This window comes from Tenrec ecaudatus, chromosome 5 (genome assembly GCF_050624435.1).
Source record: "Tenrec ecaudatus isolate mTenEca1 chromosome 5, mTenEca1.hap1, whole genome shotgun sequence".
Lineage (NCBI taxonomy): Eukaryota > Metazoa > Chordata > Mammalia > Afrosoricida > Tenrecidae > Tenrec > Tenrec ecaudatus.
The window spans coordinates 101,484,482-101,628,660 of record NC_134534.1 but is presented as its reverse complement, the minus strand read 5'-3'; positions in this window follow the sequence as shown (position 1 = coordinate 101,628,660).

Sequence of the window (144,179 nt, the reverse complement as noted above, 5' to 3'; positions counted from 1 at the left end):
AGTTACCCATTGTTGAGATGTGTCCACTTGCCTGAAACTCTCATTGTTTTAATAAGCAGCAGGGATAGAATTGGAACCTAGTCTTTTCCACTGAGATGCAACCTGCCAGAAAAAAATCATCGTGGTGGCTGATACAGGAGGACTTTTGTGGAAGGCATGTGCCATCCTTGATCAAGAATAGGAGTAAATAAGGGAGGGGCTGAAATGCCTAGATGTGCTCATTCGGTGGGTTTTCCCCTTCAGGGTCCAAAATGGTCTTTAAAAAACATTTAGCCAAGGCCTCAATGTGTTTTACCAAACACTTTACCCCTTGATTTTTAAACCCATGTGTTATTTTAGGAATAACAGAAACCACATGTCTCTGACATATTTACCCTTAAATCGTCAAGATGTTGTTTTGTCAGAACTTTTTGATGTTTTCTGAGATTTTTTTTTAATGGAGCTTTCCTTGAAGCAGCAAACACACATCACAAATAAATTAGAACAAGGAAAAGACTAAACTGGGATCTAGTCTCAGACAGGCTGTATGGGATGGATTTGCAACTTGGAAAATTATGTCATTCTTCCTTTGCCTCAGGAGGAGCTGAGAATAGAATTTGGTGCCAATGGTCATTTCACAATTGCCTATTTGTTTACAGTTTCAGAGAAAGACATGAAAATGTTAAATTTGCTGAGAAATATTGTGCCAAACTAAGAAATACTAAAAAAAAAACTGTTCCTACAAAATTATTGGGAAAATCGATTGGCCAGTTCATGAGATTTGGTGAAGCTTAAGTCTTAAAGTGAAAGACTCTTAGAAGGAGGATCCATTTGGGGAAGATCTTATCACTCTGTTCAAAGTGTCTCATGTTTTCTCTTACTGGGGTGCCAGCCCTTCAAGGTACTCAAAGTCTGCCTGCATGTTGGGTGGACTATGCTACGATCACCATTCATGCAAATTACTCCCCCAGAATTTTGCTGAAGACATAGACATCTTCTCAAGACAACTCCACTCAATATCAAGAGCAGGCAATGTCGCAAGTAATCGATTGGGGGAGGGGAATGTATACCACCAGGATTTCAAACAATAGTAAGGTCACCTGTGGTGGACACGTCTTTGAGAGTTTCCAGACTAATGATAGACTAGAAAGCAAAGTGTGAAAATCTACTGGCAAAAATAAACCAACAAAACCCTCTGGATAAGAGAACATTTCAATTCCTGCAGGAAGACATCATGTTTGGTGAAGTAGAGGGCCAGTGAGGGCAAGGGAGCCCTCAGTGAGATATATTGACACTGGAGCTGCAATGATAAGCTCGAATACATGGTGGTGCAGGCCTTGGCAACACGTACGGTTGTCGCAAGTTGGAATTGACTCATCAACAGCCATCTATCATCTACATGTACCTTTATTTTATAAACACACACACACACAATATTTCCATTCATACATACCCAGGCTTATTCCCTCAAAAGTAGATAGATGAGTGGATAACTACAGACAAATTCTCTCAGTAGTATAGTTGTGTTCATTTCCTTTGGCTGCCTTAAGAAAAGAATCGTCTAAACAAAACACTGGCTTCCAAGGGGATCTGTTGGGACAGTTAAATTCAGGGCTGTGAGGTTAGCTCAAAAGGTATGGAGGCTATTTCTTTTGAGAATACCAAAGAGGTAATCTATTTTTTCTTAGTTGGGATTTAATACATATATCATATCATTCCACATTTCAGTCACATTGAGTAGCATGCTACCAAATCAGTTACCAGTGTTTTTCTGCATAGACTCTTTGAGATCATCTCCCTTTAACCCCCACACACCACCACCACCACGGTACCCTTCACCCCCTAAATCCCTTATTCTATTTGCTGTCCCTATATTTTCATCAATACCGGACTTCATGTACCAAAAAATGCAAAAGCTTATAACACAGCTTTTAGAGGGTGACCTCCATTGACATAACAACTCTGAAATACACACTAAATAAACAAAATGGAAGAAAACAATACAAACCAAAAATGCAGAAAATTTTGGAAACCAGATCATGTCTAGCCTGCATCATAGAGGGGATCTACTGACAAAGTTTTAACTGTTCAGGCCAGATTTATGCCTTTTTTTTTGGTGACAAGAACATTGTTTTATTACTTCTATGATTTCTTTGGTAGTAAGTTGCTTGTTTGATTTTTAAAATTATTTTATTGGGGGCTCACACAATTCTTATCACAATCCATACATACATTCATTGTGTCAAGTACATGTGTACATTTGTTGCCATTATCATTCTCAAAACATTTGCCTTCTACTGGAGCCCTTAATATCGGCTGCTCATTTTTCGCCTCCCTCGCCACTCCTCCCTACCTCATGAACTCTTCATAATTCATAAATTATTATTATTTTGTCATATGTTACACTGTCTGAGGTCTCCCCCGCCCTCTTCTCTGCTGTCCATACCCCAGGGAGGAGACTATATGTAGATTCTTGTAATCAATTTCCCCTTTCTACCCCACATTCTCTCCATCCTCCAGGCATCGTCACTCTCACCACTGGTCCTAAAGAAGTCATCTGTCCTGGATTCCCTGTGTTTCCAATTGCTATCTGTACGAATGTACATCCTCTCATCTAGCCAGATTTGTAAGGTAGAATTGGGATCATGATAGTAGAGGGAGGAAGCATTTAAGAACCAGAGGAAAGTTATATGTTTCATCATTGTTACCAGGCACCCTGACTGGCTCATCTCCTCCCCAAAACCCTTCTGTAAGGGGGTGTCCAGTTGGTTACCAATGGGCTTGGTGTCTCCACTCTGCACTCACTCACATTTATGATGATATGATTTTTTTGTTCCTTGATGCTTGATACATGATCCCTTCAACAGCTGGTGGTCACACTGGTTGGTAAGTTTCTTCCATGTGCGCTTTGTTGGTTTTGAACTAGATGGCCACTTGTTCATCTTCGAGCCTTTAAGACCCCAGACGCTATATCTTTTGATAGCCGGGCACCATCAGCTTTCTTTACCACATATGCTTATGCACACGTTTGTCTTCATTGATCATATCAGGAAGGTGGGCACCCATTGATGTGATTTTTGTTCTTTGATATCTGATACCTGATCCCTTCTACACCTCGTGGTCAGACAGGCTGGTGTGCTTCTTCCATGTGTGCTTTGATGCTTCTCAGCTAGATGATCGCTTGTTTATCTTCAAAAATTTAATACCAGATTTATGCCTTTGATCTTCTATACTCCTCTCTTCCAAACACGTGTTTAGTGATCACTTCAATTTTAGATAGGGGTGTTCTCCAGAGAGCTATTTTCTAGGTAGTTCCATAAATGGATCGTTGTTCCTACTGCCATCCATCACTTCCTGCACACCAAATTCCTACCATTTAGGCTCTGATACTAATTGCTCCTTCAATTTTGGATTATGTGGATTCCAATCAAAGGGGTACGCTTGGTAGATTTTCTCAGAGACAATAAAGGGAGCTTCTTTAAAAGGAGTCTTAAGAAAATACTGATGAAAAAGAAGGCAGGAAAGCTGCACCATACGATTTTCTTCTTCTAAGCACGACAATGCTCATCCCCGGAGAACAGCGAGAATGAGAGTGTCACTGGTAAGCCTTGCCCCACTCACCCTACAGCCCTGACCTTGCCCGCTCAGATTCTTTTTGTTCCCCAAACTCATTAAAAATGAAGATTATTTGAGTCCCTGGTGGATCCCAAATCTGCCTGGTGTCAATCGAAAGGCACAGAATTTTTCTGGAAAGGGATAATAATATGGAAACACTGCCTACAGAAATATATAGATCTAAATGGAGGATATGTTGAGAAATACTAGCTTCACATTTTGATATTTTTGCTTGATAAAGGTTTCTAAGAGTTGTAGCAATATTTTTTTACTTACCCTCAAAGATGGGTATATCAAAATCTGTATCTATTGTTCTCGAACTTTCTCTATCTAGGTCTATATATTTTGAAAGTGGTCTTTTCACCTCTCCAGCCCTTCCTGAAAGAATTCTGCATTCCTTGATTTACATCATGTCAAACACATGGATACACACAGACACACACACTGCCAATGAGTTAGTTCTTAGTTTTAACAATCCTATATAGGGTTCATGAGGCTGTAGCTCTTTAATAGCTTCCTAGGCCTCACTTTTGTCACACAGGACAGGTGATGGTTTTGAACTGCTGTCCTTTTGCTGACCATAGTTTGAAGCTTAGCTGATAGTGTCACTACCCACACACATGTACGCATACCCACACACACACAACACACACATACATATGAGGGAGCTTCTAAAAATTTGTTGAAGAAAAATGGGATTAAAAGACAATGGGATTTTTCCACAATATTTTTGAAGTCTCCCCATATGTAACTACAATAAGGTGAATTTTACAAAACATGCACACGCCCAATTATACAGTTTATTCCCCCACAGAATGCCCCTGAAGAAAAGGCAGCACCCCAATGGTCTCTTGTGGTGGTGGTGGTTATGTGCCATCATTGGTTCTGATCCATAGTGAGCTTATGTACACCAGAACAACACACTGCCCGCTAGTGCCCCATCCTCACAACTGTTCTGCTGGAGCTCATGGTTCCAGTCCTTATGTCAGTCTATCTCCTTAAGGGCCTTTCTTTCCTTCGCTGCTTCTCTGCTTTACAAACATGGGGCATTTCTCCAGGGACTAACCTCACCTAATAACATGCCTCAACTATGTAGAATGAAGTCTCACCAACCTTGCTTCCAAGGATCACTCTGACTGTAGCTCTTCCAAGACAGTTCTATGTATCTCTTTAGCTGTCCATAGTACGTTCAATATTCTTCTTCAACACCACAATTCAAAGGCATCCATTCTCCTTTGGTCTTCCTTATTCATTATCCAACTTTCACATGAAGTAGTTGAAATGGGCCATGGCTGGGGTCAGGCACACCTTAGTCCTCAAAGTATCATTCTCGCTTTTCAATATATGGTATGATATTTCAATGTATGATATGATATGGCATGGTATTTTCCAAGTCAGTTCCAATCAATGAAAAATGTCTTTTGATTTTTTTAAAAACATTTTATTAGGGGCTCATACAACTCTTATCACAATCCATACATATACATACATCAATTGTATAAAGCACATCCGTACATTCTTTACCCTAATCATTTTCAATGCATTTGCTCTCCACTTAAGCCCTTTGAATCAGGTCCTCTTTTTTTTTATTTCCCCCTCCCTCCCCGCTCCCTCCTCCCTCAGGAGCCCTTGATAATTTATAGATTGTTATTTTGTCATACCTTGCCCTATCCGGAGTCTGATTTCTTGACTGCTGCTTTCATGAAATTGATTGTTGATTCAAGCAATGCAAAATCTTTGACAACTTCAAACTTTTCTCCATGTATCATGATGGTACCTGTTGGTTCAGTTGTGAGGATTTTGATCCTCTTTATATTGAGCTTTAATCCATACTACAGCCTACAATCCTTGATCTTCATCAGCAAACACTTCAAGGTCTTCTTCTTTTCAGCAAGAAGGGTGGCACCCTATCTGCATATTGCAGGTTGTAAATACGCCTTCCTCCAATCCTAATGCTACGAGGGGGTCCACCAAAAAAAAAAAAACACTGGAAAAGCTCTGCTGGGCAGAGCTTTCATAGTGTGCATTTTTCCCACTAGGTGAGCATCAAGCCACTTGCTCTGAGTTAGTGCACCCAGTGGCGTCACCAGGGAAGTTTCTCTCTGGTTACTGCATTTTTTGTAAAAACAGTTTTACCTCATTTTTTGGGGAGTGCTGATTTAAGACAAGTGTGTGACTGTTAAATTTTGTTTCCTCAGGATAAAAGCTGCAGAAACGGTTGTGATATTGAACACAGCTTGCAAGGACATCATTGTAGGGAAAACTCAAATGTGTGAGTGGTTTTCTCATTTCAGAAAAGGTGAAATATGGATTGATGACAAACCTCATGCTGAACCTCTGTCAGCTTCCCAAATGAACAAAAATGTTGACTGGTAGTGCATTTGGAGTTTGTTCCCCCAGGTCAGACTGTTCATCAAGCTTTCTATTTAGAGGTTCTGAAATGATAACTTAACAGTGTATGATCAAAAAGGCCTGATTTGTGGCAGGTGGGGAACTAGTTTTGCCACCACAACAATGCACCTGCTCACACAGCCATAGCAGTGAGCCAGTTTTTGACAAAAAACAAAACAAAACAAAACAAACAACCCAGCATGCCTCTCTTGTCCCAGGCAACTTACTCCCCTGACCTCACTCCATGTGACATCTTTTTGTTTCCACAAATGCAGAGGAACATGATAGGACAGTGATTTGACAATGTAGATGAAGTGAAGATAAAAAAGGGGGAGGTGCTCTAAGTCATCCAAACAGATGAGTTTGAAAAATGTTTCCAAGAATGGAATTGCAGATTTAACAAATACATTAAGTGTATGGAGAGTAGTTTGAATGTGATAAGGTTGTTTTGTAAAAAAATTTAAATACATAGCTTTGAAAAAATTATAGACTGGGGGGGTATCCCCTCAAAAATTCTTCATATGAGTCAACCTCTATCATGCTTTTCTCAGCATACAGATTTAGGAAGTATGATGAGAGGATACCTTTCCTGATTTTTAAACCGTGCAGTATTAACTTGCTCTTTCTGCATAGCTGCCTCTTCATATAGGTACAGATTCCACAAAAACACAATATAGTCTTCTAGAATTCCCATTCTTCTCAAGGTTATACATAGTTTGCTATGATCCACATAGTCAAATGTCTTGCCTTAATCAATAAAACACAAATTAACATCTTTCTGGCACTTTCTTTGAACCAAGGTTTATCTGACATCACTAATGATATATCTAGTTCCAAATCCTCTTCTGAATCCAGCCTGAACTTCTGGCAACATCTTAACCATGGAATTGCTGTTGGATGATCTTCAACAAAATTTTACTTGCATGTAACATAAATTATATTGCTCTATAATTTGACCATCCTATTGGGTCACCTTCCTTTGGAATGGGTACAAGTGGGACCATCTTTCATTCAGTTGGAAAAGTCGCTGTTATACAAATTACCTGGCATAGAGCAGTAAGTGCTTTCAGTATGCCATCAGATTATACACTTTGGAGTATTGTTGATGTAACAATTAAGTTATTGACAGTTAAACGTAAAGATTACAGGCTAGAAAATCCGATAGGGTGGTTCTGTGCATTCATATTGGTCAGTTGAATAAGAAACAGCTGAACAGCTCACAACTACAATGAGTATGGGTTGGTTAGGCAAGGTCTTTAACTCTCCAAGATTCAATTTCTTTACTAATACGAGGGACAAAAGGATGCCTACTATCTTTGGTTGATATGTGAATTAGTGACAGTATAAAGAGATCCCTGGCACATAAGAGGATATTAATAAATCAAAACTATTTTCCTTAAAATATGACTAGAAAAATCTTTAATTGTTCAAAGGAATACCACTTTTCTGAAAGGTATTGCTAATGCACTTTACAAAACACTTTATAAAAACATATACCCATTACATTTGGGAGATGGCAAAAATCCCTAACTGGCACAATCATTTTACCCTTGACTAGTAACCTCAATTTAGGGGTATATACCCACCCAGCAATACTGCAGAAGAGAGGTTTGGAAATCTACTTCCATTAAAACTATATTCAAGAAAACCCCATGGAACAGTTATACTCTGAAGTCATGGGGCCATTATAAGTCAGAACCATCTTAAGGGCAATGGATTTGATCTTCAAGCAGTAGGACCTCTTCCCTGCGTGGTGGGCTCATATGTGATACTTGGTTTTCCGTCAACTAACAAGTGTCTATAGTCAGTGAACAGTGTTTATTTCTTCTTTCTTTTTCTAAAATGCACATTGTTGCTGTGTGTCATCAAGCTGATTCTGAGTCATAGGACACGATACAACAGGAGAGACCTGCCCCATAGGGTCTCCTGGGCTATAATCTTTACAGGATCAGACAGCAGGGCAGCTGGGGGGGTTAGAACCACCAACCTATTGGATAACAGCCAATCACTTAATCATTGCCGCACCAATGCTCCCCCTAAGTGTACAAGGATGTTCATATGTGTGTTTTGAAAGTGCCCACAAGTCCTTAAGAATTTTAGCACTGAGTGTAATCCTATGACCCAGCTTTATAGAAGAGAAAGAAGTGGAAGCCAGCGATGGTGAGGGGCTGGCCGTGGTCACGGTGCTATTTTTTTTAGCATTTTGGATGGGGACCTGAATTTCTGAGGCCAATGTTCTTGCCATCATCCCCATTTCCAATCTGCACTGTGTGTTTGCTTCTTTTTTTCTCTTCACCACAACATTGTATTTGAAATATGACCGAGAAGCAACTTGTGAAGTTAAAAGGTGTTTGTGCCTCTCAACAATTGTACCTAGTCCTTCCCACCTATGATGCTGGCCAACTATTGAGGGCAAGCTTGGTCTCAGGGGAGTCTTCACACCTGCAGTGCCTGTGGGACGTTACCCAACAACACACTCATCCAGTACACAAGGAGGCCTGCTTGTGATTACTAGAAAACTCGGGGGAACTGATGGGTTTGAGAAACATTTTTGGAAGGCTTTGCTGAAAGAAAAAAAGAAAGGGAATCTGGTATATGTTAATTGACAGATTATTCCAAAGGCATGTCCAAGAATATAAAATGTAAATTGGCGAAGTTGGGAGTGCCTGACACATGGAACTTTACTGAGAAGCCTGTGCACTTGGAATAAGTGATGACATCTGTACTCAAGCTAAATTCTGGAGAGTCACAGTTTCCACCCCATATCCACCCCACCCTGTTCTCTGAGGGGCTTCAGAAACTTAGTGGGAAAATAGAACAAAACAATAATGAATTTTTTTCCATGTAAATTTTTGAAGCTCTCTTGAATTCGCCAAAAGCAGGTCTTGCAAAGGAAACTTGGAGCCCAGAGTACGTAAATTACTGTTTGTCTGGTTCCGTTGTAGAATTCTCACCTTTCATGAGGGAAACCCAAGTTCAATTCTAGCCTACACACATCATGTACAGCCACCTCCACTCTGTCAGAGGAGGCTTGCATGTTGCAATGGTGATAATCAGGTGTCAACAGAACTTCCAGATGAAAATGGACTAGCAAGAATAGCATAACCATCTACCCACCAAAAAAACCAGCCAATGAAAATCCTCTGGATACAATGATCCACAGTTTATCTTGGGGATGGCGCAAGACCATGGGTCACAATACAGAGTCTGGTTGGACAGTCCCTAACTACTGTTTGCCTTGATGAAATTGTTCATGGTTTGTGCTGTTCTCCCAAGATATGTGTGGACGTGGGTTGCTGGAAACACCTACCTTTGGTGGTGGGAATCTCAGAGGAGTACGATAGAAACTGAGTTCACCTGGACTTTGGGACAAGCTGCTTTTCCAAGAAAGGAAAGGGTTACTTGCATGGCCCCCAAAAGTGGAGATATGGCCCCTCTTTGTGTGAAGGGAAACCAGATAAAAGGGGTGCACGTGGAATAATACTGCTGCCTAGAGCAAGGGAGGGCTCACAAGGAAGGGGACCCAGAGCTTCAATAGCTGGAAGGCACCCAACCCAAGACAGCTTTAGCCATGTCACAGCTTTCCGGATAGCTTAGCCCACGATGCAGCACAGCTGTCACCAGCTGTGGGAGCCAGGCATAGGGTGGGAAAGTGAAGGAAGCACGTAAGGACCATTTCCCCTCCAAGTCAGCTGGCTCCCCATGGGAGAAATCAAGACAAAGTTATTGAAAGGAACCCAAGGCCTGTCCTCCTTTTACTCTGCGTCTGCACAGATGTTGCAGTTACCTACATTTCAGGACCTGTGGCTCTTTTTCCTTTTATTTGCTGAAAAGTTATACATAACAAACATTTTGCATCTCTGCTGTGGGAAAAAGATGAGACTTTTTACACCCATGAATATTCCAGTCTCCAAAATCCACAGGGGAAGTTCTTTTCTATCTTATAGGGCTGCTATGAGTCAATATTAATTCAATGACAGTAAGTTTTGGTTTGGTGGGAATTCTACTAAAGCACTATTGTGGTTGTCAATAACCATCAAGTGTCAAGTTAACCCCCAATTCATAGAAACCCAATGCATAATATGATTGAACCATTGTGAACCATAAGGCTTCACTGGTTAGCTTTTAAGATAGATACAATTTGAGGAGCATATTTGTTAAGCCTCAAACAGGAAAAAACGAGCAGAGGTACATCATCCATATGGAGACCACTAGCCCAAGGTCACAATGGCATCCAAGGGTTTGCTGAGATTCAAAGGCTTAAAAAGGGCAAGGAGAGTGTAAGGAAATTGTTACAAAAGTATGATATCAACCCATCTTAGCTACATGTTTATTTATCAAAGGGATAGCACATTTTATAGTCAGTATATATTCTAACTGAATCCCACCTGTTTAGGTACAGTCTGGTTAGGTGGCCAACAGTACCTCCCTAGGTGTTTTCTTTGCCTCTTCTATGATATCAAATCACTGTCCTTTCATGTCACTCTTCATTCGTGGAATCAAAAAGAAGTTGCATGGAGCTATGTCAGGTGAGTAAGGTGTCTGAGATCTGATAAACATGCTGTTTTTTTGCCCAAAACTGGCTTGCTAAGACTGCTGTGTGAGCAGTTGTACTGTCATGGTGGCAAAACCAAGCCCCCAACTGCTACAAATCGGGCTTTTTTGGTCACACAGCAATGTTATCTTTTCAGAACCTCTAAATAGAAAGTTTGAGGAACAGTCTGACCTGGTGGAATGAACTCCAAATGCACTACCAGTTGACATTTTTGTCCATTCAGGAAATGGACAGTGGTCCATAAAGAGGTTTGTCATCAATCAACATTTAACCTTTTTTGAAACAAGAAAACCACTCGCACACTTGTGTTTTTCCCACAGCGCTGACCTTGTAAGCTGTGTTCAACATCACAACCATTTCGGCAGCATTTTTCTGAGCAGGATACAAAATTTCACAGCTGTATCTTGTTCTCTTAAATCAGCCATGACAAAAAAAAATGAAGTTTGAGTGAAAGTAAAAATTTCACTGTGACCAGAGAGAACCTTTCCAGGTCATGCCACTGGGTGCACTACCTCAGAGTGAGTTACTCAATGCTCACTGAGTAGGAAAAATATGTACTACAAAAGCTCCACTCTACTCAGAGCAATTCTGGTTTCCTTGGGGGGGGTATACCCCCCTCATACAACCCTGCCCATGACTGTGTAACCCGAGTATCTCTACTTGTTGATAGTGTAAATAGAGCCTGAGTGAATGAAACACACAGAAAAGCTAAGGGAATGTTAGTGAATCTCAAACAATTGACATCGGGAGAGACACTAAAAATCCTCCAATTCGGGACACAAAGGCATCAACCATTGCAGAAAAAGAAAATGGTGTACTGCCTGATGTGAGAATGTTTATGCAAAAATGTTAAGTTAGAATATATACTGACTATAAAATGTGCTATCCCTTTGATAAATAAACATGTAAATGCAGCATAAAAATTGTAAATATCTGTTCATCAAAAGATACTATTACGATAGGCAAGGGTATGGGAGATAGCCAGGGAATGGGAGAATTTGCTTATAATGTGCGCATCTGCTAAACTTACTTCTATCCAAGTCAGACACAGAGGACAAATATTTTATAATCCCACATATGGAGGATACATAGAATCAGTAAATGTTGCAGTTGTTAGGTGCTATCGAGTTACTTCAGAAATGGGAAATGCTTCATTATTTTTGATACACATGCAAATATACAATTGTATGGGCACATCACCCAAAAAAGAGAAGAATATAAAAATGGTCCAAAAGCATGTGAAAGTTGCATGGTATCTGAAAAGAGAAAAAGTTTGTGAAGATATAGAGGAACTAGAATATCCATCTACTGCTGTAAAGACAGCCACCTCAGAAAACCGACAAGAGTCATCAACGGTGTATACATTGTAACCTAGCAAACTCGATTCTGAGTAGACCTGAAAAATTGTGGGAATGAGGACACATTAACATGTCAGTCAAGTAAGACTTCACAAATTTTTGAAAAGCTTTTAAACAAATATATACATATTTTTAGCAAAGCATGTGTACTAGGGTGTACATAGCAACAATCCTTGCAATAAACCCAAACTTTCAACAACCCAGATGTTCCTCAAGCATTAACTAATCAATTGCTATTAAGTCAAATTCAACTTATGGAAACTCCATATGTGTTCATATAATATTGTGCTCCCTTGGGGTTTCAATGACTGGTTTTTCAAAAGGAGATCACCAGGCCATCCTTCCAAGTTGCTCAAACCTCAAAACTTTTGGTTAGTTGCCAAGTGTGTCAAGTGTTTGCGCCACCCAGGGACCACTCTCTGACTGGGATATGCACATCTCAGTATGTTCATTTTTTAGAATAACGTTTAATACTGAGATTTTAAAAGCCCTACACCTACACAAAATAGCACGAACAAGCCTCACCATTGTGATGTGGGGCAAAAGAAGCTTTCACTAAGGAATTCAAAGGTGTGGAGTATATATACAGATCTGTGTGACATAAACCAATATCACGGTACGCTGGAAGTGGTCAACCTTTTTGATGGCTGGTTATGTTTTATTTACAACAGCCCTGGGGATAAGCTACATTTCATCATATGCTTTTTATTTGTGTACTTTTCTGTATTTATTTAACACTGAAATGTAAATATTTATGTTTTAAAATCTTCTAGCTTGTCCTATCAATTTATTATGGTGATACCCTCTCCATCTTTTCTAAAAATTATTCTTTCACCTTATTTCTTCTCAAGCTCCATTTAAGTAATGTAGACAAGTCCATGTTTTTTTTCACAACAGGCAAAATGGCAAAGTGGAATGAATTCTAAGGATCACTTACCCAATGGCTGCTTTTGTTGAATTTGCTAAACCCACCAGCAATATGGTAAATGTATTCATGGAAGAATCTGAGCAAAATTATCAAAATCAATTCATTCTTCTTCTGGGTATGTTCACAAAGAAAGCAGTCTTCCAGTTCTGACCTGTAAGAATGCCTTTTGTTCTCTTACGTGGCTTTGTCGATATCTTTTAAAAGTATCATTTACATGTCCCCATTGGTGCTGCTAGGGTCTTACCATTACTTCACCAGAGCCTTTCTGCATCCTTTCCCTAACATATAATAGTGAATCTCTTAGACAAGCAGTCATCTAGCAGATAAAAACAAGCCCGCATGGAAGAAGCACACCAGCCTGAGCGATCAGGAGGTATCAACAGGATCAGGTAACAGGCATCAAAAGACCCAAAACAAACAGATAAACAACCATATTGTTGAGAACGAAGGGGGATAGAGCAGAGACCCAAACCCATCAGCGGACAATGGGACATCCCCTCACAGAAGAGTCACAAGGAAGGGATGAGTCAACCAGGGTGCAGTATAGCACTGATGAAACATACAATGTTCCTCTGGTTCATTGAGTCTTCCTTACCCCACACTATCATGATTCCAGTCCTGGCTTTCAGTTCTGTCTACACTGAAGCAGGTACACAGGTACAGATAAGGGATAAGAGCTCCAGACATATGGAATCCAGGCACAGGAATAGGAGTAGAGATAACAGGAGAATAGGGGGAATGGGAAGAGATGAGGGGAGGAAGGAGGAACCAATCACAATGATCAACACATAACCACACACACCCTTTCCCCCAGGGGGAAAAACACCAGAAACCATAGGAGAAGGGAGACACTGTTGGTGTAAGATATTAAAATAAATAATAATGTTATAATTTATCAAGGAGTCAGGAGGGTGGGGGAGTGGTTAAAAGGAGTGGAGAAAGGGGAACTGATACCAAGAGCTCAAATAGAAAGCAAATGTTTAGAAAATAATGATGTACAAATATGCTTGAAACAATTGATGTATGGACTGTTATAACAGCTGTAAGAGGCCCCAATAAAATGATCCTTATTTATTTATTTTTTAAATCATTTTTTGGGGGGCTCGTACAACTCATCACAATTCATACATACATCCGCTGTGTCAAGCACATTTGTACATTTGTTGCCATCATCATTCTCAAAACATTTGCTGTCTGCTTGAGCCCTTGGGATCAGCTCCTAATTTTTCCCCTCACTCCTGATTTAAAAAAGAAGAAGGAAAAAAAAAAGTGAATTTGACACTTCTTTGAGTGGTGTAGTGGTTACCCGTTGGGCTGCAAATGTCATGGTTGAAAGTCCAAAACATCCAACTGCTGCCCAGGAGAAAGATGAGGCTCTCTATTCCCATAAAGAATTACAGCCTTGGAAACCTGTAGGTACACTTCTACCCTGTCCTATAAGGTTGCTATGAGTCAGAATTGACTTGATGGAATTGAGATTTTTTTTTTGGAGAATTTTTTTTTCAACTTCAGATCCTTCCTTAGCAACTTATAATAGATAAAGTATTAAGTTCCCATTAAAGTATACTTTTCTAGATGACAAAAATATTCCTTATATTACTACTATAAAGATAATTAAAAATCAAGCAATGTCACTTTTCAAAAATTGCTAAAAGCTACTAAAGCAATGTGAATGTCTGGAAATTTATACAAATTATGAAACTTTTAACAAATAAACCTAATTAGAGTTTTTAAGGGAAAATTATAAAAATTTTGATTAATAACCCCACTGGTATCAAATAGAGTCTAATTCATATAGAACTCCCCATTTAGGGCTTTGAGATTGTCAGTTTTGTCTTTCTCTCTGAGCATCTGATGGATTTCAATGATTGAGTTTGTAGTTTGTAGCCCAACACATTCCCATTATCTGCCACTAGGCCTGTGTGAGTAAGTGTGTGTGTGCGTGTGTAAGAAAATAGCTTTTAAAGGAATTCAGAAAAACTCATTGTCAATTAAAAATTCACAGACAAGTAGCTGAAATACCAAAAGAACTAAAAAAAGTAGTATAGAAAAGGTCAAAATCAATGCCAAGGCTATGCAAGGGAAACCTCTCAACCTTGGAAGGAATTAACACCAAAACATGAGACCCACTGCAAGGCCTTTCCCATATTTCACTTTTGCTTGTGTTTTACGGTAGAAATGGAATTCCCCGTTTGTGGCGACAGAGGAGTAAAGAGAGGGGAGGAAGAAATATAATGGAGGAGATTGATTTAACACTTACTTTATTCAAGACTCCATATTGTTGTTAGCTGCCCTGAGTCAGACTCCTGGGCACCCCATGCACAATAGAATGAAACACTTTATTGTTCTGTGGCTTTGTCATGACTACTGGTGTACTTCAGCCCACTGTTGGAACCACTATGTATTCGAGCTCTTGCAAACCGAGCATGCTCATCTGGAACCATATTCTGTTGTGCTCCATAGAGCTTTCACTAGCTAATTTTTGAAAGTACATCACCAAGCCTTTCCTCCTAAACACAACTTCCAAGCCAACATGCAAACCCTAAATGAGAACTCTGCTTCAGAAGCAGTACTCCCCACAATTAGCATGCCCCGGTAGAAAGCTGGTTGAAGTATTAAATAAAGTGTTTTGTTAAATTCCAACCTCTTGGTTACAACCAAGTTCTTAACCATTGAACCATCTGTGCTTCTTGGGTGGTGGTCAAGACACCCCAAAGCTGCACAAAGAGAGCTGAGCAACTTCTCTAGGGTGTACCTTAGAACCTGTGAAAGCTGAACTTGTGTGGGGGAAGAAACCTGTTAGAGAAGGAAAATCCAAATATCTTCCAGAGACCGGGGGGTGGGGTGGGATATAAAAGTAGTACCACCACACCTGTCAAAGGTGGAACATTTGTAAGAAGCTGGAAGACCAAGGCAGTTGCCCTGAGTTCTGGTGCTTATGTGTTTTCACTGTAATGACAAGCCCTCATAGGATATTTATGTGGTACTGTGGGGCAGGCTGGCCACTGTCTGCTAAGCACAAAGTTGGCAGTTCCAGAAACCCTCCACATGAGCCAGAATTGTCTCTATGACATGGGTCATGTGATACTTGACACTTAGCACTGTCCTCAACACTTGACACATATTGACTTATTTGCCCCTTCCTAACCCTAGGAAAGAGGAACTAGTATTATTGTTGTGACTTTGGGATGCTCTGACTGAGGTACTGGAAGTTTAATTAGCCCCCAAGTGCACACAGTCGGTCAATGTGCAAAGCTATCTTCCCTGTGCTGCTGAATCTGTGTGCATCAGCACCGTGCTAGATGGGCGCCCTGGGTACAAAGTGATCAACTTCAGGGTCTGTTACTACTTAGTAGAGGCGCCACGAAAAGGCCAGCAAAAAATCAAAGGGGACAAAATGATCCCTTTAGCTACTCTGCGAGAAAACCACATACAAGGGTCGCTGCAGAACCGTGCTGGGCTCCCCCCTCTCCAAGGTGAACCCAGGCCTTAGTCTCTTTCACTGGTAACCTCATTATCATATCAAATTTAATATGATTTAGAGCTGATTTAGGGTTTCCCCTTCCTTGCCCCTTTGTCCAAGGTTCTGCTTTCATTGAGCCAGGTTAAACTGTCTTCCTTAATTACTACTGGGGGCTCAGTCTTGCTCCGGGAGGATTTGGATACTAAGTTAAAACAAGGGACCTTTGTTAGGTACATGCAGTGGGCATCCCAGGCACCTTAATTATGCAATGATGTCACCCGGGGCCCAGGGGAAGTTCTAAGGGTTTAATCACTGGAAGCCCTGTGAGGCCTTTACTTGTGTGATGAGTAATGAACTTTGTTGCATTGGGACAACGCTCCGCCTCTCGTGGGTGGAGCCAGCTGCAAAGGAGACAGAGGGGCAGGAAATCTGAGGAATGCACCCGCCTTTCCATCAGAGAAGCTGTGCAGTGGTGTGGAGCCAGCATAGGCTTCGCCCTCAAATAGATTTCTATTTGAATCCTGACTCAGGATGAACTTGGTATGTGCCCTTGAAGAATTCCCCTCAACGTCTTCCAGACAGTGACGTAATGGTAGCTACCTGGCAGGGTCATGGAGAGGCGCAGGTGAGCTCGCTTTCCTCTCATTGTTCCCTGGTGGTGCACAGTGGTTAAACTCCAGGCTGCTAAGGGACATGTCTGTGGTTCAAACTCTCCAGTCTTTCTGTGGGAAAAAGATGCGGCAGCCCGCTTTCTTAAATATGACTGTCTGTCCGAATGGATCGCTGAGTCAGAATCGATAGAAGGAAAAGGGTTTCATGTTTGGGTTTATCATGGTTTCTGAACAAAGAGTCCCTGAATCGTGCAAAGAGTTAAGGTGCTCAGCTACTAACTGGAAAGCTGGAGGTTCATGTGTTCCCAGAAGCGCCTCAGGGGGCCAGTGAGGAAGCTCTCCATTTACCTACCAAAAAATGTTTGCCATTGAAAAACATATGGATAGAGGCTGGTGAGCAGCCATGCAAGGTGCACTCAATGTAGAGTGGAGAAAATCAAAGGCACGTGATAACAGTTAATCCTAAGAGCCAATAGACCATTCAAACCACAGCCTCCATGACCCTGACAGCAGAACTACCAACCACTCTGTTAATTTCACAATAGAAGGTCGTGGATAGAGTGGGAGGAAAGTGTGGAGCAAACCGCAAACTCACAAAAAGTTTGGACTCCCCGGCAGGATATAGAACGCTGGAACCCTGAGATCATGGCCCGTAGACAACTTTCAAGCCTAGAACTGCATAACCCCCCCATGACTCAGGTTTCAGCCAAATGATAGCCAAGCCTACAGTGATGAGTAACACCAGGAAGGTACACACACCTTAGAACAATCAACCATACAAGATCAACAGGCAGCATTTGCCCAGAAATAGAGCTCCCAGATTAGAAAGAAGGATGGAGGGGAAGAGGGAAAGTGTGGAAAAAATATTGTTACGTTTGGAGCACTGTTGTTAATGTCACAAAACAAAAACATGTAGGAATTGTGGAGTGGAGAACCAATGTACTCTCTCACTCAAATCCCAATGAAAAGTTAAAGCAAACACCCTCAGCTTCCGGTTCTTCTCCACCACACCTGGGCCACCAGGAATTGGGCCTCAGCTCAAGAGCAACAGGTGTGATATGTGCCACAAGAGGAGGGAAACGCCCTTGTGTCATAAGGAATCTTTCCATGACTGCCCAAGAGAGGACTAACAAGATTCTTTGGTTATTATTTTAGCTTGCTGCCAAAGCCATGCGTTTTCTGTTCTTGTTCGGTAATCTGGAGCCTCAACTTTACCTTTGGCAAAATGGACCTAAGATGTGTAAGGGGTAAGATCATGGCCTTTATTTCTTTCTGAACAGCTCTGGCAAACAAAAGGAGCTCTGGTAGAGAAATGAGTCATATGTTGGGCTGCTAACCACAAGGTCAGCAGTTTGAAACCATCATATGCTCCATGGGGGAAATATGAGACTTTCTACTCCTGTAGGGTTACATTCTATAAAGCCCACAGGGCACCTCTACCCTGTCCTACAGGGTTGCTGTGAGTCAGAATCTGCTTGCTGGCAGTGACTTTGGTTTGGTATATGACAACAGCAACAACCAAAAACGAAACACCTAAGGAGCATAGCAAAAGAGGCCTGTACTTCCTTTCCACCCATATGAAAGTTTTCATATAACCAGCTTGCAGACAAAAACTTTCCAAAGTGCTCGGTTAAGCTAGAGGTCTGTTTCAAAGAAATGCTGTTTTCCTATTTGTTTTCTTTCCTCCTGCCTGTGTTTGAACTGCTGAGGCTGAATAGAATGACTTTAACTTATTACCTTTTCTTTCCTCACACCCTTGATTGCATCCGTGGCCTGTGTTGGCTTACAAGCAGAGATGACTAAGGAAACATGCCTTCTTTCCGTCTTCCTTCTTAGTTCTTTCTTGGTAATTTCAACGGTTCTCCCCACATCATTCATATCCATTAGTTCCTTTTCATCCATCACATGAATTCCCAATCTTCTCATGCCCTACACTGCACCCTCACCATGTTTTCAAGTGTTCCCAAGGGCAGGCAGGAACCTTCCTTCCTCTGCCTACAAGACAAGCCCTTCAGACAGAGTGCAGTCCCAAGTTTTTTCCCACACTAGAGAGCAGAAGATGCACTGGTTGGGAGGATTTGCACACACATTCAACAGACACACTCACCCTTTCACACGAACTCCCACATGCGCATACACTGATGCTTGCACATTGTCACAAAGGATCATGCACTCACATTCACTCTAACACACACACCTGTGCCTTTCACAGTGAAGACAGAAGGGTGTGCATGCCCCAATGCACCACAAATGAATGGGAGTTCCCAGCCTCTCATGGAAGCTTCTTGAAATGACTGCTGATGGGGCTGGACAGTGAGGAGAAGAGGCTTGGCATCAGAGAAGCTGAGAGTCATTGTTAATGATGACTTGGCGGCTGTTATGGATCCAGTGCTAGTCATGATGGGGTGTGTTTCTGGGAGAGATCACTTCCATAAAGACAGAGCTACCGTGCTAATGGTTGCCTTTTTACTGATCCATCCCTCTTATTTAGAGTCTCAGTCCTAGGAAACAAACATTTTCAACCCTACATCTGCAAGCATGTCTGGCAGGTACACTAATCCTTTTGGGAGTCTCAATATACAACACCAGAAGTCCCCACTTAGGCATTTCTAAGAGTATCAAGAAGAAGACACACTCATGTGCATCACACACTCTGCTGAGTGGTATCAGGATAGTGTTGGTAGGAACTGATGTCCACATGCGGTACCCAAGCAAAGACACATCTCTGTCACCTTCGATCCCTCCAGAGCACCCTCTCAGAAGACGGGTGGCTGATGAAGACGTGCTTCCCACTGGGGATGGAGCAAGGAGGATGAGACAGAACATGTCCATGACTGTGCCAGCTTTTCTTACTCAAGAGCCACACGCTTTATCATGTCAAATGGTGAAAATATTTTGCTTTCTCCCTCGCTTGGGGGCTTCCCATTCTGGCAGGGATTACATGGATACCGAAGCGAGCTGTCTGCCCAGGAATGTGAGCGAACTGGCTGAGAACGAGGACCTCAAGACCCAACAAGCTGCTGAGTTTGAATTCACGGAGTAGCTCCTCGCATGCTCTCCGCCTGTGGATCCTAGAGGGCTGAGAATGTTCTTCTTTGTAAACTGAAGGCTTCTTTTCCCAAATTTCAGTGTCAGACAGATATTTGGTAAAACCAAATTTCAGAAATTGGCTCATTCCTCTTAGCAGTACGCTGAAATGGTTTGTGAATGTAATTTTCTAACTGTACAATGAGTGGAAAATGTGATACTTCAGCTCCCTTCTCCTCCCCACAAGCCCCCATCACAGCCCCCGCATATTCTCAATCCAACACTGCACCTGCAGGTAGCTGTGCTTTCACTCAGACTCTGCTTTCTACAGAGAGTAGCCTTCCCTTTCTCGTCTACACAAAACATCCTTTTTTAAGGAGGGAGTCCAAGAGCCATATTTGGCATAAAATTTACCTCAAGCAACCTAGAAAAATGAATAAATGATAGTTTGTGTCTCTCTGGTAGTTTGCTGTGACTTCTCTATATACCACAAACTGGGGAGTTTAAAACAACAAAAATTGAAAAAATGTAATCAATGTTATATATTATCAGTTATGCATGTAGACAATACTAAGATTTTTTTAATGATGTATACTCTAACTTCAATAAATTTTGAAACAAGAGAACACTTTTTTTAAAAAAAAGAGAAGTTTATTATCTTATAGTTCTGGAGGCCAGGATCTGAAAGTAAGGAATCACAAAGGTATCATTCCCAATGGGGCCTTTATGGAAGAATCCTTCCTAACCCTTTTCCCCTTCTAGTGATTGCCAGAATTGCCAGCTTTCCATGGCTTGTGGCTCCATCACTTAATCACTACCTCCCTGGGCACATGGCCTGGCCTTCTTCTCTGTATTTTCTCTTCTGTTCCTAATAAAACCCCAAACCAAACTCACTGCCACTGTGTCAATTCTGTTTCATCTCTACTCTGAAAAACCAAATCAAACTCATTGCCATCCAGTGGATGCCAACTCATAGTGACATTGTAGGACAAGGTAGATCTGCCCCTGTAGATTTCTGAGACTGCAATTCTTTGGGGATAGAAAGCTTCATCTTTCTCCTGAGGAGTGGCTGGTGGTTTGGAACTGCTGATCTTGTAAGATCTAAACCCAATGCATAACCACTATGCCACCAGAACTCTAGACACTTGCTATTGTATTTAGGGCTTACCTGGGTAGATTTACATTGATCTCATTTAAGATTCTTGATTTATTTACATATACAGATACTGTTTTTCCAAATAAAGTACATATCCACATCTTCCTAGTATTCTGGGAAATATCTTTTGGGGAATCACCATCCAGTTCCCTACATTTCCCACCACCATAATGCACATTACCAAGAAATCTCTCTCACCATGTTCTCTATCACTTAGTCCATTGGACCATGTAACAGTCCTCCACATGCGCCCTTAGGCCTTTGACATACAATAATTTGATCGGCTTTTCCTCTCAAATTACAGAATCAATCTGTGCTCATTACAACAGATTACATAATAAAGAGAAAGTCAAAATTCTCCCCCAACTCTCTTCAGTCCATCTGCTCAGTCAATTCTCTGCCTACAGCAGGTGGCCAGTGTTTACAGATAGCCTTCGTCCTGCCCCATGCCCCAACCCCCAATGTTCTCAATGCTCATAATTCTCTCTCTCTCTCTCTCTCTCTCTCTCTCTCTCTCTCTCTCTCACACACACACACACACTCTCTTGTTTTACTATTTTAAAATTTGCAAACTCTTTTGCTACTTTAGAATATACCAAAGGACTTCAAAAGTGTTTGTGGGGGGAAATTGAATGAAAAGATAGCAGATATTTTGCATAGACGTTTTGAAGCTACCTCTCGCTATGTCTTCTGTCTCTAATAAAATCCAAACCCAAACAGTAAAACACAAAACAATCTTTTGTGTTGTTATCAGCCCCCATTTAATTGGTCCCTGATGGCCATAGCCACCTGTACAACAAAAACCAACCCTGCTTAGGTCTGGACCACCCAAGGCGGGTTACAGATGGAACCATTGTGACAGATAGGATTTTAACAGACTGGTATTTAGAATTCATTTTTCAAACCTTTCTTCCTAATTTGTCTTAACCTGGCTGCTGCACTGAAGCCTGAAGAGCCATCATAACATCACATGAGCCGTCACTAGCAAAGGAGTGGTAGCTGTCTGTGGGGTAAATCTTCAGTATGCAAATCTGGGCCTCCTGTAAAGATGATGAGAATTTTAGCACTGAGTCAACTAGCCACCTAAAACTGAATATGGAAGAATCATGATTTAATCTGTCACTCCCCTGTTGGCAGGTGTCAGGGTGTTTACTCTAACATGGGTATGGCCTGGCATGCTTCTGTGATGACAATGATTATAAAGTTTAGGGTTCTTTTCAGCCTCTAGATCATTATTTAAACTATTGACAGAGAACAATCCCTCCATCTTCTGTAGCAACATCTGGTGAAATTTGGGGCTGTCTTAACTGTGGGGATGGAGTTGATGCTGCTGGTATCATGACAAGTAGATGGCAAAGGGGGTCTCCAAATCTCACTGATGCCCAGGTTAAGAAAGCCTAAGTAAAAAGGTAAGTTTTTAAAGTAGAATGTGGCTGAGGTCTGTCTTTGTTTTAATTAATAAGGATTTGTAATAATGCCTTTAGGATATCCACAAATCACTTTCTTATTGAAATAAAGTATTGTTTAATCCCATATTTAATCCTCAAACATCTATATTTCTGAACTCTCTCTTTAGCATCTCTGGTAGATCCCTACTGGTCTGTTTTTTATTCTTGTGTCAATAAGATACTTTTTTAAAAAGACAAAACTATTTTTGTTAACATATAGAATATACATTCGGTGAAATCACCTTATTCTTACAGCTGTATGGCCATAAAATGAAACCCGTTTTAATGAATGAACTACATATGAAATTATAAATGCAGTATACTTTAAACTATAGGTTCCCAAACTTATTGGGCTCACTGACTCTTTTCATCGGAGGCTGACAATTAAAACTTTTGTACTACAGCTCATACTCAAGATAAAGTGCAGGTATCTGTTTCTGTGACCATCGTTGATTATCTGTGTGTCCAACACAAGGAATCCAAAGAGGCTTGTGCTTATTTTAGATTCATTATAAACCATCAAGTTTATCCTTGGATATTTTATAGTTTTTGTTCCTATCAAAAGTGGGATTTACCTCATTGCCTCTTCTCACTAGTTATTGCGCATGCAGAAAAAATGCTATTGATTTTGTATATAGAAGATCAATATATACTGATATAGAAAGGTAGATATACATATAGCTATATTTACTTTAAATTATCTTATAAATTCAAGTTTTTAAATTCATCTTTCAAATTCTCTAGTACCATTTATCTACTCAAATAATACAAGAATTCTTGCTGCTGTTTTGACCATTGTGATCTAACATGCTTACAAAATCACTTCACACAGACAGGGTGCAATGGACAAGCAAATAAAGGAGGTGTATGTTATTTTTGTGAAAATATGGTGAATACAACAATTTTAATAGAGTTTATCTTGAGGATTTTAAATTCTGATAGTCATGGTTAAATCAAAAAGTATTGCTACTGGATTCCAGTGTATACAGGCATTGGATTATTCCAAATGGAAATGTGTTGAAGACAGGCATCTGCCATGAGTAGGTGGCTACACAAAAGCTCTCTCAGTAAAACACGTCTTGATAAGGTGCTTGCAAAAAAAAAAAACAAACAAAAAAAAACAACCGTCTTGCTAAGGTGCTTGCTAAGTAAGGTGCTTTTAAAAACTCCAAAAACTTTCTGTGGCATGGAAAACAAGAATTTTAAGGTCAGAGCTAATATCAAAATAGTGGTTTCAAGGGAATCTGCTGGGCCAGTTAAATTCAAGGGAAAGGTCAGAACAGGAGGGTATAGGAAGTGTATTTTGGGATTCTGTGTTAGTCTGGGTACTTTAGAGAAACAAATCCATAGCAACTCATGTATAAGAGTGTTTTATATAAAGGTTAAGTGTACATCAAGAAAAGATCCCAACCCAGTGCTGCCCAAGCCCACAAGTCCAACAATAACCTATTAACCCATATGTCCAACACCAGTCCACAAAGTCCTCCTCCAACTTACAAAGCAGACACAATGATGCTGACTGCAGGAGGAAAGCCAAGTCAGTGAACGTGTAAACATCTCAGCACTGGCAGGGGTCTCCACACGGGTGCTCCAGCACCCAGAGCTTCATGAGGGTAGGTCCATGTGGCCTCTCCTTGGGGACATCTTGCAGGAAGTCAGCCTTGTAAGCTGAAGCAGGGAACTGCTAAGGCAGCTGCACCCTGGTGTGACCATCACAAAGCAAGAGACTCTAGAACTAGGAAGGTGAGGCTCATCCAGCCATTTATACCTCCTCCCTTCAATTAACCCCACTTGTGTGTATCGGCCAGGTTCACACAATAAACTAATTAACTCGGATCCAAAGGGTCATTTTTGATTGATTTTCTCTAAGGAAAATAGAGTGATTGTGTAAGGTTATTATGAAGAAGTTTTAAGAAATTGAAAGATCCATTAATGAGAAAATCCCAGGAAAGTTGTATCACAGATTTTTTTTCCATCAAGAAAATGTACCTACTTATTGTTCAAGGGTAGCAAGGGTTATACTATGAGATTTTTTTTAACTAGGCCAATAAATGTATCCTTTATTTTAGAAAGCCACTGTTTCTTTTTGCTTGTTATTTGTTTTACTATTTTAAAAAATAGTTTTATTGACAAATATTTCATACATAATACAATTTAATCATTCAGTCATGTTCAGATTTATGTCATCATCATCACAATCAATTTCAGAACATTTTCTTCTCATACTTGTTAACACCACAATCCACCTCCCCCCATCCTTCCCTGCCATGCTCCGGTTACCCTCTTGATAGATCTTCCTATTCTGTATTTCACATACAGAAAAACTATACAAAGCAAAACATAATCATATAAAATTATATATATATTTTTAACAATTTATTGGGGCTCATACAATTCTTATCACAGTTCATACATATACATACATCAATTGTATAAAGCACATCTGTACAGTCTTTGCCCTAATCATTTTTTCTCCTCTTTTCTTTTTTTACATTATATTAGGGACTCATACAACTCTTATCACCATCCATACATATACATACATCAATTGTATAAAGCACATCCATACATTCCCTGCCCCAATCATTCTCAAGGCATTTGCTCTCCACTTAAGCCCCTTGCATCAGGTCCTCTTTTTTTTTTTTCAAATCTTACACTATCCATCCTACAGCCTTGATTTTGTCCATTCAGGTTTCCTTTTATTCCCCAAAGTCAAATAACATTAAAAAAGAAACCTAATTTAAATGCCTCAAAAATGCCAAAGCTACTATTTTGAAGTAGTGTAAATTGAAGCCGGCAGAATTCTTCAGGAAAAGATCGGAGAGAGATGGGAACATCACCTTCAGAAGTACATAGACGGAGATAAAGGACATGTCCAGAAACAGTCCCTACACATTTTTATATTTTATTTAATAATGGCTTGTGTGATTTTGTAGCAATGTTTGATGATACACCCTCCTATCTTCTGTTTATGTTATATTCTAGAGACTTCAATGTTGAATAAAGATGGCGATAGCGAGCATCCTCTTGCATCTTCGATTAAAGGGCAATAACTTTAGTATTCGACCATTTTATATACTTGCCTATATTCTATAGCATATTTAGAAAAAAATTTTCTTTTAATCATTTTATTGGGGCTCATACAACTCTTATCACAATCCACACATACATCTATTGTGTAAAGCACACTTATATATTCACTGCCCTCATCATTCTCAAAACTCTCACTTCCTGCTTGGGCTCCTGGAATCAGTTCCTCACTTCCCTCCCCTCCCTCCCTGCTCCCCCTTCCTCATGTACCCTTGATAATTTATAAATTATTATTTTATCATATCTTAAACTGCCCGGTGTTTCCCTTCACTCACTTTTCTGTTGCCCATCCCCCAGGAAGGAGGTTATATGTAGATCCCTGTGATTGGTTCCCCCTTTCAACCCCGCCCCCTTCCCTCCTGGTATCCCTGCTCTCAGCACTGGACCTGAGGGGTTCATCTATCCTGGATTCCCTGTGTTTCCAGTTCCCATCTGCACCACTGTTTATCCTTATGTCTAAGCAGGTTTGCAAGGTAGAATTGGGATCATGATTGGGGTTGGGGGGAGTGTTTAAGAACTAGAGGAAGTTTGTGAGTTTCATCAATGCTACACTGCACCAGTGACTCATCTCCTCTCCACTACCCCTGTGCAAGGGATGTCCAGTTGTCTTCAGATGAGCATTGGGTCCCCATCGTGCGTTCACCTAATTCACAGTGATATGAATTTTAAAAGTATATTTAGAGAATTTTTATGAAAGATATCTTCCAACTTCAATCAGGTTCTTTACAATCCATTAATATAATTGTTTGGTTTTTCTCCTTTAGTCCAGGCAACTGTTTCTAGATTTCCTGTGCTGGGTTGGGCTGTGATATTCTTTCAGCATATATACTAATTTCCTCTTAAAATTGTCAATTTATCCTTGCCTTTGTTTTTCCATAATCTTAGTTTCAGTGTTAACTTTCTCAAGTTTTAATGTTAATCTTATGATCGATTTAAAATGAATTAGGAGATTATATCATTTGTAATAATTTTAATGACATAGGAATCATCTTTTAAATATAAATATAGTACTAGTAATGAAAAATCAACTGAGCTATATAGATTTTTTTTGTTGGTTTTTTTTAATGGCAAGAATATTGTTGAACTTTACATGTTACTGTATTTTCCATTAAAAAGGATGTATTATGCTACATTTGTGGTATTATATACAGTATTTGCCATTAGTCAACATTTATAAGGAAAAGTGAAATGCATCTACCAAAATATTTTTTAACTTTTCATTGTGAATTAGGTGAAAGTTTACAGAGCAAATCACTTTCCCACTCAACAATTCCTACGCCTTCTTTCATGCCACGGGCTGCCCTGCCCGATTCCTCCTGTGCCACCTGCTGCCATCCCTCCTCTGTCTCCTGCCTTCGGAGTGCTGTCCTTGAGCAAATGCTGCCCTTTTGATCTCAGGTGGCTGATGATTCTGAAGAGTCTGAATGTTACCCCCACCCCCAACTGGTCACCATGGAGACCACGAATCTTGTGTCAAAGGGGTGGGTTCATTTCCAGCTCTGAAAGGTAATGAAGGGCCATAGTCTTAGAGGGCTCACCAACCCATAGGACCAGGACAGTAGGGCAGTCTTTCTGTTGCACATGGTCCTCCCCTCTTACCCAGGATCATCTACTAAGGTCCTTTGGGGGTTCAGCAGGGGTTGAGGGAACCTTAACTTTTCTGGTTGGGACTGAGGACTAATTATCTCAGCGAGTCCTCCTTCATCTTTGCTCCCGACGAGGACAGACGAGTACAGCACCTGAGATGGTAGCTGTAGACTTGAGGATCTTAGCAGCTGTCCGCAAAAGCAGGATGTAAAACACGTCTTTGTGCGTTATGTCATGGCAGCTGACCTTGGCGCTCCCCGCCTGCTGACTCCTGGGTTCAGCTTCAGCCTTTACCCCGTTTGCGCTATTAGCCTCGTCAGCGTGGATATGTTTACAGCACAAACAAACACATAGACATAATGTCTGCACGCTACATCTGGCGGGGAGTCTCGCTATATAGATTTTTGCTATGTTTATTTTTCTTACTATTGTACATATTGTGTTCTTTATATTTTGCTATAAAACCATCCACTTACAGCAGATTTTCAAACTTATTACTGTAAAGTTTCAGAAAGCACCCACCTATACTTATTTCATTTTAAGTAGCTTTAAAAATATTTCTAGACATATTTTCATTTTCATTCCTAAGGTACACTTTTGTTTTCTGTCTTCCATTCTATGCTTTTATGTATCTGACCTTTAAAGAGCTAAAGTTTTGCTATAGATATTATGTATAATTAATTTCAAGTCTTATTTTAGTTAATACCTTCTCCTAAAGTATTTTGCTTTCTTATATTGCTTTTAAAAATAATAAATCCTGTATGTCATAAATTTTCCTCTTGGCATAGCTTTGGCTATAATGTCTGTGTTCATTTCAATTTTTCGAGTTAACTTGGAATTCTAGATTGCCTCTTTTGGTGGGCAGGAATCCTGGTAGAAGAATAATGTTTGGGCAGAATACAGGATTTTTGAAGGATCTATTTTTAATAATCTGTACTTCTATTTTCTTTTAACTTTCCCTGTTGCACACGAGAAGTCCAATACTAATCTAATTCTTTACATTTTAAAGGAAATAAATTTTTGTATTTGTTTTGAAGTTTAACAGCTTTTCTATTGGCACATATCTTTCATAAATTCTGTTCAGTGGTCCCTAGATCTGAGCTATTTAATAGGGTAGTCACATGTAACTATCTAAATGTAAATGTTCATTAAAATTAAATATTATGTAAAACTAATTTCTTCAGTCACCCCAGCCACATTTCAAGCACTTGGTGGCCCCATTGTGCCTTTAGAAACTTTCCCCCCTGATTGCGGAAAACTTTGTAGATTAGCTTTGATTTTCACGCTGTGTTGTTTCTATGATCATTACTAGAATTATTATTAATCCCAAATTGTATAAAATTTCAATTGAGATATTGAAAATTCGGAGTTTTTCCTTGCTGAAATTTTTTTATTAGTCTATTTCATCTTTCCTTTTGCACTATTGAAATTCCCCAATATTGGATATAAGGTGTTTTTGGTTCCCCAAGTCTTATATTTCCCTTTCTTTTGAATGTTTACCCTTGAGATATTTTATTTAGTTATTAGTAGTAATCATTCTTTTAATCAATTCCTTTATGAATTGCTTCAATTTGCAACACATATACAACTTTGGTTGGAGTTTTTTTTTCTTGTTTCGACTATGAATGCATCTCTTTCTGGGTTTCTGTCCTTCATCTTTTCTTCTCCCACCAAACCTGCCTTTCTCTCTTTCTGCCAAACCTTTCTTTCTTCCTTCTTCCTTCCCCTCCCCCCTCTCTCTTCAGTTCTGAGAAGCCATATAAATTGGTTGTCTGGGTGGGTGGTCTTCTTTCCACTTACCACACTTTTTCACACAGCTTACATTTTTTCTGCCTCTCTATCACTGAGATACCTTGCAGCAGCACACACCCATCTCCCAGCTGAGATCAGCAACAGCAGTCACGAATACAGCTCCCCTCACTCTGCCACCTAGGACTGTGGACTCTGGGGTCCTTTGGAATCTGGGGTCATTCATCCTAACCTGCCGGGCTCCTAGCTCTCCCTCACACATCATTGACAGATGAAGACCCACAGATTCCCCTCCAAGCCCCAGAAGTTAGGAAAACTGGGAATATAACCAAGATTATGAGATGCCATCATCTATATTCTAAACCTCAGAAGCTTCAGATTTTATCTTTTCTCTCACTGGAAAAAGAGCCCAAGGGGCCTCTCAGTGGAACTGTGATAAAAGTTAACTCCTATTCTTGGTGCCAAAACAAAAATGGCATTTATCCCCCAAACCATGGAAGAGAGTGAATTAAGTATTTTTCACAAGTATTCTGGAAGACAAATTGGCATTATAATTAAAAAGTCCTAACATATGTATTCTCCTTTTATGTAGGTTGAGTTCTGAAGAAAAGCAAAACCAGTGATGCTTATATAGCAGCACATGCATACAGAGGCAAATTCATATCAAGAAACTGGCTCACATGGTTGTAGAATCTGGCACATTGAATCTGAGTTCTGTAGGTCAGATGTTAAGTTGGAGGTTTCTTCTGATGCATGTAGCCTTGGTACTGATGACCTCAAGATCTACAGGAACACTATTGGCTGTATCAGGCTACAGAGGTAGATGAATTCAAAGTCATCGTGTTAGGCTTGTGATTGGATAGGCAGCTGAATCCAAGGTTGGTAGATCAGATGGCAGGCTTCTGATAGATCCTGGGGTTGGCAAGCAATATTGCAGGTCACTAGCATAAATCCAATGAACTGGAGGTAGAGGAGCCAGATTCAGGATTCAGATCCAACCAAAGGCAAAGAAAGTGGCTCCAGATCATCCACTTACATGGGAAGTAGGGCACACACCCTTTCAATTTCATCAGGGTTGTGACTTGAGTTAGGACATTGCACTCCACCCTCACCTTTTTACAACTCTTGATTGCTCACAATAAATCCCATTGTGGAGTTGATTCTATTAGTCACATATGGGGGATTACTAGCCTTCAGCTGCCAAAGCACTGAGAATCTTGGTCCAATCAAGTTGATAAAAAAACCCTAACTATTCCATATTTAACAAAGCCATTCTATATTTATGTGTTTTCTAAGTGTATTATTTACTGAACAAGTAAATAAGGATGTGTAATAAGTTTTGACTAAAAGAATATGGTTTCACATTATTTAAAATAGCAATTGGGAGATGATAGATATAAATAAATAGGAATGAAACAACTTAAATATGCAATAATTACAAGTCAGCTACATAAACAGTAATATATGTCAATATAAAACTATGCAATCATTTGAAATGATAAAATTTGACCAAATTGGTTAAAGAATATATGCGCGTGAAAATACCCACATGGGAGTGCTTATAGCAGATTTATTCATAATTGAAAGAATATTAGAAGTAACCAAGATGTCCTTTAAAAGATGAATAGATTGAAAGCAAAAACTGTAAAGCACCCCTACAATGAAGTATTATTAAGCAATAAAGGGAAAGGTATGATTAAGCCATGAAAAGACAGAGGAATCGTCAAAGCACATTGAAAGAAACCCACTAGAAAATGACATGCTGTATGATTTCAAGGATGTCATTTTAGAAAAGGTAAATCTATAGAGACAGTGAAAAAACCCAAACACTGCCATTGAGCCAATTCAACTGGTAACGACCCTCCATGGGGTTTCTAGGGTTTTACATCTACCCAGTGGGTCTGAATAGCTGACTTTGTGCCTCCTGATAATGCTCACCCAGGGATGCCACCGGGTTCCATGGGGCTCAAGGAAGAGGAAGAAATGAATTGGTATAGCACAAGGAATTTTTAGGGTAGCGAACCAATTATGCATACTTCTAGGATGGAGGGTATGTGACATCATGTATTTTACATGTGACAATATGCATTTGTCAAGATGCATAGGACTATAAAATACAAAGTGTGGACCCAAAAGTAAATGATGAATTTTGGTTAATGATAATGCACCTGCTCATTAATTGCAACATAAGTACCATAGGAATGCAGGGACATTCACAATAGGGGAAACCATGTATCGGGAGACGATGAGCGTGTTCAGTGCATTTACCTGCTGGCCTGGGTTCCTTCCATGTACCCCAATTAGCCGTGACAGTAGTCCTCAGGTTTTGGATGGAAGGACAGAGATTTAAAATCTGCTGTTATACACTTGGGAGTGAGGTTGTAGTTCGGCTCCAATTTGTGTGGGGCCCCACAGTTGGGAGCCTCCGAGATGGTCACTAACAACAACCTTCATGTTCCCCAGTCTTCAGTAAAGACATTCTGCATTCTTCACACCTACGAAGTTCATGCTGAGCAAGTGAGGGGCTGAGGGAAGGATTTCTGTTCCTTGGCATATCTGACAACCTGAACCTGATCCAAACCCTGTTTAATGAACACTTATTTTATACAAATAAGCCCACAGGCGGGCCCTCATTTCTAATTAAACTAGAAAGGAACCATTTGTTCTCGTTGGACTACAGAGCACAGGGATTCGTTGTGAGGTTGTTTGGAATTGCAAACTTGTGGCCCCTTCACCAGCAGAAGAGACAGAGGAGAAAAATGAAAAAAAGAAAAAATCTCTAAATATTAGAAGTCTCATTTTATGTAAACCCCCCCCCTGGATTATTTTAGTTTTAAACCCTAGAAACCTTCATGCAAATTGAACCAATGACTCAAAAACAAAGCAAAAACTCAAAAGGGCGCTGGTTGACAAAAGCCTTGGCAAAAGTGAAGATAACAACTTAATTTAGCAGAATATTCTAATGTGCTTCTGAGAAAGCACCCTCATCATTAAGGATTTGTCTCATTTCTATGACAGGAATTGTGTGTCACATTATGGATTACTATCAAGAGTCACTTTTGTATTTGCCGGTCTGGGTGCTTGAGAACAACAGATATTCTCACCGAATGCTAATTAAACCCATGCCACATTCAGCCAAAGGTGTAAAAGGTTTTTCTTGGCACTTCTGGTGCCCTTGGGTGGCGTTGATTACCATCCAGTTTCTAAAGGATTCCATGATGAGGCTTGGCACGATCACTTGTGTTCAGCTTTGGCATTCTTTTCTCCATGTCCTTGGGACAGCTTGCTGACCAATGTGGGTTGTTGGCCTTGCTAAAAGAGGCAACGAACTAGCCCTGGACTCTACATATAAAGAGGTCTGCATCACCTTTAACTGCACAGCCATTGGGGAGCAGGGGCAGATGGATTTCAGAGGTTGGGGTGCTCTCTGACACCTGGAGAGTCCCCTCTACTGGTAGGACTCTGCTCCCCTCACTCTGCTGTCATGCTAATATCTTGTCAGGGCCAAAAGGCACTCTGGCTCCACTGCCAAGAACTAGCTGGAGCTTGTGATGCTGACACTGGGAAAAGTCTTGCTTTGACTTGTTGATGAGGCTGCCAGTGGTGGCGAGGGGGCAGGTGTGTGAGAAGGTCTGGCCCGAAATGCAGCATCTCCTCAGCTGCCGTTGAGTTCAGTTCCCAATCATGACAACGCCACCTATGCCCATGTAGAACTTTGCTCCACAGCGTGTTCCACGGCTGAATGAGCAGAAATCTGTTGCTGGGCTTTGCTCCTGAGGCATCTCTGGGAGGACCCAATCCTCCAACCTTTTACTTAAGCACTGAGGGAGTCAATCGTCTGCACTCACCACAGGCCTCCCCAGTTTAGAGAGCATAACCAGTTGAGAACAGATTTGGTTTCTGTTGGGTGCATTCTCATTTGCCACCATTTGTCCCCCACCGCACCCCACTTCAAATGAACAAGTTGGCTCAGTCAGTGCAAAGCCTAGAGTCAATTTTCCTGGGGGGGGGGAATAAAAATGTCCTTGACTGCATTGCACTGCAGGAAGCAACTCCAAGCAGACCACGGCAATGCAGGTAGGTCAGCCCCCTGAGCTGAACTCGGGGATCCATTCCCTGTGCAGGTCGGTTTTAGTGAAGCTCAGGAGAGATGAACTGGTGCGACAACCTGTCACTCTGGTCTTCTGCAGCTCTGGAAGGCATGTGGACATTTGGTGGAAAAGAATAGCAATTAATCCCTGAGGGGACCAATGAGGAACTAACCCAACAGCTGGGATGGTCTGTGAACTTGTTCAAGAAGGCTAGTTTACGTCTCTGTATTCCCACTACCTAACCTGGGAGCCCAACCAAGGCCCTCAAGTAAATATCTGGGAGCAAATGTGTGATCAGTATAAGGCAGAAAACAACTAAAGTGAAACACAGATAACAATTGCCAGGGGCACAGGTGAGAAGGGGATAGGTCTGCCACAGGTTGAGGAAGGATAGGATTAAGCCTAGACACAGAGTGATCCTACATATTCTGTGGTCCTAAACCTCCTGACCCCTATTTCAGGGTGCCTTCTACTCTACAGAGCTTCCTAAGATCATTGCTCCCTTCACTGCATGATGGGTACCCAAGCTGCTGCTCCTAGGGATGATGGGAAGTTGGGGAGGTCGGCGGTCCTTCAAAGGCTCTCAGGCCTGGTTAAAACAGGAGTGACAAATGCTGAGAAAGGCACTGGCCCTGGGGAAGGGTGGGGAGGCTCCCTCTGGATGGAGATTTCTTTGTGCCCCTGGCTCAGGTCTGCCTGCAAGCACGTGGGAGTCTAACAGCCTGGGCTGCAGGTGTGTGACATAGGTGGCAAACTCCTGTCAACCTCAGCCAAGGTTCCAGTGAAGTGGGGTGATGCAGGCTTTGCTTTCAGCTGCCAGGGGCATCTTGTGTTCAGAATGGCCTCGTTGATGAAACTACGGAGAAAAGGGTTAGTTTTATGTTCAAGGCACAGATCGGCCAGAGATAAACTGTCTATTTCCTTAACCGAGACCCAGTTATGTAGATGGTCAAAGAGTGTTGCCACATTTTAAGTGTGAGGGGACTTCCAAAAGTTCATGGAAAAATACCTTTATCTTTTACTTCAATTTTTTTTCCCCCATGAACTTTCTGAAATGCTCTTGTATTTATACGACCCTGGTAGTGCCTGTCTCTGGACTCACTTCTGTGGGTTCATTCAAAAGCCAAAATCCCAAACCAAAGCCCACTCCCCTGCTACTGAGCGGATTCTGACTCCTGACAAGGGTGTTACAAATGGTGTTATCAAGGGCAATGGAAGGCCATCTGGTTGCTTATGCATGTAGAGCCCCCAGTCTTTCTTCTGTGGGACTTCGCGGTGGGTTCAGCCAGTAGTCAAGAGCAAACCCAGGGACAGAGAAAGTGGAAAAAGAAAAAAAAAATCTAGCAAGTTTTAGATGGTGAATCTGGGGCAGGTTGTGTTGTCTCTTCACAAAAGGCTATTACTTGATGTACCTGGTTGTTTTCTTTTCAGACTCTGCTGCTGGCTGGTTCTTTCCTTCATTCCAGCTATAGCAGCAGCCATGCTCCCAGAAGATTGCCCACAGAACGCAGAGGCGAGGCTGACTCCGTGGGCAGCCCTAGGAACCCTGGTGGGGTCGTGGCTTATGCTTGAGGCTGCTAAGCACAAAGTCCCCAGTCTCTCCACAGGACAAAGGTGAGGTTTTCTGTTCCTGCAAAGATTGACAGACTCAGAAAGCAAAAGAGGCAGTTTAATTTGTTGTACAGCATTACTATGAGTCAGAATTGACTCGAAAGCAGTGAGTGAGATGGAAATCCTGTTTTTCAGCTAATTTGGATCTGGGTTTTGTTGTTGTTGTTGTTATCATTTAACCTTGATGTACATTGTAACAACCTAAGCCTTTGGGGCTCTGCTGCTCACCTCATCCCTACAAGAACTAATCTGAAACATATAAAGAAAGTAAGTGGAAAAAAGGAAAGAAAGAAAAGAAGTGAGTTTGTAATGTATCTAAGAAATGACATGTCTACTACAGGGCCAGTCTCTCCTCTGAACTGGCCCCTCTGTGACATCATTCTTTGGGTGGTGGACAGTCATGTTTCCTAAGTTACTTATTAACAACCAGCAAATGGATCCTTTCTAGTGGATTCTTCTAACCCTTTCTCTTACAATGCTAATCTATTCCAAGGAATTAACAGCAATTGCATCTATGACACAAAAGAGCTGGGGCCATTCATTAACGATTTCAAAGTTCAGGAAGGAAGGGGAGCTGATATCAAGGAGATCAAGAGGAAAGAAAATGTTTTGAAATTGATCGTGGTAGCAATTGTACAATAGGGCTTGATGTGATTGAACTATGGAATGTTATACTATCTGTAAGAACTCCCAATAAAATGATTTTTAAAATAATAATAAAATAAATTTTTGAAAAAAAAGATCTCAGAGTTCATTACCATGCTGGATAAATGATTTTAAGGGATCAGTTTGAATCAGGATCATCCCCAATAATGAATGCACAAAGCAGTAAAGACAAGTCGATGACCACTTTGAAAGAACAACAAGTATGCATCTTGGGACCCTGCAGATCACCAACTGTGATAGGTTCATTGTGCCAACTAGGCCAGTAGGAACATGTGGGTAGAGTTTGATCAGGATGCAGCTTGATTGGAGGGTGACCAGGATAAATGAAGATGGCTGGCATCCTATCTCTCTTGGGCCCTGGTGAACAGATCAGTGTTCTGCTGCTTCAGCTAGTTCTCTGCTGCTACCCTACCTGTGGGCCAAAACAACCAGTGAATCCTGTCGCTAGAGCTTGAAGCTACTTTGAGACCTGCTTCATCATGCTGCTGGTGCTGGAGCTTGAGGCTGGTTAATTCTGTGCCATGCATTGCTTGAGTTCAAGATCCCATTAGGCCTGCTTGGCTAAGCTCCCATGCTACTGACCCTGCAGTCTGCTGCCTGTGGGCAGACTGCCTGTCTTGCCAGAGGGAAAACTCCACTGTCTGTTTCCTTTACCTTGGACCCAACAGCCCACGTGAGTTGAAGGACTTCCAGTATATTAGCTGTTCCACAAAAGTGAGTTGAACTGAGCCCTCTGTACTGCTATGTGGATTAATTAACTGTTATATTTCTTCTCGCTGTATATATATAATCATAAGTGTCCTGGTTTTGTTTCTCTAGAGAACCCTGCTGTGTTAGACAGGGTTCTCTAGAGAAACAAAACTAGAATGCTAATAATTTTATATACATTTATACAGATAGATAGATAGATATCATATAAGAAATAAACAGTTAATTAAATTACAAATGGCGCAGTGCAACTCACTCCCATGAGACATTTGTGAGACACTGGAAGTCCTTCAAGTGTTGAGGATTGCCAGGTAATCCTCAGTAGAGCAATTCAGGCTGTCCGGGCACAGGCAGCAAGCAGCAAGTCAGGTCACCAACAGTCAGCCAGACGACAGGGTCTGACAGTCCCCAGCTCAAGAGATGTAAATTCCTATGGTGTGGTGAAGCAGGTATTGAAGGAACCTCAAATTACAGTGACACAGTGCATGGGTCAGGTGTCCCACAGGTAGGGTAGCTTTCAAATTGAGGTACAGAACAAGCAAGGCAGCCATACACTGGTCTGATGATCAAAGAGCAAGAAACAAGAGAGGCGACGCTCGCTGGGGCATTTATCTCTCCATCCTTCAATTAATCCCACATGTGTTCATTGGCCATGTTGGCACAATAAACGTTAACTATCTCACCTGTCTAATATGCCAACCACATGTATTCTTTCTCTTGTTACTCCTGTTGTTGTTATTCATACAGTCGGCTCTGACTCCTCACGACACCATGTATAGCAGAGGGAAACATATCCTAGGCCTGCACCAACTTCATGACGGCTGCTATACTCATCTGTTCTGGTCACTGTGCATCTACGTGCTTACAAGGTTAAACGCAATGCTAATTTACTTTCAGAGCCTTCTAATACACTCTGGTCAGGGATTTCATTATCACCCCATTAGAATGACACATCAAATCACATGGCTTCTGCTGAACACCCTACAAGCACACATTGATGTAGTTGTTGCTCCTGGCATTTCTATAATCACCAAATGATTGCCATGTCTCACAATAAATATGTGTGGGTCACTTGAGCAGTTTTAGAACATCAATGGTTAAAACTGATAATAAACATCACTAAGGATTTTTTATGGACTGATACAGAGTAAGGGATGAGGTCATGAGCTACCCAACTAGAAGAAAACAGTCGATGACATTAGTGATGCCATTGGACATGAATAAACTTTGATGGCCACTATTTTTGTGGGGTGGGGCAGGGTGGGTGTTACTACACCTGATATAATTTTAAATTGTATACTAATTAGTACGCACAAACCACATCAAAAGCCAGGGGCTTATCACTACCAACCCCTCTGAAAGAGCTCCTGCTAGAAGGTCCTGGGTTGAGTGGAAGAAAACATGGAACAAACTCAAAATCATAAAAAAGACTGCTTTTACTGTTGAATAGAAACTGATGGAATCTCCATAGTCACCGCTCCAGCCGGGAACTGAATTCACTCAGGTAGCCAAACAAGAGACTGGTCTACGAAGTGCACAGTAACTAACCCTAAGGAGGAAGGCGTTCTTTAGAATCATCAACTGTTTGAGCTCCAAAGGCCAGCATTTGCCCAAGAACAAAGCTTAGAAGGCAGGAAGATTCAGGAAAGAAGGAGGAAATGGGAAAAACAGGTCAGGGATGGGCTGAGAGGTGTTACATTGTGGGGATTGCCACCGGGGACATTAAAGAAAAATTAAAAAAAGAAAAGCCTCAGTATTTCAAAACATCAAATGTCTGCAATGTTTCAAAATCAATATTCATGGGTTGACTGAGCAGCTCTTGGCTGGGAAAGCCTCCCATGATCCAGCAGGTTGGCCTGGGTTTTCTCATATTGTAGGGTTTATTGTAGGGTTCCAAGAGAACAAGATCTGAATGTGCAATAATTTATCAAACATCTGTTTAAATCACATTTGCAAATGTACTTGTCCCACTGGCCAAAGCAAGTCAGATGCCCATGTCTGGATTAATCTTGGAAGGAACGAGAAAAAGGCAAGGATGCAGCTTGACTTGAATAAACTGGCAGCCATACTGAAACTAGCTACCATAGGTAGAAACGAGCTAAGGCTATGGAAGTCTGCAGTTAATGACGAATAATTTGGAAGACTTGCATAGGAACATGACCACCTGAGAGTATTTTAGAAATGCTTACAGAAAAAAAATTAAATTCTATATGGCTGAAATACTCTGAACAAACTTCAAAGCCAAGCTGAAAACTCAATGAAAAATGTTGCAGCCCACAAAACATACAAATGATCAACGTTTAAAGAGCTAATACAAAACAGTAATGTGGATATTTACTTTTTTATTGACTGGGAAGATATGAGTCCAGTGACCTTGAGAACAGCAAAGAGCAAGGGAAAATGGGTCCATTGCTATTGTGATACTGATAGCACCAATAACCCTATGCAAGTATAACCTTGACTGTGACTTCTGTGCCCTGGGCTCATTGTTCTTGTCCCGAGTCTCATTTTTCAGCATTTTTACATCTTGGGTATCTGATATCTTAATAACCATCTCTCCTTCTCCTTAATTTGTTTTTTCTTGTTTGCAACACAGAACTTGAACTGGTAGACACCCTAATAGAAAAAAACAGAGCCAAAATACAAGGATGTGAATGGGTAAGTCACAGAAAGGAAAAAATTATCAACTAGTAAGAAGTATATCAACCTCATTGCATTTGGGTATCTGACTATGAGTAAAATTGAGATGCTGTTCATTTGTATAATGATCATAAATATTATTCTCTCCCCGTCCAGAGGAAAGAAGAGTACATAAAACTGAAGATACATGGGAACAAATAGTCCCAGGGACTAATGGCCCAGGAGAAAACGAAGCAGTTTTGAAACTAGAAGAACGGGATGACACTGAGCTACCACAACCAACTTCTCTGAAAGAGATCCCATTAGAAGTTCCTGGACAGAGTGTGAAAAGAATGTGCAACAGAACTCAAACTCATAAAAGATACCAAAACATACTGGCCAGACACAGACTAATAGAACTCCCAAGTCCATGGCCCTCAGGTTTGGAAATGAACTCAATCTCAAGGCTCAAATTTCAGCCAAAGAATGATAGGTCTATAAAGGAAACTATAACCCAACACTTTGGGCTAATACACCATATAAGTGCTGTGTTGGGAAAGATATGTAGGATGGGAATTTTTCAGACCTATTTCTGGAAAATCACTTTGCATAACTTTTAGACAGAGCAATATGACTTTATACACCAAAAGATAAATTTTCATGCTAAGCAACATTCCATTTCTTGGTTTTTGACCTAAAGACATAATCAGAGAATCACACAGAAAGGCTCTAAGTATCTATCTGGAGAACCTCTGCACCCGAGTGTATCATAGAACACACACCCCCCCACACACACACACAAATAGTAAAAGAGAATAACTTGAAATCATGGCATTTCCCTAAAATGGAAAAATATGCTGTAACTAATGCAGATTTGTGTTAATAGATTTGGACAAATTCTTCTAAGTATTGTTACAAACTAAGAAACAGGGGCCAGGACCTCAGGAGTTGAAGGGATATTGATAATTTATAGTCACAAAGACCTGTTTCTCTATGTGTGTGTGTGCGCACGCACACTCGTGCACATGTAGGAGAGCCTGTCGTTATTTTTGGTTTGGAGAAAGTCTGTGTACCGAGTCTGACATGTCAGAAGTCATGAAGCAACCATAAACCCTGTGCCCAATGGTCCTTCTCATGGAGAAATTGCACATTTCCTCTCAGTGCTCTTTTCTCTCCATGAGCACCAGTTACCCTCCAAATCCATGGTTGGAGCCTAGAGATGTTTCCATCCACAGGAAAAGACTGGCGACATGCTGATTATTGACACAGCCGTGATTTAATTAAACGTTGAGTGGAAAAAATGGCTAAGTGCTGAGGCCTATCCTGGTGCCCTTTCCTTCAGCTGCTAGCTGTATGGGAGGCTGAGCTCTTGCCAACTCATGGTACCAACACTTGAGCTAATACCCTCATTCTTGCCATGATGTCACTTTCAAAGGTGCTTAAATGTTCTATGAAAACACAGGCCAGATCTTGGAACTAGCCTTCTCCAGTGTAGAAGTCTCCAGGGATAGCAATCCTAGTTGGGACACAGGCAAATAGACACCTGGATGAACTAACTAGTCCCTGGTGTGTGAGAGGCATTCAGTCCAACAGGAGTCAGAAAAGTTTGACAGGTGAGCCTCCAGAGATGAGGGCTCACATTTATGGCCTGTAAATCATCTGAATTCTTGTCTCATTTTTTTTTCTGTTAGGACTCATCTCTACAGTCTCATCTTGAATCAGTTGAGAAATCCTGAGCTTATGTGATGAGACAGACACACAAGGAGTAGCAAAAGTAGGAGGGTAACTGACAAGATCCCCATGTCTTTATTTCATACACATCTCAAACACTTCTACTTTCTCCTTGCTCAGAACATATACCAATTCTTGTTATTTTCAAAATGATGGTATTTTCAAAACATTCATTAAGCATTTAGCCCCTGGGTAATGCAGTTTGTGCACTTGGCTGCTAACCAGAAGGTGATACCTTAAAAGAGAGGCACAAACATCTACTTCTATTAAAACAATTGTTTTTTGAAGCAGCCATTGAAAACCCTGTGGAACACACTTCTACTCTGCTGCATAACAGGTCAGCAGGAGTTGGCGTCAACTTGGTGAGGATGCATTGGGCTGTGCACTAGGCAGCGTTGACTAGAGCAGCGGTTCTCAACCTGTGGGTCACGACCCTTTGGGCATCAAACGACCCTTTCACAGGGGTCGTCCGATTTATAACAGTTGCAAAATTACAGTTATGAAGTAGCAATGAAAATAATTTTATGGTTGGTGGGTCACTATAACATGAGGAACTGTATTAAAGGGTCGTGGCATTAGGAAAGTTGAGAACCACTGGACTAGAGAAACAAACCCAGTGATACTCACATGTGTGTAAGAGAAAGCTTTATATCATAGAGCAATTGCATATTGAGAAAATATCCCAGCCCAGTACAGATCAAGTCTGTAAGTCTGATATTAGCCCATATAGCTGATACTAGTCTATAAAGTCCTCTTCAGATTCACACAGCTCATGCAATGATGCTGGATGCAAAAAAGATCACAGGCCGGTGGGTGAAATGTCTTATGGAGCCAGTGGCAGTGGGAACATCTCAACATTGACAAGGGTCTCCATATGGAACCTCAACAGGAAGGTGAAGCGGAGAGAGAGTGTGGCCCTCCTCCAGGGAGAAAGAGAGGAAGTTTCCAGAATCCTCATGAGAGGGTCATGCCCACCAGGAGACATCATCAGGCTGTGACTTGATTAACAGGCTAAATTCCACCCCTTCACTCTATTTATCAAGTTAACATGAAATTATGCAATGTCCACAGGCTAATTACTGCAAAGTCAGCAGTTCAAAATTACCAATTGCTCCTTGGGAGAGAGATGGGGCTTTAAACTTCTGCAAACAGTTGTAATCTTGGAAATTCACAAGGGTAGTTTTACACTGCCCTACAGGGTTGCTATGAATGAATCATGCCTGGTCTTCGGTCATCTGCACCATTGTTGGTATGCTTAAGTCCACTGTTTTATCTACTGTATATTTTGAGTGCCTTATAATCAACCTAGGGGACTCTAGCATATACCCATCGCCTTCAAGTGAAGCAGATAGAACTATCCCCTAGGATTTTCAAAGCCATAAATATTACAGAAGCAGGCTGTCATGTCTTTCTCCTTGGGGATTAGTAGTAGACTTGAACCACTCACCTTTCAGTTAGCAATCAAATTCAAGCACTTATTATATTCTGATTACTCCTCAATAAACTCACATAATATGCTTACTGTTTACTTCTGTCTCTCCATATTAAAGTGTAAGCTTCCAATTGAGGCTTAGTTGACCCCTGTGTTAGTCTGAGTAGACTAGAGAAACAAATCCACAGGAACTCATATGTTTATGAGAGAGTTTTATATAAAGCGTAAGTGTACATTAAGAAAGCATTCCAACTCAGTGCTGTCCAAGCCCATAAGTCCAACACTGATCTACAAAGTCCTCCCCAATCTCACAAAATATGCACAATGATGCCAAGTGCCCGAGGAAAGCCAAATCAGTGAGCGTGTACACATCTCAGCTCTGGCAGGGATCTCCACATGACTGCTCCAGCACCCAGGGCTGCATTGGGGTAGATCCATGTAGCTTCTCCTCAGGGATGTCTTCAGAAAGTGAGCTTGCCAGCTAAAGCAGGGAACTGGTGAAGGCAGCTGCACCCTTGTCTGACCATCAGAAAGCAAGAAACATGAGAACTAGAAAGGTGAGGCTCACCAAGTCATTTCTCTCTCCACCCTTCACTTAATCCCACATGTGTTTATCAGCCAGGTTGGCAAAATAAACATTAACTATCTCAGCCCCTAAATAGGAGGATGCTTCCAAAAGTTCATGAAAAGTTTAAATGAAAAAAAATAATGGGATTTGAAGCTTCCATGAGCATTTTGAAGCCTCCTTGTCTAATCCAGTGGCTAACACAGAGTAAGATCAATATCAATTTGTGGAATGAATGATTATAGCCTTTGTTTTGGAGGACCTCATAGTTCAGTGGGTGGGGGGGGGATCACAAATAGGAGCAATGTCCAATGTGGAGTTTTGTGATGGAGTAGGAGTGCTAGAGAAGAGGCAACTAGGGAGATAAAGGCAACACTGTCATTTATTCAACAAAGAGCTATTGTGTTTTTAGGCTGGACCAGCACTATGTCAGCTAATGAGGATTTGGCAGGAAAGAAGATGGGCAAAGTTGTTCTGGAGAATGGAGATTCTATATATCAGCAGAATTTTAATTAATAATCCTCACATTATAGCCTCTATATTTTATCCCATGACTTATGGAGTGTGGAACAATTTAAGCTTGGCCTTAAACTTTTAGTAAGTAGAAATGCTTGGGAATGACCATCCCCAAAGAAGGAATAATGACATGCTCCCAAGTAAATTTGTGGAAAAGTGCATAGTGTATGTTCACAAAACTGCTAGACTTCCTTTATTGCTAAGAATTTTGATGCAAAAAAAATGATGGGGGAAAAGCCTAGAAAAGTAAGCCAAGTCAGACTGTGGAGAATCTTGTGTGTCATGCTAAGGATTTTAGACTTTTCTACCAGCAATATCAACTTTCAAAGTCAGAGGCACAATTTAATTTATGTTTCTAAGGAAATAATGGTAGCTATTTGAAGGCTATACTAGCTCAGCCATTTAGGAGTCTATAAAAGTAGCTCATGTGAAATATGAAGGAGTGAAAAGAGTACTGTCAAATATGTTAAATATGACCAGAGAATACAAGCATAAGAAAGGATAGAACTGGTGAAGGATTCGCCAGCTATTGGGGAAGGACAGCCTGGGATGTCTTCGGTCTTTCTATTCCAGTTTACTGGGCAGACGAGAAGATCATTGCCTGAGAGAGAACACTGAAGGAAATAGGTGAGGAGTTTGTTCACTGGCAAAAGTGAAAAGAGAGAACGCTTCCAGAAATGGCCATGGACTATGTAGTTGAAGCCATGGTTATAAATGAAAATCCCAAGGAAAAGCTGTCGAGCGGTTGACTGAGAGTAGAAACCTGGGAATGTCAGTGTCAAAGGGCATATGAAAGGAAGAGAATCAGTGACCGACCAGACAAAAGAAGCCAAAGAGCAAAACTTGTTGCGGATGGAGTGATGGGACAGAAGAGAAGAAAGAGCTCAAAGGAGAGGTATAAGAGGAGTGCATTTTTTTCTAAGACATTGTTACACATGGGACTTTGTATCCTGGTCAGTCCACAAAAGCCTATTGTATAAGCCAAGGAGGAAACATATGGCACACTCAAATTGGATAATTTAGAAGCGCTTAACAAGGAGGTTATTTACAGAGATGTGGGCAAGGTGGCGGGAAACACCAAGGGAGGGATAGTATAGTAGCTTGGAGGATACTAACGGAAGACTTGAATGAAGGTGATGGTCTTTGTTGACTAGGAAGTGCCTCGTAAATTTTTTGAGGTAGTTTTCAGTGGGACGTCCATACAGACCTCGCAGTACTACAGAGGACAGAAGCAAATAGGAAAAATGCCAAATCCAGCCAGCTCCTACAAGAAAATGGGCAGTGTTGGGAGACTAAGGAAGAGACCGAGAATAGGTGGAGACAGCGGTGTTTTTGTTTTTAGAATGGTTAAGACATAACTGTGTTTGTTGTATGAGTTTAAGAGACTTGGGATGAGGAAGAGAGGCAAAGAAAAATGAACAGAATGAGGATTTGGAAAAAGAGGCCCCAAGAACATAACACTCTATGTTAAAAAAAAAATGTACATGACAGTGTTGTGCCAGTTTCTAAACCTGAAGAAAAAATTCAAGTCAAACAAAATCATCTTCTTCACTTGAAGAAGAAGCTGGCTCAGAGAAGGTAATCATTTATCTGAAGTCTCCAGGGAACTTCCTCTCTTGTCTTATTGGCTAGAATTGGTCTCATAGTCCCTCATAAAGCCACCTCTGACAAGTGTTATGTGATTATCATGATTGTCTTAGATCAATTTGAATTGACTTCTCTGCAAGACATAGGGTCACTTCCTCTGATGGGCATTTACCTGAAAATTTGGGGGGTTCACAAGCAGTGACTTTGACAGAAAATAACTCACTTAGTATATGATCCAGTGTTTTCTTAGTATCAGATCTGAATTGTACTTGAAATTGTTTTGAGTGTCACCAGTGGGTTGCACCCCACATTTAGGCAAATTTATTAGCAAACCAAAATGTTTCCTCTAAAGGAAGGAGCATTTGTGATCACAAATTAGATAGAGATACAAAATGCTAGAAATATAAATATTTTATGATCCAGCATTCCAAACTTCTAGGTATCCTAAAGATATTAGTAACACAAATAGATATATACACAACCATGCCCATTGAAGCATGATTCACAATAATAAAAAGACACAGTCTAAGTGCCCATCATTACACAGATGAATAAGCAAATTGTGGTACATATGTACAAATCTGCTTCCTGCATCCCTGGTGATCTTCATGTATTTTGAAATCTATCTTATCACATCTCTTCTTCTCTTGCTCTCTTGCTTGCTTATTTAATCCTTTTTAGATCTCAAAAGAGATTGACTCAAGACACATATTATACTACTCTGCCTCATTAACATATCAATGGAATTACATCTATAGGCATTGTTGCTAGGTGCCATCCAGTGAGTTCTGACCCATTGTGACCCCATGGGCAAATGAAGGAAGCATTGTCCCTCCTGAAGCATCCTCGCAATTGGTCCTGTGCCTGAGTCCATTGGGGCAGCCACTGTGTCAATCCATCTCTTTGAGGGCCTCCCTCTTTTTCACTGCCCCTCTTCTTTACCAAGTATGATATCCGTCTTCAGGTACTAGTCTCTCCTGACAACATGCTCAAAGTGTGTAAGATGAAGCCTTGCTATCCTTGCCTCTAAGGAGCACTCTGGCCATATATTTTCCAAGACTTATCCGTTTTTACTTTTAGCAGTCCATGGTACTTTCAATATTGTTCTCTGGTACCACAATTCAAATGCATTAATTCTTCCTTCTTCTTTATTCGATGTCCAACTTTCAAATGCATATGAGCTGATGGAAATATTGTGGCTTGGGTCAGGGGCACCTTAATCATCAAAGTATCATTGCTGCTTTTCAGTACTCTAAAGAGGTCATGTGCAGCAAATTTACTCAGTGCAACACATCTCTTGATCTCTTGATTGCTGTTTCCATGAGCATTGATCGGGGACCCAAGAAAGACAAAATCCTTGACAGCTTCAACTTTTTCTCAATATATCATGATGTTACCTTTGGTTAAGTTGTGAAGATTTGGGTCTTATTTACATTGAGTTACAATCCATACATATGGCTACATTCCTTCATCTTCAACAGCAAGTGCTTCAAGGGCTCTTCGCCTTGCGAAAGCCAGATTGTGTCATCTGTATATCGAAGGCTGTTAGTAAGACTTCCCTCAATCCTGATGCTGCATTATTCTTCATATAATACAGTTTCTCTGGTGATGTGTTCAACATACACTTTAAATGAATTTCAGCAAGCTGATGAAATATTGGAAGCACTTGTTCATCTATGCCAGGAAATTTGGAAGACTGCTATGTGGGCAACTGAATGGAAGATATCCATATTTGTACCCATTCCAAAGAAAGGCAAACCAGACAAGTGCTCGAACTACAGAGCACTATCATTGCTGTCACACGCAAGTAAAGATTTTCTGAATATTATCCAATGGTTGCATTGGTACGGGGAGATTCTGAGGTCCAGGTCAGATTCAGAAGAGGACAAGAGATATCATTGCTGATATCAAATGGATCTTGTCTGAAAGCAGAGAATACCAGTAGGACTTTTATTTGTGTTTTATTGAGTATGCAAAAGCATTGGACCATGTGGACCATAATAAACTGTGGATAATCATGAGAATAATGGAAATTCTAGAACACTTCATTGTGCTTACACAAAATGTGTACATGGATCGAGAGGCCGTTGTGTGAACAGAACAAGGAAAGGCGTACATCACGGTTGTATCCTGTCACCATACTTACTGAATCTGTGTGCAGAGACAAGTTGGATTATAACTATAGGCATAGAGGTTAGGAATCACAACATGTATGTTGGGAAGACACATTTCAATCTATAGCATGACCCAACAATAAATAATAATGATGGGTCCATGAAATAAAAGGTGGATGGATCCAGGGGACATTTTGCTGAATGAAATAAGTAAAAAAAAAACAAATATTACATCATAACACTCTTATTAAATGTCAAGAAGAGGTATATGCACAGTAAGCAATGCTTTTTAATTACTCAGAATGGGAGGGTCAAAGAAGGGGAATCACTTATCAGATGGTACATACATGTTCATTCTGTTGATAAGAAAGGCAATACAACATGGATAAAGTCACTACCACGTGACCATGGTAAATGAAGATTATTGAAAACACACAAGAATAAAGGACAACCAAGGCCACAAGGACAACACAAGACTGAGTAGTACTTCATTCTGTTTAACTGACTTGACAGGAACTAACATTAATATGAATAAAACCTGTGACATATATAATTTTACAGAAATAGTAATAAGAAGCAAAAGTCACGTAAAACACACACATATACATGTAGGCTAAATGAGTGTGAGTAGGCCTTTACAGTACATGTGATGCATATATAAATATATTTATAGGCATATGTATACACCTGTCTGTAGATGCTGCAAATATACTCATGTGTAATAGATATACCCGAACACCATGTGAAATGGATGTACTGAGCTTGTAGTTTCAGGTCTATACTCTTCTGGGAAAAACTTGGGAGTGGGATACTGGAGAAACAAATCATAAGATAGAGAGTAGATGTTTGTTTGACTTTTCCCTTGTGGTAATTTTGCTTCTTTGCCTAGCCAGAGGTCAGATAAACTACACTGTTTTCTGGAAAGAATGTGAGCTGTATGAAAATCGAAAGATTGTAAGCCCACTTGCTTTCCGCCATTAAAATTTGATCTTTAGATGGGTTTAGGCCATGTCTGCAAAGAAAAATTTGAAAAGATGTGCCCCACCCAGTACTTTGGAGTACTCAGGAACCAGTGGTCTTTGTCAGGAGCTGGAAAAAATCTGGAACCATGAAGAAAACTCCTCTCTAGGACTGAACATTAAAGGTAGCCTTTAGACAGGCTGAGATGCTTGCTAGGTGACCACCTGGATCTATTTGTTGAGTGGAAGTGGGAAAAATGCAGCAATAAAGAGACGGGTTGAGTTTGGCCACTGACACCTCTGGACCTGGTTTACAGGAAAAAGAGAAGATAAGAGCGTGTTGACTGATCTATATTTCATGACCATGAGGGGGCTAGGCTTGTTGAATATTTGTGAAAGCCCTTGGTCTAAAAGGTAAGGCGACCAATGAGCACCGTGGGGAGGTTGAGTGAGGCAGCCCACATTGAGTTGACAAGAAGCTGGCCAGATGAAGTGATTTTTGAGCCTGTGTACTGGTGCATGTTATTGCTGACTTTATGGATGGCCTGTTCTGATTTGACTTTGCTTATGCATGCAGACTTCACAAGGTTTCAACTGAAATCAAGCTTCTTCACGTCAAAAAATATGATTGTCTCCTTAGAGCACTGGGTTGATGTAAGTGGGCAGTACAGAAATTGGATACCCCAAATTGGGGGGATAAGAGCATGAAGTAATTGACTTACAAACTTTCATAGGTGGGGGGATGTATTCATAGGATTATAGGATTAAAGTGTAGGTGTTACTTAACTGCAATTGTTAGGCTAAAGACTTGTATACAAGTGCCAAGTTGGCAAGGGGTGGATTGATATAGTTAAGGTTTATGTGCCAACCTGGCCAATAAACACATGTGGGATTAACTGAAGGGTAGAGAGAAATGGCTTGATTAGCTTCACCATTTTAGTTCTCAGGTCCCTTGCTTTCTGATGGTCAGACCAGGGTGCAGCTGTCTTTGCCAGTTCCCTACTTCAGCTGGCAAGGCCCACTTCCTGCAAGACATCCATGAAGAGAAGCCACATGGACCTACCCTGATGCAGCCCTGGGTTCTGGAGCAGCCATGTGGAAACCCCTGCCAGCTCTGAGATTCTTACACCCTCACTGATTTGGCTTTCCTCCTGGAGTTGATGCCATTGTGTATATTTTGTGAGATTGAGGAAGATTTTATAGATCAGTGTCTACATTTGGGCTAATATTAGACTATGGGCTTAGGAAGTACTGGGTTGGGATGCTTTCTAAATGTACACTTACCCATTATATAAAAGGCTCTCTTATACATATGAGTTTCTGTGGATTTCTTTCCCTAGTTTATCCAGATTAGCACATTGTGGTCAGTCTGGCTTACCTTAGTTCATAAAGATAATGTTCTATATCTAAGTTTGAAGAGTAGTACGTGAGGTCTTAAAAGCTTGCCAGAAACCAGGTCTCATATAACTACCAGTCTCTTCCCATCGGAGTAAAGAAGAGCAAAGGAAACTAAAGACTCAAGGAAGAAACTAGTCAGAGGCCTAATGGCTCACATAAATCACTTCCAGTCTGAGCCAAAAAGAGTTAAAAATAGCCAGCTTCCACTACTAACGGTTCTGAACAAGAACACAATAAAAGGTCCTGGTCAAAAAGACTTACTGAAGTGAGAGAGACTAACATAACCTCTGCAAACTGTGGTCCTAAGATGCCCTTTTACCTTGGACCTACCCCCCCCCCAGAGGCCACCTTTCAGTAAAATAACAGTTTGGCCAAAGAGTGAAATATAAGAATTGAGAGGAATATGATCCGTTAAGCAGTTGACACTACAGGACCAAATAGTCATCTTTTACACGTTCCGATGACATGCAGAGGTGCTTTGAGATGGGTGTCAAAAAGTATTGCTTCTGGGATTCCTGTTCATACATGCATGAGATTATTTCAAATAAAACCTTCAATGTTCTAAAATCTGAACAATTCATTGTTTTGGAACTTGAAATATATTTTTCCTTAGGAACAATGCTACCCATGATAGATGGTTCCAGAAACATTTTAGGAAACTATGTATATGAGTCTAGATCTACAATGTGTCCTCATTTTACTCTGTTCCATTCCAGGAGGCTGATGTGAAGGGTCTATAATGACTGTCTCCTTGTCGGTTGGCTTCTGGCTGGGTTCATTCAGTGAACAATGAGGAGTTCAAGGTGGTCATGTTGACTCCCTTTAGTCCCTGGCCAGTTATTTCAATCTGACTCTGCCTCTCTACCTGTCTGGTAGCCCTCCCAGAATCACTCTCTCCAAGTTTGGTTTTCTACACCTCCTGTTGCCTCTTCAGTCCTACAGTTGATCTAAGGCCTCCTATTACCATTCCCAAGACTGCTGCAGTCTCCCTTGTGATTGCCCTATACCCTGTCCACATCTTTGTAAATAATCCCTTTATTAAACTCTTCCAAATTACCCTGTTTGAGTGTGCCATGTGTTTCCTCCCAAACTCATACAATAGGCTTTTGTGGGCTGGTCCAAGAAATCAAGCACCAAGTATAACATTGTCCCACGGGAAAACTCATTCCAGGTGCAAGTCAGATTGCCAGGAAATTATCCCTGCCAGCGTTGGCCCAGCAGCAGGAGCAGATGCTCACCTCACTGTGTTTAATAGAAGGGGGTGAGCTGTCCCACCCTCCAGTCCGGAGATTCCAAGAGTTCTAGGAAACAAGACAGGAGAGTGGCAAGGTCTCCAGGATTTCAGGCAGAATATGAAGATTTATGGTCAAAAGAAGAGTTTGGACCCCATTAGGTCTTATGTTCTCAACTAAGAATTTATAAGTCAGGAGTGGCATAAAGGATTGCACAGAATGCAAAAAGATACACTGTATCCCTACCTCCTAGAAATGTGACTGAACTTGTTTATGGAAATATGATTATTCTTTGAAACTATTATCAGTCAAGCCAAGCTGGTAATATCTAATAGGTCTCAGTCTTTTTATAAGAGTGGTTTCTTACAAAGGGGACACGAGGAGGGCATAGAAGCAGACTCACACACATGTGCAAGGCTCCACGAGGGATCCTTCTGTAAGCCAAGGAATGCTATGGAATTCCTGGGGCTATCAGAAGCTGAAGGAGATAAAGAAAAATATTTTCTGGGTGTGACATAGAGAAAGAACATGGCCCTGCTGGCATCTTGCATGCTGACTCCTAACATCCAGAATGATGAGATGAGATATTTCTGTCATGTTTTATCAAAGCAATCCTAGAGTGTATGTATACCTCTGCATAAAGAAATAGTAACTCAACTCACCAAATAGGCTCGAATGCCTCCTACACACCAAGCATTATGACTGGAAAACTTTAAACTCTATGAGAACCCAAAAATATGACAATTTTCTTTACCAATAAAAAACTGTGCTTGTATCCAATCAAAGAAATAAAATTTAAGCGAAAAAGGACAATTAAGAGAGAACTCACTCCAGATTATGAGATCTAGAAAAGTTAGTAACTTACTGATTAAGACCCACTAGAGGACCACACGACTTCCATAGCACAACCTCACAGTATCCAGCCAAGTGATTGGCCATCCCTCTCCTACAGTTGAGATATTTGATATTTTCTGATGGACAATAAACATGGTTGTAAGAGCACTCGTAAATATATGAACACTCATGAAGAAATGGGCTTTAAGTTAAACAATGAGCTCATCTCATTCATGACTAACACAGCTGTGTTAGTCTGGGTAGACTAACACATTATGGTACCTTGGGAGGTGGGCACTGGAGAAACAAATCACAGAAATGGAGAGTAGATGTTTGTTTGACTTCTGCCTCACGGTGGTGTTTCTTCTGTGACTAGCCAGAAGTTGTTAGGTAGGCTAGCATAGAGCTGGGGGATGTCCATTAATGCATGTCCAGAGGGCCAAGCTCAGAAACAAAGGAGTGGCGCACTGCACATGCTCAGAGGTTCAGGTTTCCCGCCGGTAGGCATGGGTGGGTGCTAAACCTGGACTGGCCCACCTAGGTCACCTGGATTGGCCCAGCTAGGCCAGGTGAATTCAGTTCTGCCAATGAGGTCGACCAGGGGTCGTCCATCCCTGGACGTGGAATCCTTGAAAAGGCAGGAGCCCAGAGTTGAGACACACTTTTTCTGCATGATACTGAGCAACTTCCGCTAGGCTGCATGGTCGGGAGGAGTCCCACGGGTGCTGTGTAAACCTGAAGCTTCTACTTAAAATTTTTATTTTATTTTAATAAATCATTTTATTGTGGTTCATACAACTCTTATCACAATCCATACATACATCAATTGAGTAAAGCACCCTTATACATTCGTTGCCCTCATCATTCACAAAATTTGCCTTTTACCTGGGTTCCTGGAAGCAGCTCATTTTCCTTTTTTCCCTCCCCCTCCATCCCTGCACCCCCTCCCTCATGAACCCTTAATAATTTGTAAATTATTATTTTATCTTATCTTACACTTCCCAGCGTCTCCCCTCACCCACCTTCCTGTTGCCCATCCTCCAGAGAGGAGCCAGCCAACATGTAGATCCCCGAGATTGGCTCTCTCTTTCAACACCACCTTCCCTCCCGGGGTTGCCACTCTCACCGCTGGTCTTGAGGGGTTCCTCTGTCCTAGATTCCCTGTGTTTCCAGATCTCTACTGCACCGCTGTGCATCCTCTGGTCTAACCAGGTCCGCAAGGTAAAATTGGGATCATGATAATTGGGGAGGGGAGGAAGCATTCAAGAACTAGAGGAAAGTTTTGAGTTTCATTGTTGCTACACTGAACCCTGAGTGACTTATCTCCTCCCCACTGCCCCTCTGCAAGGGATGTCCAGCTGTCTACAGATGGGCATTGGGTCCCCATCACTCACTCCCCTCATTCACGGAGATGTGATTTCCCACCCCCACCCCCCATCTTTGTTGCTTGGTACCTGATCTCTTCAACACCTCATGATCACACAGGCTAGTGTGCTTCTTCCATGTGGGCTTTGTTGCTTCTGGGCTAGATGGCCGCTTGTTTACTTTCAAGCCTTTAAGTCCCCAGACGCTATATATCTCAATAGCCAGGCACAATCAGCCTTCTTCACCACACTTGCATATGCACACATTCGTCTTCAGCATTTATGTGGGGAAGGTGGTCACACAATGATGGTTTTTGTTCTTTGGTGTCTGCTACCTGACCCCTTCAAAACCTTGTATTCACTTAGGCTGTGTGCTTCTTCTCTGTGGGCTTTGTTGCTTCTGAGATAGATGGCCACTTGTTTGCCTTCAAGCCTTTAAGACCCTATATCTTTTTGGTAGCTGGGCACCATCAGCTTTTTCACCACGTTTGCTTATGCACACGTCTGTCTACAGTGATCATGTCGGGAAGGTGGGTATCATGGAATGACCGTTTAGCTGAGCAAGGTGCTATTTTATTGAGGGAGTGTGCATGAGGAGGCCCAATGTCCACCTGCTACCCTACTACTGAACCTATAAATATATACACCTAGGTCTATTTCCCCCATAATCATAAATATATTTACATATGTGCATGTTTGTATTTAGGCTTCTATGTATGCTCTTTGCTTCCTACTCCTTTCCTCTATTTCCTTACGCTTTCCTCCTGTCCCACTACCATGTTCAGCCTTCACTCTGGTTTCAGTAATTCCTCTCAGTTACCTTGCCCTTGGTCACTCCCTACCAGTGTTCCCATCCCCTCTCTCCACTGGTTTTGAGCCACTTGTTGTTCCCTTGTCCCTGGGTTGGCCAACACCTCCTCCCTTCCCCTACCTCCCACACTTTCTTGTCCCTCTGGGACCGTTGGTCCCATTATTTTCTTCTCTCATTGTTTGTCCAGCCAATCTTATCTAGGTGGACCTACAGATATAGTAATATATGCATACAAATGCAGATGGCTTTGACAATAGCCAAGTGGCACATAAGAACATGGCATCAACAGCAGCAACACCAACATGCTGACAGACAAAAAGCCACTGACATACAAAATTTAAAAGAGAGAAGAAAAAGAAAACACAAAACAAAAAGACAGAAAAAAAAAGATTCTGTTAGTAATTCGAGGTCTGTTTGTTGGCCTTTAGGAGTGTTTCCAGATGAGTCTGATGGGGTGCCTCGTCCTGGCCCCAAAGTCCATCCTTTATACCCTCAGGATCTCCTTGCTCTGCTTCCCCCGCTGCTCCATTGCACACCCCCAGTGTTTTGCTCAGTGTGGTGGGGTCAGCTCAGTTGCACATCCCCCACTGTGTCTCAAGTGCTGTCCCATGTAGGGCCAAGGGTCGGTGGACGATGTCGCATCTTGCCGTGGAGCCAGTTGTATGGTCCTCTCTGTACAATGGGCCCTTCAAGCCAGGCTATCGTCCTCTGAGGTTGCTGGGCGCAGGTGTGCTCCACTCCATTCTTCCTTCTTCCTTTGCTTCAGCTTCCTTCTGGGTGTGGTGTGGTAGGTCAGTTCCTTTCCCACACCAGATGATCTATTTCATTTTCCGTGGAGCTCCCTTCGATTGTGGGGGTCGGGCTAGTTCTGGATGGGGCCGGCGTATGGTCCAGTCTCTTTGTGTAACCCTCCGTACTTTACGTTGCCCTCCTAGTTTGTTGTGTCATGGTGGGGTCTGTATGCATGTTCCAGTTCTGTGGGGACACAACTAATACTCTCCCTCGGGTGGGTTAGTGCCCTGTTTCCCCCATGCCATCCACTCAGTTTCTCCCCACCCCGCTTCTCCCTCCCCCTGCCCCACTTCCCCTTCTTTATGTTGGGCTCTCATGTACCTCCCTAGGTGTGGTCTGCCCTCCCTCCAACTATCTATGCTTCCACCAGTTTATTGTGAGATAGATATTTATTCCTCTATTCCTGGCATGCTGATTGTTGTTACCTCAGGGGACTCATGTTAGACCTGTCCTTTTGAGTCTGGCTTACCTCCCTTAACATAATTCCTTCCAGCTCTTCCCATGAAATAATGTGTTTCATGTGCTCATCCATGCTAGCTTCTTCTCTCATAAAACTCACTTGGATCACGAACCAGGCTTTGGCATGAATCCTTTCTCGCGTGGAGCCAAGGACCGAGGTACAACTCTAGCTCCAGAGAGATCTAACAAAGTCATATATATCCTTGCAGTTTACCGAGTTGTTTTCTGGAAAGAATATAAGAAGCTAAAGATTTAATTATTTTGTTTGGTTGTAGTCTTTGGTTATTCCTGTGTGAAATGGTAAAAATGAATGTTGTTAATGTATATTTTGAGCTCAGGGCTAGGAATCGGCATTTTAATTTCCGGGAAACCATGCTTCTTAAGGAAAATTGTTGACAGAAGGTCAAAATGGCTGGCAGAATGCTTGGCTTGGGTTGATACTCTCAAGAGACCTAATCCCATATTTTTGTATAAATAGAGTAGTTTAAATAAGGATTTAGATAAGCTAAATAAGGATTGAACTGGACTGCTTTAAGAACTGAGTTTAGTATCTGATTCTACTTTGTTTATACTGATTTCCTCTGTTTATTATTATTGATATAATGATTGATAGAAATGATTTGGGGAAATACAAAAATAAAGAGCTTGTAAGCCCACTTGCCTGGAGCCATTAATTTGTTTTCTATGTAGGTTTAGGCTATGCCTTCCAAGAATCCAGGGTGGATGATACCTTCAGGAACAGGGGGGTGAGGGGCGATACTGGGAGGGTAGAGGGTGAGTGGGTTGGAAAGAGGGAACCAATTACAAGGATCTACATGTGACCTCATCCCTGGGGGACAGACAACAGAAAAGGGGGTGAAGGGAGACGTCAGACAGGGCAAGATATGACAAAATAATAATTTATAAATTATCAATGGCTCATGAGGGAAGGGGGAACAAGAAGGGAGGGTAGGAAAAAGAGGACCTGATGCAAAGGGCTTAAGTGGAGAGCAAATGCTTTGAAAATGATGAGAGTAAAGAATGTACAGATGTGCTTTACACAATTTATGTATGTATGGATTGTGATAAGAGTTGTATGAGTCCCTAATAAAATGTTAAAAAAAAAAGAAAAGAAAAGAAAGAAAACTCTGAAGAGATAAGTCCCACCCAGTGCTTTGGAGTACTCAGAATATTTGCATTCCCAGAGACTTGCCTGGGGGCAAGATTGACAGATTGAAGATTTAAAAATAAATAAATAAAAAGGAACTCTTTTGATTTTGAAGTTTGACCTCTAGTGGTCTTTGTCAGAAGCTGGAAAAAATCTGGAGCCATGAAGAAAAGTCCTCTCTGGGACTGAACATAAAAGGGAGCCGGTGGACAGGCTGAGATGCTTGCTAAGTGACCACCTGGACCTATTTGTCGAGTGGAAGTGGGAGAAATGCAGCAATAAAGGGATGGGCTGAGTCTGGCCACTACCACTCGTTGACCTGGTTCACAGGAACTAGAAGAGAAAACCAGAGTGGGTTGACTGGTCTAAAGTTCATGACCTATCCTGAGGGGGCGAGGCTTGTTGAGTATTGGTGAGAGCCCATGGTCTAAAGGCAATGGACACCCTCAGGAGGCTGAAAGAGGAGGCCCACATTGAGTTGACCAGAACCAGACCAGATTAAGAGATTTTTGAGCCTATGAACTGGTGCATATTGCTGATGATTTTATAGATGGCCTGTTCTGATTTGACTTTGCTTACGGATGGGGATTTCACAAGGCTCCAACTGGAATCAAGATTCTTCACGTCCAAGAATATGATTATCTCCTCAGAGCACTGAGTTGGTGTAAGTGGACAGTATAGAAATTGGACACATGAAATTGGGGGGATAAAAGCATGAAGTGGTTGGTTTACATACTTTCATAGGTGGGGGAACATATTCATAGGATTATAAGACCAAGGTGTAGGTGTTACTTAACTGCAATTGTTAGGCATAGGATAGTTTTGCCTTGTTCACTTATAAAATGTTGTGTTTAAATGAGGTGGCACACGTTGAATTGGATGCCTTTTAGTTTTGTCTTGTTATATACAAATATGATTTTATTATTGTTTGTTTGAAATTTACATATGGTTACAGAGTTATGTGAAATGTCAAATTGACAAGGGTGGTCTGTGGTAGTTATATATTAGTCAATTTGAGAGGATTATGAGTGAAGGGGTCGAGTCCAGTCTGTCAATCAGATCATAGCCAATGAGGCTTCTTTGTGGGCATGGCTTTCTCCTGAGAATTCTGGAAAATCTGGGATTTTCCTCCTTGGAGGTGGGAGACTCTCTGCTTACACCCTGGGATACAGAACAGCTGACAAGATAAATGGACCCACTCTGATGCAGAAACCCCTGCCAGCACTGGGATGTTTCCAAAGCACTGGATCCAAAGACTTTCTACCCACTGACCTGTGATCTACATTCAGTGTCATTGCATGTGTTTCATGAGTCTGAGAGGACTTTATAGACTGGTATTGGACAGATAGGCTAGTAGTTGACTTATGGACTTTGACTGGACTAGACTGGGATGCTTTCTCAATGTTCAATTGCTCTTGTATATAAATCTCTTTCTTATATACATTTGTGTGTCCATGGATTTGTTTCTCTAGTCTACCCAGACTAACACAACGACTATGGGATAAAAGGAACAGGATCCAGGGAAGCTGTTAGGCCTGCTGAGGGAATAATCCTAATGCCAGAGGGACATCCAAAGTCTCTGTGATGAAGAGGGTCACTTTAGGCAGGTAGAAGAGAGCAGGGTCAAGCTGGTCAAAGAGACAAGGCCCATATTTATGATTTAATAAAGAAAATGCACTGTTACCTTTGGTTCTGTTTCACCTAAGTCTGTAGGGGCATCCTCTAGTGCCTGGCCATCCTGTAGTGTCATCTGTGATAGATTGTTCTAAGGGACATGACAGATCTGCTCCAGGAGCTACAGACTTTGCCTTAGGATGAAAATACTTCATATTCCAACCCTAGTCCTCTTGCTTCCCAAGTTCTGCCGTCCTTCTCATCCTCCTTTGCTCTTAGGAGATACAGGAAGTATTTTCTCTTGTCCCACAATTCTGATCCTATGCTATGTCATAAATGATGAAATCAAACCAAAAACCAAACTAGTTGTTGTTGACTCAAACGCTTTTCAGGAGAGATGCCCATCCTGTCCTGTCTTTTCACTCTTACCCAGTTAACTCCAAACACTGATCAGCACAGGCCTCTCTAACCCTCAGAGTCCTTTGTCATGAAGTCTATTCTAGCTCTTCGCAATTGGACTCTGAAAACACCAGAAAGAATAGAGCCACAAAATGCTATCCCTCTTAAGCTCACTTGCCTTCATCTCATGATTTGTGAAATTTGTGCAGAACAAAAGCCTTCAAGATGACTGTCAGAATACTTGAGAATCCTATTATTCTTCCCAGGGGGGATCCTCGTGCTGGAGCCAAAATATGACTCATGGATGATCAGTTTCATGAAGCTAAACCCCAGCCTCTGCCTCATTCATACCTCATCATCTGTGACATGATCCTTTGTAACTGAATCTCTAACAGAATTAGGTTTTCTTTTTTACAACCATACTCAAAAAATAATACTGAATACTTTGGGAAATTTTCTAGTGTAAGTCAGAAGAGGAGGCCATTAGTTTATAATCTGGATATTGACTGAAAGTAAAAGACAAAATCACATTATGGATTGTACATGGTATGATTTGAAAGCCTAGGGCGTTCTGAGCAGGTATTCCTTTGTTTATATCATAAAGCAGGGGTCCTCAAACTTTTTAAATAGGGAGCCAGTTCACTGTCCCTCAGAACTATTGGAGGGCTGGACTATAGTTTAAAAAACTATGAACAAATTCTTATGCACGGAGCACATATGTTATTTTGAAGTAAAAAAACTAACGGGGCAAAAACACCCTGCAGGCAGGATAATTGTCCTCAGCGGGCTGCATGTGGCCCGCGGGCTGTACTTTGTGGATGCCTGCAAAGGATGCCATATTCCTTTACAAGCATGGGCTTCACCCACCAGACCCTACAGATATTATTAATTGCCATACTCATTTAAAAACAAGAGAAACAACTACATAAGATATGAAGAGGTTATTTATAGTGCTCACTCTTTAATTTTTTAGTTCCAAATTCATTTCTAGCCAAATTAATTTTGGAAGGTGGACATTGATTTTTCCCTTGAACATTTGAGACCCCTTTTGTACCTGATAATAATATCCAAATTATAAGTTGTTGTTGCTACTGCTACTGTCAAGTTGGGGTGGATTTGCAGAGACCTGATATTAAACAGAACAAAATGTTGCCCTTTTCTGTACCATCTTGATCACTAGTATATTTGGGTCCCTTGTGGTGGCTGGTGTGTCAAACAAGCTCACCGAGGATTTCCTTTTTTTAGCAATTTAAAAATCCCTATATTAAGAACTTGCAATATGGTGAATTGCTTACTGTGGTTCTTCTAGCCACAGTCTTTTAAACTCCCACTAAATGATTTTTTCCTGATGCATCTGGGTAAGATACGGTGGTGGAAAATATTGAGAGGATGATATGATTCAGTTTTGAGTTGTTGTGAGCAGATGTGGCTCACTGTGATTGTAAAAATATGGAACTCAAACTTTGGGATTTGTCAATTTTGCCATCCTGTGACTCTGATGGGTAAGCATTGAGCTACTAAGTGCAAGGTGGACAATTCAAGGTGCAAAGATTTACAGTCTTGCAAAGTAAAGTCTCTATGAATCAGAATCAATTTTATAGCACTAGTTGGGTAGGGGGTATAAAGTAACCCATCTTAACAGAAGATAGGGTATCACATGGCCATCAGAAAGAATAACCAGGAGTAGAGTGCATCCTTTGTATCCTAAGATTTCTGCAGATGGAACCTCCAGAGTCCAAGGACACCATAGAAACAGAATGTTATTGTAGCAGCTCAACCAAAAGCCAGAACAGGAGAGAGTGAAGGGGTCTCCACCCACAAAGTATGAAGTTGAATGTCTTTGAGCAGCAGCTTGGCGTGTGGAGTGGGGTGACTCTAGGAACTTAATCAGGAAGCTAACCTTGCTGACCTAGGGAACTAGAGTTGAAGATCTTCTGGCTGAGGCTGACAGTGGAGTCGCTAAGGGTCACAGAAAGGTATGGTAGATGAGATTATGTACCTGACTGGAAGAACTTTGTCTTGAACATTTCTGATCAAATCGTAACATATAAACTTCCCAAATAAATTCCATAATAGTCAATATTGTCTGTGAATCCTGTGTGGCCATTGCAATGAATTATCTCTCAGACACAACTGATCTGATAAATTGTTGCTATTGTTGTTAGATACCAGTCAGTCAGTACCAACTCCTAGTGATCCTATATACAACAGAACACTTCACCCTCCTCAAAATTACTTTGAGGCTTGAGCCCATTGTTGTTGCCACTACGTCAATCCATCTTGTCAAGGACTTTCCTCTGTTTAGCTTCCCCTCCACCAAGCATGTTGCCCTTCTCCAGGAACTGAGCTCTACTGATGACATGTCCAAAGCACTTGAGAGGAAGTCTTGCTACCATTGCCTCTTAATGATCATTTTGGCTGTACTTCTTCCAATATAGATTTGATAATTTGCTTTTTTGGTAATCCATGGTACTTTCTATATTATTTGCCAGAACCCCAATTCAAATGCATCCATTTTTCTTTGGTCTTCCTCATTCAATGTCCAACTTTCACATGCATGGGAGGCAATTGAACATACCATGGTGTGAGTTAAGCATACTTTACTTTTTATACTTTAAAAAGAACTTGTGCTGCATATTTACCTAATATAATGTGCCTTTTGACCTCTTGATTGCTGCTTCCATGAGCATTGATTGTGATTCAAGCAACACAAAATTCTTGACAATTTCAGTCTTGTCTCCATTTATCATGGTGTTCCCTATTGGTCCAGTTGTGAGGATTTGGGCTTCCTTCACATTGAGTCATACTGAAGGCTGCAATCCTTTATCTTCATCACCAAATGCTTCAAGTGGTCATTTTCAGCCAACAAAGTTATGTCATCTGCACATCTCAGGTTGTTAATTAGCCTTCCACAAATCCTGATGTCACATTTTTCTTCATATAATCCATCGTCTCTGACTATTTTCCCAGCATAGAGAGTGTGTGTGTACGGAGAGAGGATACCGCCCTATCGCACACTTTTCCTGATTTCATTGCCTTGTTCTGTTCAAACAACTAGCTCTTGATTCATGGATAAGTTCTTCCTGAGCACAGTGTTGTGTTCTGGAACTCCTATTCTTTTCTAGGGCTACCCATAGTTTGTTATGATCCACTCCTTCAGTTGCCTATTTTTAGGTCAATTGCATCTGATACAAGCACATGCTGAATTGCTCTGCACCTTTATTGTAGTTTTCTGCCTTCCAAATGTGAAAGCAAGCTAATGCCCCAATGGTGTGGGATGAGATGAAACCTTATTTCCATTTCCTCCAACATTATTTATAGATCAAGAACAGGAATCTGGTGTCATACTGACTGGACTCAAATCCCAACCTTGCCTCACTTGATTGTGTGACATTGAATATTTCACTTACCGGTAACTTTTTCCCCTAATAGTTTTGTTAATTTAAAATTCACATATCATATATTTCCATAGTTAAGTTGGGCTTTTTAAAGCTGTATATACATAATCACAATCGATTTTAGCATAACTACCCTCCTTTCATATTTGCTATTTGAGCATCAATTCCCCTCAACCTCCACTCCCTTCCCCTGCACTCCCCGCCTATCCTAATAAGCTATTACATCAGTCATTATCTCTATGTATCCACGCTTTCTGTGCTTCATAACGGCATTTTTAAAGTTTCCATTTTCTCCTTAATAAGCAAGGAGGAGGAGGAGCCCTGGTTGGCTGCAATCCTCAAGGTCAGCAGTTTAAAAGCACTAGCCAAGAGAGAAAGATGGGGTTTCCTTCTCCCATGAAATGTTATAGTCTCAGAAACACACAAAGGCAGTCCTACCACATGTCCTATGGAGTCACTATGGATCAGCAATGAGTTTTTTGTTTTTGCTTTGTTTGAGGGGTAGTACTAGTCCTATTATCCTTGTTTTATAATATATAATTACTACTCACAATAGTCCTTCTAATATCTTCATTTTATTAATGAGAAAACTGAAACTTTTAAAAATTTAAGTTACACTGTCCCATGTGGCAAGGTTAGGTTTTGAGCCAAGTCAGTCTGACAGGCAAACCCTGTTCTTAACTTCTAAATAACATCAGAGGAAATGGAAATAAGATTTCATCTCATCCAACCCCATTTGGAATTCAACCTATTATATCATTTTTCATCTCTGTAACGTTTCGAAGACAGAAGAATCCAGTAAAGTCTTGGAGCAATTTTGCATGTGCTTGAGTCAGATGTAGTTGACCTCAAAAGAACTAGGCAGATTTTAATTTGATACTTTATTTGTTAAATTATGGTTTATCTCTGAAGAGAAAGATTTTTAATGCCAAAAATGAACAGGGGTGGGGAGAGATAATACCTAATATTCAGCCCAAAATAAGCAGTGCTAAAATCTCTGGATTTCATAAGATCTTCCCACATGAGTGATTAATTCAAACTTGGGGTGCATGTGGGATGTGTGTGTGTTTGCATGCATGCTCACATATGTGCGTGTGTGTGTGTATGTGTGTGTGTATGTGTGTGTGTGTGTGTGTGTGTGTGTGTGAGAGAGAGAGAGAGAGAGAGAGAGAGAGAGAGAGAGAGAGAGAGAGAGAGAGAGAGATTAGATATGTAGGGGAGAGAAATCAATTTATTGTATTTTCAGTTGAGTCTAATGATCCAAAATTCTGATTCCAGGAAAATTGACAGTGAGATCAACTAGGGCTAATACTAAAATGGGGGGTGGGTGTTGATGGCTAGGTCAGGATGAATATATCATTCCATTATGAAGAGGTTGCTCTAAGTCTCTCAGATGTCCAATAGGTGTTCAGAAAGGTTGTGCTTCTTCCTTGACATGTGGAAAATGAGCATGTTCATTGGTCTATTTATGGAAGTGTGATTTCGTCTATTTATTCACCCATTCAACAATTATATGCATCACACTGAAGAGTCTAAGAATATATAGATAATATATCAAACACTGGGTGAAATATTTAAGCTGCAATATAGCATACCTATTATTTCTCATTTTGTAGCAATAGAACAATGTAATATAGTATTTTCTTGTATAGCCCTCTTATGTGTTTATAAGAACCCGGTGGCTCAGTGGTTAAGAGTTCAGCTGCTGTCTGAAAGATGGGTGGTTTCAATGTTTCTTGGGAGAATGTGTGACATCTGCCTCTATGAAGGTCATGGCCTTGAAACTATCAGGCAGCTCTGTTCTGTCCTACAGGGTTGCTGTCAGTTGGAATTTATTTGACAGTCACATGATTGATTTTTTGCTTCAATATACATATGGCATGTTTATTTTAATGCTTAATTCATTTTACTATTGCACACAAACTTAATAGTTGTAGAATTGCAGTTTGTCTTCGCTTTTTCCTTCATGCAGTAATAAAAAATATATTTTCATTGTAATTAGAAAACCAAACAGTAAGGTTTTATCATCAAATTGTTATGCCTCCACTTCAAAGTACTTTGAATGCAGTGAAGAAATAGACTCTGAGCTTACACACATGCACATTCACATACACACACATAGTCCTGGACTCTCCACACTCATTCTACTTCACACACTCATATACTCACACAGAGATATACACACATGCATAAACTTACTCCCACACATGTGTATTCTCACTCACAATACAGTCACTTATGCACCTGCACACACATGCACACACCCACTCACATGCATCCATGCACAGACACGCTTGCACACACTCACACATACTCATGGACTCACATACTCAATCATACACATGTACTCATAAAATCATATACATGCATAAACTCGTCCATGTACATACTGATATACCAGTGTGTACTCACACACCTACATTTACACACTTGTGGTTCATAATGACAGCAATGGAAATGGGGTCTTTGAGAGCCATTATCTCACACTCACACCTGAGCACTCATCACTCCCCTATACATTAATGAAAACCGCAATAGCAAGCCGAGTCTGCCTTGCTGAAACATCAGATAAAAACTCCAAAAACATTGCCAGTGGGTTCGTTCTGACTCACAGTGACACTTAAGCACAGGGTAGAACTGCCCCTTTGGGTTTCCAAGGCTGCAACTCTTCAGGAGAGTAGAAAGCCTTATATTCTCCCTCAGAGTGCTGGGTGGGTTCCAATTGCTAACCTTTAGGTTATCAGTCCACTCATAACTTATATCACCACCAAATACATTGCCTAATTCTACATTTAATCTAGTGCATCTTACCTTTGAAAGAAAGTTCTACTCAAAGGAATCCTAAGTCATAAGTGAGCAGGTTCTGGTTTCCAGAGGATGAAGCCATCAGATTTAACAAGAATAAAAGAAAGAGCTAGGGTGTTATTGCCAACAGGGCAGTGTGTTTCCTAAAGATGAACACTGGACAAATTCTTCCCTGTGGTTATACATGACATGGAGGTGGATAGCAGGGTGTGTACTGGGCAAGTCAGCTGACTTCATGCTCATCATCCTTAATTCAAGCATGGTGTGACCATCTTAAAATTAAATACTTAAATTCATCAAAGACTTCAACAAAAGGAAGAAAATTGACAATGACATATAGGACAAAATTAATCTCTAAAATGTACAGAAAACTTCATCATCTTAATGCCAAAAAGAACACATGAACCAACATTTCACTGAAGAAGACATTCAGGTGGTCAAGCAACATATGAAGAGATGCTCATGATCATTAAGCATCCCAAAACAAAAACCCACTGTCTTCAAGCTGATTCCAATGCACAGCAATCTTGCAAGATTGCCATTTTGAGTTTCTGAGATTGTAAATATCTTCTGGGACAGAGAGCTTCATTTTCTTTTTCTATCTCTCATTGTAATCCCAGCAGCCAAAGCACAGAAAAAAAACTTAAATGCTGTTAAGTGGGTGGATGCATAAACAAACCATTAGTGCATGCACAGTGGAATGTTACTGTTAGGTGCCTTTGAGGCTGTTCCCACTCATTGTGACCCTGTGCACAACAGAATGAAAAGCTGCCCGGTCCTGGGCCATCCTCACAATTGTTCTTCTGTGCGAGTCTCGTTGCAGCCAATGTGTCCATTCATCTTGTTCAGGGTCTTTCTCTTTTTCACTACTTTGCTGCAAAGCATGATGTCCTTCACCAAGGACTGGTCTCTCCTGACACGTTGGAAATATTTCTACCATAAAATAACAATGTTTAAAAATAACGACAAATCAGTGAAACATCGCACTATATAGATGAGCCTGGAAGATATTTTCCTGAGTGAAATTAATCACAAAAGTCAATCATTGCATGAAGTCATGGCTATAAAATATCAAAGATTTTTGCATAAAAAGAAACATGATTTGATGGTTACTGGGGATTAGAGAGGAAGGGAAGGTAAATCACTAACTAGAACGTCACTTAGGTAAGAATGCATAATAATGAGGAGGTCATCCAAAAATTATTAAAGGAAAGGAAGAAACTGGGAAAAGTTCAAGAGTTAAAGGCAGCAGAAGTAAACATTATTATATTTAAAATACTGTAATAATAATAATATGTGTGTGTAGACAGGAAAACTAAACAGGTTCAGGAAAGATAATGGATTATATTCACAAATATACTATGAGGTTTCAAAGAGTTCATAGACAAATGGAATTAAAAGATAATGGATTTTTCCCATGAACTTTTGGAAGCCCCATGGACTTGGCAGAAGAAATGTCTACATGCATATGTTTTATATGCCAAAAATATATCCATGAATATAATATAGCATTCAGAAGGCAAGGCTATAAAAACTTCTTAACCATTGCTAAACATCTTGAGGGCCTAGGCACTCCAGACTATAGGCCCAAGTGGCATAAAAGTCAATTGACAGGGGAGCAGGAAGAAAGAAAAAAAAAAGTCAATTGTCACGAAACAGCTTTACATCCTATGTTGATGAGTAGTAAGTAACTGGAGTCTTAAAAGCTTGTGAATGGCCATCTAAAGTGTAACTATTTTCATTATCCAAACCAAAAAAGAGTGATGAAAATCAAAGACATGAAAACTTAATGGACGATGTTAATCCCAGCCTCCATGACTTTGAGACCAGAGGAACTGCCAATCATTGAGAAGATAGCACATTAGTAAGTCCCAGATAGAGTGGGAGAAAAATGTGGAAATGACCTGCCCACTGGTTGGATAGAGACTGGAGGACTCCCCAAGACTGTGGTCCTTAGTCACCCTGCATACAACTAAACCCATCCCTTAATTTTTAGGCAAAACAATTGAAATGGCTGTAGGGTGAACATATGAACAACTGTGAACATGACACAAGGCTGGGTAGTGTTTCTCTCTATTGCTTACTGGTGAAAAAAATCACCCTAGGAAAAGGGTGCACTCCTTAGAATAATCAGCCACTTGAGATCAGAAAGGCTGCATTTGTTAAAAGACACCAGTGAAAATATAAGAAAGATCAATGAGGAAGGAGGATTAGATATGAGACACCGTACAGAAGTGGGATAAGATTGCAATCAATGGCATAAAACAAACTCTGTATGAAATATAGGCAGAAAATTGAATTTATTGTATAAACACAATTCACAATAAAATTTTTTAAAGTAATATCTTTGTTTCCTAACAATTTAAAGATGTATTTTTGCAGCAGAATTGTCCATCGCAATACAATCTCTGATTTCTTGACAGATGGCTCCTGTGAGCTTTGATTGATGCGGATCCAAGTTAAATGAAATCCTTGACAATCTTAATATTTTCCTGATTTATCAAGATGTTTCTTATTGGCCCACATAATGGGTTAATCTGAGTGCCTACAGGCAGAAGGCTGTCTTGCACAGTGAAATGCCCTTAGACCATTTAACCTTTGCCTGAGCAGAGCAGAAGACAACTGCTTCATGACTATACATTGGAGGGCCAGAGAGAGGTGTACTTACTAGCAAGGCTAAGCAGAGACACTATAGACAAAATAACTCTATCGTTAATGCTTTTTTTTATCCTGACTTGTAACCTATTAACTTCCCTAATAACCTGCCCCTACTCTGCCCATAACCATGGTCATTGTGAATTCCTTGTGGCCTTTGCAACAGATTGTCAAACCCAGAAGAGAAGCAGAGCACCATGGGAAGAACAGTTGGTGTCAGAATAGGGTAAAGAAGGATGAGGGTGGAGGTAAGTTTGATCTCCGTCTTGTGGCAATTGGCCTTGGACGGATGTGGAGCTGGATTCTCCTTTCCCTTTGCACAGTTCCAGTAGGTCAGATGTAGCCCTCCAGCCATTTCAACCTCCACTCAACACACTTTTAAAAAAATTTTGTTACAGTCAAAATTAACACCACAAAAGATTGTCTACTAGATATATAGTATACGTGATACAGGATAACAATAATTTTCACAAAATCTTACTTATAAAAACAAATGCTTTCCCTACACAAAGCCAGACTAAACAAAATATTCACCAATAGTCCCCCCCCCCCCCACATTGGTCACCCAGAGACTAGATTAGCTGTATCAAACACGTGGCTGGAAAACTCGGTTTGACCTGGACAACACATCAGACAGTACTTTGGAACTTTACCTTGGCTAATGAGAATTGCCTGTTGATCACCCAGAGGCAAACACATTCCAGAGCACATACCTTCAGCATACAGCCCTTCTTCCTGCGTTGTCTCTCCACCCTTGTATTGACCTTTCTCCATTAACCCTTCTTTTAAAGGTAACGATTGACTAACATTATGATTCTAAGCCACATCTAACAGTTCCTCCAATATTTAACTTTCTAAGATCCTTTGCTCCAAGTCCTTGGCTTCTTGTCTTCCTCTTTTGAGGACACAGCCTCTCGATCAGATCTTTTTGGTACATCCTCCTGGAAAATAGGACAGTGATGTGGAGTTTAATTTCAAAAAGACATGGAACTGAATTCAAATTCCAGTTCCAATATTTAAGTAATATGAGACTTTGCCGAAATAGGAACTCCATTTTCTTAGCTATGTTACGTGTCAGTTGCTATTGAGTCTGTCTCTACTCATATTGCTCCCATGCCTAACAGAATCAATGGAACACTGCCTACACTAGCTTCCTGGTAAATTGCAGATTGGACCATTGTGAGGCAGTGTCATTGACTTACTTTCAGAAGTAGATCATCAGCCCTTTCATCCTAATCCATCTAATTCTGGAAGCTACTCTGAAACCTGTCCAGGATCATAGCAACACACAAACCTCCACCCACAGTTGAGTGATGACTAAGCAGGAAGGCCATTAAGTAGAAACCCAGGTGTCCTACAAGGAAGTTGAGAATTCCACCTCTGTACTGTCACACACAAAAAGGATAGCAATAATAATAACCAACACGCTTTAATCATCTGAGCCTAGTTTAACTGTTCCTTTGTGCGACACTTGGGATGCTACGGGAGTTTTTAGGGAACAAAAAGAAACACTTCCAATTGGAGAAATCATGGAACAGTTCATAGGACAACTGACATTTGATTGGGATCTTTAAGGAAGAAGAGAATTTAGGAGTGAAACTTATAGGGAAATGTATGTAGCTTGTAAAATTATATATTTATGAGCGAGTGTCAAAAAGTTCATGGAATAATCCTATTACCATCCGATCCCATTTATCCATGAACTTTTGAAGCCCCTCTGTGTGTGTGTTGTGTGTGTACATGCACTTGACTGTATATATATTCTTTTTCTTTAATGGATTAGACGTAAGGAGGTTTAGACATTCTTATTGATTGGGAAATACCTGAGCATATAGTTTATCTCCAAAGAGGCAGATCCAAGTGTGGAAGCAAGAATGCTATTCTAAGACACTAGGCAGCATCACAAGGACATTAAGAGAAGGAACGGGGTTGGGAATTGAGAAGCCAAGTGTGATTGTTACATAATCTGTTGTCAATTTGAGACTTCAGAGTGAAGGAGTGGAGTTTATCCTATCAATCAGGTCACAGCTTAATGGCCTCATTTGGAGGTACTAAGGAGATAAATAGCTTGCTGGAGAAGAGGCACAGACTCATTTCCTGGGAGACATTGCAACTGATAAAACACATGAAGCTACTCTAATTCCCTGAGCTAGAGGGACCTCTGCCAGCGCTGAGATACTTCTGCCACCACTGAATCTACCAGATTTTCCACATGCTGGCCTGTATATTCTTGAATTCAATGTTATTACATGGCTGCATGAGTCTAAAGAGGAATTTATGGACTAGTATTAGACATAAGGGCTAATATTGGAATTATGTACTTGATCTTGACTGGGATGTTTTCTTTTTCTTTTTTTTTAAACGTTTTATTAGGGGCTCATACAACTCTTATCGCAGTCCATACATATACATACATCAATTGTATAAAGCACATCTGTACATTCTTTGCCCTAATCATTTTATTTTCTTTCTTTTTTTTTTCCTTTTCTTTTTTTACATTTTATTAGGGACTCATACAACTCTTATCACAATCCATACATATACATTCATCAATTGTATAAAGCACATCCATACATTCCCCGCCCCAATCATTCTCAAAGCATTTGCTCTCCACTTAAGCGCTTTGCATCAGGTCCTCTTTTTTCCCCCTCCCTCCCCGCTCCCCCCTCCCTCATGTGCCCTTGGTAATTTATACATCGTTATTTTGTCATATCTTGCTCTATCCGGAGTCTCCCTTCCCCCACTTCTCTGCCATCCCTCTCCCAGGGAGGAGGTTACATGTGGATCCCTGTAGTCAGTTCCCCCTTTCCAACCCACTCACCCTACACTCTCCCAGCATCGCCCCTCACACCCTTGGTCCTGAAGGTATCATCCACCCTGGATTCCCTGTGCCTCCAGCCCTCATATGTACCAGTGTACAACCTCTGCCCTATCCAGCCCTGCAAGGTAGAATTCGGATCATGGTAGTTGGGGGGAGGAAGCATCCAGGATCTGGGGAAAAGCTGTGCTCTTCATCGGTACTACCTCGCACCCTGACTGACCCATCTCCTCTCCAAAACCCCTCTATAAGGGGATCTACAGTGGCCGACACTTGTGTCTTGGGTCTCCACTCTGCACTTCCCCCTTCATTCAATATGGTATATATATATATATATATATATATATATATATATATATATATATATTCTTTTTTTTTTTTTTGCATGATGCCTTATACCTGGTCCCTTTTGCACCTCGTGATCGCACTTGCTGGTGTGCTTCTTCCATGTGGGCTTTTTTGCTTCTGAGCTAGATGGCCGCTTGTTTATCTTCAAGCCTTTATTCGCCACATTTGCTTATGCACCCATTTGTCTTCAGCGATTCTATCATGGAGGTGTGCAGCCAATGATATGATGATTTTTTGTTCTTTGATGCCTGATAACTGATCCCTTTGGGATCACTCACTCACACAGGTTGGTGTGTTCTTCCATGTGGGCTTTGTTGCTTCTGAGCTATATGGCCACTTGTTTATCTTCAAGCCTTTAAGACCCCAGTCACTATCTCTTTTGATATCCGGGAACCATCAGCTTTCTTCACCACATTTACTTGTTCACCCACTTTGGCTTCAGCAGTTGTGTCGGGAGAGTGAGCATCATAGAGTACCAATTTAATAAACGAAAGTATTCATGCATTGAGGGAGTGCTTGAGTAGAGGCCCAAGGTCCTTCCGCCACCTTAATATTAAACCTATAAATGTAGACAATTAGATCTATTTCCCCATCCTCATATATATGTTTGCATGTACATGTCTTTGTCTAGACCTCCATAAATGCCCCTTGACTCCCAGCTCCTTCCTCCCTCTCCCTTGACTTTCCTCCTGCCCCACCACCATGCTCCGTCTCCACCTGGGCTACAGCTATACCTCTTCTCTACGCAACCTTACCCTTGATCGTTCCCCATCAGGCCTGCCACTCCCCACTCACTACCATTTTGGGTCCCATGTTGGTCCCTTGTCCCTGTGTTTATTATCACCACTTCCTTACCCTCCTCCTCCTCCCCCACCCGGAACTGTCTGTCCTATTGTTTTTCCTCCAGATAGTTCATCCAGCTTGTCCTATTCTGACAGACCTGTGGAGACACTAACATGCGCGAAAACAAGACAGAGGAAAACAAAGCAACAGTATACAACCAGACAATAAAACAACAAAAACAAACCACTGACAAAGAACAAAACAAAACATTCCCCAAAAGAAAGGCTTGTAGTTCATTCAAGGATCATTTGCTGGCTCTTAGGAGCATTTTCCAGTCCAGTCTGTTGGGTCACCACGCCCTGGCCCCAAAGTCCACTTTCAGCATTCCCTGGGGACCTTGCCACTCCATTCCCTTGCTGTTCCACTGCACTCCCCCAGTGCTTTGCCTAGGTGTGGTGGGATCAGATCAGGTGCAATTCCCACACTGTGTCTCTGGTGCTGTCCCCTGTATCGCCCTTAGTCACTGAGGGGCATCATGTCTCATAGTAGGGCCAGCCAAGTTGTTCTCTCTGTGGACTGGCTGCTTTACTCAGGAACATAATCCTCACGGCCTCGTGGGCCAGGCTGTGTTTCACTGTCTCCTCCTGCCCCTTCATCTGCTCCCATGTGCTCTGATCAAATATGTCCATCTACCGGAGTTGCAAAATCAATGTCATCCTTTGAAACAAATTCTTTTCGGGGGAGGGGCAGTAATCCACTTAATTTTTGGTGCTGGGGCCAGCCTCCCAGACCTCTCCACTGGTTCCCTACTCCACGCCGGGATATTGCATTCACACCTTGCGGCACTGGGTTGAAGTCTGGTCCCACTTTCCCTGTGGAGATGTAAACAATACCCTCCCCTTGGGTGGATTAGTGCCCCATGCCCCCATTTCCCTTTTCTTCCTTATATTCATCCTTTTATTTTCCTTTCCCCACCTCCTCCACTGTTGTCTACCATGTGCATCCCTGGTTTTGATCTGGTCTCTGCCATACTACACAGTCTTAACCCCAGAAATGTTTGTATACAGTAGCTTTTTCCCCTATGCCACTTTTGCATTAAAAAATTTTTTAAAAAATTTTTTTAATACTTACCTCAGCGGGCTCATGTTGTACTTGTCCTTTTGTGCCTGACTTACTTCGCTTAGCATGATTTCCTCCAGTTCTTCCCATGCCGCTATGTGCCTCATACATTCATCACTTTTTTAGTGATGCGTAGTACTCCATTGTGTGTATATACCACAGTTTTTAATCCAATCATCAGTTGATGGAAATTTGGGTTGCTTCAAACTCCTTGCAATTGTGAACTGTGCCGCAATGAACATTGGAGCACAGATGTCTGGTCTTGGTTTGTTCCTTGCCTCTTCTGGGTATATGCCCAGTAGGGGGATTGCTGGGTCATATGGTAACTCTATTTCCATCTATTTTAGGTATCGCCAGATTGATTTCCATAGTGGTTGTACGTACTTACAGGCCCACCAGCAGTGGATGAGAGTTCCTGTCTCCCCACAGCCCCTCCAACACTTGTTGCTTTCTGATTTTTTGAATTGGGCTACCTTTGAGGGTGTCAGGTGGTACCTCATTGTTGTTTTAATTTGCATTTCTCTTATGGCTAAAGATCGGGAACATTTTCCCATATGTTTGTTTGCCATTCGGATTTCTGTCCCTGTAAAATTTCTGTTCAAGTCCTTTGCCCACCTTTCAAGTGGGCTATTGGTTTTTATCTTTTTGGAAGCTAGCAGAGTATTGTAGATTTTAGTAATTAGACCTTTGTCTGATGTGTCATTGCTAAAGATGTTTTCCCAGTCTGTGGACTCTCTTATTACTCTCTTGGTGAATTCTTTAGATGTACACAAGTGTTTTATCTTCAGTATATCCCATTTGTCAATTTGTGCCTCCTCTGTGTTTGTGTCCTTCCCTATTTCTGATAGCCTGTGTATTCCATGAGCCAAAGTTCTGAAGTTGGTCCCAATTCCCTCATTGATGGCCCTAATACTTTGGGGTTTAACTTCAAAGTCTGTGATCCACCTTGAGTTTATTCTTGTGCATGGAGTGAGATAAGGGTCTTGCTTCATTTTTCTGCATGTGGATATCCATTTTTTCCAGCACCACTTGTTATAGGGGGCATCGGCTTCCCATTTGATATATTTGGGGCCCTTATCAAAGATCAGCTGTGTGTATGCTGATGCTTTTATTTCTGGGTTTTCAGATCTTTTCCATTGGTCTGAGTATCTCTCATTGTACCAATACCATGCAGTTTTGAGAACTGTGGCTGCATAGTATGTGCCAAAGTCAGGTAAAGCAAGCCCTCCCACGGTGTCCTTCTTCTTGAGGAGTTCTCTGCTAATTCTGGGTTTCTTCCCTCTCCATATGAAGTTGGTAATCAGTTTTTCCATTTCTTTGAAGAAAGATGATGGTAATTGTATCGGGATGGCATTAAACTTATATAGTGCTTTTGGCAGAACTGACATCTTAACTATATTAAGTCTCCCAATACAAGAGCATGGAATATTCTTCCATTTGTTGAGGTCGCTCTTGGTTTCTTGTAATAGTGTTCTATAGTTTTCCCTAAATAGATCTTTTGTTTTTTCAGTCAGGTGTATCCCTAGATATTTCAATTTGTGTTTGGCTATTGTGAAGGGTACCACCTTTTTTGATCTCTTCTTCTGTGGTATTATCTGATGTGTATAACAGTCCGATGGACTTCTGTTTGTTGATCTTGTATCCTGCCACTCTGCCAAACTCCTCTATTGCTTCCAGTACTCCCCTTGTGGAACTTTTGGGATTTTCCATATATAGAATCATATCATCTGCAAATAATGATAGTTTCACCTCTTCCTTCCCCAGATGAATACCTTTGATGTCACTTCTTTGCCTTATGCTGTTAGCTCAAACCTCCAGCACGATATTAAATAGGAGTGGGGACAAGGGGCATCCTTGTCTGGTCCCCTTTCTCAGTGGGATAGTGTTAGTCTTTTCTCCATTGACTACCACTTTGGCTGTTGGTTTTTCATATATAGCTTGTATTGTCTTGAGGAACTTTCCTTCCATTCCTATCTTCGCTAGTCTCTTAAACAGGAATTGGTGTTGGATGTTGTTGAATGCTTTTTCTGCGTCTATTGATATTATCATGTGATTCTTATACTTTTTCATGTCAATGTGACGAATAATACTAATGGTCTTTCGTATGTTGAACCATCCCTGCATCCCTGGTATGAATCCCACTTGGTCATGGTGAATTATTTGTTTTATATACTTTTGTATTCTGTTGGCTAGTATTTTGTTAAGGATTTTTGCATCAATGTTCATTAGGGATATTGGTCTGTAGTTCTCGATTCTTGTGGGATCCTTGCCCGGTTTTGGTATCAGAGTTATACTAGCTTCATAGAAGGAGTTTGGGAGTTTGCCATCTTTTTCTATGTTCTAGAAAAGTTTGTGTATGATTGGTATTAGTTCTTCCCTAAATGCTTGGTAGAACTGTCCAGTGTGGCCATCTGGTCCAGGGGATTTTTTTAGTGGTAATCCCTTGATAACCTTATCTGTTTTTTCTATTGCTATGGGTTTGTTGAGATTCTTGATGTCCAACGAGGATAGTCTAGGGAGGGATTGTTTTCCCAGGAATTTGTCCATGTCTTCCAAATTGTTGAATTCATTGGAGTACAATCCTTCATAGTATTGTGTAACTATCCTTTTGATTTCATTAGGGTCTGTTGTAATGACCCCTCTTTCATCCCTTATTCTTGCTATTGAGATTTGTTCCCTCCTTTCTTTGGTTAGGTTTGCCAATGGACTATCGATCCTGTTTATCCTTTCAAAGAACCAACTTTTAGCGATATTAATTTTTTCCATATTTTTTTTTACTTTCCCTCTCCTGAATCTCAGCCCTAATTTTTATAATTTCCTTTCTTTTGCTATTAGTAGGGTTGTTCTGCTGACTCTGTTCTAATTTTTGTAAATTTTGTGTCAGCGTATCCATCATGATTTTCTCTTCCTTTTTAGGTGTGCTTGTATTGCTATGAACCTTCCTCTGATGACTGCCTTTGCTGTGTCCCATAAGTTTTGGTACGTCGTGTGCTCATTTTTGTTGCTTTCTAGAAATTTCCTGATTTCATCTCTGATCTGCACCAGTATGCACTCCTTTTGCAGTAGAGAGTTATTCATTCTCCAATTATTTGCTCTTATTTTCTTTGTCTTCTTTTTGTTGATTTCCAGTCTTATGGCACAGTGGTCAGAGAGAGAGTTCTGTATTATTTCAATGTGCTTAAATTTATGTAGATTTGCCTGATGCCCCAGCATGTGGTCTATCTTTGAATATGTGCCATGGGGATTTGAAAAGAATATGAAATTTTTTTTGGATGAAAAGCTCTGTAAATATGTATTAGGTCAAATTGTCTAATTGTGGAGATTAGCTCCCTAGCCTCCTTGTTGAGTTTCTTTCCCTGTGATCTATCTTTCTCAGTGAGTGGTGTGTTGAAGTCTCCCACTATTATTGTCGAGTCTGTGATTTCTTTCTTAATCTTTTGGAGTGTTTGGTTGACGTATTGAGCTGGTCTCTCATTCGGGGAATATATTTTTACAGTGCTTAGTGGTCATTGTCTATGATTCCCTTGAGCATTATATAGTGTCCCTTCTTATCTCTTTTTATGCTTTGCACTTTGAGGTCAATTTTATCCGAGATAAGGATTGCAACCCCTGCTCTTTTTGTATTGCTGTTTGCTTGGTAGATCCTTCTCCAGCCTTTTATTCTCAGCCTATTTTTGTCTGTAGCCTTGAGATATGTCTCCTGTAGGCAGCAAATTGATGGGTTGTGTTTTCTAAGCCATTCTGCTAGTCTCAGTCTTTTAATGCTTGAGTTCAGGCCATTGATATTCAGGGTTATTATCTCCATGTGTGGACTCTGTGATGCCATTTTATACCTTTTGTGTTGGGAGTTTTCCTACTTTCCTTTATCATTAGTATGTGTTTTGTGTGTGTTTCATTCTTGACTTCTTTCCATCCTTAAGCCATTGCTATCTTGGGGCCTGTTTTCTCTTTGCTGTGGTCTGGGTGAAGTTGTTCTATGTGTTGGTCTCTTATTTGTGCTTGGTGAGTGTTGTTCTTCTGCCCATACTTAGTCGGCGAGGATCTTTTGTAAGGCTGGGTTTGTTGTAACGTATTTTTTGAGCTTTTCCTTGTCTGGGAAGACTTTTACTTCTCCATCGATCTTGATTGATAATTTGGCTGGGTAGAGTATTCTTGGATTTGCGTTGTTTTCCTTCAATTTTTGGAATATGTTACTCCACTCTCTCCTTTTTTTCATAGTTTCTGCTGATAGGTCTGAGCATATCCTTTTGTGGTGACCTTTATTTGTGATTGCTTGTTTTAGCTGCTCTGATGATTTTCTCCTTTTCCTCAAAGTTGGATAGTTTAACTATTATGTGCCTTGGTGATTTCTTCTTGGGGTCCCGTCGTGCTGGTGTTCTTTCAGCCTCCTGGATGGTTGCTTGGTTTTCATTCATTAGGCTGGGGAAGTTTTCCTCCAAGAATTCTCTCGCTACTGTTGCAGATGTCTTCTTTGTTGTGTCTTCCTCCGGGAGGCCAATAATTCTAATGTTGTTCCGCTTCGTAGCATCATACATAGCTCTTAGGTTTTCTTCAGCTTCCCTGATGCTCTTATTAGATTTTTGTTCACGTTTATTTAAGTCCGCTTGGCTGTCCTCCACGACACTGATGCGGTTCTCTGATTCCTCCAGTCGATTCTCAAGGAACATGATTTTGCTATTGTTTTTTGTTATTTCCTCCCCAATAACGTTATTTCCTCCTGTATTTCCCTTTGGTGTATGGCTTTTATCCCCTCTATCGTTTCATCCTTTTTCTGTATTGTTTCCTTCATATCCTGCATGACTCCAAGCAGCATTCTGAGAGTTTCTTTGTATGGCTTCTCAATGTCTGCTTCTTCTATGTATGTTGCTATGTTCAGCACATCTTCTGCCTTTGTCTTTTGTTTCTCCTGTTTTTTCGTTGAGGTCGTTGGGGCTGATGGCTGTTTGCGTTGAATTGTTTTTCAGGGACCAGGTGCCATTTTCTAGTCTCTCTCTGGAAGACTTATAGGAATGCTTCTTCGAACTGCCTACAGCTGATTTTGCTAGGTTATTAACTTACCACTTTATCTTCCTGTGGCTTCCCTATCAAGGAAGTGCCCCAGATGGCAGGTGGGCTGCCTGCCCCAGTGTTGCAGAGGCTGGGCTGAAGTTCCTGCTATTGGTTTGAATATTGATATGTGTTGGCTGAGCTGTCTTATGTCCCCAGGTACACAGGCAGGAACTCCCTGGTGAGGAGTCAGAGGAGTATCCCCTGGAGAGAAAGCAGGCCTTTACCTAGCCTTGGGCTATCTATTCAGGGTGGAGCTCACCTAGCTGGGTGTGGCCCAGGTGCAAATGCCCTAGGGCAATGGGAGTGTCCCTTAAGTCTGCAATGGAGTGTTAGAGAGCAGTTTAGGAACAAGAGGGGGAGAAAAATTAAACAGTGAGACCAGAAGGTGCTGGGGTACAGGGAAGCGAGGGAAGGAAAAGCAACTATGCAGCTGCATCCCACTCCCTGCCTGTGGACCTGCAAGGGCCCACTCCCTGCCCCAATCCCCAGTGGCAGGTCATATCTGAGCCCCAAGAAGAGTCACAAGAAAACTGCTGAGCAGCCCCCAGAGAAGTGGGGGGACAGAGAGCAGAGATGTTAACAGATGCCGCAGTGTAGCTGAAGCTTGTTCCCTGCTGTGGGGTTTGGGTTCAGTCCCTGCTCAGCCCACGCAGCGTTGCAAGCTGTGGCTGTGCCCCGAAAAAGCCCCTGCGCAGCCCTCCAAGGCTGCGTGGGAATATAGAGCAGAGACGCAAACAGAAGCAACAATGCAGCTGAACACCAATCCCTGCCGGTGGAACCTCAAGGGCCCTGTCCCTGCCCTGAGGTAGGCAGGGGAAAACTGTGGCTGCGCCAAGGCCAGGCCCTGCTACAGGCTCCAAATGGTCCCGGCTTGGGCAGACACAGCGGCTAGGCTAGGGTCGAGCCCTAGCCGGCTTCCACTGAGGTAAGCCAAAAGCCCACAGCCCCTCAAAACCCCCGTGGATCTGAGCCTACTTATCTTTATGATGTACCTCCTGCGATCCAGTGGCGTTGAATTTCCCTCTGAGCAACTCTCCTGGGCTGGATTCTGCGGAATCCCTCTGGTATGTGTTACTCCGCCGCCATCTTCCCAGAAGTCCCGGGATGTTTTCTTAATGTACAATTATTCTGTTTTAGAATGTTATTTCTTACACACATATGAATGCCTATGAATTTGTTTCTCTAGTCAACTCATACTAACACACCAATGACATTTGAAGGATGCATATATAGATGCCCACCATGTAGCACATTCATGTTCAAAACACGTACTCAATAAGTATTTGGTTGTTTTTCTTTTGGTTATTTGTTTGTTTTTATGTCTATCTATATAAGATAGGCAGGATAAACCATCCCAAGGAGACTGATGGTTCCTGGGGGACATGGGAGAAGGGGAAGGTGGGGAAAGAAAGTGGGGAGCCAACAAACCCAGGGATAAGAGAACAACAAGAGATCGAAAAGTGATGGCCAGGAGAGCATAGAATGCCTGGTGGGGTTTGAACAAGTGCAATGTAGCTGAGAGAAATTACTGAGAGCTCAATAAAGGTTGAACATGATAGTGTTGGCTTTCATAGAAGACAATGAAAGAGCTCCTCCAATCAGCACCTGGAGCTATTACCAGCCCTGGTGGCTCTGTGGCATAGGCATTTGTTGAAGCTCATTAAGACTCAGCCATGAAATGACTGAGAAGTCTCATGACCTAAGTGTTTGCTGATTTCTTCTGTGACTTTACAAGAAAGCAAGCAAGGTCTAAGAAAAACAGGTTGTTTAATTTTTTCAAGAATGTCTGGCTTGGCAGAAGATAGAGTTGCTATGTGTATGAAATGTGCTTGCTTAACAATGAGATAATTAACCCTGGGTTGTTTGTGCATGTATATAAGGAGTGTGTTAGAATAAACTCAGGTGCTTCAGTCCATCAGACTGCTGACCTTCAAGATTTTCTGTCTCTCTTTTTTTCCTCAACCCTCACTCCCCCTTTCAGGACTGTTGGACTCGTCGGCTGGCTTCAAAAGGCATTGGACAGCTAACCTCAAGGTCAGTGGTTCCAATCCACTTGGTGTTCTGAGTGAGAAAGACATCTGCTCCCATAAAGATCTATAGTCTTGGAAACCCTAAGGAGGGTTGCTATGAGTTAGAATCAATCACTGACACTGGATTTAGAGCCTCAGAGATATATGGTCTGACTGCTCCTTATTTCCTCTGCTTTTCACACTTCTGAGGTCTTCTCTTGTTCTTCCTTTATTAAAATAACTGTATGGGCAACTATGAAGCCAGACATAGTAATAATCACTCTGAATACAAATGGGCTCAATTCGTACATTAAAAGAAAGAGGCTAGAGGACTGGATTGGAAAACATGACCCATCAATCTGCTGCCTGCAAGAGACACATCTTAAGCAAGCAGACAAGCATATGCTAAGAATAAAGGGCTGGCAGAAAGTTTACCAAACAAATGGTAACTCCAAGAAGGCAGGAGTGGCTATCTTAATCTCTGACAAAATGGATTTCAAGATCCAAAACATAAAAAGAGACAAAGAGGGACACTACATAATGCTCAAAGGTTCAGTAAACCAGGAAGCACTTAGCATACTGAATATTTACGCACCTAATAATGGCGCGGTAAATTTCGTCAAACAAACTATTAAAAAAATGACAGAAGAAATCACGGAAACAACAATAATAGTGGGGGACTTCAACACTCCACTATCAGAGAAAGACAGGTCACAGGGAAAGAAGCTCAGCAAAGAGACCTGTGAGCTAAACAATGTAATTTGGCAACAGGGCCTGATAGACATCTATAGAGCCTTTCATTCAAAAGCAAAAGGTTTCACATTCTTCTCCAACCCACACGGATCTTTCTCAAGAATAGATCACATGCTGGGACACAAGGCCAGCTTGAGTAAATTCAAACACATAGATATTATCCAGACATCTTTCTCAGACCACCATGCCATGAAGCTGGAGATTAATAAGAGGACACCCAGAAAAGCAAGGGCAACCAATTAGAGAATAAACAACGATCTCCTGCGACATGAATGGGTTCAGGTCCAGATCAGAGAGGATATTAGGAAGTTTCTAGAAACTAATGAGAACGAGCATACAACATATCAAAACTTATGGGACACTGCAAAGGCAGTTATCAGAGGTAGCTTGATATCACCAAATGCACATATGAAAAAAGGAGAAAGGCGTATGACAGATATGTTAACACAAAACCTCCAACAACTAGAACAGAGTCAACAGAACTACCCCTCCAATAGCAAGAGAAAAGAAATAATAAAAATCAGGGCGGAGTTAAACCAGTGGGAAGACAAAAGAACAATGCAAAGGATTAACGCAACTAGAAGCTGGTTTTATGAACGAATTAATAAAATTGACACTCCTCTGGCAAAGCTTACCAAAGATAGAAAGGAGCAAACATCAATAGCCAGGATGAGGGATGAATCGGGGGCAATAACAACAGACCCCAATGAGATAAAAAGGATAATCACAAAGTACTATGAAGGTTTGTATTCTAATGAATTCAGAAACCTGGAAGACATGGATAAATATTTAGAAAAACAATTTCTCCCTAGAATATCTGATTATCCTAGAGATCAAGAACCTCAACAAACCCATAGCGAAGGAAGAAATAGAGAGTGTCATCAAAAACCTACCAAGGAAAAAGGCCCCAGGGCCAGATGGCTACACAGCAGAATTTTACCAAACATTCAGGGAAGAGCTGACACCGATCCTCCACAAAGTATTCCATAACATAGAAAAGAACAGCAAGCTCCCAAACTCATTTTACGAAGCCAGCATTACTTTGATACCCAAACAGGGCAAAGACCCCACAGGTGTAGAGAATTATAGACCAATATCTCTAATGAACATAGATGCAAAAATCCTTAACAAAATATTGGCCAATAGAATACAAAGGTACATAAACATATCATCCACCACGACCAGGTAGGATTCATCCCAGGGATGCAGGGATGGTTTAACATCCGAAAATCCATCAATATCATACACCACATCGAGAAGAAAAAGGATAAAAACCATATGATAATATCCATAGATGCAGAAAAAGCATTTGACAACATTCAGCACCCATTCCTAATCAAAACACTCATGAAGATAGGATTGGAAGGTAAGTTCCTCAAGCTCATACAAGCTATCTATGAAAGACCAACAACCAACATCAGAGTCAATGGAGAAAAGACAAGAACAATCCCACTGAAAAAGGGTACAAGACAAGGATGCCCCCTGTCCCCTCTTCTATTCAATATCGTTTTGGAGGTTCTGGCTAACAACATAAGACAGCGGAAGGACATCAAAGGGATCCAGTTGGGAGAGGAGGAGGTGAAACTATCGCTATTTGCAGATACATGATCCTATACATTGAAGACCCCCAAAACTCCACAGTTGGAATACTTACAGCAATAGAGGAATAAGGAAGAGTAGCAGGATACAAGATCAATAAACAGAAGTTGGTGGGGTTTCTATACACATCGGACAGGGTCATGGAAGATGCGATTAAGAGGGAAGTACCCTTCACAGTAGCCAAGAACAAACTGAAATACCTAGGAAAATATTTAACAAAAAATAATAAAGACCTTTATAAGCATAATTATAAAACCCTATTACAGGAAACCAAAAGTGACCTTCACAAATGGATGACCCTCCCCTGCTCATGGTTAGGTAGGCTGAACATAGTAAAGATGACAGTTCTTCCTAAAGCACTCTACAAGTTCAATGCTATACCAATCCAATTACCATCAACCTTCTTCAAAGAATTGGAAAAACTGACCACCAACTTCATATGGAGAGGGAAGAAACCCAGAATTAGCAGAGAACTCCTCAAGAAGAAGGACACAATTGGAGGACTCGCCCTACCTGATTTTAATGCCTACTACACAGCTACAGTGGTCAAAACAGCATGGTACTGGCACAATGATAGACACTCAGACCAGTGGAAAAGAATAGAAAGCCCAGGAGTAAAATCATCAGCATATAGACAACTGATCTTCGACAAGAGTCCCAAAAACATCACGTGGGAAGCAGATGCCCTCTTTAATAAGTGGTGCTGGAAACAATGGATATCCACATGTAGAAAGATGAAACAAGACGTTTACCTCACCCCATGCACAAGAATACACTCAAGGTGGATCACAGAACTAGAAGTCAAACCCCAAACCATCAGGACCATTAAGGAGGGAATCGGGACTAATCTCAGAGCACTGGCCCAGGGAGCACATAGGCTCATTGCAACAGGGAAGGGTACACACACAGGTGAACTGGAAATCAACAAATGGGATCTAATAAGAATAAAACACCTGTGCACCTCGAAAGACTTTGCCAAGAGGGTGACAAGGCAACCCACAGAGTGGGAGAAGGTTTTTAGTAATGACACATCAGACAAAGGGCTCATTACTAAAATCTACAACACCATCGTGACCTGCAAAAAGAGGAAAACAGTTAACCCCCTAAGGAAGTGGGCAAAAGAATTGAGAAGAACTTTCACTAGAGAGGAGATCCATATGGCCAATAAACATATGAGAAAGTGCTCGAAGTCCCTTGCCGTAAGAGAAATGCAAATCAAAACAACCATGAGATACCACCTAACACCCCTGAGGCTAGCCCGGATCAGTAAATCAGAGAGCAACAAGTGTTGGAGGGGCTGTGGTGAAGTAGGAACCCTCCTCCACTGCTGGTGGTTATGCAGACTTGTACAACCACTGTGGAAAGCAATCTGGCGATACCTAACGAAAATGGAAATTGATCTACCTTATGACCCAGCCCTCCCTCTACTGGGCATATACCCGGTTGAAGCAGCAAATAAAACACGACCAGTCATATGCGCTCCAATGTTTATTGCGGCACAATTCACAATAGCAAAGACTTGAAAACAGCCTAAGTTTTCATCGATAGACGAGTGGATTAGCAAACTTTGGCACATACACACAATGGAGTATTATGCAGCACTGAAAAGCACCGATGAGCACATGAAACAAGTTAATTCATGGGAAGAGCTGGAAGGAATTATGTTAAGCTAGGTAAGCCAGACCCAAAGGGACAGGTACAACATGAGTCCTCTGAGGTAAGTACAATCAGCATGACAGAAATAGAAGAATAAACATCCATCCCACAATAAACGGGAGGAAGCATAGATAGTTGGAGGGAGGGCAGGCCACACCTAGGGAGGTACATGAGAGCCCAGCATAAAGAAGGAGTAGTGGGGTAGCGAGAAAGAGAACCGGGAGGGGGAGTATCGGAATGGATGGTATGGGTGGGGAGGCAGGGTACTAACCCACCTGAGGGAGAGTATAGGTTGTGTCCCCACAGATCTGGAACATGCATACGGACCCCACCACGCCACACCAAACAAGGAGGACATAGCAAAGTACAGAGGTCTACACAAAGAGGCTGGACAACAAGCCGGCCCAAACCAGAATTAGGCCGACCCCCACACTTGAAGGGAATACCACAGGAAACAAAAATAGATCGTCTGGAGTGGAAAAGGAACTGACCCACCACACCACATCCAGAAGGAAGCTGAAACAAAAGAAGGAGAAAGGACGTAGTGGAGTACACCTCGGTCCACCAAGCCCAAGGTCGATAGACCAGCTAGAAAGGCCCATCATACTGAGAGGACCATCCAGCTGACCACACTACGAGATGCGACATCCTGCACCAACACATGGCCCTACACGGGACAGCACCTGAGACACAATGGGGGATGTGCGACTGAGCTGACCCCGCCACACTGAGGCAAACACTGGGGGTGTGCAATGGAGCAGTGGAAGAAGCAGAGCAAAGGGATCCCGAGGGAGTATAAAGGATGGACTTCTGGGCCAGGACGTGGTGCCTCACAAGCTACTCCTAGAAAATTCTCCTAAAGGCCAACGAACTGACCTTGAACTAATAGCAATCTCTCTTTTAATATTTACTATCTTTTTGTTTTGTCTTTTTTTTAATTTGTTTTGTACCGTGTAAATTTTGTATGTTAGTGGCTTTTTTGCTTATCAGCGTGTTGATGGTGCTTCTGTCAAAGCCATGTTCTTATGTGCCACTTGGGTGCAGTCAAAGTCATATGCATTTGTATGCACATATTACTATGTTAGCAGGTCCACCTAGACAAGATAGACTGGACATATAATGAGAGAAGAAAACAACAGGACCAACGGTCCTGGAGGGACATGAGAGCGTGGGAGGTAGGGGAAGGGAGGAGGTGTCACCCAACACAGGGACAAGGGAACAGCGAGTGATTCAAAACCAGAGGAGGGAGGGGAGGACTGGAAGGGAGTGACCAAGAGCAAGGTAACTGAGAGGAACAACTGAATCCAGAATGAAGGCTAAACATGGTAATGGGTCGGGAGGAAAGCGAAAGGAAATAGAGGAAAGGAGTAGGAGGCAAAGTGCATACAGAGAAACCTAAATACAGACATGTACATATTTATGATTATGGGGGCAATAGACTTATATGCATATATTTATAGGTCCACTAGTAGGGTAGCAGAGGGACATTGGGCCTCCTCATGCATAATCCCCCAATACAATAGCACCTCACCCTGCTAAACAGTCATTGCAGGATACCCGACATGATCACTGAAGACAGACGTGTGTGTAAGCAAACAGGTGAAGAAAGCTGATGGTGCCTGGCTATCAAAAAGATATAGCGTCTGGGGTCTTAAAGGCTTGAAGGCAAATAAATGGCCATTTAGCTCAGAAGCAACAAAGCCCACAGAGAAGACGCACACGGCCTAAGTGAATATAAGGTGTTGAATGGACCATGTAGCAGACACCAAGGAACAAAAACAATCATTGTGTGATCACCTTCCTCACATAATCGCTGAAGAAGAAAGTGTGCATAAGCAAGTGTGGTGAAGAAGGCTGATGGTGCCCGGCTACTGAAAGATATAGCGTCTGGGGACTTAAAGGCTTGAAAGCAAACAAGCGGCCATCTAGCCCAGAAGCAACCAAGCCCACACGGAAGCAGCACACCAACATAGGTGATCATGAAGGGCAGAGGAGACCAGGTCTCCAACAACAAAGGTGGGGTGGTGGTGAGAATCACATCACCGTGAAAGAGGGGGAGTGCGTGATGGGGACCCAATGCCCATCTGTAGACAGCTGGACACCCCTTCCAGAGGGGTAGTGTGGAGGAGATGGGCCACTCAGTGTAGCAACAATGAAACTCAAAACCTTCCTCTAGTTCCTGAATGCTTCCTCCCCTCCCAATCATCATGACCCCAATTCTACCTTGCCTTGCGGTCCTGGTTATACCAGAGGATGTACAGCAGTGCAGTGGGGATCTGGAGGCACAGGGAATCTAGGACAGACGAACCCCTCAACACCAGCGGTGGGAGTGGCGACACCAGGAAGGAAGGGGTTGTAGAAAGGGAGAACCGATCTCGGAGATCTATGTGTGACCTCCTCTCTGGGAGATGAGCAATGGGGAGGCGGGTGAGGGGAGACACTGGGGAGTGTAAGATAAGATATAATAATTATTGATAAACTATCAAGGGACCAGGGGTGGGATCGGGGAGGGAGGGGGACGGGGGAAAAAAAGGGAAACCGAGCTGATTCCAGGAACCCAAGTGGAAGGTGAATTATTAGAATGACGAGTGCAATGAATGTATAAGGGTGCTTTGCTCAATTGATGTATGTACAGACTGTGATAAGAGCCTTATGAGCCCCAATAAAAAGATTTTAAAAATGACTGTATTATCTGAGACTGATTATTACAAAAATAGACATAAACAACGATTCTGTGATTCCAGTAACATAACTAACAATAATAAATAAATACATGATACATACCTACAGGTGATGGACAAACATAAAAAAGGAATTTTTTATTCACAAGAGTGTTCTCATATTACTACACACCCCTCCCCAGGCGAAGGAACAACAGAAACCATGGGGGAAGGGAGACAGTGGCCAGTGTAAGAGATGAAAATAATAATAATTTAGAATTTATCAAGGGACCATGAAGGTGAGAAGGGGGAGGGAGGGAAAAAAGAGGAGCTGATACCAAGGGATCAAATAGAAAGTAAATGTTCAGAAAATAATGATGGCAACATACGTACAAATATGCTTGATATAATTGATGAATGGATTGTTATGAGAGTTGTAAGAGTCCCCAATAAAATGATCTTAAAAATAAGTGTTCTCTAACTTTTAATCACATACCAAACTTCTTACCCACTTCATTGTGTCTTCAAACCAAGTGAATCTAAACTGGAACAACTTCCATGCTCTCCCACAAGGTGATAGTATTTGGAAAATTTAGAGATGTTTTTGGTTGTCAAATAGGGAAGGAGTACTACTGGCATTTAGTAGACTGTGACCAGAAGACCCTACAAAGAATCATCCAGCCCAAAGTGTACTCAAAACACTGAGACTGCAAAATCCAGCATTAGGTTTTAATTGTTACTCTGTATTCACTCTTATAAACAAGCTTTAATTTTTGAATAGTGTTAAATTTGCAGAAAAGCTGAGAAAATAGTATAGAAAATTCCCATATACCCAACACCCAAGTTTCCTAACTAATATTTTACATTAGCATGCTATATTGATTATATTTAGTGAACCTATTGATGTATTGTTATTAATAAAAGTCTATATAGCCTTGAAGGTAAACAAGCGGCCATCTAGCTCAGAAGCAACAAAGCCCACATGGAAGAAGCACACCAGCCTGTGTGATCACGAGGTGTCGAAGGGATCAGGTATCAGGCATAAAAGAACAAAAAATCAATCATTGTGAATGAGGGGGAGTGTGGAGTGGGGACCTAAAGCTGATCTGTAGGCAACTAGACATTCCCTTACGGAAGGGTCGCTGGGAGGAGACAAGCCAGTTAGGATGCAGTGTAGCAACGATGAAACATACAACTTTCCTCTAGTTCCTAAATGCTCCCCCACCCCCTGCCCTCCACTATTATGATTCCAATTCTACCTTACAAATCTGGCTAGACCAGAGGATGTACACTGGTACAGGTAGGAAACACAGGGAACCCAGCACAGATGATCACATTAGGACCAGTGCTGAGAGTGGCAATTTCCTGAAGAGTGGAGGGAGGGTGAGGTGGAAAGGGGGAACCGATTAAAACGATCTACATATAACCTCCTCCCTGGGGGATGGATAACAGAAAAGTGGGTGAAGGGAGACGTCGGACAGTGTAAGATATGACAAAATAATAATTTATAAATTATCAAGGGTTCATGAGGGAAGGGGTAGCGGGGAGGGAGGGAGGGGGAAAATGAGGAGCCGATGCCAAGGGCTTATGTGCAGAGCAAATGTTTTGAGAATGATGAGGGCAATGCATGTACAAATGTGCTTTACAAATTGATGTATGTATGGATTGTGATGAGTTGCATGAGCCCCCAATAAAATTACTTTTTTTAAAAGTCTATATTCAGATTTCCTTGGTTCTAACCTAGTCGCCTTTTCCTGATCTCTGATCTTATAGAGGACACCACACTACATTTTGTCAGCACATCTTCCGATTGCCAGTCCCTTAACCTTCTGTTTTTGATGGTCTTGAGGAGCACTGGTCAGGTGTTTTGTAGTATGCTTCTATCTAGAGGTTTGTTTCACGTTTTTCTCATGATTACACATGAGTTGCTGAGGACCACCAAGTGCCATTTTCAATACTAACTATCAATACTCTATTAATATGATCACTGTTGATGTTGACTTTGATCACCTGGCTGATGCAGTGTTTGTTCTTTCCCATATAATATTACTCTTTTATCCCCATTCTATCTTAGAATCTTTATAAGAAAGAGGCTGTGGACAGTCCACAGTTAAGAAGTCAGGAGGTATTCTTGCCATGCTGGAGTGCAGAGTATCTATCTGAAGTATTTGGCACTCTTCTACAAGGGAGATTAGTCTTTCCTCCATTTCTGTAGGTATCCATTCAAGCCTTCATCACATTGTAGCTTCATGTGTGTTTGTTTGCTTTGAGGAATATTTTATTTTATAGTTTTGTAAGATGCTCCAGGATCCTCATATGTAGTTTATGCTGTAGTCCAAGTTTTTTGTTTTTCTTTTTGAAGAATGTGATTAAAAACCAAAATCTCAGTCCTACGTGAGCTCATTGCTACTGGAGCCATATTTAGTTCTCATTTTTAAAAAAGGGAAGAGGAAAGCTAAGTGTGTGTGTATATATATAAACACACACACATATATATAACATATATCCCTTGCAAGATAATAATATACATATATGCACACAAACATACATATATGTGTGCACTTATATACATATGCATCTATATATACCTTAAATAAATCTTGGGGATGCATATACCTAATGAAAAATTGTTTGGCAACTACTTCCCAAGAAGATTCTGTTTAAGTGGATTCAGCACTGACAAATCCTAATCTTTGTGATTCCTCATTATGATTCATGTGTTCCTGAAAAAGAGAGCATCTTATTCTTGAATATTCACTTCTTGTCAATTAGTTATGTCCAAAATTAGTAAGACATGACTTGAGTTGTCCTACCCTTCTTAGTGATGGGGCAGGTCCCAAGAAGGAGTATCTCCCCCGAGATGCACACTACAGAGGGATATTAGGGAGAACTAGGTTCTAGACCAGTGAACAAAACCAGTGAACCATACATATATGGTTTATCTCAGAGATGTGCCTCATTAGGTTGTAGAGGCTGGCAAGTTATAAGTCCATGAGTCAGATGTCAGGTTGGAGGCTTCTCCTGACTCACGTAATTGCAGGAGTTGACGAACCCAAGATTAGCAAGTCAGATGACAAACTACAAGCTGCAGAGGCAAATAAATCCAAGGTCTCAAAGTAAAATGATCAGCTGCTGGATGACAAATCAGATGACAAGCTACAGATTGCAGAGACTAATGACTCCCAGGATCATGGAGGAAAATGGCAGGCCAACGACTTAAGTCAAAAGAGCTGAAGTCAGATGATAAGCCAGGTCAAGGATTCAGATCCAGAAAAAGGCAAGAGAGGTTTTCTAGGTGTAGTTAGGTTAAAATGTAACACCTCATTTGATCTCCCATTTGATCCATTTTAAAATGGTTTGTTTTAATTTTTTAAGCTTTCTTTTTGATTGAGAATTTTCTCTGCTTTGCTTTGTCATTGTTCCTGGTTTTGTTTGCTGATTGGTTTTGTTTTGTATGATTTTCTGTATATGAAATCCACAATATATAAACCTACAGAGACAATACCTGGATTAATAATTCACTAGGGACATAGTATGGGGAGGTTGGAGAAAAAGGGAGAATTAACAATGGTCAGTATGAAAAAGAAGAAAATGTTCTGAAATTGATTGTGGCGATGATTTCACAACTCTTCTTCATATGACTGAATTATTAAATTGCATTACATATGAAGCACATGCCAATAAAACTGTTAAAATAGAGAGCTTTGCCTGAACATCCACAAATATTGGAAGCAGGTCACTCCCCCAAAGAATCTGTTCCTAGCCGATTACATCATGGAGGATATTATATTATATAAGAACTTATCTATTAAGGTAGCAGACAGACATTGGGCCTCTACTGAAGTACTCTTTCAATGCAAGAACACTTGGTTCTAGTGACCTGGCATTCTGTGACGCGCACCTTCCCAACACGATCACTGAAGACAAAGTAATTAAATGTAATGAAGAAAGCTGATGGTGCCCGGCTATCAAAAGATAAAGCATCTGGGGTCTTAAAAACTTGAAGATAAACAAGTAGCCATCTAGCTGAGAAGCAAGAAAGTCTACATGGAAGAAGAACACCAGCCTGTATGATCATGAGGTGTTGATGGGATCAGGTATCAGGCATCAAAGACCCAGAACAAAACAATCATATCAATGTGAATGAAGGGGAGTGCAGAGTGAAGACCCAAAACCCATCTGTAGACAATTGGTCATCCCCTTACAGAAGGGTCACAAGGAATAGATAAGCCAGCCAGGGTGCAGTATAGCAAGAATGAAACATACAACTTTCCTCTAGTTCTTTAATGTTCCCTGCCCACCCCACTCCCACCCAACTATCATGACTCCATTTCTACCTTACAAATCTGGCTAGACCAAAGCATGTACACTGGTACAGATAAGAGCTGGAAACACAGGGACCCTAGGACAGATAAACCCCTCAGGACCAATAACAAGGTAGCAATACCATGAGGGTAGGAGGAAGGTGGGGAGAGAAGGAGGAGAAAGGGGAAACCAATCACAATGATCTACATATAACCCTCTAACAGAGGGATAGACAACAGAAAAGTGGGTGAAGGGAGATATTGGTCAGTATAAGACATGAAAAAATAATAATAATTTATAAATCATCAAGGATTGGAGGGTGGGGGAAGGAGGGTCTAAAACGAGGAGCTGATATCAAGGGCTCAAATAGAAAAAAATGTTTTGAAAATGATGATGGCAACAATATGTACAAATGTACTTGACACAATGGATGCATGTGTGGATTGTTATAAGAGCTGTATGAGCCTCCAATAAAATGATTTTTTAAAAAGAGCTTATCGTGGCGATTTACTACCTAACCACCAAATCACTGAGCATCATGGCCCAGCCAAGTGGACACACACTGTTCACCATCACAGGGAGGAATAAGCAATAAGAAGCAAGGGATATTCGACAGACGGACATGAACTAACCCTACATCAAGTAGGGCAGGTCCTGTCGGTCAGTCTATTTCCTGGCCATATCACCTTGGACAACCATCTGCCTGTGTGTGCCCCTTTGCAGCGCAAACTCCAAGAAAAGACAAAAACCAAAACAACTATAATCACCCCAAACCCTCTCTGCCTCTGGAAAGAGAAGCTTGTCTATATGTAAACATAGTACCACCGAGTATTCCAGGAATGTCAGGCGGATTGGCTTGGGATGAGTCCATGTAATCATCATCTCCACCCCAGGCTATTCAACCAGCTGTGGACATGATCTCATTTGTTGTCAAAATAGTCTTGTCCCAAATGTGAAAAGTTGAAAACAAGTCAATGTCAAGTCTCTAATATATATATAGAATAAAAAAGACATATATATATGTTGTGTGTATATGGGTGTGGATATATATGTATATATGCTTATGTCGATTTGTGTGTGTATGAGAGTGTGTGTCTACGCTCCTACTCTTGAAGCAAAGTTTCCATTGGTTTCTATATATCAAACTATAGTTGCTCTTGGTTTTCAGATCAGCTGTAAATTGGTTGGGAAACTTGGAAGTGGATAATATTTGGCAAAACCATGCTAACTAATGGATGGGTGGGAGAAGTTCAGAAGTTTTATTCTTGTAAGGACAGGACTAGATTAACCTGGTGAGTAGTCCTCAGCCTGGAATGTAGTCTACACTCTGCTTTTTCCCTAATGCAGGGAATAAGCATTATTTAGAACATCTGGAAAATGCAAGATGTCATAACCGGAGGTTTTACCTCAGGTCTGTGAAGATCTGATGCTGGATCCTTGGACGTCAAGACTTTGAACTGGAATGGCCAGATGAGAGCTAGAGCCTACCTTCCATGCCTTCCCCTCACTCCCATTTTGCCTCACTAAGAAGTCCTCGGGCTGGAGGGTCACTTCTCAGCAGCTAGAATTCCAGCTCAGGGTAGGCAGTTGCCCTAGTCCTTCCTCATCTGCCACTGTCCTCACAAAACACTTACTCACTGCAGCCTGACAGAGAAACATAAGCATTTCTGTCCGTGAATCCACAAGACTCCAGTTTGGGGTTAAAAGCATAGAAAATCATAGGATCAGTTAGCATTGCTGCAGCTCTAATGTGACCCCAGTCAAATTACTGCTGATTAAAACCAGTCATGTTAATAAACCACAGGCTTTTACTTCCCCTCAAATGTCTATAGCCACTTTCTTCAACCCCTATGAAAAGGCAAAACCCAAAGAAAAACACGCCTTCAGAGTCCAAGCAAGGCTCCTTCCAGAGAGAGAAAAATAGTAAGGAAAAGAAAGAAATGGTTCTTTTTGTTTCTCTTTTTCTCTCACCTTCCCCCCACTTCATGGAGTCAACCCTTCTTAATAACTAAAGGGAGAAATCAAGCAAATGCAGGGATATCAGTGGTCTGCAATGTGAGATCAGCTAAAAGCAGCCCTCCTCTGCCTTCTAAAACATATGTGTTTGCCAGCAATTCCCTGTGTCTGACTCATATCCTTATTACCTCCTCCTCTTGATTTCCCCTTAAGAGACTGGTTTTTCCCTCCCATCTAAGCCAAAAAGAATTTCTCTGGATTAAGAAGACTGATGAAAGCATTTTTAATATTTGACTTCAGGTTTGCAAGCTCCATAAAACCAAGCTTTCCCATTACTGGTTTGTCTTTATTTTTTTCCTTCCTTGTCAATAGCTTTTTTGATTTGAGGTTTTTTTTCCCCTTCTCCATTTGTTCCACAGAAACCTGCCAAGGGCCATCTCCACATGAAGTCTCAGCCCCCCTGGCAGTTTCCTCCCCACCCTCTTCTCAGCAGCTTCTCCTCTGCTGGGCCCAGATCCAGCATACAACATCATTCAACAACAATCAGAAAGCATAGGATGGATTGGGTTGGGGTGGGGACTTACATGACATCGTTTGTGTTGATGCCGTATGTCTTTCAAGTAAAGACTGGTTTGACAATGTGCTGAGTGACTAAGAGAGGAACATGCTTCATGGCCTGAGGGGAACGTTTTGAGGATTCATACCAGAGAAAGCTGGAGCCCTTTCCCACTCACCCCACCTTTGATTAATAAGGAGGTGGAAAAGAGAGAGGTAATGTCTTCCCAGGGCAAGAAGATAATGGCCTTTGTTCTTTGTTCTGCCCACATTTGCATCCCAGTTACAACACTACTTCCCCTTGCTCCTCACGTTATTGATGGATTTACCAATATTACCTTATATCCCAAGAACCTTGAAATTACTCAGTGTAAACAGACCTACAGTATAGGTTACATCTCCACATGCTGTTGCTGTTGTTAGGGGCCATTGAGTCAGCTCTGACCCATAGCAACCCTATGCACAACAGCATGGAATGCTGTAAGGTCCTGAGTTATCCTCATAAACGTTCCTCTGCCTGAGCCCATGGAGGCAGCCACTCACATGCCCATCTCTTTGAAGGACACCCCTCCAAGTTACCAAAAACAATGTCCTTATCCAGGGACTGTTCTCTCCTGACAACATGTCCAAAGTACTTAAGATTAAGTCTTGCCATCCTTGCCTCTAAGGGGTACTGTGGCCTTACTTCTTCCAACACAGATCGGCTTGTCCTTTTAGCATTTCTGGGTATGTTCAATATTGTTCTCTAGCACAATGCGAACACATCCATTCTTCTACAGCCCTCCGTATTCACTGTCCAACTTTCACATTCATATGCTGCGATGAGGAATACCATGGTTGGGTCAGGCACACCTCACAGGAGCATTCTGGCTCTTCAATACTCTAAAGAGGTCTTGTGCAGGAGATATACCTAATGCAATATGTCTTTTGATCTCTTGACTGCTGCTTCCATGAGCAGCGATTAGATATCCAAGCTAGACAAAATCCTTGACAGCTTCAAACTTTGCTCCATTTATCATGAGGACTTTGGCCTTTCTTACATTAAGTTGCAATCCATAGTGAAAGCTACAATCCTTGATCTTCTTCAGTAATTGCTTCAAGGCTTCCCGACTTTTAGCAAAAAAAAAAAAAAAAAAAAAGGTTGTATCATCTGCATCCCACAGGTTGTTAATAAACTTTCCTCTGATCATGCTACACTTTTATCTAATCCAGATTCTCTGACTATATGCTTAGTATATAGATTGAACAAATATGTTGAAAGGATACAACCCTGATGCATGCCTCTTCAGACTTTAAACCATGCGGTATTCCCTTGTTCTGTTCATCTAACTGTCTCTTGATCCAAGTCCAAGGCCTGAAGGAGTGAAACGAAGTGCTCTGGAATTCCCGTTCTTCTCAAGGTTATCAACAGTTTACTATGGCCTACATGATTGAATGCCTTTGCATAGTCAATAAGACATAAGTAAAACCTCATAATAAAGAAAACAAAACTCCTCACAACTGAACCAATACACCACTTGATAATAATTAGAGAGAAGTTTGAAGTTGTCAAGGATTTTATTCATTGTACTCAATCCACACCAATGCTAGTAGAAGCAGCCGTCCGGAAATCAACCTGGGTATTGCACTGGACAGATCTGTCACAAGAGATCTCTTTAAAATATTAAAAAGCCAAGATGTCACTTTGAAGAACAAGATGCCCCTGACTCAAGTTATAGTATTTTGAATCACTCATATGCCTATGAAAGCTAGATAATGAATAAGGAAGAGTGAAAAGAATCATTTACTGCTTTGAAGTACAAGTATTGGCAAAGAATATTGAATTGCCATGGACCTCCAGAAGAATTATCAAACCTCTCTGGGAAGAAGCCAAGCAGTGTTCTGCTCTATTGTTCCTAGGGTTGCTATGAGTCGGACCTGACTCAATGACACCTGACAACAGGAGCAAACAGGTCTTTGCTGGGATTATATCAACAACAATTACTCAACTTTACTCCAAGGAACATTTTCTTGGGAGGCAAGGGGGCCTATTTCTAAAAAATTATCAGTTGTCATGGGTCAACCTGCTATGGTTCTGGGCACTGGAAAGCAGCTATTTTGGGTATCGCATGGTAGAAAAGTAAATTAAAGCTTGGAGATTCATCATCTGGCTCATGATCACACAACTAATAAGTGGTGGAGTTGAGATTCACATCCATAAAATGTGCTTCTACAAAATGGGTGCATAAACAAAGGTGGTGAAGAAAGCCGATGGTGTCTGACTATTAGAAGATATAGTTGGGGAAGGGTGAGAAAAAAAGATATAGCATCTGGGGTCTTAAAGGCTTGAAGATAAACAAGCATTCATTTAGCTGGGAAGTAACAAAGTTCACATGAAAGAAGCACATCAGCCTGTATGATAATGAAGTGTTGACAGCATCAAGTATCCAGCATCAGAGGACCCAAAACAAACAATCATATCAATGCAAAGGCGGAGGGGAGGGCAGAGAGGAGACCCCAAACCCATCTGTAGACAATTGAACATCCCCTCACAGAAGAGTCACAAGAGAGGGACTAGTCAGCCAGGGTACAGTATAGCACCAACAAAAAGCATATAACATTCCTCTAGTTTTTTAATGCTTCCTCCACACTCCCACTCTCATGACCCCAGTTCTACCCTATAAATACCACTAGTCAGAGCATGTACAATAAGACATAGACACAATGTACAATAAGACATAAATGAGAGCTCTCAACACATGGAATCCAAGATCGATAAATCCCTCAGGAATAATAATGGGAGTAGAAATACCATGAGGGTAGAGGAAAGTTGGGGGGAGAAAAGGAGAATCAATCACAATAATCAATGCGTAACATACACACACCACCACTACCACCACCCAGGGTGGCAAACTATAGAAACAGGGGTGAAGGGAGGCAGCAGATGGTGTGAGATATGAAAATAATAATAATTTATAATTTTCAAGGGTTCATGAGAATGGGAGTGTGAGGGAGGGAAAAATTAGGAGATGATAATTGTTCAAGTAGAAAAATGTTTTGAAAAGGCTAATGGCAACATATGTACAAATGTGCTTGACACAATGGATGTATGGATTATTATAAGAGCTGTATGAGTCCCCAATAAAAGGATTAAAAATATATATATACTTCTGAGAGTCATAGGGTTATTGTTTTTAAATATATCCACCAATTCTTTGACATTAACTTATAATACTCAACAATTTAATCATATTTTAAAAGGTTGTGCTGTCATCACCACAACCAACTTTGGAACATATTCTTCCCTGTACTCATTTCCCCCAACCTCCCTTCCATGGCTCCAGGTAATTATTGACCCAGTTTCTATCCTCATAGACCCACTCATCCTGATTTCTTCTACAGAAAACAGACAAAACCAATGCAAAAAAAAAACACGAGACAAAAAAGCCACAATGACTAAATAAAATAGAGGAAAACGTCAATAGAAAAGAAACCAGAAAACACTTTGATCCATTTTGACTATTTAAAATGTGTCCAAAGGAAGATCTAATGAGAAGGTGTTACATTCCAGCCTATCTACAATAGTTAGAATCTACTTTACAATGCTCTTTGTCTGATATTAAGGCTATTCAAATTCCTAGAGTATGGTCAGTGGGGAGTTGCTGGAGACTCAATACATTTAGGGACCCGGCAAATGGATTTTGGGCTTCCACGATCATCCATAATTTTCCACAAACCACAAACGGGGTGTTTAGAATTTAAGCTCTGGTACCATTTCCCCTTCTAAGTCTGTATTTTATTATGTATAATCCACAGATCACACAGACTTGTGTGCTTCTTCTGTGTGGCTCCTCACTTAGATGGCTGCTTGTTTTGAGATAAGCCTGTAAGACCCTAGATGTTATCAGGTTATTTAATTTTGAAGCAACAAGTTGCCATGCCATTAGGACACTCAAGCAATCCTAAGGAGAGGTCCATATGGCAAGGAACTAATGCCTCCTGCCCACAACCTCATCTAAGAAACATATAAGCAGACCCTGTAACCCCTATCAAGAGTTTAGAGAAATATAGCTTTCTGGGTAACTACTGACATCTTGACAGCAATCTCATGCAGAACTCAGAACTAGCACCACTCAGGTAAGCCATTCATGAGTTTCTAGTCTACAGAAACTGATATCGTAACTGTTTATTTTTTTCACCTTCTAAATTCTGTTGTAGTTTAATATCCAACCATATATAACCCAAGCTTTATTTCTCCTGTGAATTCACTGACATACAAGGTCAAGTAGGAGAAGGAAAACAAAAGGGCCTTTTTCATGTACCAAGTACCCCGAAGCTTCCTGGCGTGTTATTTTCACTAGTCAGATACTCACAATGCTGACCATCTGTGATCGAACCATTTCTAGTGGCCCAAATTAAAAGCACAAAGTAATGTTGGCTCCCGGAGTCAATGATAGGAAAGCCTCTAAATAGTAAAATAGAGGGCTCACTGCACTGGTCCTCTGATGGTATGACCAGATTTTTGTATTGAACCCATAGCTCTTTGGATCTCATATAACTTGACTGACAAGTTTAGAGATGGGCCTTTGAAATGTCTTGAAGGCCTGTTAAGTTGGTAGAAACCACCCAGCAGATGAAATAAGTGACCTGCGTGTGTCTTTTAAACTTGCACCGATGCTTGAAGAGATTTGAGGGTATACAAACACCCCCACCTCAGCCCAACCCTTACACAACTGTCTCAATGTTACCTTTGCTCCTCTGGGGCTTGCCAAAGCCCTTGATGAGACATATCTACCATGAGAAGGAAACCCACTCTCACAGACCCAAGACCCAATAGTACACAGCTGAAAAGTTCAAAGTGGCTGAATAAGTTCCCAAATTTTATTAGGGCTTTATAAGGCACCCAAACTCATTCTTCTTGTCATTGCTTTTCCAGAGCTTAGAAGTTCTTGCACGGAAGATTAAAATTGTGGAGGTTTTGCCTCTTTATAGAAGAGCAAATAAAATATCCCCAAGAGAAGGTCCCCTTGATGAAGAAACACATGACTTTCATTTGCCTAGCTCTGCAAAAGTGCTTTTAAGAAAGCTCCCATGGACCAAGACTCACAGGCTGCCTGGGCCCCAGATCCTAGCACGAGGATAACACGCACCATGCCTCCCCCCCTCCCCTTTTTAATCAAATGCATTACAGTGTGAGATTGCTCTTGGGGCTCCGCTTCTCCAGATGGTTTTCCAGCACCACGGGGCCCTCCATTCAGAAGGCAATGGAACAAGATTTCCCAATTGAGTACCTTAAATAAGTTTGTTTTCCCTAGGTCCCTGTACAGGCTGACCTCACGTTTTACTGAATTCCTTAAGGACTCACAGTTGATAGCTGACCAGACTGGGTTGTGTGAGCCACGAATACCTTGATGTGAAAATAAAAGTCCTTTCCGTGTCTCATGGCAGAGGGACTTTTAAGTAACCTAAATCTGGAACAATACCTTAACCTTCTATTTCGGTCAGTCATTTTTGGTTTTGTCTGCCATAGAATCAGCCCCTGACAAATCACCATCCCATATACAGTAGGATCATACTTTGGTGACTCAACTTATCCTTCAAACTGTCACGAATCCTAACTTCTAAATCACTTTGCTTCACCTAACGTGACAGTTCGAATTTGTTCAAATAATTGGGTGACCTGATACTGGAAATAAATCTTACATGCCTTTTCATTTTCTGAACTTGGCTATCATAAACACTTTCCATCACTCTTGAATAAAATGCCCCCCTCCCCGCCAAAAAAAGAAATCCAAACTAACCAGCCATAGAAGGCATTGGTCCTGTCCAGCTGACCTCATCTTCCACCCGTTTTTCCTTTGCTCTCTGTGCCCCAGATACACTGGCCTGCCTTTGATTCCTTAAACCAAAGAAGTTTTTTCCCGCCTAGGGTGTTTGCTTGATGTTACCTGCCCACCCATCTTCATGCAGCTAATTCACACCCATTCTTCTCAAGCACAATGCCTTGATAACATGTTGCCATTTTCTAAAATGATACTTCTATGTTCTAAGTTTTCTTTCCACCTCTGGCCTAAAGACTCTAACAACATCTCCTGTGTTGACCTTGGTAACTCCAGTCATTAGGATAGTGCTTGATGCTAGTAAGCTTTCAGTAACAATTCATTGAATAAATTACCAATACCAATCAACATCAGATATTTATGTTATGGCTGACGAATTTAGTGCCTGTCTGAGTTAATATATGTGAAGAGCTCAAAGGAGTGCCTAGAATATACAAACCCCGCTGTATGTATTTTAGCTTGCTAATACTACGACTGTGATTTTCACTAGTAATTTCACTTCTACTACTGCACTGTTTTTCTCCTCGTTAGTTTCTATCTTCCTGCCAGGTGCTTAGTGATCACTTTTCTTGATATCACAAGCTTATTTTCCTGTCCTTCCCACATATATTTAAAGAAAGAGTCATTCTTTCTAAATAATAACTCCCCACTAGATATTTGCCATTGAGGACTCTCTAAAGTGAACATGGATGGAAGAGTTTTCTAAAATATAAACTTCACTGCCACCAAGTGGATTCCAACCCCTTGCAACCCTGTAATACACAAGTGAGTGCCCTTGTGGAGTTCCTGGACTGTCACTCTTCACCAGAGTAGAAAGCCTCATCTTGCTCTTGTGGAAAGGCTAGTGGTTTCTAACTGGTGGCCTTGAAGTTAGCACCCCAACTTCCAACCCACTCCACTACCAGGGCATTAACTATTAGATTGATGAGTTCTTTTGAAACTAATTTTTTCAGTACCTCTAATATCAAATCATAGATGTAGCCAGCTCCTTTTTAAAAATTAACTGCTTTTAGTGCAGGTTCCCTGCCATCCCTCAAGAATCCTTGATAAGTTATAGATTATTATTTTCATATCTTACATCATACTCTGTTGCCCCTCACCCACTTTTCCATTGTTCGTCCCCCCTGGGAGGGGGCTATAGATTGATCCTTGTGATCGATTTCCCCTTTCTCCCCTCACCCTCCCCTAATTCTCCTGGTATCTCTACTCTCATTGTTGGCTCTGAGGGGTTTATATATCCTGGAATCCCTGTGTTGCGGGCTGTTATCTGTAACAGTGTACATGTTCAGGTTGAATCTGATTTGTCAGGTAGAAGTGAGGTCATGATAGTGGGGTGAAGGAAGCACCAAAGAACTAGAAGAAAGTTGTGTGTTTCGTCAGTGCTATACTGCACCCTGACTGGCTCATCTCTTCCCTGTGATTCATCTGTGAATGGATGTCTAATTGTCTACAGACGGGCATTGGGTCTCCACCCCATGACCCCCACTAACCATTCACATCAGGTATGATTTTGTTCTGTCTTAGATGCCTGATACCTGACCACATGATCACCCAGGCTGGTGTGTTTCTTCCATGTGAGCTTTGTTGCTTCTCCGTTAGATGTCAACTTGTTTATCTTCAAGCCTTTAAGACCCCAGACACCTACATCTTTTGATAGCTGGGTACCATCAGCTTTCCTCACCACATTTGCTTATGTACCCATTTTGTCTTCAGCGATCATGTCGGGAAGGTGAGCTTCACAGAATGCCGATTATTAGAACAAAGTGTTCTTGTGTTGAGGGAGTACTTGAGTTGAGACCCAGTGTCTATCTGCAACCTTAATTCTTAACATATAGATATGAATACATAGTTATATTTCCCTCTCGTTATATATATTTACATATGTACATGGCCTGTATTTAGAACCTTTGCCTCCTGGTTCTTTCCTCTATTTCCTTTTACTTTCCTCTTGGCCCACCATCATGTTCAGCCTTCATTCGTGTTTAGTAATTCCTCACTGTACATTACCCTTGATTAAGTCCCACAAGGCATCCTACACCTTTCTCTCCATTGATTTTAGTTCACTTGTTGTTCCCTTACTAGCTCCGTATATTTCACATTTTTTATTGTAAGCAAATGTTGAAGGTGCAGCTTTGGGCAAAAATAATATGACTGGCTTTATGGAAATCAAAGTAAACTTCCACTTTTTTCTGCCTACTCTGCCTTCCAATTCTTGCTCTGTGTGGCAAACTTGTTTCTCACGTCCCTGCATGGTCCACACTTACTTTGGTCTTCTCCAGCTGTGTCACTGAAAGTCACTCTTAGAGAACAAATTTTCAATCAGTCATTTATACTTTAGCCATAACTGTAGCCAAGATGCTACATATATAGAAACAGTGGCAGCCCGCATGTCATTTTTCCTTGTAAAATGAAAAAGGAAGCCATTAGGAAAGACATCTCAGAACTCTGTGAGCAGACCAAGAGGAACAGATAATGAGTTTGGCCAGGGAAAATTTCTGACTTCAAAATTACTTGTCAGCGACCTATCGAATGGTTTACTGTGGTCTACACCTCCTAGGTTATACGGTCCTTCATAATATTTTTCATAGAAACAATGTTTTGGAGAGAATTATTCATGGGCGATAACTAGATTTACCAATTATATGTGTGGTATACTCATCAGACTGGGCAGGATCTCATCATTCATGACTCTTGTACGTATGTGTGAGGGGAATGACTATGAACTAAAAATATCCTAAGACATATTTAACTTGTTCCAAACAAAATGTATTTTCCCATTTTTTATATCCAGAGATAATAATATTTAATGAGCCTATTTTTGGAGCAAGTTTTCCTTTTCCATTATCTCTGGGCTCATGTGTTCTTTATAAACTTGGCTTCAATCACTACGTTGTTAGATTGTGAACAACACTGGATGCTACTCCACTTCAGCAAGCAAGAGGTTTAACTGTGAAATCTTCAATTAGATGAAGTTGTCCATTACAACTGTAGCATATCCTCTCACCAAAGGGGAAACATGGAAGCTAAGATCTAGAAGAAGTTTCCTACAAGCTTGGTTTCAACAAGCACACATAAACCACTCTCCTCTCTACAAGATGAGTGAAACTTGCTGTTGAACTTGTCTTAGCTCTCCCTACGGTGGGTTTTGAAATGAGAGATGTGAGAGTAGGGCTGTTTCATAGGAGTGAAAAACCAAAATAATTAGTGTGAGCCAATCAGGCTCTTTCTTCTTTACATCACAGGAGAAATGGGGAATTTACATTAATTTCTGGGTTGTTAAAGAGTATGACAGGACTTTAAAATAACCTTGGAGACCATCGAAACCAATGTATACATTGTTAGTCAAAGAAGTCAGGTCAGGGCTTATGGCCATCTGCTTAGTGAGTAGGAGGATTCAACTCAATACCACGTTTCTAACTCCTTGAGTACAAAATCTTTAAAAGACAAATGCAGTTGTTTTAGGATTTTTTTTTCTGTAGAGAAGCATATATGCTTGTGTGTATACTTTAGCCACAGCTAAAGAGCACGACATAAACTGAAAATTAAATGATTCTTGGAATATTCAGACAAGATTAATAAACTGTTTTCCTCTAATTGATCAACTTTATTGAGTCCACTCTAAGAAAATATGTGGCTAATGTTTTTATGTCCTATGTATGCCCCTTATTATTTATTAGAAAGTTAGCATATGTGGAGATTAATCAACCCACTGCTATCCAGCTGAATCCAACTTGTATCAACCATTTCACAAAGTTTCTGAGGCTGTAAGTCTTTACTGGAGCAAACAGCCTCGTCTTTCTCCCGAGGGGTCGCGGCTGGGCTTTGTACCATGCACCCCACAATTAGAAGCCCAACGCTTACCAACTCCCAACTCACCTTGATTACAACTCATAGTGACCCTTTAAGACAGAGTAAAACTGCCTGGTGCATTTCCAAGACGGTAAATATTTCCAGGAGTAGAAACTTACATTTGTCCTGCTCAGCTAAAGGTTCTCAACCACTGACCTGACAGCTAACTGCCCAAAGGCCAAAATTCTGCCTGTGCATCACTGTTACTTCACCTCTTTAATTTAGAGTTTACTTCTCTGTTAAATTTGGTGATAATAGTTAATATCTCACAAGATGTTGTAGGGTGTTTGAAAGGGCTTAGAATAGTGCCCAGCACTAAGAATGACTCATTATCTATTATTTTTAATTCAATTCTACTATCCCTATAGGATCTCTATGAGTCTGAAGGGACTTGAAGGAACCCAACAGCAACCGAGTTTGGATCAAAAGAACTGACTCCTCATTCTCTTTGTGTCCCTACAGAAGAGAATACTCACATAATTGTTGAGCGTCCTCTTTCTTATACATATTGTCAATCATACCTCAGAATAACAAAGTAGATAGGTTAGAATCCCCTTCTCCAATAAATCAGCTCAAGAAGAAATGGAACACTTGACATTTTTAAAAATCGCACGCACAGGGAAAGAGGTAAAGCATAAAAATATGAAGGCAAAACTCACTGGATAATTAGCTAAGAGACTTCATGGGAAGCAGGACGTTCTGGCACTGAATAGTTCTGACTGTGCACATTAAGAGACTGAAATGGAAAAAAAGTATTAAGCTAGTAAGTCAGCCCTTCCATATTAAGTGCCAATGTTTACTTCAGTGCCTGTAGCACAGGAGGTTTGGGTATATATCTTTTTTTATTTCAGTAGACTGCGGACTATGAGTAACATCTATGGTGTGCTTTGGTACTTGCTGAACCAGATATCAGATGTATTAACCTGAATCTCAGTAGAAGGAATAATGTCTGAAGAGGGCTGGGGGCTGGATGATCTTAGATTTTGTCCCATAGAAGACTCAGCATAGAGATGTAGTAAGGGTCACGACGTCCCTTCCACTTACTAATCTCTAGAGCAGTGGTTCTCCACCTTCCTCATGCGGCCTCCCTTTCACACAGTGCCTCAGTGGTATAGCGTCACTGTCATTTTGCTCCTGTTATGAATCGGGCAACCCTTGTGAAAGGGTTGTTTGACCCCAAATGGGGTCGCGACCCACAGGTTGAGAACCGCTGCTTTAGAGGATAAAAGTCATGTTAGCATTAGTGCTAAACTCCTGGACACTAAGGTACAGACTAAAATTAGTTTGGGTTTTGTTGTTGTTGTTGTTGAGAACAATGTGACTTATGAAAATATTTCGTGAAATATGGGATTTTTTAACAACTATTCATGATTGTACTTGCTCAGCTGCCTTCATTCCTTTATCATTGAAACATGTTTAAGGATGAGGAGGCACATTTCTTCTGTAGGCAGGCATGTGGGTCTTCAATCTTCATTAAAAACAGGTGACAGAGGAGAAAATGGTATCTCTGAAAATGTTTTATTGTCCAAGATGGAGAGGATGTCTGCCTGGCACATTGCTAAGAAAGGAAAAGGGCACAAAGATAGCAATTGCTCCCCCGGGGCATGTGCTTCAAAAGTAGAGATACTATGCATACCGCAAGGCATTGTTGAAACTGGGATGGAAAAATGTTCTGGTGAAAGTAGTGATATAAAGATCCTGAAGCCCACAGAGAAAGTAGGCAAAGATAAGCCCTTTATCTCTGAGTCCTATTCCCACCAATCCCCAGCTCACTTGCTCACTTGCTCGCTCTCCCTCTGTGTAGAACAAAGTGAAGGAGAAAAATACAGGCTAGAGCATTATAAGACAAATGTGGTGACCCAGAAGCTGACAGGGGAGCAAGTAGGATAGAAAGATGGGGTGGAGAGGTGGGAGGTGGAAGTTAGGGATTAAATGAACACCTTTAGAATTGAGGATAACATGCTGTGGGTGTTAAGCACCATGGAGTCTATTCCAAACCATATCGGCCCTATGCATGATATAACAAAACACAACAAATACACATTTATAGAAATTTAAGAGATGAGTAAAAATATAAAGAAAAAAATTGAAGTAAAGAGTAAGAAACAACAATATTTTTGAAAAACAGAAGAAATTTCTGTCATGGAATAAGTGAGAAATATTTAAACCTAAAGCAAATTCAGGTTGGGTCAAGAGGGAGGTCAATGACCAAGCATTATATATTACCGTGGTTCAATCCATGATATTATAGTTTGTCTGACAGTAAAGCTGTTTGATCCCTCAGCTATGACCAGAGGGGATTTACAAGAGGCTTAATCTGACTAGCTACTCTGCAGATGGATTGGGGTCACCCAGTGTCCTTGATAGCCTTCTAGAAATTGGGTAGTCCCAATTTAAGCTCTGATACTTTTTCCTTCATCATATTTGATTTTGTTATCATCACCTTTGGATCTTTTCCTTCTTTCTGTTTGGTTTGGTTTTTTATTGTTTCTCTTAGACTTCCCAGTTTATAAAGCATAGAGATCAGAGCTGATACAATTGCAATGTTAATCTGGGAGGGGAGTGGGAAGGGTGAGGGGAATTGGGGAGCAAACAATGAGTGCGGGATGAGGGAGAGAAAATGAAACCTGATTGTGATGACATATATACAACTCATTTAAAAAGCAACTTAGCTATGGAAGTATATGATATGTTCATTTTGTATCAATAAAACTACTTTTAAAAGACACCGAGGTCAACCAGTGATTTATCATGGGTGAACGAGTAGGAGATTTTGCTTAGGGGCCATTGAGTTTATGTTAATGGTGGTGGAGTCATTTGGAAAAAGTTATCAATAGTGGTTATACCACACAAAGAGTATAATCAATGCCACTGAATTATACATGGAGAAGTTGTTGAATTGGAGAATATTTTGTTTTGTATATTTTTGCCACAACTTTAAAACTACAATAATTATACTAATAACAATGATGAGTATAATGAATAAGAAAATGTTTAAATTTGATTGTGGTAATGATTGTACAGCTCATCTTGAGATGATTAAACTACAGGATTGTATAATATGGGAATAAAGTGCCAATAAAATTGTTTAAAAAATAAATAAAAGATGAACAAAATTTAGAACACTATTATTGTTGTTAGGAGCTGTCAAGATGTCTTCAGTTTATGGAGACCTTGTGCATGTAGATAGATAGATAGATAGATAGATAGATAGATAGATAGATAGATAGATAGATAGATAGATAGACAAACTCAGGGGTATCCAGTTGATTCCAACTCATAGTGACACTGAGTAAAACTTGTGAGGCTGTACATTTTCCTGGACACACATATCTTTCTCCTTCAGAGAAGCTGGTGGGTTTGAACCACTGGTTTTGCAGTTAGCAGTCCAAGCTTCAGGAAGCATTTATACCCTGGGAAATCCTATGGATCAGTTCTACTGCTTAGTCTAATGGTGTCACTGTGATTCATAATCAACCCAATGGCAGTAGCTGGGTTTGGGAGATACTGGTTGCATTTCTGTGTTTTCACATGAGTTATATGCTATTAAATGCATCTTTAGTATATTTTTTCTTTATTCCACAAAATTGATGGAGCTCTTCCTGTGTTAGTGCACACAGGCCTACTCCACTGCATAGTATAACTGTATCATTAAGGTTTAGCCATGTCTATATTAATGGCATTTAATTTGTTCTGCTGAATGTCTACATAGATGCCTTCTTGAGTGCACGTGTAACTGTATGCCAAGGTAGATAATGTAAAACCTCCAGTAGATAATTCCAAAATGGTCCTCTAAAGTAGCCAATAAATCATGAGAGATACTTCTTACTTGTGCTCATATAACACTTTAAAAATCCTTGCCAGTCACATGGAGGGAAAGAGTATCTCTTTGTTTTGTGGCCCTCATCACTGCTCACATTGAGCACAAGTTCACCTTTACTTCCTTTGATCTCAGTTCTCATCCCATGTAAAGTTTGCAGGGTATGGTCTCAGAAGGTGCGAGTCAAAGCTTGGACGTGGTAGTGTCTAGCTATGTCAAGACACTAACTTTCTCCGTTTGGATTTCCTGAGCTCAAAAATGGGAAAATAAGTATCAGTTCTTTCTGCCTCAATAAGGTTCTACGTCCAACATAGTCTGGCTTCCTACAGGACACTGTGCTATGGCTAAATTGGTAAAGGCTAAGGCTATCTGGTTATGTGGTAACGTTTTGTGAGTCATGGTCTGGTATTTATGCAATGATGTAATTTGGAAAATGTGTTATGATACACCCATCTTTTATTGTGTTGTATAAGGTGTACTTTCTCCATTTTTACACAGCTACCTGACCCGTGGAAACAAATCAGGGTGAAGTGAGAAGTGGTTGCACTCCCTTGGTACAAGATTTGAGAAGTTGAATCTATTTGCAGATACTGAGTAGCTGACAAATAATCTTGATCACCAATAAAGTGAGCCTACAGACAGGCAAGCACATTTGATAGATGCACCAATCCTAAGCTTCTGGGGACAAAATAAACCTGCTGCCCATCACTTCTGCATGTCACATTTTGTGAACCATACCAGCCTGGCACAGAATTCTGGGAAATGTAGTCCCACCTCAGCTAAACAGAGTTACCAATCCACCTCCGGAACTCTGGGTATAAACATATATATGAATAACAGGACCATTCACAAAACCCATGGTCTGTGGCCCTCTCCACCATTCCATTTTCAGACTGTGTCTTTCTACACTTGTCCACAAAGAATGAGGTCAAGTGGCAGAAAGGAGCTCATTTTCTAAGAATTTCCATGTGAAAAAAGGGAAGAATCTAGACCCATACCTCACACCATATACAAAAAGTAATTCAAAATGTATCAAAAACCCAAAACCTTCAAACTCTCAGAACATTTAAATAATTCTCCAGGACCTAGTCTTCACAATGAATTCTTTGATATAACACAGAGAGCACCCGCAAAAGACAAAATAGATGAATAGATCTCATCAAAATTAAAAACTTTTGTTCCTTTTTTTTATCCACTCACAGCCCCAAGGAAAAGCAAGATTTGTCTGAGAGAAGAGCTTGATTGCATAAGATGAAATCAAATCTGTGGGTCTGTGTGCTACTTTGGCTAGAGACCAGTAAAAGCCCTCCTCACCCCTCCCACCCCCCCACCCCCGCCTATTTCCTTCCCTTCTGCTGACCCTGCCATGGGAAACTTCTTGGGGAATACTACACCACCAGGGGTTTCTCTACTGCAAAGTGAAGTGCATCTTTGTCTTGCAGAACAGTCTTGTTGTACAGGAAAATACTTTTTTTTTTTTTTTTTTTTAAAAAGAGCATCTTAATAGAACTACACTAATTGCAAGCTGGAATGTGTCAGCCAGGAATGAGTTATAAACTGGCCAGAGCCTGCAAACTATAGTTAGATCTTTAATAAAGTTCAGGCATGCAGCTGCGAGCACTCCTGGATCCTTGCCACCTTTTATTATAGTGGCGCCTGGCAACAGGCTTGTAGTTAAGGGTCTGTCAGCTTTTCCACTCAAAACTCCATCTTCTCATGAGTTTCCAACTTTGAAACGCTTGAGTTTCCAACTCTCCAACATAAAACAGAAACATGTCAAAAATGATGACGTTTTATAGTGGTTATTACTGTTGATGTTTGGTTTGTTTTTTAGGTTTGATGAACTTTAATTTGGTTTTTCCATGACTACCTCAAAAAAAAGAAAGAAAGAAAGAAAGAAAAGGCTAAATTGCCAGGGTAGTTCCAATGCTTCCTACAGCAGCAAGTCATCTTGAACTTCTCCTTTCCTGGAATCATACTGCAAAAGACACGTACAATGTAACAAAATATCTTGCCTAAAAGATAAAATCTGTCTTAGGTAAATCCAAAAATAGCAAAAGATAGAGGAATTTAGTGTTCTACTCCTTAACTTGATATGGGAGTTTTTATGCTTCAAAATATTTTCTTAAGAAGGAGTCTTCCATTTGGAAAGACTCAGGAATTTGGGATTACACAAGAGTCTGCAGTAATTTCTAAATTCATTGATTTATAAGGTATTATGGGTTTAATAACAGTTGGGAAAGACAAAAAAGAAATACACACGGGATATATTTGCATGAGTACTGAATGAATTAGTACATTGAATAAATGTGTTCATTTGGTGCAAAAATATACATATAATCATCTTTTAAAAGAATCAGGAAGAAGAAAGTCTCTTAGAGTGAATTGATAGTGGTTATTTTTATAATTAGTTTTTAGGAAATCATTCTTCCCTACTCTAGATGAAATACCAGAAAGATGTCATTGCTTTTCTAGAATATCTGTTTGTTTGTGATATCAAGAAATAACAGAGGGTAAATTTTCTTTCCAATTTAAATTTCTCCCCTCATGAAGCTTGGGCCTGAAAGAGCTTGGGGACCTACAGGGACATAAAGGGTATGATGATTTTTTTTCCTGGTTTACTTTCTGAGACTGTAACTCCTTATAAGAATAGAAAAACCTCACCTTTCTCCCATGGAGCAGCTGGTGATTTCAAGCTGCGGACCTTGTGGTTAGCAGACCCACACACAACCACTAAGCCACCAGGGCTCCTTTAGAAAGGTAGAGTAGAGTACATTAATTTAACACATCACACCACCAATTTCTAAATTGTAGGAGACCAGCTGTAAATTTCAATAAAAAATTTAGTAAGCAGAGTACTAAAAATGTTATCATCTGAAACTCTTAAGAAATTCCAATTACTGAAACAAAACATTGCCACAGGATCTGCACTTAACCTCCTTCCTCACTGGGGGACAGACAATAGGGAAGTTGGTGAAAGGAGACTTTGGACAATGTAAGATATGACAAAATAATAGTAATTTATAAATTATCGAGTTCATGAGGGGGAAAATTGAGGAGCTGATACCAAGGGCTTAAGTCAAAAGAAAATATTTTGAGGATGATGAGGGCAGCACATGTACAAATGTGCTTGACATACAATGGATGCATGTATGTATTGCTTGTGATAAGAGTTGTATGAGCCCCCAATAAAATGATTTTTAAAATAAGAACAACCCAGTTAAGTGAGTTAAAAAAGCTCAAATAGCAGATGAGTTTACCTCTGATATTTCTACAATTGTATGTTATCTCAACTTGTAATTTATATAGTTTTTATTTTATTTATTTTCATTTTATTTTTATCTTATTTTTCAACAGTTTTATTGGCATATAATGCATAGAACACACAATTCAATACTCAATCACTTCAAGAAAAGTTGTTACAATCATCACTATAATCAGTTTTAGAACATTTTCTCCATTCTTGTACTCATAATTAATAGCGCCCCTATTTCCCTGTAACTTCTGTTGCCATACCCCCAGAGAAGTATGAATACAGTTGCTGTCTCTATAGATTTACCTATCCTGGATTTCATACACAGAAAAAAATTTTAACTAACAATAACAAAGTAAAACAGATAAAACCCTCAATTGAAAAGAAAACAGAAAATATTAACAGCAAGAGCAAATTTATATGAATCATAAGAGAGCTCAAATGATAGGGTGATCATTTTTAACCTAACAGTGTCTACAACAAACCACTTTCCAAATATATTCTTCTTAATAACAAGGCTATTCACATCCCTGGTCCATGTGTATTTCCATTCACTTTTTTAAAAACTGAAACAGCTTTAAAATGTCTCCATCTGCTTCCTTGTTGTTTTTACATGTGCATACATACACAAGCAAAGACACCTATCTTTATATATTTACATATGGACATATATATCTATAGACCTATACATAAAAAATGATTACTTTGCTGTTCTTTCCTCTTCTTTTTTCCTGCCCCACTATCATGTTTGCCATGGTTTACCTCTCAGTAATTCCTCTCTGATACATTACAAGTGATCAGAGGGTCAGGAATGTTGCTCCCTCTTCACTGTCAATTTTAGATCCCTTGCTATTTCCCTGTCCCTGTCCTTCTTGGCTCACTGCTCCCCTCCCTGTCTCTTCCTTTCCCATGCCCCCCAGAACCGTCGGTCCGTTGGTGTCTCCTTGGGATTGCTTATCCCGACTTTCTTAAATAGAGAGACACCAAAAGAGAGAAGGAGGAGGAGAAATAACTATGATCCAGAGAGCATCTAGGGTGAAAGACGTCTTTCGCCTCTTCTCTTAGGCCTTCAAGGGCCACAGAGGGATGGGGGAAGAAAAAAGACAGCAATGGGGGATCAGGACACTAATCCATCCAGGGAGAGGGTATTGTTTATTTCTCCACAGGAAAAAATGAGACAGAATAGACCTCATTCCAGTATGCCAGTCCTTGAGGGCAATGTCCCTGCTCAAAACAGTTTCTTCCCAGAGATGACTACAGAGCTGGCCTCAGCTCGAGATATGACGCCCCATCCCTGGAAGACATTGCTAAAGAGGGCAGCACTGAAGATGCAGTTCAGAGAGAGTGGCAATCTGACCTGCCCACATGGGGGCAAACTAGGAGGCGAGTGCAAATGACCACCAATGGGAGCAAGGCCACAAAGTCCTTTAGGAATCCCACTTGTAGACTTTTGACTCGGGGGGTGGGGCAGTGCTTGGCATCTCATCTGAACTGATTGGAGGTTACTCACAAGGGGGCCACACTGAAAGTCTAAAGGTGTAACAGGGTGGAGGATGGGGCACTAGCCTGCTCCACCCCTGATTGCAGGAAGAGCAATGGAGTCTTATAGGAGGCATGCCTTTGGGTCATGAAGGTTGAGGACTAAAAGGGTGTAAGGGTCATGGGATATGGAATCCTGAAAGAAAAGGGGATTGGACTGATGGATTATAACGGGTCCTGCTCATGATTGAATAGAGAGATACCCATACTCTGTGTCAGGATATCAGTTAGACTTGGAACTATTTATATGATCTTCCCTCTTTTCTTTTTTCCTTTCTCTCAATTCTTTTTCTCTTTGGTATCTATCTATATAAGATAGTCAAGATAAGCAATCCCAGATGCTATTCTTTCTGAAAGCTGGGCACCACCTAGTTTTTTCACCACACTTGGCAATAGCACCCATATGTTCAGTGATCGCTTCATGAGGGCAAGCATCAAGCAGGGCTATGTCATAAGAACTAATTTTTTTTAGCTTGGGGCTAGAGTTAAGTGCAAGCTAAAAGTCCATGTTACATCCATGCTTCACCTTAGTGACCTTGTTGTCATGTTATGTTAGAGAACTTTACCCATTATTCCCCTGGGGCATCACTTCCAATGCCATACAGTCAATGCTGATACATGGCAACACTATTTTTAATCAAATAAATTTATATTTTTCCCAGAACAGAAAGAAATTGAGAAAGCCTCAATTTTTGAAGCATTTAAATGAATTCTAAATTGAAACTATTCATTTGATGATTGTCATCTGAAAATACTGCTTGAAAAAGTGAAGAAAGGTACTCTGGAGATGAAAGGGAAGTTCCTCTAGTAATCGTTTAATTAAAATATTCACAAATTCAAATAGTCTAAAAGTTAAAATTATCCTCCAATTCAACAAATGTTCTCTGAGCTAACCATGTTCCACCTCATCTGTGAGAGTATTATCTCAACTGACAATGCAATGGTATCAGGCAAGTCTGAAAGTGTCAACAATTTCAAATCTCAAATGAAATCTTGATAAATATAGGCAACACTATTCAAGTATTTTCTAATTTATAAGACTACAATGAAAACGTCATCCTTCAGCAAAATATCAATAGCATGGTCAGAGATAGCTAAGAACTTGATAAAAGTATGTAAACATGTATGTATCAAGATGAATTATTTCGCTTGTGTTTTTTTGATGTTCAGATAATTAATATAAACATGAACATGTGTTATTTTTAATATTTGAAAATAATTTTACTTGAAATAGTTTTTAGATAGAACTAAGCTTATGTCTGCCAATATCACCTTCTGCCATTGAGTTGATTCCAACCCCTACGAACCCTGTTAGACAAATGAGAACTTGTCCTGTGGGCTTCTGAGGCTGTACGTCTTACAGAAGCAGGAGACTGCCCTTCATGAGACTGGTGGGCTTACCCTGTTGACTTTGCTATTAGCAGCCCAACACAGAGCACACCAAGGCTCCTGTCCACCTACGTAGAAGGTACAAATAAGGATTAAATTATATTTGTCATAGTTCTCTAGTGCAGGTAAAACAGACATTGATATCCACCCCATACCCCACACCCCCTCTAGTTTGTGGGTGTTATGTGCTGGCCATTAAGTAAGCCATGCCTCATAGGGATGCTATACGCAATCATTAGAAAACTCCCTGGTCCTGCGCCAACCTCACAATGCTTTTATGTTGAGCTCACTACTGAGCACACGGGGTCAATTTATCGCTTTGAGAATTGTCCTCTTCTTCACTGACCCTCTACTTTAGCAAGAATGATGCCCTTCGCCTGATGACATGACCAGTGTACATAAAAAGACTTGCTATCCTCACTTTCATGAAACATTCTGGCATGTGGTACTTACATAATCTATTGTCAATTTGAGACTTACAAGTGAAGGGATGGAGTTTGGCCTGTCAATCAGGTCACAGCGTGATGACTTCATTTGGAGGCACCAAGGAGATAAATAGCTTGCTGGAGGCTGGACACAGGCTGACTACCAGATAGATATTATTGTTGACAAGCCACATAGAGACAGGCTTATGGAAGTCAGAGCTTTGGAGCTGAAGGAACCACATGGAGACCCCGGCCAGCGCTGACATACCTCTATCGCCAATGGATCCACAAAACTTTCCACTCACTGACCTGTGATCTTCTTGCATTCGGTGTCATTGCATGTGTTGTGTGAGTCCGAAGAGGAATTGATTGACTGGTACTGGACATATGGGCTAATCTCAAACTTATGGGCTTGGACTGGACTGGGCAGGGATGTTTTATCAATATTCAATTGCTCTTGTATATAAACATCCTATACACATATGAGTGTTTATGAATTTGTTTTTCTAGTCTACCCAGACTAACACATGGCAGTACTTCCTCCAAGATTGATTTCTTTTTCTGGTAATGCTCAAAGTCTCAGGGGCTCACTAGGTCACTTCCTCCCTCCCTCACTTCCTCACTCCCTCCCTCATGCACTCACTCCCTCCCTCATGCACTCACTTATTCATTCACTCACTTACTCCCTCCCTCCCTCCCTCACTTCCTCCCTCCCTCCCTCACTTACTCCCTCACTCTCTCACTTACTCCCTTACTCCCTCAGACACTCCCTCATTTACTCCCTCACTCCCTCACTCCCTCCCTCCCTTACTCACTCACTCACTCCCTCACTTACTCACTCCTCACTCACTCAACTCACTCACTTACTCACTCACTCCCTTCCTCACTCCCTCACTGCCATCAAATGGATGCTGACCTCTGGAAACCCTATAGGATAGAACTTGTGGATTTCTAAGACTAAAACTATTTACAGAGGTAGAAAGCACCCTCTTTCTCCCACAGACAGGATGGTGGTTTTGAACTGTTGACCTTGTGGCTAGCAGCCCAATGTATAACTCACTACTGCACCAGGGATCCCATTTAAAAGAACAGAAGTCCAAAATCAGAGCCTTTAGGTGTTCTATCTGGGGGAAAGCCCTTCTATTTGCAGCTATTTTTCGCTGACTCAGTGAATTTTATGTGAAATGACTTCTGGTTGGCTCTATATCTGCTTTCTTCTTATGCCTGGTATATGCCTACTCTGTGTTTCTCATGATACATAACAGAGAGTGTATGAATTATGGAATGGAGAGCTGATCTGTTCACAATAAAAAAGCTCAAACTTTTTTAAGTTTTAGTAGATCAGAGTAAGACACACCCTACACGAATCTGTCTCATTAATATAACGAAGAACTTCTATTCTCAGATGAGATTATGATCACAAGAATCCAAAACCAAATCAAACTCATTGCCGTGGAGTCAACGCCAGCTCATCATGATCCCACAGGAGAGAGTAGAACTGTCTGAGGTGCTTTTGAAACTGTACATCTTCATGGAAACAGAAAGCTTCATTTTCCTTCTGTGAAGTTGTTAGGGAGTTTGAACCACAAGCTTTGGGTTAGCAACCCAACAATTAGCCCACTGTGGCACTAGAATTGCTTTTAAAACACATAGTTTTGGAAGACCCAATTCAATTTATAACTTAATTATAGACCCATAAATAAAACAATGTACTTAGTTTGACTCTCAAAAATACTCTGAGTTGGATGAAGTAATTGTCAGTATTATATGTCAACTTGGCTAAAAAGTTGTGGCCCCTCAGACAGCAGAGTATATGACTGCTTGGATTGCATCATCCCCAGATCAAGTGCAGGGCAGACCATCGTGATCCATAGGGTTTTCCGTGGCTGCTTTGCAAAGTAGATCAGCAGGTCTTTCTCCTCAGGGCACTATAGATGGAAGCTATATTAACACCTGGTCACATCATAGTAACACTCAAGCCACTATGAGATAGAATGCAAATCTAAATCATGGGAATTCATGTAGGAGTAATTTATTCTCTTGCTAAAAGAGACAAGTGACTTAAAATGAATGTGTGCCCACAGTGACTGCAAACCCACGTTCCCTATAGATCACCTACTAGTGGAAGCTTCCGAGTCCATAGGGGTTACAAATAGTTAATGATCTCAGCTGAAAATAACAATGGTTGGAAGTTTGAATACATCTAGATGTGTCTTGGAGGAAAAGTGTGGTGAACTGCTTCCAAAATTTCAGCCACTGAAACACTATGAAGCACAGTTCTAATCCGACACTCATGGAGCTACCAAGTGTTGGAGTCAACACTATAGCAACTGTGTTCTCCTGATACCTTCGTTATAAGCTTGTTTTAATGTTCTGCGTACAGGATGTGTGTATGTATTGACACTCTAGAGCAGTGGTTCTCAACCTTCCTAAAGTGCAACCCTTTCATACAGTTCCTCATGTTGTGGTGACCCCCAACCATAACATTATTTTCATTGCTACTTCATCACTGTAATTTTGCTACTGTTGTGAATCGGGCGACCCCTGTGAAGGAGTTGTTCGACTCTCAAAGGGGTTGTGACTCACAGGTTGAGAACCGCTGCTCTAAAGTATAGGTTCCCAAACATATTTGGCCTATTGCCCCTTTTCATGAGGGATAAAAAACATATTAGTTAGTGGCCCCTGGTAATTAAAAAATATTGTAAGACAGCCCACTTTGGGAAGCACTGCTTTGATATCAGAGATCTCCTCACTCCATTGTTTTACCTCATCACCCTCTCCCCTCTCCTACTTAGTTGTCTACCAGGAGCAGAAGCGTGGTTTTTAGACTACAGTGAGTTTGCATTGCCTACTCCAAGGAAAGCCCACTAATCACATGCTGTTTTTCCATATACTTTTTTTTTTAAACAACGGGCATGCTATTCATGTTCTTCCAGTTAAAGAAAAATTAAGACATTTTGTTTTGTTTTGTTTTTTCTCTCAGTGTCTCCTGTGTCTTTAAGTGTCTGTATCAAATTGTTTTCACATGTCTTACTAGACCCATTGACTCTGCCAAGAGCCTTTCCTCTTTGAGCCTGGGTTGACTCCTCACTCAAAAGGTTAGTACCCAGAAGGCCGAGTGGGCCAACTTGTGCTGTGGGCTCCATCACCCATAAGATTATGAATAATTCTGGGGAGGTGCTGATGCAAATGAAGTATAGCCAATTACTAGTGTGATCTTAATCACAGCAACAAATGAACGCAAGAACGTTCCCTGCCACACCATTCTTTATTATAATGAAAACAACTTGCAGTTACAGTTGATGCTAAAGCACTCATTATTGTGAACAGAGTCTGAAATCCCCAAGAAATTATATAGCTGAGTGTTTAAGTGTGTAGTATTTATCTTTCCAGACTTTTAATTTACTGCCATTTTTTTAAGGGAAACGCGGCTTGTTACAGTTTGCAAACAATATTTAGACACACTTAACTCTGCAACCCACTAAAATCAAATGAGATAGGACTTGAAGACACTGTTTTAAGGGGAAAATGAAATAATAAATCTGACAATTCTCTGGAAAGGTAAATGTACAATGCAAATAAAAGGAATGCTTATTAACCCCTTATAATGGTTATCTATAAATCTCTAGTATAGAGTATAATTTTAAAATTATGCTGCACAATGTTACCAATGATCATCTGATTGTATCTGGATAATCATAAAATGTAGACTTTTTTTTTTTTTTGAGGAAGTGATCCAAGATATTTCTGCTCATGCCCTGAATCCATGTTGTAAGGGCTCTGATTTGAGAATGATTTTAGTTTCCTGGGAAAGAGAGAGCTGACTTTACTTTGCGAAGGTGTATGATTGATGCAGGTAAAGACAGGAACATGGAATATTCGATAGCAGGAAAGCCAAGGCTGCAATCCAGATTTTTCTTGATGAGTAGTTAAATGATCTTGAACAAAATATGTGATTATTTGAGTCTGTCTTCATATCTTTTAAAATGGACTGCTATCTCCATCAACCATCTGTGAGTTTATCATATTGTACTATGTTGTTATAAAGCTGAAAATCTATGTAGTCCATATTTCAAAGATCACAGGTTTCAGGGTTGCTATCAGTCTCAGATAGAGTAGGAAGAAAGGGCTAGAGTTCTTCTTCTGAAAAGCCAGCCACTGTGAAGAGAGACAATGGACACTCTAAAATCTGAAATAATAACAATATGTAATTGATCAAGGATTCATAAGGGCAGGAGCATGGGCAGAGAAAGAAGCTTATACCAAGAGCTCAAGTAGAAAATATTTTGGAAATAATAATGGCCACATATGTACAAATATGCTTGATATGATTGATGTATTAAATGGTATAAAATGATATTTTTTAAATCCAATAAAATGATTTTAAAAAACAGCCACTGAAAACCCTATGGAGAACAATTTATTCTAGAATACAGATTATGTCAGCTCACACTGGTGATTGTAGAGGCTCAGCAGTAACCATGACAGACATTACTCATTTTGTTCTAGCTCTGTGGGACTAACAGGAAACAAATAGATAAGGAAACATCAGATAGCAACAAACTCTCTGCACCTAATTGTATACAATGACAGTAGCTGGTGGAGGCCTCTCTGAAATGGTGTTAAGAATTCAGTCTCCATCACAGGAAGGCTCAGAAGCTGGGGCCATTCCCCAAGATTACCATTATGGGGTACCACTAATTGGGTGGCTTGTCAGAACCAAAATGTATTGTCTGATAGTTCTGGAGGTGGAAGTCTGAACTTGGTGTGACAGCAGGGCAGTATTCTCTCTTAATTCTCTGGAGGAAGATTTTTATTGTGTCTCCCATCGTCTGCTAGCACCTGGCATTCCTTGGAATCTTCAGATGGCCAACGTTTCTGTCTGACTCATCTCTTCCCTAAAACACCACTGAGAGGGGTGGGATTAATGCTCCCCAAACCCACTGCCACTGAGGCGATTCCAACTCATAATGAGCCTGCAGCAACCTTAAGAGACCAAAAAAAAAAAATCTGTCTCCTTAGGGTTTCCAAGACTATAAGTCCTTATAGAAGCACACCTCCTTCTCCTGTGGTGCAGTTGGTGGGTTAGAAAAGCAGACCCTTTAGTTCACAGCAGAGCACTCTCACTATCATGCCACCAGGGCTCCATCAGATGGGTCTAAAATTCACCCTGGTCCTGTATGACCACATGTTAATTTAACGGATAATATGTTCATTGCGCCTTTATTAGCCATTTCCCATTCATAGGCATGGAGTCTGTGGGGGTAGTATTGGGGAGAAGATAGGACTTCAACAACTCCTTTAGGGAAGAAATTGCACCCATGACAGAAGCCTTATGCCCCAGACTAGTGGGTCTTCTCTTCTTTTATATTATATACTGTTAGACAGGGTTCTCTAGAGAAACAAAACCAGAACACTAATAATAATATATACATCCAGAAGCTAGATAGATAACATAAGAAATAAACAGTTAATTAAATTATAAAACAGTAAAAATGGCTCAGTGCAACTCACACCCGTGAGACAATTGTGAAACACTGGAAGTCCTTCAAGTCTTGAGGGTCACCGGGTAGTCCTCTCTAGAGCAATTCAGGCTATCCAAGCAGAGGCAGCAAACAAGAAGGCAAGTCACCAACAGTCAGCCAGATGACAGGGTTTGACAGTCCCCAGATGATGATAGGTAAATTTCAATGGTGTGGTGAAGCAGGTCTAGAAGGAACTGCAAATAACAGCGACACAGTCCATGGGTTAGGTATCCCACAGGTAGTGTAGCTTACAAATTGAGGCAAAGAACAAGCAAGGCAGCCGCACACTGGTCTGATAATCAAAGAGCAAGAGACCAAAAAGGAAAGGCTCGCCAAGCCATTTATCCCTCTGTCCTTCAATTAATCCTACATGTGTTTATCGGCCAGGCTGGCACAATAAACTAACTACCCCAATCTACCCCATGCCAACTTGGAACTTGTACAAAATTCTTTAGCCAGACATTAATTTCCAGACATTAATGAAGTCACACTTATACTTATCATCAAACATCTATCATACATGTAAATTAAAACACACTGAGTCCAATTGTATCTGATACATCATACATGAACAAAGGAAAGATATTCAATAAGCACATGTAAGGAAAATACACTGACAACACAAACCTTGCTTTTGCAATTGATCACGGTCATAACTGATAGTAGAACTACCTTCTTCTACTACCTATTCTGTATTACCTTTGCCCTCAGTAAGCACCTCAACTGGCTGTGGTTTTTTGCCTGGTGGGATGAACCAGGCCTTCATTCCTGAGGGGTCTGGGTCATTATACATCCTGTCAGGATTGGCTTGCTGTGCTTTACCATTTACTTTAATCACAGGGCATAGTAGCACTAAGAGCCAGCCTATGAGATCTCCTGGATTCCAGACATACTCTTCTTTACCTCTATGATGTAGCCCAATTTCTCCTTGGTAATCAAGATCAATCACTCCACTCTCGGTACAATAATGTGTCAGTGGCCGAACTCTAATGTGTTAGTCTGGGTACTTTAGAGAAACAAATCCATAGAAACTCATGTATAAGAGATAGTTTTATATAAAGGGTAAGTGCACATCAAGAAAACATCCCAACCCAGTGCTGCCCAAACCCACAAGTCTAATATTAACCCTTAGGTGCAACACCAATCCACGAAGTCCTCCTCTATCTCACAAAACACACACTATGATGTCGACTGCAGGATGAAAGATGAATCAGTGAAAATGTAAGCATCTCTGTGCTGGCAGGGATCTCCACATGGCTGCTCCAGCACCCAGGGCTGCATTGGGATAGGTCCATGTGGCTTCTCCTAAGGGATGTCTAGCAGGAAGTGAGCCTCGCCTTTCTAGTTCTTGGGTCTCTTGCTTACTGATGGCTGGACCAGGTTGCAGCTGCCTTAGCCAGTTCCCTGAAGATTATTTTGTGATGTAGTCATAACCAGGGGTTGTATTTAACAACAGGATCCAGAGAGAGAGAGGTCCTGTTAAAACTGTCTCGTTAGGGGATCTGCTGGACCAGTTAAATCTAAGACAGAGAGGTCAGCTCAGAATGTTATAGAGTTTGGTTTAGGGGTTTCCCATGGGAAAATCTTGATAGGTTTTTCTCAAAGAGCATGCGACAATCATAGAAACTTACCATGAGGAAATTTTAAGAAAATTGAGAACTACATTGGTGAGAAAAAGTCCAGGAAAGTTGTGCCAAGGAATGTTTAAATCACAATAATGCAGCTGCTCTTTCTTCAAAGGTAGCAGGTTTCAGTGGAAAACTGTATTCCACCCTTTCTTTTCTATTAGTCTCTATAATTTTCTTTAACCAGAACAAGTAATTTTATTTGTTTATTATATAAAAAAGCTTTCATTTGTATTTATTTAGCTTTCTGACTCTGTGCTTGTGCTTTCAACACTTTTACAACTATTTTCTGCTCCAAATAAGGAAAACCTGCTTGAGCCTGTCTCAGACACATTTAGCACATGTGGAACCCCCCACAGGCCCTTCTGACAGGGTTTGTTGTTGTTGTTGTTGTTGTTTTACAAACTCATGAGAACTTTAGGTCTCACAGGACAGATCCCTTGAAGTTGGCCTGGGCACACACTACATGTAGATTTTGGTGCTTTACCAACCTTCTTTGTATAGAAGTAAACAATTCTCTTACCAGGGGGTTCACAACAGCCTAGTCTTGGTAAAGGCTTTATTGTAGGATAGCCAGTTCTGGCAGGTCAGACACTGAACCATTTTGAGTGCCTCTAAAAAGAGTCTCCAGAAGAGGAAGCTATTTCATCCTCTCTACAGCCATTCAGATTTATTTTTTCCCCCGCAACATAAAGAAGAGTGAAAAGTAACAAGATTTGTGTCCCTTGAGCATGGAATTTGACATGGTATAAATCAAAGAGCACCGAATTCTTCAGGAAGGGCTAGAGAGGTGGAATCACTGCCTTCAGAAGTATATAGAACTAGACAGAGAATATTCCCAGAAATGATAGTTTCACATTTTAATATTTTTGTTTAATGAAAGACTCTGATCTTGGGAGTACTTTAAAAAGTTGTTGGGGAATTTACATTATCTTTTAATTCAATTATTCTACCAATTTTTGGAAAACCCCCTTGAATGACTAAATGTTCCTTAGAGGAAAGGATGGTAAGACTTGGTCTCATGTACTTTGGGACATGTTCTCAGAAAAGGCCTGTCCTGGAGCACATCATGGTCAATAAAATACAGGTCAGTGAAACAGAGAAAGACACTCAATAAGATGTATTGACACAGTGGCTGAAACAATGGACTCACACACAGCAACAACTGTGGAGATGGTTCAGAGCCAGAAGGTATTTCATCCTTTTGTACACAGAGTGACTATGAATCGGGACTGACTCGATGACCCTTGAGAACATATGGAAGAATCTTATGTACAAAGAAGATGCTTTAAAACAATTAATTACTCTCCTTGTCCATATGAGAACATAAATAGATTAATGTTTAAATATCTAATAAAATAGTCCAAAGAAAACAGAAGGATAAAGAGATTTGGGACCCAGAAACAATTTCTTTAATATATAAAGTCTGACAAACCGTTTACTATCTATGTAATCTTACTCAGCACTGTGAACTTCACTTTTATCATCTATAAAGTGGGAGGGGTAATTATAACTTCACAGAATTGTTGACCGTCTTAAAAACTAAACCTGCTGTCCTTGAGTACATTCTGACACACAGTGACCTCCCAGAACAGAGTAAAACGGTCTCCTAGATTTTCCAAGACTGGAATCTTTACTGAGACAGACTAGCACAACTTTCTCCCATGGAACATCAGTCCAAACCAGCAACTTTACACTTAGCAGTTAAATGCTAACTACTGCACCACCAGGGCTGCTTTGAATTGCTTACATGAGAGCAATTCATAGGAAGTTTTTGAAATATTTCTTACCCTGGCTGTTTGTACTTTCCACAAATGGTTGCACTAACCAAAATGAAAATGGTTGTTTCCAATCACTACATTCTGGTATACGTTGTTACCAGAGCTTCAAACCAGAATGAATCAGTGCCAAGGAGGGGTTTTCAATAATCCCTCCAAGATAAGAATATGAAGGTAGATAAAATATCAGCCTATTGCACATACTGTTGCTGGGATAGAATGGATTTTGGCAGAACACACTTAATTTTTAGGTCCTAAAGAGAAGTTAAATGCTCTCATGGTTTATAGTGTTTAGCGCCAAAGTCCTTGGGAATAAAGACAAAGAGAAGATGATAAAAAAATTGGGGGCACATGTGTCTTAGACAACTCACTGTATTATTGCCTAAAGTAAACCATAAGTTTGAGGACTGGAGGCAACACTCTTTACCAATTGCTTACTCTGTTACCAACTGCCTCCCCTTTCGTGTCAGAGTAGAACTGCCCACCACACCCCGATACCACAGGATTTTTAATAGCCGATTTTCACAAGTACCACAACTTTCTTCCATGGTGCCTCTGAGCACACTTGAACCTACAACCTTTGAACTAGAAGTATTTGAGATTGTTAGCTATTATTTCTATGTTGCAAACAAAGGACTACTATTTAGATGCAAAAATGCAAAGAAATAAAACTGATCAACTACTATTTTTCCACCCACATTTAAAAAATCACTGCCATCCAGTGAAAGCTGATGCATAGTGACCCAATTAGACAGGGTGAACTGCGCCTAAGAGTTTTTGAGATTGTAATTCGTTTTTATTATTAAATACTTTGATTTGGGGCACTTACATCTCTTATTACAATCCATCCATTCATCCGTTGGAATCCATCCTGCAGTCCTGTGTTGCTGCCTCTTATCTGTAGCAGTGTGCATGTTCTGGTCTAATACAATTTGTAAGGTAGAATTCAGGTCATGATGGGGGGTGGAGCATTAAAGAACTAGAGGAAAGTTGTGTGTTTCAGCAGTGCTATACTGCACTCTGACTGGCTCATCTTCCTTGTGACCCTTCTGTGAGGGGATGTCCAATTGTCTACAGATGGGCTTTGGGTCTCCACTCCACAACCTCCACCCTGTCCCCAAATTCACATTGGGTATGATTTTATTCTGGGTCTCAGATGCTTGATACTTCATTTCATTAACACCTCATGATCACACCGGGTGGTCTGCTTCTTCCATGAGGGCTTTGCTGCTCCTCAGCCATTTGTTTATCTTCAAGCCTTTAAGACCCCAGATATTATATCTTTTGATAGCTGAGCATCATCAGCTTTCTTCACCTCATTTTCTTGTGCACCCATTTTCTCTTCAGGGATCGTGTCATGATGGTGAGTATCACAGAATGCCAGATTATTCGAACAAAGTGTTCTTGTGTTGAGCGAGTACTTGAATTGAGGTCCAACATCCATTTGCAAACTTAATTCTTAACATATAGATATAAGTCCAGATATCTATTCCCCTCTTGGTATATATAAAGATATTTATATATGTACATGCCTGTATTTAAACGTCCATAAATGGCCTTTGCCTCCTGGTTCTTTCCTTGCTTTCTTTTTACTTTCCTCTTGTCCCACTATCATGTTCAGCTCTCATTCAGGTTTAGTTATTCCTCGCTGTTACATTGCTCTTGATTAAACCCCAGAAGGTACCCTACACCCTTCTCTGCTTTGACTTTAGTTCACTTGTTGTTCCCTTGTGCCTGGGTTTGTTACCATCCCCCTGTCTTTCTCCCACTTCCCATATTCCCATATCCCCTGGAACCATTGTTCCCTGTCTTTTCATCTCTGAGTTGTTTATCACACCCATCTTATCTAGATAGACATGCAGAGACATTAATAAGTGCAAAAAACAGGCAAAGCCAACAAAACAACAAAAGAAGTCAAAACCAACAAAACAATAACAATAAAAAACCCAAAACAAAATAACAAAAAAAATCAAAGCCACTGACAAAAATGGAAAAGCCTATAAATAATTGAAAGCCTGTTGGTTGACCTTTACAAGTGTTTACCAGTCAAGTCTGATAGAGTGCCACACTCTGTCTCCAAAGTCTATTTTTGGTATTCCCTGGGGATTTCATCACTTTACTTCCCTTACTGCTCTGTTGTATGCCCTTAGTGTTTTGCCCCAGTGTGGTTGGGTCAGATTGGGCACAATTCTTTCACTGTGTCTCCAGTGTTGACCCCTGTAGCGCTATTGTTCAGTGGTGGGGCCAGCCCTATGGTCCTCTCTGTGCATTGTCTGCTCTGAGCAGGAATATCGTCCTTGGCGTTGATAGGCCAGGATGTGTTCCCCTCACTTTCCATCCCTCTTTGTTCCTCCTGTATGCTCTAATCAGACATGCCCCTCTCCCCAAGCTGTAGTTTCAGTGCTGTCCTCTGAAGTGCATTCTTCTGGGGGTGGGGAAGGAATCAACATAGTTGTGATTGGGGCCAGTCCTGCAGACCTCTCTATTGGCTCCCTGGTACATGCCAGTATGTTGTGTTCACATCTTGGCGCATCGAGTTGAAGCCTGATCTCTCTCTCCCGCTGCAGTGGAGATATAAAGAATACTCTTCCCTTGGGTGTGTTCGTGCCCTTCTCCCCCACTACCCATGACTATTTATTTTGTTCTCTTTATTTCCCTCCTATTTAGTTGGCTGTCATATGTATCGCTGGTAGCATTTCCCTTGTGCCCCATTTTTTAAAGCTTATCTCAGTGTACTAGTGTATTTGTCCTTTTGTGCTTGGCTTACTTCACTTAGCATGATTTCCTCCAGTTCTTCCCAAGAGGTAATGTGTTTCATGCGTTCATTGCTGCCTTTTAGGGATATGAAGTACTCTATTGAATGTATGTGCCTCAGTTTTTTGATCCATTCATCTGTTGATGGAAATTTGATTGGTTCAAACTCCTTGCAATTGTGAACTGTGCTGCAATGAACACTGGAGCAGCGATGTCTGGCTGTGGTTTTGTTTCTTGCCTCTTCTCGGTAGGGAGATTTCTGGTTCATATCGTAGGTAAATGTCCATCTGTTTTAGATATCGCCAAATTGATTTCCTTAATGGTTCTATATACCTACAGGTCCACTAGCAGTGGATGAGAGTTCCTATCTCACCATAGCTCCTCCAACACTTGTTACTTTCTAATTTCTTGAATTAGGCTATCTTTGAGGGTGGTATTAGGTGGTATCTCATAGTTGTTTTAATTTGCATTTCTCTGATGGCTAGTGATCAGAAACATTTTCTCATATGCTTATTGGCTATTCAGCTGTCTGTCCTTGTGAAACTCCTGTTCAGGTCTTTTCCCCACCTTCCTACTGGGCAGTTAGTTGTTGTTGTTTGTTTCCTATTGTAAGCTTGCAACGTATTGTATATTTTAGTAATAAGGCCTTTGTCTGAGTGGTATAGTTTTATTCTTGTGCGTGGATTGAGGTAAGGGTATTGCTTCATTTTTCTGCAGGGAGATATCCTTTTTTTCCTGCACCACTTATTGAAGAAGGCATCAGCTGCCCATTAGATATTTTGAGACCATAATCAAAAATCAATTGTTTATATGCTGATGTTTTTATTTCTGGGTCTTCATGTCTTTTCCATTGGTCTGAATATCTGTTGTTATACCATTTTGACCACTGTGGCTTTATAATATGTGCTAAAGTCAGATAGAGCAAGCTACTTTGTCCTTCTTCTTGAGGAGTTCTCTGCTAATTCTGGGCTTTTCCCCTCTCCTTAAGAAGTTGGTAATCAGTTTTTCCAATTCTTTGAAAAAGGATGATTGTATTTGTATCAGGATTTAAACTTATGTAGTGCTTGGGAAGAACTGACATATTTACTATATTGAATCTTAGAATCCACAAACATGGGATATTCTTCCTTTTGTTGAGGTTACTCTTGGTTTCTTGTAATAGTGTGCTGTAGTTTTCCTTGTACAAATCTTTTGGTCTTTTTCAATCAGGTATATCCCTAGATATTTCAATTCGTGCTTGGCTATTGTAAAGGGTACTACCTTTTTAATTGACTCTTCTGTGAACTTGTCTGATGTATATAGCAATCTAATACATTTCTGTTTGTTGATCTTGTATCCTGCCTCTCTGCCATATTCCTCTGTCACTTCCAACACACCATTTGTGAAGTTTTGGGGATTTTCAATATAAAAAATGATATCATCTGAGAATAAAGATAGTTTCGCCTTTTCCTTTCCCAAACAAATACCTTTGATGTCTTTTCTTTGTCTTATGTTATTAGGTAGGACCTCCAGTATGATGTTAAATAGGAGTGGGGATATAGGGCACCCTTGTCTGGTCCCCTTTATCAGTGGAATTGTTTTTCTCTTTTCTCCATTGATCATCACATTGATTTTTCATATATACTGCATATACTTGAATATAAACTGACCCAAGTATAAGCCGAGGTACCTAATTATTACCTGAGAAACCAGAAATACTGATTGACTCGAGTATAAGCCTAGGGTGGAAATTGAAGAAGTTATTGGTGAGTTTCAATAATCAAAACAAATGAAAATACTAACATTTGAGACATCAGTGGGGTAATGTATTTAAATATTTATTTTAAATAGAAACATAAATAAAAGGACAACAAGTCATTTAACATTAGTAAACCAACACAGTAAGTGGAAAATAGGTTCAACAAAACAATAAGGTATCAATAATGATACCTGAGCTCAATCAGCAACCAATTTAAAATGTAAAGAGTTAAAATCCTTCCAAACTGGATTCCTCATCATCATTGGTATCCCAATGCAGAGCTTCAGCTGGTGTGAGGTCATCACAGAAGCTGTCCTCACTGAGATCGCCGTCATCACCATCACTGCTGTCATTTTCATACAAAGCGCAGTCTTCACTGCCACCCATAGCTTTACTTACACTACATTTCTGGAAGGCACGCTGTACCATGTGTTCTGGAATGTCTTCCCATGAATCTCGAACCCACTTTTCTATTAACTCTATGTCAGGCTTCATGGGATTTCCTCCTTTTGTTAGTCAGGTTTGACTAGATGGCATCCATTCATGACACATTCTTTGCACACGGTCTTTAAAAGGCTTATTCAAAGATACATCCAGAGGCTACAGTTCAGATATAACTCCACCTTGAATAATGGCTAAAGTAAATTTACTAGAGTTTGTCAATTTTTTTTATGTCAACCGATAGGTGGGCTCTGAACATATCCAAAACAAGTAACGATGGCTTTTTCTTTAAGACTGCTCTCGGTCATTGGTTCCAAATTTCTTCCAGCCATTGTTTTTGTTCCATCTTCATCCATCCATCCTTTAACATGTGCACACACAGTAATTCTTGGTGGGAAATTGATCTTTTTGGCAAGGTCTTTCTTTTAAAAATAATGACAGGACACAGCTTAGTTCCATTAGCCAAACATGATAGAACTGTGTTTTTATTTTTCATTTCCTGCGGTTTTGAGAAAAATGTTTTTTTTCTCCTAAACTTGCCACAGTTCTGTTGCTTGGAAGATTAAAAGTCATGACAGTTTCATCCATATTCCAAATACCTACCAGGCCATAATTATAAATCCTTCTTTGTTTTATAATAAATTACTGGAATGACATAATTTTTTCCTCAAGGTCTTGTGGCAATTTCTGGGAAATCTTTGTTTTTTTGTCTCAAACATAGTAGGCCAAACCTATTCATGAAGCGGGTACACCATCCTGCTGATGCAGCAAATTTTTCAATGCCGGGTGCTTTATATTTGCCATCCTTAGCCATTTGTAGGGCACATATGTGGATTCCCATGCATGTTATTCAGTAACCATTTTGACGACACTCCATAACCCATTTATGCAATTCACTCTAGAGCCTCATAAAAAGATATTAAACCATGATGAGCTTTTTTACCTTTTGGAATCAGTTCCAAGTCAGCCTTTATTTTCTGTCACTCCCTCACTTGCTTTTTGTCAACACAGAATTCCCAACTTGTAATACTGTTATTGCTCTCTTCTTCTCTTGTCACAACCTTCATTTTGAAACCAGCCTCATATGACCGGTATTTTTGTTTTGGTTCAATAGTATCCATTTCTAATAGGATAAATAAACAAGACTTTGAAAAAGGACTTTCATGGTAATTCCCCCTCCCCCGATGTGTTAGCTGGGCGGGGGGGGGGGGATCTGTGTGGGTGGGGATGAAGGATGTGAAGTAACACAGAGACCAAAGGGGAGAGACGGAGCACAGTCACAGACACATCCTTACCATTTCAGCTGCCAGTGTAAGTGAATCACTACAGATGCTTCTGCGAATTGAAGCCATCCAAGTCATAGAAAGGCTCTGATTGGTTAGATGTCAGTATTCAAACATTCAAAACCCTGCAGTGTCAGCGGGGCTTTGAATGAACAGCGGAGAAATGACAATCACCCACGAGATAACAGGCGCTCGTCCCGTTACCTGGGTGGGGGGTGGCCCAGTGAGATGTTACACCTCACTCAGGTACCACTGACCCGTGTATAAGCTGAACCCCAGTTTTTCAGTACATTTTTGGTGCTGAAAACCCCGGCTTATACACGAGTATATATGGTATATCTTGTATAATTTTGAGGGATTTCCCTTCCATTCTTATTTTCTTGAGTGTGTTAAACAGGAATGGGTGTTGGATGTTGTCAAATGCTTTATCCACATCTATCGATATTATCATGTGATTCTTATAATTTTTCATGTCAATGTGGTGAAAAATATTAATGGTCTTTCATTTGTTGATCCATCGCTGTACTCCTGGAATGAATCTTACTTGGTCCTAGTGAATTATTTGTTTTAAATGCTTTTGTGTTCTATTACCCTGTATTTTGATAAGGGTTTTTGCATCGATGTTCATTAGGGATATTGGTTTGTGGTTCTCAATTCTTGCAGGATCCTTACCCACTTAGGTGTCAGTATTGTACTAGCATCATAGAAAGAGTTTGGGAGTTTAACCATCTTTTTCTATATTCTATTAGAGTTTGTGTAGGATTGGTGTCAGTCTTCCCTGAATGCTTGGTAGAATTCTCCTGGCTTTGGGGATTTTTTTGTTTGTAATACCTTGATAATCTTGTCTATGTCTTCTATTGCTATGGGTCTGTTGAGATTCTTGAAGTTAATCTTGGATACTCTAGGGAGGGATTGTGTTTCCAAGTATTTGTCCATGTGTTCCAAGTTGTTGAATTCATTAGAGTACAGGCCTTAATAGTACTGTGTAATTACCCTTTTGATTACATTAGGGTCCATTGTAATGTCCCCTGTTTCACCCCTCATCCTTGCTATTGAAATTTGCTCCTTCCTTTCATTGGCTAGCTTTGCCAGTGGTCTATCAATTCTGTTAATCCTTTCAAAGAACCAACTTTTAACTGCATTAAATTTTTCCATTGCATTCCAGCCCTGATTTTTATTATTTCTTTCCTTTTGCTATTAGTAGGATTGTCCTGCTGACTCTTCTCTAATTGGTGTAAGATTTGTGCCAGCACATCAACCATAAGTCTCTCTTTCTTTTTTTATGTTTGCATGTACTGATGTCAAACTTCCTCTGATAAATTTCTTTGCTGTGTCCCAAAGGTTTTTTTACATCATATTTTCATTCTCATTGGTTTCTAGAAACTTTCTGATTTTATCTCTGATCTGAGTCAATACCCACTCCTTTTGAAATAGAGAGTTATTCATCTTCCAATTGTTTGCCCTTATTTTCTTCATCGTCCTTCTGTTGGTTTCCAGCCTTATGGAATAGTGGTCAAAGAGAGACATCTGTATAATCTCTATGTGCTTGAATGTACTCTGGTTGGTCTTGTGTCCCAGCATGTGGTCTATCTTTGAGTATGTGCCATGTGGAAGTGAAAAGAATGTGAATTTTTTTTGCATTTGGGTGAAAAGCTCTGTAAATAGCTATCAGGTCAAGTTATCTAATTGTGCTGTTTAGATCTGTAGGCTCCTTGTTGATTTTCTTTCCCTGTGATCTCTGTTTCTCAGAGAGTGGTGTATTAAAGTCAACCACTAAAATTGGTCTACTTTTCCACTATTATATAGCGCCCCTCGTTGTCGTTTATTATGGCCTGTACCTTGAGAACAATTTTGTTTGAGATTAAGATTGCTACCCCTGTTTATTTTGCATTGCGATTATATTTTTCTCCAGCCTTTAATTCTCACATTGTTTTTGTCTGTAAGCTAGAGCTGTGTCTCCTGCAGGCAACAGATCAATGGGTTATATTTTCTAAGCCAGTCTGATAGCCTCTGGATTTTAATGCCTTTGTTCAGTCCCTTGATAGTCAGTGTTAATACAATATTGTTTTTCTTCATAGTATCAAACATAGCTCTAAGGTTTTCGTCAGCTTCTCTGATTATCTTATTTGACTGCTTTAACCATTTGTTGACATTTGCCTGGTTATCCTCTAGGTAACTGGTGTGATTCTCGGCCTCCTTGAGTCTGTAGGAAAAGTCTGTTTATTTGCTACTGGATTTTGTTATTTAATCCCTTAGGTTTTATATTTCCCTTGGTGTATTGCCTTTATCTCCTCTATAATTTCATCCTTTGTCTGCATTGTGTATGACTCCAAGAAGCATATTGAAGAGTTCTTTCTGTGGCAGGTCAATGTCTGCTTTTTCTATGCATGTTGTTAGGTTCATGACTTCTTCCGGAATTGTCTTCTGTTTCTCCTACTTTTTCTTTGAGGCTTTGGGGGGCTGGTTGCTGCTTATATGTTGTAAAGGAGTCTGACATAATCGTCCAGAATCAAAGAGCACTGAGCTCTCTCTTGGGGATTTCGTGAGAGCTTCCTCAAACTTCCTGTAGGTAGCTGCACCGGGGGAGGGGGTGCTATCAGGCTACCACTGTATTTTCCTGTGGTTTCACTCTTACCCTAGCCAACCAGTATTCCATTATTTGGAATGTGAGTTGGATAGTTCTCCCACGGGATGCTGGTCAGGCGGTTGTGGGCCCATGAGGATGGCCTTTTACTGGCTGATCTCCCAGGAAGTCATGGTGGTATGTCCCATGGGGCTTGGAGTGCCTCAGATGGAATGTGCTGTTTCTCTTTGCAACTGGAGTGCCCCAGAGCACAGTGGCTGTAATATCCTTGGTGTAGAGCACCATAGATGGCAGGCAGAATTACACTAGCTGGAGAGATCACCGTGGAGGTTGCTCAGATACGACCACAGTAGCATGGAGCACGACAAACGGTGGACTGGAGTTCCCCCAGTCACTTGTAGGACCTTAGGATATAGGCAGGAGTGCCTTAGTCATTTTAAAGGGAGATTGCAGCAGAGGGCGGGGGTAATTTTCCCAGCTGCATGTAAAGCCAACAAGTGCAGGTGGGAGTCCCCCAAATTGGGTCATCAGAGTTTCCCTAGGTGGAGGGGAGTGGCTTGGAGGCCGGTAGTGGCTTGTGAAAAGAAAGAGTGGGAGAAGAGAAGAAAATGAGAGAAAGGAGAAAACAAAGACAAAAAAATAAAAAACAACTAACACACAAAAACACAAAAGCAAAGCCAAAACAAAAAACGAAAACAACAAAAAAGAAAAACTGAACCAGCTGAGACTGTGGTTAGAAAGAGAAGAGGTAGAAGAAAATGAAAAAAGAACAAAAATGAAAAAGAAGAGGAAAAGAGAAAGAAAATACATCAAAAGATAGCTGAGCCTCGTGCTGTTCCTTGTGCAGCACTGCCACTGGGGGGCAGGTTGGAGCTTTTCCCCTGGCTGGACAGAGTTGCCCTAGATAGAGGGTAGGAGGCTGGATGCCAGTAGTGGCATGTGGAAGGAAAAAGAGGGAGAGGAGGAAAAAAGAAAAGAAAACAGAGAGGAGAAAGAAATAAATAGAAAATAAAGATAAATAAGGAAAAACACAACTGTGCTTGTTGAGACTGACTATGCTGGGAAAGACAGAAGAAAGAAAGAAAGAAAGAAAGAAAGAAAGAAAGAAAGAAAGAAAGAAAGAAAGAAAGAAAGAAAGAAATAGTAAAGATATAGCTGATCCCTCGTTGCCTGAACATGGGGCTGGAGATATTTAAACCCTTTTACAACGTGGCTGGTGAGTGTGCCATTTTGGTATAGGGTCCCACGGTTGCTGGGTGGAATTGCCCTACTTGGCAAGATCACCATGAAGGTCAGGCAGGGTTTCCTCAGCAGTGTGGAGTGTTGGAGAGGACTGTCATAGCTGCCTTGTGCAGTGTGTTCCCACAGAGGGCAGGCTGCAGTTCCCCCTGCTGTTTGGGGGGAGTTTCCCTAGGCAGCAGGTTGTGGCCGGGAAGACAGCTGTAGCATGTGAAAGAAAAGAGAGGGAGAGAAGAAAAGGAAAGAAAAAGAAAGGGGAAAAAACTGGGCCTGCTGAGACTGACTGCAGTGCAAAAGAGAAGGGAGGGAGAATAAAGAGAGAAGAAAAAGGAGAGAAAGTAAGGACACAGCTGAGCCCTGATTGCCTGACTGCAGGGCTGGCAAGGTAGCAGAATGGTGTGCCCACTTGGTGTAGGGTTCCACAGATGCTGGGTGCAATTACCCTCGTAGGCAAGATCACAGCAGAGGCAAAGCCAGCCAGCAGTTTCCACAGTGCTGTTGAGCACTGGAGATCACTGGTTTAGAAGCCTTGTACTGTATGCAGCACAGCAGTTGGTGGGGTGAAGTTCTCTCAGCCACATGCAGGACCCCTCGACAGGCTATGGGCAGGCAGAACCTCCACAGCTGCATTTAGAACCACCAAGGGCAGACAGTATCTTCTCGTGTTGGACTTGTGGAGTTGTCCTAGCTTGTGCCAAGACCACTGATGCCCCAATAATTCAGAGAAGTTTTTTTTCCCTGGCCAACTGGAATTGAATTAAATTAAATTGCCCCCCTGGCTAGGGGCTCTTCATTTGGCCTCAGTGAAATTATTTTGAGGCTGATGCTTGCTCCAGAGGTTCTTTGTTATGTTGAAAACCTCTGGGCTCTGTAGCTAACTTCTGGCATTCTTTACCTCTGGTTCCCTTATTATGTTAATGCAGGTTAAAGGACCTATTAGGCAGAGTCATCTTGGAGTTAGACAAAGGGCCTGGGATTTGCAGTTTTTACCAAGAAAATATTTTTTTCATTTTTTATATTGGGCTTGTGGGGTGTCCAGATTTGGGGTCTGTCATATTGACCCCCAGGAGAGGAGATCTTGTTTTCTTCTTGGCCAACTGGAACTGAATTCAGTCCCTGGGCTATGACCATCTGCTTATGCCACACTGTGATCTGACTCAGGCAAATTTCCTGACGTCTTTTCAATTGCTGCAAATCTATGACAACCTGAGCTGACCTCAACCCCTAAGCTACAAGCACAAGGTAGCTAACAGCACAGGGAGCTCTGGTGTGGGGTCTTGTGACTAGTTTTCAGAAGTACTCTTTGAGTATGGGATTTTGACCACTTTTAGCCAGTAGCCTGGGGGTAATCACTGCTTGCTGCATGACTAAGGCTCTGGCAGAGGCTTGATGCAGAGCCCATGAGCCAATCACAATGCACCTAGAGAGTTTTAATGCATTCTTGGTTTGCCTTGTGAGTGAAAATAAAAGAAAGTGGGAGTCTGGGCCAGACCCTAGTACCCTGATTCTAATTTTAAGGCCTCAGTCTCCCACTCTCATTTACCTTACCTCTTAATTTCCTGGTCTGGCAGCAGGAACTCCAAGTGGGTCAATCTATCTCGAGTGACTGTTGGTTTCAAACTGCTGACCTTGAGGATCACAGCCCAACATGTAACCACCAGCGATCCACATTTAAGCTGGTAAATACAGAGATACTTAGATACTTGATTACAAAGAATTCTTGATGGTACAGTGGTTAAAACACTGGTTCGAACCCACTAGTGTTTACATAGGAGAAATAAGTGGTAGTCTATTGGGGTACAAAGGGCAAGCCACACCAAACCCATTGTTATTTAATTAGTTCTGACTTAGTATAGCCATTGGGCTGCAAGTCAAAGGGTTGGCAATTCAAACCCATGAGCCACTACTCAGGAGAAAAATCAGACTTTCTGTTCCCACTAAAATTTAAAGTCTTAGAAACTCACAGGGCAGGTATGCTCTGCCCTATTGAGTCACTATGAATCAGCATCAACTCTATGGCAATGAGTTAGAGTCAGAGAGAATTGAACTGCCCTATAAGATTTCCATCATTTGGAAACAAAGAAGAAGGAACAGTAGTTGAACAATACGGTCTAGGTGACCGAAATTAAACTGGAGATTACATGATAATGAAAGAAGATCTAATGAGCTGTGGAAGGACATCAAGACTATCATTCATGAAGAAACCAAAAGGTGATTAAAAAGGGAAAGAGAAAAGATCAAAATGGATGTTATAAGAGACTATGAAATTTGCTCTTAATCATAGTATAGCTAAGGTAAACTGTAGAAATGATGAGGTCAAAGAGCTGAATAGGAAATTTTGAAGGGCGGTTTAAGAAGACAAAGTCAGATGTTGTCATGAAAAGTGCAAAGACCCAGAATTAGAAAACCAAAAGAGAAGAACACGGTCCACATATCTGAAACTGAAAGAACTCAAGAAAAATTCAAGCCTGAAGTTGCAATTTTGAAAGAATATTAAATGATGCAGGAAACATTTAAAGAAGATGGAAAGACTACGCACCCACTGTACCAAACAGACTTAATTGATATTAAACCATTAAGAAGTAGATTATGAGCAAGAACCAATGGTACTAAATGAAGAAGTTGAAGCTGCACTGAAAGCATAAGGCAAAAACAAGTCTCCAAGAATTGTTACATTACCAATTGAAATGTTTCAACAAACTGGTGAAGCACTGGAAGCACTCACTGGTCTATGCCAAGAAATTTGGAGATGGCTACTTGGCCTACTGACTGGAAGAGAACCATATTTATACTCATTCCCCAAAAAAAGGTAACCAAACAGAACGCTCAAATTGTAGAACCAATATCATCAATATCACATTCAAGTATAATTTTGCTGAAGATTATTCAACAGCAGTTACAGCAGTATATTGACAGGAAGCTGCTAGATGTTCTGCCAGATTCAGAAGAGGACATGGAAAAATAATAATAAAAATTTTTTGAAAAAAGAAGCGGACATATAATAGGAGATATTGCTGATGTTAGATGCATCTTAGCTGAAAGCACAGAATACCACAAAGATGTTTACTTGTGTTTCCTTGACTATGCACTGTGTGGCTCATAACACATTATGGATAATCTTGAGAAGAATGATAATCCCAGAAAGCTTCACTGTGCTTTTGATGAGTCTCTACAAGGATTAAAAGGCAGTTGTGGGAATAGAACAAGGTAATACCACGTGGTTTAAAATCAGGAGGTGTGCATAAGGGTTGTATCCTCTCACCAAACTTATTCAATCTGCATGCTTAGCGAATCATTTCAGAGAAGTGGATTGATTATATGTGGTACCAGGATTGGAGGAAGGCTTCTTAAAAACCTGCCATATGAAGGTGATACAACGTTGCTGGGAAGCAGCATCATAAAGACACAAAATGAACCCTGTGTTCCTATACCCTCACAACGACCTTGGTCTCTTTACTTATTTGTTTTTACTGTAGTACAGCATATGTAACAAAACATTTTCCATTTCAATATTTCTCACATGTACAATTAACATTAATATTGTTTATTATATGGTTCAATCATCATAATTACCTGTTTCCATATTTTTCATGTCCCTTGTTGTTGCTGCTGTTGTCAGGTGCCATAGAGTTTGTTCCCATCCATAGTAATCCTATGCAAAACAGAAGGAAACACGGCCCAATGCTGCACCATCCTTGCAATTGTCTCTATGCCTGAGTTCATTGTTGCAGCCACTGTGTCAATTCATCTCATTGAGAGCCTTCTTCTTTTTCTATGCCCTTCCATCTTACCAAGCATGATACCTTCTCCAGGGACTGGTCTCGTGACATTTTGTACAAATGATGTAACACGAAGTCTTGACATTTTGCTTCTAAGGAGCACTCTGGCCTTACTTCTTTTTTTTTAAAAATTTATTTATTTATTTATTATTAGGGGCTCATACAACTCTTATCACAATCCATACATATACATACATTAATTGTATAAAGCACATCTGTACATTCTTTGCCCTAATCATTTTCAAAGCATTTGCTCTCCACTTAAGCCCTTTGCATCAGGTCCTCTTTTTTCCCCTCCCTCCCCGCTCCTCCCTCCCTCATGAGCCCTTGATAATTTATAAATTATTGTTTTGCCATATCTTGCCCTATCCGGTGTCTCCCTTCACCCCTTTTCTGTTGTCCGTACCCCAGGGAGGAGGTCACATGTAGATCCTTGTAATCGGTTCCCCCTTTCCAACCCACTCACCCTCTACTCTCCCAGTATCGCCCCTCACACCCCTGGTCTTGAAGGTATCATCCGCCCTGGATTTTATGTGCCTCCAGCTCCTATATGCACCAGTGTACATCCTCTGCTCTATCCAGACTCGCAAGGTAGAATTTGGATCATGGTAGTGGGGCGGGGTGGGGGGTGGGTGAGGAAGCGTTTAGGAACAGGAGGAAAGCTGCATTCTTCATCAGTGCTACGTGATACCCTGACTGACTCATCTCCTCCCTTAGACCCCTCTGTGAGGGGATCTCCAGTGGCCAACAAATGGGCTTTGAGTCTCCACTCTGCACTTCCCCCTTCATTCACTATGGTAAGGTTGTTTTGGTTTTTTTTTTGATGATGCCTTATACCTGATCCCTTTGACACCTCATGATCGCACAGGCTGGTGTGCTTCTTCCATGTGGGCTTTGTTGCTTCTGAGCTAGATGGCCGCTTGTTCACCTTCAGGCCTTTAAGACCCCAGACACTATCTTTTTGGATAGCCTGGCACCATCAGCTTTCTTTGCCACATTTGCTTATGCACCTGTTTGTCCTCGGCAATCGTATCATGGAGGTGTGCAGCCAATAATACGATTTTTTGTTCTTTGATGCCTGATAACTGATCCCTTTGGAACCACTTGATCACACAGACTGGGGTGTTCTTCCATGTGGGCTTTGTTGCTTCTGAGCTAGGTGGCCACTTGTTTATCTTCAAGCCTTTAAGACCCTGGCCGCTATCTCTTTTGATAGCCGGGCACCATCAGCTTTCTTCACCACATTTACTTGTTTACCCGCTTTGGCTTCAGCAGTTGTGTCGGGAGGGTGAGCATCATAGAAAGGAGAGAGTGGAGCACAGCCCTGCCCACCAGGCCGTGAGAATGATGTTCCTGATTAGAGCAGCCAGTCCACAGAGAGGACAACATGGCTGGCCCTGCTATGAGACATGATGCCCCTCACTGACCCATGGCGCTACAGGGGACAGCACTGGAGACACAATTTGGGAATTGTGCCTGACCTGATCCCACCACACTGAAGCAAAGCACTGGGGGAGTACAGCGGAACAGCAAGGGAATGGAGCGACAAGGTCCCCAAGGAATGCTGAAAGTGGACTTTGGGGCCAGGGCCGGGTGCCCCAACAGACTGGGCTGGAAAACACTCCTAAAGGCCAACAAACGATCCTTGAACTAACTACATGCTTTTCTTTCTTGATGTGTTTTGTTTTGTTCTTTGTCAGTAGTTTGTTGTTGTTTTGTTGTATACTGTTGCTTTGTTTTCCTCTGTCTTATTTTTGTGCATGTTATTATCTCCACAGGTCTGTCTAAATAAGACAGGCTGGATGAACTATCTGGAGGGAAAACAACGGGACTGCCAGTTCTGGAGGGACTTGGGATAGGGGGAGGTGGTGGGGGTAAGGAAATGGTGTCAACTCACCCAGGGACAAGGGAACAACATGGGATCCAAATTGGTGGTGATGGGGGAGTAGCAGGCCTGGTAGGGGATTATCAAGGGTAAGGTAATGTAAAGAAGAGGTATAGCTATCACCCAGGTGGGGACGGAGCATGATAGTGGGGCAGGAGGAAAGTCAGGGGAAATAGAGGAAAGAGCTAGGAGGCAAAGGGCATTTATAGAGGTCTAGACAAAGACATGTACATGCAAATATATATATGAGGATGAGAAAATAGTTCTATGTGTCTATATTTATAGGTTTAGTATTAAGGGGGCGGAAGGATCCTGGGCCTCTTCTCAAGCACTCCCTCAATGCCTTACTTCTTACAAGACAGATTTGCTTTTCCTTTTAGCATTCCATGGTACTTTTAATATTCATCTCCAGTCCACAATTCAAATGCAACTCTTGTCAGTCATCATCCTTAGAAGAGACTTACTGTCCCTCTATGTAATGCTGGTTCATTTTTTATTTTAATAAATCATTTTCTTGGGGGCTCTTAAGACTCATAACTATCCATACATCCATTGTGTCAAGCATATTTGTACATATGTTGCCATCATCATTTTCAAAACATTTTCTTTCTAATTGAGCCCTTGGTATCAGCTCCTCAATATCTTTCCTCCTACCCCCACCTTCCCATCCCCATGAACGCTTGATAAATTATTATTATTTTCATAGCTTACAACCATCACTGTCTCCCTGCACTCATATTTTTGTCATTCATCACCCTGGGTAGAGGGGGTTGTTAATATATTGATCTTTGCCATTGATTCCCCTTTCTCCCCCTACCTCCCCCCTACCTTCACGGCATTGCTACTCCCATGGTTGTTTGTTCCTGGGGGGTAGGGGTGGGGGTTGCCAGTCCTGGATTCCTTGTGTCAAGAGCTATTATCTGTACCAGTGAACATGTTCTGGTCTTATAAGGCAGAACTGGGCTCACAATAGAGGAAGGTGGGAAGAATTAAAGAACTAGAGGAATGTTGAATGTTTTTGTTGGTGCTATACTGCACCCAGGCTAGCTCATCCCTTCCTTGTGGTCCTTCTGTGAACAGATGCCCAATTTTCTGCAGATGGGCTTTGGATCTACACCCTCCTCACCGTTCTCATCAATATGAATGTTTTGCATCGTCTAATGCCTGATACCTCATCCTGTCAACACCTTATGATCATACAGACTGGTGTGCCTCTTCCATTTGGGCTCTTTTACTTCCCAGCCAGTTGGCTGCTTATCTTCAAGCCTTTAAGACCCCAGATGCTACATCTTTTAATAGCCAGGCACCACCCACTTTCTTCAACACAAATGATCATGTCAGGAAGGTGAGCATCACAGAATGCCAGGTTAGTAGAACAAAGTGTTCCTGCATTGAAGGAGTACTTGAGCAGAGATCCAATGTCCATCTGCTACCTTAATACTTACCATATAAATATATGTACATAGACCTATATCCCTATCAGTATATTTACATATGTACATGCCTGTATTTATGCCTCTATAAATGTCCATTGTCTCCTAATTCTTTCCTCTATTTCCTTCTGTCCCACTATCATGTTTGACCTTCATTCGGCTTTCAGTAATTCCTCTCAGCTACCTTGCATTTGATTAAACCCCACCAGGCATTCTACATCCTCCTCAACATCAATCTTAGATCACTTGTTGTTCAATTGGTCCTGGGTTTATTGGCTTCTCCTACCTTTCCCCCACCTTCCCCTATCTCATGTCTCCCTGGAACTGTCAGTCTCATTGTTTTTTCTTCAGGATTGTTTATCCTGCCTATCTTATATAGATAATCATGGAAGAGGGGGAAAAAAGCCTATAAATAGTTCCAGGTCTGTCTGATGAGTTTTATGGGTGTTTTCCGGTCGAATCTGATGAGGTGCCAAACTCTGATCCTGAAGTCTATTTGGGGGATTGCTTACTTCCTTGGGCACGTCATAGCTTTGCTCCCCTTGCTGCTCTGTTGCACTCCCTTCATGTTTTGCCCCTGTTGGGGGTGGGGGTGGGGAATGGGGAAAACCAGGCACAATTCCCACACTATATCCCCAGTATTATCCTTGATATGACTATGAGTCAGTGAGGGGACACCCTGTTTCAAGACAGGGCCAGTCCTACTGTGCTTTCTGTACATTGGTAGCTCCGAGCAGTAATATTGCCTTCAAGGCTTTGTAGGCAGGATGCAATCACTCTCTCTCTCCTTCCCTCTTAGTGTGTGCCCTAGTGTTCTGAGCAGACTCGCCCTTCTTTCTAGGCTGTGTCTTCAGTTGCAGTCCGTGTAGCTGGGATTGCGGCCAGCCCTGCAGACCTCTCTGTCAGTTTGTTGCTTCATGCTGGTATGTTGTATCAAGTCTTGGCATACCAGGTTGAGGTTTGGTCCCTCTTTCCCTTTCATGTGGAAACATAAACAATACCCTCCCCATGAGTGGGTTAGTGCCTTGTTCCTCCACTATCCATGTCCTTCCCGCCACCGCCCCCCCTCCCGCTTTTTAGTTGGCTGCCATATGCCTCCCTGGGTTGTATCTGATCCCTGCCAGAGTGCCTCCACCTTGTCCCAGAATTTGTGCATTTAGTAGCTTTTCCCCTATGCCCCTTGTGCTTTCTAAGCTTATCTCAGTGGACTCATGTTGTACTTGTCCTTTAGCGCTTGACTTACTACGCTTAGCATGATTCCCTCCAACTCCTCCCATGCAATGATGTGCTTCATGTCCATCATTGCAGTTTAGAGATGTGCAGTACTCCATGGTATGTATATACCAGAGATTTTTACTCTGTTCATTCATTGATGAAAATTTAGGTGGTTTCCAACTCTTTGCAATTGTGAACTGTGCAATGATGAACATTGGAGCTCAGATGTCTGCTGTGGTCTATTTCTGACCTCTTCTGGATATCTGCCAAGTAGGGGGATTGCTGGGTCACGTGGTAGCTCAAGTTCCATGTGTTTTAGGTATCACTGAATAGAGTTCCATAAAGGCTGCACATAGCTACAGGTCCACCACAAGTAGATGAGAATTTCTATCTCACCACAGCCCCCCAACACTTGCTGCTTTCTGATTTCTTGAATTGAACTATCTTTGAAGATGTTGGGTGGTATCTCATAGTTGTTTTAATTTACATTTTTCTTATGGCTAAAGATTTGGAACATTTTCTCATATGTTTATTGGCTATTCAGATTTCCACACTTGTGAAACTTCTGTTCAGGTCCTTTGCCCACCTCCTCCATGGACTGTTAGTTTTTTTTTTTATTGTATGCTAGGAGAATATTATAGATTTTAGTAATAGAGCCTTTGTTTGATGTGACATTGTTAAAGATGCTTTTCACAGTCTGTGGGTCCTCTTATTACTCTTGGCATATTCTTTCAATGCACAAAAGTGTTTTATCTTCAGTATAACCCACTTGTCAAGTTGTGCTTCCTCTGTGTTGGCGTCCTTCCTTATTTCCCATAGGCTATGTATTCCTTACACCAAATTACTCAGGTTTGCCCCAATTCCCACAATAATGGCCCTAAGAGTTTGGGGTTTACCTCGAGGTCTGTGATCCACTTTGAGTTTATTCTTGTGCATGGAGTGATGTAAGGGTCTTACTTCATTTTTCTGCAGAGAAATACCTATTTTTATCCAACACCACTTGTTGAAGAGGGCATCCATTTCCCATTTGCTATTTTTGGGGCCCTTATCAAAGATCAGTTGTCTGTATGCTAATGATCTCACTTCTGGGTTTTAAGTTCTTTTCCATTGATCTTAATAGCTGTTATTATACCAGTACCATGCTGGTTTGACTGCAATGGCTGCATAAGAGATATTGAAGTCAAATAGAGCTATCCCTTTAACTTTTTCCTTCTTCGTAAAGAGTTATCTTCTTATTCTGGGCGTCTTCCCTTTCCATGTGAAGCTGGTAGTCAGTTTTTCCAATTCTTTGAAGAAAGACGTTGGCATTTGTATCAGGATAGCATTAAACTTATATATTGCCTTGGGCAGGATTGACATGTTTACTATATTGAGTCTTCTGATCCATGAGCATGAAATATTCTTCCATTTATTGAGGTCACTCTTGATTTCTTGTAATAGTGTTCTGTAGTTTTCCTTGTACGAATCTTTTGGGGGCGTTTTTGGTTAGGTATATCCCTAGATATTTCAATTTGTGTTTGGCTGTTGTGGAGGGCACTACTCTTTTAAAAATCTCTTCTGTAGTCCTATCTGAAGTATATAACAGTCTGATGGATTTCTGTTTGTTGGTCTTGTTTCCTGCCACTCTGCCACACTCCTCTATCACTTCCAGGTGCCTCTTGTGGAGCTTTTGGGATTTTCCATATGTAAAATCATATCTGAGAATAATGATAGTTTCACCCCTTCTTTTCCCAGACAAATACCTTTGATGTTTTTCCTTTGTCTTATGTTCTAGTAAGATGTTAACCCTATAATACCTGAATTTTTAATTTCAGGAATTTTTTTTGTTTTTATTCTTTACTTTCATAGTTATCAATATATATAACAACCAAAATATATTTTAAAAATATAAAATTTGCAATGTTTTTACATGTAACCAAATTTTCACATTCATCGATGGATTTATAATAATTGTTCTAATTAAATATTACGAAAACGTCATGCTCAGTGTTAATATACGGTTAAATAAAAGTGGGCACAAGGGGCAACCTTGTCTGGTCCCCCCTTTCAGTGGAATTTTCATCTTTTCTCTATTGAGTACCACATTGGCTATTAGTTTTTCATGTAGCTTGTGTTATATTGAGGAATTTTCCTTCCATTTCTATCTTCTTGAGCGTCTTAAACAGGAATTGGTGTTAATTGTTGTTGAATGCTTTTTATGTGCCTATTGATATTATCCTATGTTTTTTTTAACCTTTTTCATGTCTATGCTACAAATGATGCTGATGGAATTTTGTATGATGAGCCATCCCTGCATCCCTGAAATGAAACCCACTTGGTCATGGTGAATTATTTGTTTTATATACTTTTGTATTCTATTGGCCAGTATTTTGTTAAGGATTTTTGCTCACTGTTCATTAGGGATAGTGGCCTGTAATTCTCCATTCTGGTGGGATCCTTTCCCACTTTAGGTATAAGTATATACTAGCTTCATAGAAAGAGCTCGGGGATTTGCCATATTTTTCTATGCTCTGGAAGAGTTTGTGTGGGATTGTTGTCAGTTCTTACCTGAATGCTTGGTAGAATTCTCCTGTAAAGCCATCTGGCCCAGGGAATAGTTTTAATTGGTAATCTCTTGATAACCATGTCTATTTCTTCTATTGTTAAGGGTCTGTTGAGATTATTGATATTCATCTGGGGTAGTCTAGGGAGGGATGGTTTTTCCAAGTATTTGTCCATGTCTTCCAAGTTGTTGACTTCATTGGAGTACAGGACTTCATAGTGCTGTATAATTAGTCTTTAAATTTCACGAGATACATTGTAATTTCCCTGTTTCATTCCTCATCCATGCTATTGAAATTTGTTCCTTCTTTTCTTTGGTTAGGTTTGCCAACAGCCTGTTGATTCTGTTAATCCTTTCAAAGAACCTACTTTTAGCTGCATTTATTTTTTTCCCATTGTTTTCTTGTTTTCTCGCTCACATATCTCACTTCCTGGGAGACATTTTTGAAGAGAAGCCGTGTGAAGCTACCCTGATGCAGCCAGAGCTGTGAGAGCTGGAGTAGCCACGTGGAGACCCCTGCTAGTGCTGAAATGCTTACAACACCACTGGATCCACAAGACTTCCCACCCACTGGCTTGTGATCTTCCTGTATTTGTCATCATTGCATGTGTTTTGTGAGCTGAAGAGGACTTAATAGATTGGTATCTTATTTATGGGCTAATATTGAACTTTTGGACTTGATCTGGACTGGGTTGGGTTGTTTCCTCAATATTCAATTGCTCTTGCATATGAAGTTCTTTCTTATACACATATGCGTGTTTCTCTAGTCCACCTGGACTAACACATGTCCCTAGGTAAAACAGAATGAAACACCACCCAGTACCATGCCATCCTCACAGGTGTTATGTTTGAGCCCATTTTGCAGACACTGTGTCAATACATTTCATCTAGGTTCTTCCTCTGGACTGTTAGTTTATCTTGCTGTGGTGGCTTACATGTTGCTATGATGCTAGAAGTTATGTCATTGGTATTTCAAATGCCAGCGGGGTCTCCCAAGTTGGACAAATTTTAGCAGAGCTTCCAGAGTAAGAACAGAATACAAAGAAGTTGTATTAGCCAGGGCTGAAAAATTAGCCACTGAAAAACTTATGAATGGAGAACCTGAAGAAGTCCAAACTTTTATTTATCATGAGGAAACGGTGAGATAAACAAAAACTTGCATGTACTTTAGAGACCAGAAAACAGTCACATAGAGGCTTCATGCTGAAAGTGGTAGAACCAGATTTCAGGCAAGTAAAATGGTGCTCTCAACCAGGGTTTTTTTAAACTCTGGAATGGATTTTCCAGGTCAGAGAATTCGCTGCATAGCACAAGAAGTTAAGTGCTTGATTACTAGCTGAAAAGGTGTTGGTTCAAATCCATCTACATGCATCTGGAGAGAGAGACCTGGTTATCTGATACTAAAGGGTCATGGAAAACCTTTGGAAAAGTTCTATCTGCATACGTGGTGTCACCATGCGTCAGAGACCAATAAACAGAACCAAAAAACAATTGTTTCATGAACAAGAGCTAATGAACACTTAAGCACAAACACAGCCATAGATTATACACATATGAATGAGCATGGCCATGAACCAGTGATACACACTATGGATGATGAAACTTGAATTCCACACCATTTTCACAAGTCACAAAATATTCTTCTGATCACCCCCACAACCCCAATTATTTAAAACCATACAACTGGTCTTAATTAATGGTTATAGAAAAAGATCCCAAAGTTTGCTAATCTCGGCTCATATCCATATTATATTGCAGCAGCAGAATAGAAATCTGACTTTGAAAATGAATGCTTCCTTGGAAATAGATCCATGAAGTCTCTGCGTAAAGGGTGCAAGGGGCTAACTGACCTCCTTTGCTCACACAAGAGAGAAATAGAATCCAGCTCCTACTGATTGTCACGAGACAAAAAGGTCATGCATGCCTCCACCTTCCTTCCTTCTTTACTTTATTCTGACATGAATAATTCATACCATAGAATGCTATTTTTCTGCAGGGTTTAATAATATCTTTCAATGGCCACACAGAACACACAGACAATATTCACAATTAAGGAGCCTTATTAGAGAAATGAACAGATCACCCAAAGTCAGGTTCAGAAAACAGTAAAGATACAATATGGATACTCAGCAATACTGCTCTTCAGCCAGTAGCCAAGGTAGACAAGTCTCTCTCTAGTTCTCAATTTAT